Below are 144,179 nucleotides of genomic sequence, written 5' to 3'. Positions count from 1 at the left end.
TTGCCAGCATTTTCCTCCCCAGCTATCACCAGCAACCTATCTACAAGTTTCCTGACATCATCAACCCACACAAATTCTTTAGGCAGGGTGTTGTATTGTTTGATTCCACTGCCAGTCTTGATCTGTGACCATATGGGCTTGATTAAGTTGTTGTATTTTGCTCCACTGCTAGACTTGACTCTTTTTTGTGTGGGATCATTGTTCTGGTATAGAGCATCTGATTTTATTAATATTTCTTTGTAATGCTCATAATCTTGATCTGTATAGCTGCCAGGCCTTTTCCTAGTCATCAGTTCCCACAATCCAGGTGTGCCGGGATACTTAACAAAAGCACCTCTTTCTCCAAGATGAGATTCTGAATATACAATCAGATCATCTCCCATAAATGTTACTCTAAAATTGCCAATTCTATGTATGATGCTACCATCACGCTCTGTGTCAGCATATAGGCCAAAGACCTCATCTTTGTTGTCTTTAGGTGTGCTTAGATATTTTTGAGCAAGAAGACCCAATTCAATAGGATCCTGAGTAGCTTCAATTCTTCGAGGAGCAACAGGACTAGGTGTATGAATACTAGAAAGTGGGGTGATTGGATAATCTAATATGTTCCTTGCAGCTACAGATACAAGCTCTGTGATCAAATTTTGATTTTGCTCTGTAACAGTTTTGATATTTTTACCTAATTCACTAATAGCATCAATAATAGGCTGTTCTGTTTGCTTGTGTTTTTCATAGATTCTTCGGTTCTCTGATTTCCATCCCTTAAATCTTTTTACAAGATAATCTCTTAATTTAAGATCATCAAAAATTGGCCTTTTCATGGTTATTTATATATGTTTCAATGTCTAGAAAATTGTTGATTTTATTTCTGTATTTCCCACTATTGGGTTTTCTTGTCATATCAATTGTGACAAACCCATAGCTGTCCTGGTTCCAGCACCTACTGCAAAACTTGGAAAAATCATTGTAGCTCAAGTCCCCACCTACATATTCATCATGTATGTGTTTGAGGTTGGTATGGTCTTGATGAAACACGCATATAAAATTGCTGTTGTCTCGGATCAGCTGCTTCGGTATTTTTGAAAAAGTCTGTGCCAGGTAGAAGCAATCAATGTTTTTGTGCCGCCCCTGTGTAAAGAAATTTCTAACCTTGTTTTGATTATCCAGTATAATATCATCAAACACAACAACAGAGTTATCAAGACAGTCATGGAGTGGCTTAATATCTGATTCAAAAGTGGCTATATCCAGTCCATCATATAGCTTCATCAGCTGCTGATATTTTAATTGTTCCAAGCTCTTAGAGAAGACATACAAGTGCCTGTTTTTCCAGTCTAACCAGTTGGGTGCCAATAAAAAATTATCAATCATTAGTGTAGTTTTACCACAAGCCGATGGCCCAACAATAAGACATCTAATATTATCAGGCAGCAACTTGCCATTTCTCTTAATCTGCTGTTCAGGTTCTGGCAGCCTCTTTATAACATCCCAGGTCTTCATAGCATCACTTTGTCTGCATCGATCCAGCTGTGTTCTGGGAGTCCTAGCCATTTGACAAGTAACTTGTTGCCTTTTCTGCGGATGATTTTTTCTATGAGATATGTGTCAGGCTGTTTAGTTTTGCTGAGTTCTTCTTCATAAAACCTGCCTTTGAGAATTTCTCCTCGGTGATCTTTTTTTATATATGTGTTAAGGGTCCCAGGTTTAACTTGAACCACTGTAAATAATTCAGTGCTCCAGTTTCTTGTAAAGCCTCTTTTGAATAAGTGCTTATATTTGCTGATTCTTACTTGATCACCCACCTTGTATTTGGCTTTTCTTGTTGTTGGCTGGTATCTAGGATAATAAACAGTTCTGATCAATTTTTGCTCATCTGATGAAGTTACCTCAGAGGTCTTCATGTTGATTGTGGAATGGACCGAGTTGTTATATTTATGTAGAAGTTCTGGAAGAATACTGAGCCATTTATAATTACCTTGAAGTGTAAATTGTTTATACATATGATTTTTTAGGGTTTTGTTGAATCTCTCTACAATTGAGGCCTTGAGATCACTGTAACTCGAGTAATGTTTTATTGACTGGCTTTTAATAAATTGTTGGAACACAGAATTATAGAATTCTTTGCCATTATCTGTTTGCAAATAGCGCGGTGATCTTCCACTCTGATTGATGATTGTCCTGAAGGCTTCTGTAACACATTTTCCAGTCTTGGATTTGAGTGGCACAGCCCAGGCAAATTTTCAAAATGTGTCTATGACAGTGAGTAGATACTTGTAGCCCTTGTTGATTTTGTCTAAGTTTTTCAGCTGTCCACTTGCCATTTCCACCAAGTCGCACTGCCATAAATCATCTATGCCTTTTGTAACCACTGGCAGTCTCTTATAATTATGTCTGGCTTGTCTGTGTAATTCATCAACAATAATTTGTCTAGACATAATATGTAAACAAGAATATTGCAACTATAGGGTGTTCAGCAGCTGATACTACAGGATTTTCTAAATACAGTTTGTCTCCTATTTGTATATAAAATTCCAGAGAGCCATCATCTTCAGCATAAGATGTTTCTAATGTATTGGGATCTGTAAAATCCTCTAACTCTACACTGGTGATTTTTGCTTTGTTATTAGCATTTGTTATTGATAAGGTAGGGTAGTGGTGTGCCTGCGGTTGTAGCCAATATTTGATCTTGATTGGTCTAAGTGTGTCCCCAACTAAAAATTGGTAAAAAAAATTGTGCAGGGGACAGCATATATATTTTGCCGCCTGGTGTAAATGGTGAATCATATTCTTTGTTGGGGATACTGTACAATTCAAGAATTACTGTATGTTTAGGATTCTCGATTATGCCAGTTATTTCTTTTTCTGCTGTAAGCAATCTACTTGTTACAGATTCAAGGTGCTCATTGATAGTCCTAACAACATCATTATGGCCTGGCTTGATCTTTATGTCCACAACAAGTTTTTTGTATTGTTGCACAATCTCTTGTAGCTGGGTGGCAAAAACAGACAAAGCATTTGCTTGATTGGATTCCATGGTCCCTAGCTGTTGCTTGATATTAGCTACAATTTGCTGTAAATTTTCAACAACTGCCAATTTTGAATTTTGAGCAGTAAGATCATGGACTTGCCTTCTGATATCCTCAAACAGGGCATGCAGTTCATTAATATGTTGATTGGTTGGTAGAGTGGCCACTGTCTGAGTAAGTTGTTTGATCTCTGTCTGGATATTCTTGATATCTTCTGATTTCAATATGCGATTCACTGCCCTCTTTATATTTTTAAGTTCCTGTGATGTAGGCAGATTTGATACAGTATTTTGCAAAGATTCAAGTGCCAATTTTACATTATTTAATTCAGAAGCATCAGCCACATTTTGCATAGCATCTTGAAGCAGGGCTATGTCTGCCTGAGTGGGTGTTGATTGTTGTAAAATTTCAAGCTTTGTTTGGATATCATCGATCAAGTGATGAAAATGAGATAGCTCAGATTCAGTGTTGAGGTTTTCAAGTTTTGTGATCTGTTGCTGGACACTGACAAGGGTGTCTACAATACCAGGCAAGCGGGATTCTAGAGATTCTTGTACATTTGTCAAATCACTTTGCACTGCTGCTATTGTACCCTCAAGATGGGTTATGGTACTTTGAATTTTTCCAAAATCTTCATATGTTTCAAGTTGCAGCTTGATGTTGGCAACACTCCGAGTTATAGCACTCAAAGCATCAGAAGATGGCAAGTTGTTCATAAAATTTTCAAGTGTCTCAATTTTTTCTTTAACCTCGGCTATGGCATTGTTCAGAGGGTCCAGATTAGGTATCTGGAGTGATTGAATCTGTTCCTTTAGAGTGGAAATCACTAGATCAAAATCTTCTTGTGATTTTATGCTTTTGACAATTGTTTGGAGCTGTGTCTGGGCATTATTTATCTGTTCTTCCAATTGTTGTTTCAATTGCTCAGAGTTGGTGGCCTGGGTCTTAAATTTGGCTTGAAGAGCTGCTACAGCCTCTTCTAAACTTTGAAAATTATCCAATGTGGCCAAATCAGTATATTTCTGAAGCAATAATTTGAGTTCTGAGTCAATTTTAAGAAGAGGGTCCATGCATTGTGATTGTAAATTTGTAATTTCTAGTTGAAAACTGGCATTCAGTGTGGTTTGTAAAGCTTGTAAATCACTTCTTAATTTTTTGACTCTGACATCAAGCATAAGAATCTCATCACTGTGATCTTCATGCCTTGTATGGCCAAATATATCATTAGGCATTTTTGATTTAGTGGTTATTTATTATTGAATATCTAATTCTTAATTCTATAAAGAAAGGTATAAGCTTGTCATAGGATCCCGGGACCTCAATATATAAGCAGTCACCAGCAGAAACAGTATATACAGTGCCAGAAACCATGTTTGAGTGCTTAATTCTATAAATATTTCTCCCTATTGAAATCTTGACATTACCCTCGGGGGTTGTAATAAATTGTAATTGACCACCTACAGGTAATTGGTAATGATTTAAATTATTGTTAAATATGTACAATGTTTTACCTGTTTTATCATCAACATCTGTAAGTATGCTGTTCAGATGAATAATTAACAAAGCACTTAGTTTAGATATTATATCAGAAGAGGGTGCTGGTGTTGGTCCATAATAGCCTGTTTTTTGAACCCAAATAAGTTCATAGGCATGTTTATTTATTTCAAATCATGCTCTGTAATTGGGCATTGTTTGCCACTTTTCAAATCACAATGACCCCATGGTAGAGTATGTATGCCACATGACAAAATGCATCTCTTATCATCATGTGGGTCCAGAGCAATTTTTCTTACAACATTTGTAGTCAACAAGTGATCCACACTCTGAATTCTGCATTCTGATGTTCTGTTAAACTCTGGGATTTGAGACAATCTTCATAATCTTTAAATTCAAGCTCTTTGTCAACAGTTACTCTGCCAATGCCCTTGGCCTTTTTGACAACAGCACCACCACATGTTTCAAAACTGAACATCTTGGCCCTTAACCCAGCAAATGCCACAATAACATCACCAAGTGTCTCATCTTTTAACTTGCCAGGCACCTTTTTGTTGTGGGGTTGAATCTTTGCATGTTCACTGGTATAAAAATATTTAAGCAATGCAGGCTGTGATATATCTTGATAAACATCTTCTGTCTGAATATCAAGAATAAAACTATCTGTGTCCATGTACATCAATTTTACACAATCCTTATAAAAAGGCTTCAATACATCATAATAGAGCTCCAGCATGTGTAATTTGGCCAATTCCAATATCACAGCCCCTACATAAATAGGCTTATCAAACTTAATCTTTGTTTTTTTCATGTTGAAGAGTGCCATATTTTCATCATAAATTCTTCTATAATTGAAATTAGGCTTTGCAATCAATTTTTTGCTCAGGCTGGAGTCAGTAATTATTTTAACATCAGTATGTTTTCTGACATTTTCTATGGTTTTGCCATACACAGAATTGACCATCAATTTAAACAAGGTCTTATCAAATTGGCTCATTGCAGATGTTCGAAGCTCTGTGTTTGTATCAATATATGGCTTCAACCATCTTGAGTGCCTGAACCTCAAAACTTTGCCAACTTTGGTCACTTGAACACCATGATTCATCAGGAACTGGAGGTTTTTGTAATATATGACATAATCCTGTTTTGGCTCCAGACTCATCATCAATTTCTTCTGTTTAGAGCCAGGTGAGCACTCAACCTCAGGAATTGGGGGCAGATCAGAAAATGTGTTGTGTAAATTATCTGGAATTGTCAGATCAACCTCTAAGAATAGGCTATAGTTACTGTCATCAAAATCCTTAAAATCTTCAATATTGAAATCTTCAACCCACTCAAGCCCTGCATATGGCAGTTTATCCATCATAGCATAACCATACAGGCTATTGGCATCCACATACAGTATATAATTTGATGGCAGTGCTGGATCATAATCTGGAATATGTTTGTTGTTAGCTCTGGCGTATCTCTGAGAACATTGCACCATGCCCCCTCTTATACATTGCTCCATAAACAGATACATATCTTGATCTTGGATCAGATCCAATTGCATTTTAGTGTTTAAAAACATTGCAGACCATGCTAGGCCTGGCGCACTGTAAAAATACATTGGATCCAGCTTATAATTTTGCATGGAAGATTTTCTAAATGCCTGAAGTATATCAGCTAAGAGGGTCACATCAAGTTTTAAATATGCCTTGTGATAATCACCAAATGTCTGGCATTTTAAATTGTTCCACATCAACTGGGCATGGTGATAATCTTCATCAGTGATTCCAGATCCTCTGAGTTTGCTGTAAAACTCTTGTTGTGGTGGCAGAGCACACTCATTAAATTTAGAAAAACCTGTAACATAATCATATGGGTATACACCCTTCCGCCTAATTAAGTTCAGGTCCTGATTTGGAAACAAAGCACATGTGATTTTGAATTGATCATCAGATAATTGAGTGGCCAGTGTAGCCAGGCTAGCAGACAGAATTCTGTAGGAATCAAGAAATCTTAAGTGAATAGAAACACCATTAACTTCAATTTTCTTGCTAATAGCAATATATTTCTCATTATTTTCTGCTAAAATATTTAAATTCTGCTTGTCAAACCCCTCGTACCTGATCAGATGATGGAAATCATAATTAGATGCACCATGGCAAAATATTGGGACAAATTTTGGTCTCTGGATCTTAATATTGCAGCTATTACACAGGGCCATTTTGAATTTACCATCTGTATGAGAATGGTGATGCACCTTGATATTTGTATCTGAAAATTCAGAATCACATACCGGGCATTTTTCTGCATTGTTGAAATCTTCAATCTGATCCTTTGTTAAAGGCAACATGGGTTTTGATTTTAATAAGACATTAGATGCTATGTCATGGCACTCATTTTCTATTCTATGTGCAAATTCTTTGATGGCATCTGCTCCCATGTATAAATATTCTTTACTAACAACCCCATCCTGTACAACCACATAATAAAAACTAGAAGGTTCATGTAATTGATATGATGTAATTGAAGATTCCTCAGGATCTGGGCTACAGAATGCAAGAGGTTTCAGGTTTGACTCAAAATCACAGACTATATATGCTGGGTGTTCCAACAAGGCTTCAATTTTTTTGAATTTGGCATTTTCACTTGGATTAGGCATAAGCATATGAACAGGTTTATGATTGCCACAGTATTTTAAATGTTCAATTAATTTGTTTTTAGCAATTTCTGCATTTTTTTCACGAACCCCATTCACCATTTTTTGACCATCAAATACAGTTAAACATCTTCGGCACAACTTGAATATTGTATTGGATTTGCCTTGTTGTTTTCTGACTAAAGCTTCAAGACTGTGTATCAGAGTGTAATGATATGTGTCATCCCTTTCAATTAAGAGCAGATCAATCGGAACAGCAGAATCATCATCAAGTGTACTGATTCTGAGAGGTGCTATCAAGCAATTGCCACGGCCAGTAGAACAAATAAATACCAGTGGCGTCTCCTGACCCTGAACTTAAGGCGTTGGCAAAGAAGGAATGTTAACCCCTCCCCCTCTCATTTCTGTGAACCAATATTACAAATTTTCTCCGTACCTTTTTGGTGTAAATTTATAAATATTTAGAAAAACATTAAATTACATAAATTATTTTAAATGAAGTAAATACTTCATTTAAAGTATTAATATATTTGAAGGGTAAGGAGAAAATTAATATGTTCAATACTTCGCCATACAATTAATTTTTAAAGCACGAGTTTGCAACCAGAAGGGTTGGTGGAACTCCTACCTATCACCCATAAAAACACCGTGGACATAAGAATGACCCGTCCATTGAAAAATCGCTAAAATGCACATTCCCGGTTTTTCCCCTTACCCTTCATTTATCCTTCCAAAAAGTAAAATTTGAAAAATCAACTGCTCATTACTTAGTTACTTGAATTCCAGTCTATTCTTCTTTCTTTAGAGAGAAATGCGCTGATCACCGCCTCATTAAATTTGGATTTATCCCCTTCTCGCAGCTTAGAAAGTAATTCTTTCTGGATGGAGATAAGACTTAAATTCGTCATCCGCTTCTGAGCTTGAGTAGATCGGCAGAATGTGTGGATCCTCTTCAGTGATGAGAACGATCTCTCGACAGATGATGTCGTGGAAGTAACTGTTGCGATCAACACTGCTAATTTATATATTTCCGTAAACCCACCCACTAGATTCGTGATAATTTACAATCTCAATTGGTGTTTTCTCTGATCTTTCAGTGGAAGCATACCAAACATAAAGTTCATTCTTCTGCAGTTTGGTTAAATTAAACACACTGCCATAAATTTCCTACAATTTATGTACGAGATGGTGAGGAAAGTTTTCTCTTTTATTCAAGTTTTGTGGGATTTAGTAAATCAAAATATTGCAATTTTTCAATTGATACGAATCTAATTGTTATCTGGTTGCTGATATTATCAATGATTTCAAAGTAAAGCCTCCGGCAGTGGTCTTCCTGTGGTTCGTTGTTCAGTCGCCTCCTTTTCATTTCAACAATCTCGTCCTCTTCTACTGCACCAGTTATAGAATTCCATAGTGTTTCGAAATTCTCACTTTCCTTTTTCAGCTGTTGTTGAAATTCAGTTATTTTATTACTGCAATACAAAATATCAACATTTTTAGACTGCAATATACTGAATAATACGTCTGAAAAGGCAAGCAAGTTGGATAAAGCCTTTTTTTAAAATATATTTTCGAAGTTCTTCAGGAAGCTAGAAAATCCTCTGGAGTCATTGCAGTCAAATGATCGAAGTCTCCACTTTCACTAACATGTTCAAAAAACATAAGCAGTACTTCTCTCTTGTCATTGACTGTCCACACTAGCCTAGAGGTAAAATTTCATCTGGTAGGAGCTAATGACGGGAGCTTTCTGGACATGAAAGCAGAAAGTTCGTGTAACCTCTTTGGAGAATGAGATTTAAGTGATTTAAGACCACAAAAGAACACCTTAAGCTCTTTGTTCATTCTAACGATTGTTGCAGCACCAAGTTCATTACATGAACATAACAATGCGTATAAAAAGCTTTCGGATATTTTTCCAAAACTTTACTTTAAAGGCCATTCAAATGACCACTCATTACAGAATATCCATTGCCCATGGGCAATTAATTTATCCCCACACTTACATTTATCCATTATTTCAGTCACGTGACTAAAAAGAGCTCCTGCAGTTTTATCGGCTCTCATGTCATGAAATCCAATAAATCTTTCAATGACTTTTTTCTGTGAAGCCGAGAAAAAACGTAACACTGTTGACACCTGAGATTTTTTCTAATGTCTGATATTTCATCGACCATGATAGCCACAAAGTCTGTGTTTTGAAATTCATTGTAGATTTCATCTCTCAGAACATCCGAAACTGAATTTATTAAATCATTTTTATTTCCTGCCGAAGTACCGCGAAAAAATGTAGAATTTAATAAATGTTATTTTAATGAGGGATCGAACTTCGCACTTGCAATGAGGAATTCCATGTAATTGCCCTTATTTAGAGATGCTGCATTTTCATCATGGCCTCGGAATGGCAGTTCTTGCTTTGCTAAATAGCAGACGGCGTTAATCAACCTCTTTAATATTTCCCTGTTCTCTTTTACTTTTTCATTGTGTAGCTCTATTTCAGCTTTTCGTTGAGTATCCAAAAGAACGTCAATTCTAGTAGGGGTGTCAACAAAACTACTAAATTTAAAGAAACTTTATTATAAAGATGCAATTCAGACTCGCTGTGTTTTCTCACTGCAGTATTGAGATGATTCAAATCCGCATACCCTTGATAATTCCCAACACCGTTTTTTTAGTCTAGAATAATAAACATGTCCAACAGTAAAATTTATTCACCACATCACACCCGCAAAGCCAGTCTGGAATTTCATACAGTTCTTTTCGAAAATGTCTCTCAAAACCTTTTCCAGCACAACTTTTTCCTTTAACACATGTTGATATCGTGAGATTCGAACATGGTCGACTATTGTCAATCACTTGTTTCTTCTCTGAATAGGAAAGCGAAGAAAATGAATTATTTAAATAGTTTTGCACAACACTTTCACTATTCTCCATCTTAAAATAATCACATCACTTCACACCACACGTTTAAAAAATAATGCACAACAATCACGAGCAAAACAACGCGGAACGCGGGGCGAATGAAAGCCAAAGCGTTGGGACCAAATACAACGCCTTGAGAAGGTAACCATGCTGGTGGGTGGCAGGGTGCGCATGCGCGGTCATCGTATGTTTTAGCAGTGGTAAGACGTTGGATTTCCTCGCAACGCCCTGACGTCACGGACCGTTCTGCCTGCCTAACAACCACTGCGCGCTGCTCCGCGTTCGAAAACTACTGGGCGCTCGTGACTGACAATTGAAGAAAAACGCTCAAATTCGTAATTTATAAAAGTACAGATACTTTCTTCTTCATTTCATTTTCCTTTGGCCGTTGACACACGACTTACACACCCAGAGAAATCGCCACTGATAAATACATTAATAGATAATTGTTTACCATTGATATCCCTGGCCTTTTTTTCAAATTTATCAATATTCTGAACAGACATTGGATATTCTAAGCCCTCCATTGCATCATCAAAATCATGTTCATGTTGTTTATAATAAGTTATTCTCTCAGGATGCCTTAAAACTGGAAACAAAGCAGCTAAAATACACCACAGAAAGCATTTCTCATCATCATTTTCTATGTTAACCACGGCTCTTTTGTTTTTAATATTGGCAGGTAAAGGCACATATGTGGAACCTTGTAATGGGCTGAATTCAGAAATATTAACATAGAGCTTGTGTGGAGATCCGCATAGGCTCCATCCTGACTCTTTTCCAGCAAATTCAGAGTGTTTAATATTCAATTGATCTATCAAACTGCTTATTATTTTGTCTAAATTTGCATTTGAATATACAGCTACAGAGTCTGTTATGTGGGGCTGTGTAAATTTTGTGCCATTTGCTTTTTTATATTGTGTAAACAATTTGAGTGACAGCTTATAAGAGCCATTTTGTGCATTTAGAATTGCCTGCACATCAGGATTTATACTGTTCAAAAAATTCTTAATGTCACATTTTTGCTCTGATACAAACCGGTAATCCCTAAGTTGGCCATTAAAACTGCTATGGATGGGTTCATAGCGTGGCTGCTTTGCTGCTCTAGCATTAACAGGTGCTTCATGCTTCCTTTTCAGACCAGATGTAGATGGTTGTGGGGGCAATGTTGATGACTGTGCAGAACAAGTACCCATATGTTTATATGTGAAATATTCCTTGCTATAATTTCTATGGCATTTTGGGCATATTTTTGTGGGTGTTCTGCATTTTTCTGGATTACAATTCTTTTGATGCTTAGCCCAATTGGGGCTGGATATATTCTTATTGCATTGATTACAATGTTTTTGATTTGGCATTTTTATTATTGGTTTATTATATAAAATTTCTTGGGGTTCAAATCAAAACTTTATACTTAATAAAAATATCAATTGGGTTCAGCAGTGTGCTTTGTATACCTAGTGTGTATGTGTGTTAATATTTTTGGCTTTGGTATTTATATAAAATTTCTTGGGGTTCAAATCAAAACTCTATACTTAATAAACCTATGACAGGTTGTATAAAGCTGATAGCCTACATGCACAAAGGTAGAATAAGTACAGAAGCACTGCCCTAGCACAAATGCATGTCTACACAGGCATGTTCTAAAAAAAAAAAAGACCTAATACCATGTGTCATGTATAACAAACTGGGGCAGATATAAACCTGACTCCAAATATGAGTGGATTACAACAAACAAGCAAGATGTGTCAAATATCAGACCTGTATGAGGAGCAATGCAACAACACATCTGTACTCCTCAGCCACTCTCACAATACTAACTGATATGTGATGCAAAAGCTCTTGCATCATAATTTGTTGCATAATATTGGGTAATAATTTGTTGCACAACATAATGCAAAAGCTCTTGCATCATAATTTGTTGCATAATATTGGGTAATAATTTGTTGCACAACATAATGCAAAAGCTCTTGCATCATAATTTGTTGCATAATATTGGATAATAATTTGTTGCACAACATGATGCAAGAGAAATAAACCAGAAGTAAACATGTGTGTGTGTGTGTGTGTGTGTGTGTGTGTGTGTGTGTGTGTGTGAGGGGGGGGGTGTGTGTGGATGTGGGTGTGGGTGTGGGTGTGGGTGGGTGTGGGTGGCTTTTTGGCCTAGTTTTAGGTGTAGCCAAAAAAAATATCAAAAGGGGCATATTTTTGACAAGCTTATGGACAACAATATCACAGATGTAGCTTTTGTAAGTGTAAGCAAATCAATCTGAGGGGGGTCATACTTTCACGGGAAATTCCCGAGGGCATTTTTACAAAAATCTTGGATTAGACAGAGTACCATACTTGAGCAATAAGCTCATATGGGCATGTTGAGCTAGGTTTAAGTGTAGCCAAATCTGCCTGAGGGGGGCTCATACTTTCTCGGGTTTATAATAGTATCAATACAACTACTCTCGAGAAACACGCCTTCAAACAAAGCTGAAATTCACCTCCTACATCACGGATTTGAAAACGTCCTCTCCACAGACACGAGGTCCTCTGACGTCATCACTGAGAAATGCGTGCAGGCAGGGCTTCTGTTCGTCCCCGTCAACTTATACCGCGTTTGTTACAACCTGTCCCGGTTCCCGCGCTAGTTGCTCCCTGGCTTTTCTCGGTGCTGGGGAAAGCCAAAGCCAGGCAGCCAATTAAAATACGCAACGTCGCAACAGCGTCTACGTAAGCGCCTCTCTTCTGGCTCCCATTCGCTCCTCGCTGCCAGCAGACGATTTTTTCCTCGTTTCTCATTGGCACCGAAACTGTCGAGCGCTCCCTAGCGCGGGAAAGGGGACAGGTTGTAACAAACGCGGTATAGCATGACCCACAGAAGCGACCTGTGGAAGCGACAGCAAAGTCAGTTGTTACTGTGTAAAACAAGTATCTTGTAACTTCCAGTGCAAATACATGTGCTCCATTTCTTGGAGATGAATTCTGCCCTAGCAGTATAGCAGTATTTACTATAATTCAGCCACTCGGTAGAGGGTTTTCCCATTAGCATAGAATAACTATTCTATGCCATTAGGGTGAGAAAGCAAAACTTGTAACAGTCAATGGCTGAACACGTGAACAGCCTTGTTCATTGCGAATACATAGGTTGGATCTGACTGGCAAGAACTTAATGTTATAGGAATGCCTTTTCTGGAATTACAATTATTGTCGTCATAATATTTTCTTCGCAAATTTTAAGATGATACCTTTAGAATATTCTGGTTACACGCCAATTTCTGCAATATAAGAGGTGATACGGTATAAAAAGGTACGGAGAGTTTTCAAATTACCTGCAGTAAATGACAATTTTCTTCAGTTAATATATATTGCAAATTTTTGTATTTAGCCTACTTTTACGTCGCTTTTCCGTTACTTTGTTTAACCGCAACGATGAGAACGCATGGTTAATTTAGTATCTTCTCTAACATCACATTTTTTCCCACTTTTGGCTAATCGCTACAATGAAAATGAATGACTACAAGCAGTATTCGAAGTCGGGGTGCAGGAGGACACCTCCCCCCCCCACACACACACTACCACCACCACAAACAATCACAATCTAAGTATCACTTTTTCTTCTAACCCATTTCATTTCGAAAACATTCACTTGTTCCATCTCCTTTTATGAGACGAGACGGAAAATGTCTCGTCTCGTGAGCAACACTAACATTAACAATAGAAGCATCCCCCTAGCTGTCCCCAAAGTCTCGAGCAAACATCCTCCCATGTAACAATTTCCAGTTCAATGAAATGTCACTCACAAGGAAACAGTAATGCCCAGGTCGAGAGTCAAACCTGGAACATGCGACTTCCTCAGATAAATCATGAATTTTGTGTATAATAATTACAACGCCAGTTCATTCCTGGTAATTCTGAATATGCGGTTTGGTTTGCATATATAAGCAGGATAATATTTAGTTTTCGAGGGCTCGTACCGTCGAAACGAGGAGTAATATATATATATATATATATATATATATATTGTAATCCCGTTTTACCTGGGATCTGAGGTCACAGGGAAGTTTCATTTAAACATTTAGGTAGAGCTTAATAATATCTGTTGGCTGAACCTGCTCCGATTAGGAGGGTAGAGATATGGAAAGTTGGTGTAAAGGTTATTCACGCTTGTTCATACCTGGTAGGTGTGTGTGATGTCTTGTCCTGATGCTTCTTGCAGACCGAATCGTGACAGTTGCCAAGGTTCTATCCAGCGACCCTCAGCTCACCAGACCGAGCGATCCCTTGCGACTTGTAGCATGCTAGGCAGCGGTAACTCCGTGTTCCATCGTCGTAGTTCAGCAGTGTAATGTGTTGTAAAGTATCAGACTAATTATCCATGTAGCGTCGATGAGTGTCAAGTTCTAATAGAGAGCGAGCTCCGGGTAGGAGCTTGCTTTTATAATCTCAGGCGTCGAAAGGTTGTTAAACCTTTCGAACACGATGGATCTTGTTTAGATCCACGCGTTTGCCTTCCAGTTCCTTGTTTAACGGAAGTTACAAGTTAGCGCATTCTTGGGATCACTCGCTGGTCGGACAAGTTCAGGAAATAAACAAGTGTGAATATTAACATGACGATGTTTTCTCGGTTTAATAATCTCCATATCTCTACATTCCCCTTGTTGAAAGAATCGAACCAATCTGTGATGGTCGACTACCTTCTGCGGAGTAGGTTATATTTAAAAATTATCATTTATTAACATTATGTAACGCGACGTCTACTTATTTAACGTGCCTGACGTCATTCTGGTTCTACGCTACAATGGTAATGTCAGGCCCACAAAAACAATTAAACAAATAAGCAAAAGGCAATCATTAATAACCTATTTACCTTTTGTCCCAGGGTAAGTGCCATCAGTCGGAGCCCAAGAGATTACATAGGGTAGAACAAATCACACCACAGGGTTAGTTCTATATATACTGTAATTTCTATAAAAGAGCACATGCATAAACATTACATCATTGCCCATTTCACTCATACATTCACACACGCATTCGTATCTCGGCAATCCAAAAGACATGAGTAATTAGTACAATAATAGTTCGGCGGCATGTTTAAAGTTAGCTACATTAATTTAAACTGTTCTTAATTTGACATTTACTTTTGCATTTACGGAAAACCATGTTCCGGTAGGAGCTTAACCTGCACGACAAAAACACTACTCCTTTTATGTTGTTGTAATTGGATGTTAATCTTTATATTGTTACTTTTGCAGTTAACTAGGATCACTGTTATATGATTATATTGACAATTTATAGCGTCGTACAATTTGAATGTTAAATACTTTGGATAATTGAATAAATGAAAGCTGTACGGTTTTACATGTTAAACATATAGTTGATGCAATTTAATCACCGTAATAAGCAATGTCTTGGTAATGTTTACGTAATTAGCGAGTTCATTGGATGTCACGACGGGGCTAACGAAGCTTATCCATTTTCACGTCCATTCCGGCTTACCTTTGTCGGCTCTGACTGAAGTCCTCGTGGTGGAGTCGGGGATGTTTGCGGCGTGGTCAATAGATGGCTTCCGGGCGATAAGATTGGATCTCCGCATCTTCAAGGATTGGCAACTGGGTCGGACGCCCCCCCAGCAGGGCCTTTCTCTGTCTCTACTCCATCTTGAGAGTACACAGACACGTGCGAAATAACACAACACGGAACGGTGCGACACACAAAGCGGATACTTTACGCGGGTGGTTCGCGAAAGATTGTGCACGATAACACGCCGAAGAAAATCTGAGTAAAACTGGTGTCTTCCGCTTCTCTGCGCGTCTATTTATTTGCTATTCAAAAGGTTCGTTACTGTACCCTCTCTTGCCAAGCGTTGATAAATTGTCCTCAAATCGTAGCCTCTTGTCCTGCTATCTTCGCCCGTATATTTGGAGTTCTTTGACCCTTCTCCAAAAGCACCTCGAAGAGAGGTTACCCTAAGACCGGGCCTATTGTAACCTGCACGTTCGTTCCGAAGACAGTGCCAGGGAGTCTGTAGCTATTGTTATCCAGTCTAGCTGTTTAACCTTTAATATCGGGCTTAATTTATCTCCTATCAAATTCTGCTTTGGGGATTTCGTCGATGATAATCTGCTGCTGGGCTGTCTTTAATTTCAGTTGAATCTGACCATTGGTAATAAAGTTGTATTTTTATATTTCTTTACCCGAGGCTCGGCCTCTTCTCTCGGGAAACAGGCTAGTCCTTCGCTCTCCGCCGTCCAACTCCCGGTGAACAGCCACAATCCAATGCATATTATTGCTTATTACGATGATTAATTGATTTACCTGATAATTAGCAAGATTTTATCGTTATAACATTCCCCTCTCCTTACACATGAATTTTTTCTGAGCTTAAGATTATATGCGAAGGGGAAATTCATCAAAACACAATTAATAATTAACGTTAAATCTTACCTAATTATTACACATAGGCGCTCGAATAGGGACTCGAACCCTGGAATATAGTTGTCTTTCTCTACAGACCAAATTGCACTTTTCAATTAATTTTACATCATTACCTTTAATATTAACCAAACATAAAATTGCAAGATTACTCAACATTCATTTGCAGTTCTTGACTCTGTAACATTGATCATTTAACAAACACCTTGCTAACACTTATGAGAATTATCCTATTATGTATGCATATACCTATGTAAACTTACTACATTCACACTCTAAGTTATGATGAAAATTCACTCTTTGAGATATAGTTCAGAATTATTGAGTTATTACATAAAATATTTCTTATCATCAATTCAAACCTTTTAAAATACATGTTTCTTTACTAAATAATATCTATTCCAGGTAATAAGAATATAAATAATACGTAATTAATGTTTGCATTAACATAACATGATATATGCTCAGATATTGATATGTATATAGATATATATATATATAAGTTCTCAGTTTTTTTAATATTAATAATAATAATAATATCATAATTGTGTTAACTTATTTACACTAGTATGCGGAATAATTTACAAGTTTAAAGGCTCGACTGGTAATCTGGCGCGTTGTGATTGAGTCCCCTACTCGTTGATGGTTGAGGCCATTGTTCGTCAGTCTCTTGCTTCTCATTGTTGTAGGCGGTTCTTACTAAATGAATAGCTTGTGTTCTGCCTTCTTCCATACGATTGTCTTCCTCCCCGCGTGAAAATCGCATGTCGCCACGCCCTCGGTAACCTGCGTTTGTGTTCTGTCTGCCTCCACGGTAGTTTCCTCGATTCGAGCGTTTGGTATCCCTGTCTCGCTGTCTTGGAGGACTGTACTGCGATTGTTCTTGTCGATTGAATTGTTGTCGACGTCCATTGTATGTATTGCGTGTAGTCGCCATTTGCACTCGTGGAAACTTTTCTCCTCTCTTCCTATCAAAATTATTACTCCCTCTTCTGCTTGATTGATCTTCCCATCGATGTTTTTCGTTCTCCTTCAGCAAATCCATGTCTTCAAGGATAAGCGACATTCGGTCAAAATTTTCTAACACATCTCCTGTAAGCTGTCTCTGTACGTAGCTCGGGTACATAGCTCTGATGGCCGTAAGGATTTCTATCACTTCGGTTCCGGGCTTAAGCGAACGGAATTCATTCACCCTCTGCCAGAAAAACTGTTTGTATGTGAGCTTTCCGTTGACGTCGTACCGCTTGTTTCTTAACTGGGTAACCTTCCTCTCTACCAATGATCTGCACTGAAATTGTTCAATGAAAGCTTTTTCGAAGGTGCTAAAGGTCTTGAACGCTGGTACCTGGTGGTCTAACCAAATGCGTGCGGAACCGCGAAGAAGTTTCTGGATGAGCTTCAGGTGATCCTCTTCGTGAATCCCATATAAAATGCAATCTCTTTTGAATTCTTGAAGAAACGTGGATGGCAAAGTTTCTGTCTTCTCTTTGTCGAAAATCATAAAGTTGTCCAGTGAAAACTTCGAGAAGATGGCACGCCTGCCTCTTTCCGAGGTGGCTACACTGGTCTGTACCACGGAGTGGACTCGCGAGCAACTGCTATCCTGCTCCATGACGTCATCGCCTGTGGACTGACTCCCCGATCGAGATGGTTCCTGCGCTAATGTCGCCAGGGGCGTTGTTTCTCGCTGGTCTTCCTCGTTCCTTGTTCGTGGTGACGTAATAACGATTGAAGAAGTCTCTCTCTGCATCGTTTCTTTGATTCGTGTGACGTCTTGGCGTAAGTCTTGCGTCATGTTTTTTATCTTCCTCCATTGCTGTTCTTCTGAGGTCATCTTTGTTTCGATTTGTCCAAATCTTTCTTCCACCATTCTGGAATCCGCTGCAAGTCGACGATCAACCATTCGGAATTCATCTTCCATTCTCTTTTCCACGTCATTGTTCTTTTCTTCTATCTTCTCTCCCAGGTGTGCCAGGTGTTCATGGATCTGCCTGACTTCAGTTTCCACTGTTTTTTCCAGGTTCTCAATGTCTTTCGAGTTATCACGATGTCTTTCAACACACTCTTCTTGGGCTTTTTCTATTTTCTCATCATTCTTTTTTAATGCTTGTAGAAACTGATCCATCATCTCTCGGTGTTGTTGTTCTTTCTCTCTTCTTCGCAATTCTTTTTGCTTTTCCTTCTCTTCCTCTTCCAATTTTCTCTTCTTCTCCTTCTCTTCTTCTTCCAATTTTCTCTTCTTCTCCTTCTCTTCTTCTTCCAATTTTTCTTCTTCTCCTTCTCTTCCTCTTCCAATTTTCTCTTCTTCTCCTTCTCTTCTTCTTCCAATTTTTTCTTCTTCTCCTTCTCTTCTTCTTCCAATTTTCTCTTCTTCTCCTTCTCTTCTTCTTCCAATTTTCTCTTCTTCTCCTTCTCTTCTTCTTCCAATTTTTTCTTCTTCTCCTTCTCTTCTTCTTCCAATTTTCTCTTCTTCTCCTTCTCTTCTTCTTCCAATTTTCTCTTCTTTTCTTTCTCCTCTTTTCGACGTTCTTTCCCTTCTTCATGTTGCTTCATCATCGTAGTGAAGAGCGCCAATATCGCTTGAACATCCATGGTGCCTTGGGTTGGTAACACTGCCGTTGGTTGCTCACTTTCAGGGATAACGGTATTCTCTGGAGCACGGTTGCTTTCTCCTCCCTGGTCGCCTTCCAGTAACGTCACTTCCTCTCCTTCCTTTGGATTGTCCATTTCTTCAATCTTCTTCCTTTGTCGAGTTATTCTCTCCATCACCCTTCTCCTCGGTCGTTATTCTCTCTCTCTTCTTCCTTGGATTCGATGCGTTCTCGCAGCGAGATATAAATTTCTCTTTTCTTTTTCATAAATAGACCCTACGGGGTTTTGCGTCTCCCCCTTACCATCCTTGATCGATGCTTTATCCTTATCGCCGCATAAAAATCCAACATCTCTCGCTACGTAAATTACTTTAACCATTATTACTTCACGCCCACTATATATATTGCACAAAGAATTAAATACTCAATTCACATGCTAACTATGCGTAAATACACTTAAATACTCTAAACTAGAAAATTACTGATTATAGCAACACAAAGAACTAAACGCTTCATACTCTAGGCGTCCTGCGTGGTATTTTTTAACTGCAATAAGTGATTAATATTTGATTTTCTACCTCTATCAATCTCTTGGTTCCTGTCGAAGGCATGTAGGCACATAGCTCTATAACTGAATAATTATGGCACAATAAACTCATTTTTTGCGACTATTAATAACTTCCTTCCAACTATCGACACTTATTTAAACTTCGGGCCTACTCGGGCCTAATTATCGCATATTCGGGCCTTCTCGGACCTACACGTCGAATGTTCGGGATTACACATCGAACCTACATCTCGCCATGTTCGGGCTTACTCGTCGAACCTACATGTCGCATGTTCGGGCGCCATCTTTTATGTAGCGCGACGTCTACTTATTTAACGTGCCTGACGTCATTCTGGTTCTACGCTACAATGGTAATGTCAGACCCACAAAAACAATTAAACAAATAAACAAAAGGCAATCATTAATAACCTATTTACCTTTTGTCCCAGGGTAAGTGCCATCAGTCGGAGCCCAAGAGATTACATAGGGTAGAACAAATCACACCACAGGGTTAGTTCTATATATACTGTAATTTCTATAAAAGAGCACATGCATAAACATTACATCATTGCCCATTTCACTCATACATTCACACACGCATTCGTATCTCGGCAATCCAAAAGACATGAGTAATTAGTACAATAATAGTTCGGCGGCATGTTTAAAGTTAGCTACATTAATTTAAACTGTTCTTAATTTGACATTTACTTTTGCATTTACGGAAAACCATGTTCCGGTAGGAGCTTAACCTGCACGACAAAAACACTACTCCTTTTATGTTGTTGTAATTGAATGTTAATCTTTATATTGTTACTTTTGCAGTTAACTAGGATCACTGTTATATGATTATATTGACAATTTATAGCGTCGTACAATTTGAATGTTAAATACTTTGGATAATTGAATAAATGAAAGCTGTACGGTTTTACATGTTAAACATATAGTTGATGCAATTTAATCACCGTAATAAGCAATGTCTTGGTAATGTTTACGTAATTAGCGAGTTCATTGGATGTCACGACGGGGCTAACGAAGCTTATCCATTTTCACGTCCATTCCGGCTTACCTTTGTCGGCTCTGACTGAAGTCCTCGTGGTGGAGTCGGGGATGTTTGCGGCGTGGTCAATAGATGGCTTCCGGGCGATAAGATTGGATCTCCGCATCTTCAAGGATTGGCAACTGGGTCGGACGCCCCCCCAGCAGGGCCTTTCTCTGTCTCTACTCCATCTTGAGAGTACACAGACACGTGCGAAATAACACAACACGGAACGGTGCGACACACAAAGCGGATACTTTACGCGGGTGGTTCGCGAAAGATTGTGCACGATAACACGCCGAAGAAAATCTGAGTAAAACTGGTGTCTTCCGCTTCTCTGCGCGTCTATTTATTTGCTATTCAAAAGGTTCGTTACTGTACCCTCTCTTGCCAAGCGTTGATAAATTGTCCTCAAATCGTAGCCTCTTGTCCTGCTATCTTCGCCCGTATATTTGGAGTTCTTTGACCCTTCTCCAAAAGCACCTCGAAGAGAGGTTACCCTAAGACCGGGCCTATTGTAACCTGCACGTTCGTTCCGAAGACAGTGCCAGGGAGTCTGTAGCTATTGTTATCCAGTCTAGCTGTTTAACCTTTAATATCGGGCTTAATTTATCTCCTATCAAATTCTGCTTTGGGGATTTCGTCGATGATAATCTGCTGCTGGGCTGTCTTTAATTTCAGTTGAATCTGACCATTGGTAATAAAGTTGTATTTTTATATTTCTTTACCCGAGGCTCGGCCTCTTCTCTCGGGAAACAGGCTAGTCCTTCGCTCTCCGCCGTCCAACTCCCGGTGAACAGCCACAATCCAATGCATATTATTGCTTATTACGATGATTAATTGATTTACCTGATAATTAGCAAGATTTTATCGTTATAACATTCCCCTCTCCTTACACATGAATTTTTTCTGAGCTTAAGATTATATGCGAAGGGGAAATTCATCAAAACACAATTAATAATTAACGTTAAATCTTACCTAATTATTACACATAGGCGCTCGAATAGGGACTCGAACCCTGGAATATAGTTGTCTTTCTCTACAGACCAAATTGCACTTTTCAATTAATTTTACATCATTACCTTTAATATTAACCAAACATAAAATTGCAAGATTACTCAACATTCATTTGCAGTTCTTGACTCTGTAACATTGATCATTTAACAAACACCTTGCTAACACTTATGAGAATTATCCTATTATGTATGCATATACCTATGTAAACTTACTACATTCACACTCTAAGTTATGATGAAAATTCACTCTTTGAGATATAGTTCAGAATTATTGAGTTATTACATAAAATATTTCTTATCATCAATTCAAACCTTTTAAAATACATGTTTCTTTACTAAATAATATCTATTCCAGGTAATAAGAATATAAATAATACGTAATTAATGTTTGCATTAACATAACATGATATATGCTCAGATATTGATATGTATATAGATATATATATATATAAGTTCTCAGTTTTTTTAATATTAATAATAATAATAATATCATAATTGTGTTAACTTATTTACACTAGTATGCGGAATAATTTACAAGTTTAAAGGCTCGACTGGTAATCTGGCGCGTTGTGATTGAGTCCCCTACTCGTTGATGGTTGAGGCCATTGTTCGTCAGTCTCTTGCTTCTCATTGTTGTAGGCGGTTCTTACTAAATGAATAGCTTGTGTTCTGCCTTCTTCCATACGATTGTCTTCCTCCCCGCGTGAAAATCGCATGTCGCCACGCCCTCGGTAACCTGCGTTTGTGTTCTGTCTGCCTCCACGGTAGTTTCCTCGATTCGAGCGTTTGGTATCCCTGTCTCGCTGTCTTGGAGGACTGTACTGCGATTGTTCTTGTCGATTGAATTGTTGTCGACGTCCATTGTATGTATTGCGTGTAGTCGCCATTTGCACTCGTGGAAACTTTTCTCCTCTCTTCCTATCAAAATTATTACTCCCTCTTCTGCTTGATTGATCTTCCCATCGATGTTTTTCGTTCTCCTTCAGCAAATCCATGTCTTCAAGGATAAGCGACATTCGGTCAAAATTTTCTAACACATCTCCTGTAAGCTGTCTCTGTACGTAGCTCGGGTACATAGCTCTGATGGCCGTAAGGATTTCTATCACTTCGGTTCCGGGCTTAAGCGAACGGAATTCATTCACCCTCTGCCAGAAAAACTGTTTGTATGTGAGCTTTCCGTTGACGTCGTACCGCTTGTTTCTTAACTGGGTAACCTTCCTCTCTACCAATGATCTGCACTGAAATTGTTCAATGAAAGCTTTTTCGAAGGTGCTAAAGGTCTTGAACGCTGGTACCTGGTGGTCTAACCAAATGCGTGCGGAACCGCGAAGAAGTTTCTGGATGAGCTTCAGGTGATCCTCTTCGTGAATCCCATATAAAATGCAATCTCTTTTGAATTCTTGAAGAAACGTGGATGGCAAAGTTTCTGTCTTCTCTTTGTCGAAAATCATAAAGTTGTCCAGTGAAAACTTCGAGAAGATGGCACGCCTGCCTCTTTCCGAGGTGGCTACACTGGTCTGTACCACGGAGTGGACTCGCGAGCAACTGCTATCCTGCTCCATGACGTCATCGCCTGTGGACTGACTCCCCGATCGAGATGGTTCCTGCGCTAATGTCGCCAGGGGCGTTGTTTCTCGCTGGTCTTCCTCGTTCCTTGTTCGTGGTGACGTAATAACGATTGAAGAAGTCTCTCTCTGCATCGTTTCTTTGATTCGTGTGACGTCTTGGCGTAAGTCTTGCGTCATGTTTTTTATCTTCCTCCATTGCTGTTCTTCTGAGGTCATCTTTGTTTCGATTTGTCCAAATCTTTCTTCCACCATTCTGGAATCCGCTGCAAGTCGACGATCAACCATTCGGAATTCATCTTCCATTCTCTTTTCCACGTCATTGTTCTTTTCTTCTATCTTCTCTCCCAGGTGTGCCAGGTGTTCATGGATCTGCCTGACTTCAGTTTCCACTGTTTTTTCCAGGTTCTCAATGTCTTTCGAGTTATCACGATGTCTTTCAACACACTCTTCTTGGGCTTTTTCTATTTTCTCATCATTCTTTTTTAATGCTTGTAGAAACTGATCCATCATCTCTCGGTGTTGTTGTTCTTTCTCTCTTCTTCGCAATTCTTTTTGCTTTTCCTTCTCTTCCTCTTCCAATTTTCTCTTCTTCTCCTTCTCTTCTTCTTCCAATTTTCTCTTCTTCTCCTTCTCTTCTTCTTCCAATTTTTCTTCTTCTCCTTCTCTTCCTCTTCCAATTTTCTCTTCTTCTCCTTCTCTTCTTCTTCCAATTTTTTCTTCTTCTCCTTCTCTTCTTCTTCCAATTTTCTCTTCTTCTCCTTCTCTTCTTCTTCCAATTTTCTCTTCTTCTCCTTCTCTTCTTCTTCCAATTTTTTCTTCTTCTCCTTCTCTTCTTCTTCCAATTTTCTCTTCTTCTCCTTCTCTTCTTCTTCCAATTTTCTCTTCTTTTCTTTCTCCTCTTTTCGACGTTCTTTCCCTTCTTCATGTTGCTTCATCATCGTAGTGAAGAGCGCCAATATCGCTTGAACATCCATGGTGCCTTGGGTTGGTAACACTGCCGTTGGTTGCTCACTTTCAGGGATAACGGTATTCTCTGGAGCACGGTTGCTTTCTCCTCCCTGGTCGCCTTCCAGTAACGTCACTTCCTCTCCTTCCTTTGGATTGTCCATTTCTTCAATCTTCTTCCTTTGTCGAGTTATTCTCTCCATCACCCTTCTCCTCGGTCGTTATTCTCTCTCTCTTCTTCCTTGGATTCGATGCGTTCTCGCAGCGAGATATAAATTTCTCTTTTCTTTTTCATAAATAGACCCTACGGGGTTTTGCGTCTCCCCCTTACCATCCTTGATCGATGCTTTATCCTTATCGCCGCATAAAAATCCAACATCTCTCGCTACGTAAATTACTTTAACCATTATTACTTCACGCCCACTATATATATTGCACAAAGAATTAAATACTCAATTCACATGCTAACTATGCGTAAATACACTTAAATACTCTAAACTAGAAAATTACTGATTATAGCAACACAAAGAACTAAACGCTTCATACTCTAGGCGTCCTGCGTGGTATTTTTTAACTGCAATAAGTGATTAATATTTGATTTTCTACCTCTATCAATCTCTTGGTTCCTGTCGAAGGCATGTAGGCACATAGCTCTATAACTGAATAATTATGGCACAATAAACTCATTTTTTGCGACTATTAATAACTTCCTTCCAACTATCGACACTTATTTAAACTTCGGGCCTACTCGGGCCTAATTATCGCATATTCGGGCCTTCTCGGACCTACACGTCGAATGTTCGGGATTACACATCGAACCTACATCTCGCCATGTTCGGGCTTACTCGTCGAACCTACATGTCGCATGTTCGGGCGCCATCTTTTATGTAGCGCGACGTCTACTTATTTAACGTGCCTGACGTCATTCTGGTTCTACGCTACAATGGTAATGTCAGACCCACAAAAACAATTAAACAAATAAACAAAAGGCAATCATTAATAACCTATTTACCTTTTGTCCCAGGGTAAGTGCCATCAGTCGGAGCCCAAGAGATTACATAGGGTAGAACAAATCACACCACAGGGTTAGTTCTATATATACTGTAATTTCTATAAAAGAGCACATGCATAAACATTACATCATTGCCCATTTCACTCATACATTCACACACGCATTCGTATCTCGGCAATCCAAAAGACATGAGTAATTAGTACAATAATAGTTCGGCGGCATGTTTAAAGTTAGCTACATTAATTTAAACTGTTCTTAATTTGACATTTACTTTTGCATTTACGGAAAACCATGTTCCGGTAGGAGCTTAACCTGCACGACAAAAACACTACTCCTTTTATGTTGTTGTAATTGAATGTTAATCTTTATATTGTTACTTTTGCAGTTAACTAGGATCACTGTTATATGATTATATTGACAATTTATAGCGTCGTACAATTTGAATGTTAAATACTTTGGATAATTGAATAAATGAAAGCTGTACGGTTTTACATGTTAAACATATAGTTGATGCAATTTAATCACCGTAATAAGCAATGTCTTGGTAATGTTTACGTAATTAGCGAGTTCATTGGATGTCACGACGGGGCTAACGAAGCTTATCCATTTTCACGTCCATTCCGGCTTACCTTTGTCGGCTCTGACTGAAGTCCTCGTGGTGGAGTCGGGGATGTTTGCGGCGTGGTCAATAGATGGCTTCCGGGCGATAAGATTGGATCTCCGCATCTTCAAGGATTGGCAACTGGGTCGGACGCCCCCCCAGCAGGGCCTTTCTCTGTCTCTACTCCATCTTGAGAGTACACAGACACGTGCGAAATAACACAACACGGAACGGTGCGACACACAAAGCGGATACTTTACGCGGGTGGTTCGCGAAAGATTGTGCACGATAACACGCCGAAGAAAATCTGAGTAAAACTGGTGTCTTCCGCTTCTCTGCGCGTCTATTTATTTGCTATTCAAAAGGTTCGTTACTGTACCCTCTCTTGCCAAGCGTTGATAAATTGTCCTCAAATCGTAGCCTCTTGTCCTGCTATCTTCGCCCGTATATTTGGAGTTCTTTGACCCTTCTCCAAAAGCACCTCGAAGAGAGGTTACCCTAAGACCGGGCCTATTGTAACCTGCACGTTCGTTCCGAAGACAGTGCCAGGGAGTCTGTAGCTATTGTTATCCAGTCTAGCTGTTTAACCTTTAATATCGGGCTTAATTTATCTCCTATCAAATTCTGCTTTGGGGATTTCGTCGATGATAATCTGCTGCTGGGCTGTCTTTAATTTCAGTTGAATCTGACCATTGGTAATAAAGTTGTATTTTTATATTTCTTTACCCGAGGCTCGGCCTCTTCTCTCGGGAAACAGGCTAGTCCTTCGCTCTCCGCCGTCCAACTCCCGGTGAACAGCCACAATCCAATGCATATTATTGCTTATTACGATGATTAATTGATTTACCTGATAATTAGCAAGATTTTATCGTTATAACATATCAAACTCGTAGAAAACCAATACAGCAAGCCAATCACTAGAAGAATCACATCACCGTAAAAAAAAAATTGAAATCACCAGAATAGTCATATCATCAAAAATATCGTAGCACCAAACACCGTTGAGAAAAAATATAAAAATACGTAGAGAAAAAAAAATGAAAACTGTAGGTCATAGCCTCTGGTATACTCACAAAGTACGAGCACCAATAACTAAGTCTTGAGGCATGGATATAAATAATTACATAAGTGTGACACTGAACTAGTTTTGAATGAACGATGACAACAATAAAAAAAACATGTCAGCACAGTGTGAAGAAATGCCGTATAATGCACGTGGTTTTATTTACTGTGCGCGGAGTTCAAAGTACACTCGGCATAAGACACACAAGGTGGGGCGGAGCTTTGAGGTAAAGTTACCATGGCAACGCTGTAGACTTCATGTCGCCATAGGCTGGACGTTCTTTGCAGCTGACGATAAAAAAAACACAAAAGAAAGAGACGTATCTCTAATCCAGTATGGGCAGCACCCATGGTCACAAACTTTGGCACTGTAAAGGACATACGTGTGTACTAATTGCGTGTGCCTGACGGTAGTTGAGGTAGCTGAGCACCGGAAGACATTTAGCCGATCAAAAATAACATATGCATCATATGACGTCAGGAAACAAGGGCAGGATGCACTCAGTGGGAGGGGCCTTGCCGATGTAGGTCGCCGTGACGTCATGGAAGGGCAGTCTGGAAGTCAAGTTTGCGATGGCGCTTCGGGGCAAGAAACGTCCTGGGTAAAGCGCTCCAGTTCTGCATCGCGGTCCGGAAGATGGGAAAAGCAGCCAATCATTCCAGACAGGATTGGGTCCTTTTGGTGCTGGAACTCCATAAGATCGTCGGCGTTCTCTGCGATGAGCCTAGATCTCTCGCTCGATGGTACAAGCCGGTGGTCGTCATGATGAATCCATCCGGTAGCATCCGTGGCGATGAGAATGAAACAAGCGCAAAATGGGAAAAATTAGGAAAAATGTAAAAGGTAATGGAGCAGATTTACAATAAATGATGACGGGTTATAAAATCGATTGAAAAAGGACTTTGAGATAAAACTGGTGACTTATTTTGGGGGGGAGGGGAGGTAATATCTGAACGTAGTGACGGCGAAGGGGCCTTATTACTGATATGACGTAGAGTTTTTAAGGGGACCTGTTTATGAGTGTCAGGTTTACATGAGGGAAGTTCGCCGGGGGGAATGGGGAAGAATAATTCCATGTTGTAAGGAAAGTTCGCCGGGGCGCAACGGTGGGGGGGGGGAGTTAGAATAGTCGGCTTAGCCGGGAATGAAATGAGAAAAGAAAGGAGAATTCAGCGATAATAGAACGAACTAAGTGATTACGAGACATTTCCTTCTGTAATATGTGTAAATGTCGTTTATAAAAGCAATTGCAAGAATTTTACGTGTATTGTGGACAAAGGTTTAAGCGCCTTCGATTCGCTGCTAATAAACAAAAATTGAAAAAGAAGTGAAAAAGAGTAAGTAATAGATTTGTGTAATAGTTCATTGAAAAAGAGAGTAGGTTTTAATTGCATGGGATATGAGCTATAGCATGTTGTATGCTATCAATATTTGAACTATAAAATTAAAGAAGAGAGTGGGAACATTTGCCTATATTTATTATATGCTTTGTTAACATATTTAGTGCATTGCAGCTTTCAAAGAAGCAGTTCGCGTTACACCTGAGCGTAAATAAAAAAAATGCTATGGCCAAAAGCCAAAAGTTCAAGCAAGTTCTACGCAGTTCATTTGTTCTTTAAATCATTGATCTTGTTCTATCTTAGTTCTTTCTTTCTTTCTTTGTACATTTTTCTTCATTTGAGCGTATATGTACCAGCAAATGGAAAAAAAATTGCTAGTTAGAATCATAAACGTGCTAAGTACTTATTAGCCAAATCAGCTAAGTGATATGTTCTGACTATTACTATGCGTATAATCGCAAATTATAAAATAACATTCAAATATCTGTAAAATAAATTATTAGGCAAGAGATGTATTATAAATGTTCCGACGATTGAGATAGCATTCTGTAATCCTGATCTTGTTAAAAATAAAAATGAGTTCGTTCTAACGCAGAAATGCAGTGCGAGCACGGGAAGTGGAAAGAAGGGGGGGGGGTCGATGAGCGTGAGAAAATGCTGGATCATGGGATGTTAGTGTGTGCAATGTACGTAACGAGGAGGCTAAAGAGAGTGATAACGGTGTGGAGTGTTAATGAATTTTAGCGTATATGTTAGTGGGGTTTTTATGGCACTAGTCGTAGCGGGCTTTGAGTCTAGAAATGGTAATAGTGTCGGTCTTTTCCTTGCTCCTGCCGTCGATGAAAGTGACTTCGTAGGAATTCTCATTAACTTTGCGAAGAATAGTTCCTTTATACTTATAAGAGGACGCAATGGCTTTTGACACACCTGGAGTTGGAGTGGCATCTAGAATCCATACATGTTGTCCTTGTGAGTACTGTATTTGCCTAGAAGTGCGCTCTGTGTACTTTTTCTGCTATTCGTAACGCTTGTGTAAGTTGTCATGTGCGGTCTTACGTATGAAGGTCAGGAGTTCAAGTCTCTGTGCGTTCGTCTGGGAGATATTGTCGGGTTTCGAAGGAAGGACTGCGTCTGCTAAAATCCTTGGGTTGTATCCAAACAAAGTAAAATACGGGTTTTGGAGGGATCCAGAATGGATTGTAACGTTGTGGCTGAACGTCGCACTAGCTAAATAGTCACACCACGAAGCCTTCTTTTCTAACACAAAAACTCGCATAACTTTCTTTAAGTAACTAAATGAACTTTCAACTAATCCATTCGTGAAATGGGCACAAGTATCTACATATTTTAGTTGTACGCCTGTAATATTGCCTAACTTTCGTAAGAGTAAACTTGAATTGGGTGTTGAACGATCTAAATAGATCGTTTCCGGGATGCCATGGACTAAAAAGACTTTCTCAACTAAAGCTGTTGCTATGTTTTGTGCATCATGATTAGCCAAAGGAGCTGTAATTACGTATCTTGTACAACTATCAACTACTGATAGAAAATATTTGTATTTGTGCGTTTTTGAAGAGACTAAAGGACCACATACGTCAATATGAATTCGTTGGAAAGGAATTTGGGCAGGTTGAAATGTTTGCAGGGTATGTGGTTTAGAACCTTGTGGTTTCTTTGAAATCTGACAAGGGATGCAATGTCTAACCTTATCGTACACAAATTTCTTCATATTAGAGAAAAAGTAGCGCATAAGCATTAAATTATATGTCTTCTGTGCACCTTGGTGACTTCCGTTCATTTTGTGTGCATGAATAAGGTCGAAAACTTGATTTCTTAATGCATGGGGAATACAAAGTCTATCCCGATTACCAGTTTTGATTTTATTAGTCCTGTATAAGACGCCATTTTTGAGTACATAAGAATACGAAAGTTTCTCTAGCTTTGGATTACTAGGTTTGTCTTTGTTTTCTAATACGTCAATAATGTCTCTAAAATAGGGGTCTTTACGTTGTTCTGAACTAATATCAAAATCTGCTGCTTGTGCATGAAATACTTGATGAAAGAACAAATCATCATCATCATCATCATCTTTCTTGTCATGATTAGTCTTTTCTATAGGGTTGTCTTTGGGAATGACAGGTGACTGAGTGTTTACTGTATCATTGGGAAGGACTACTGGATGCTGGGTCATAAGGGAAGCAGATGGTGTAAAAAGTACAGGCTTATGGGTATTAGGTGTCGTAGTTGTAATGTTCAAATTGATATAAGTCTTGGATCGTGGACTTAACTGAACTGTGTTTGAAAGGGTAGCTTTTCCCTCATACACATTTACATTCTCAATTTGAGTGAATATCTCATGGGACAGCTGGTGAGTCTTGTACTTTGATCTTAAAATACTATAATTTGGAGTACGTCCTAAATGATAAAGAGTTATTGTGTTGTCTTTTAACGACATTTCGCACCTCTGCGTTCGTAAAAAGTCATTTCCTAAGAGGGGAGGGACGTTAGTTGAATCTACTATTCTAAATGGGTGCGAATATTTACGCTTTCCAATTATGATAGGAAGAACTACAATTTCAGACACATTCAGTTTCGATTCGGACACACCTTGGATTGTGGACTTTACCTTGTATGTTTTTCTTTCAGTAGGAAGAAGGTGGGAAGGATAAATTGATATTTGGGAACCCACGTCAATAAGTAAATCTACTTGTTTCCCTTGTATGCTACTATTGATAAAATATAGGCCATTTCTCTCAATGATAGGAACTTTGTCTAATCTGGTATTATCTTCGATTTCGTTCCTGCAAGTCGAAGACGATTTTAGTTTAAACCACTGTCTCGTTGTGACTTGTAAAAGCAGTTGTCGCTCTCGTGATTATAACGACCACAGAACTTACAGGCTGATGTATTTGCTTCGTCGCGATTACCCTGATCTCGACGTTGAAACCTCTTGTTACTATTACCTCTGAACTGGCCTCGAGAGTTCGACCAAAAATTTCCTCTGTGATTAGCTCTATTATTATTATTATTCCTGTAGGAAGAGGAGTTATTATTCCCCTTGTTGAAAACTCTGTTCCCTTTGTCATGTGCGTGTTGATTAGCCGTTTTCGCAAATTCCAGTACATTTGAGCAAAGAGAAAGCTGCATTGGCTCTTGCGAAAAGAGGGATATTTGCGACATTTGTGACGAAAGTTTATTTATTTCGTCACTAGAGGCGGCATTTTGAGCGTGTTCTACTGTGGCTACGGCTGGTGGCGCCGCGCAGCGAACACTATCAGAACTCGGTACTGCAAACATGCCAGATTGTAACGCTGAGAAACTGGGTGCTTGATAGGTCTGGGAAGGAATTACAGGAGCGGGTTGTGATTGTAGACTTTGGACTTGATGAGTCGATGGTGGGAGAAAAGGAGATGGACACTGGTTGTATGACACAAACTGCTGAGTCGGGTTGTGAGGATTACTTGGGAGGGGGGAGTAGACCTGTCCATGCGAACAGCTGTGAAGTGGCGTCGGGGTGAATGTCTGAGGCAAACTTGCCTGAGCGATTGCCTGATCAATTTCCAATTTCTCCTCCATCATACGGGAATTAATCAATGACTGTTGGCGTTCGAAATTTTGTAGGTGGGCAATTAATTCTTCTGTTTTGGCAAAGTGCTTGTTAGTTAAACAGCCAATGTATTTGGCTCGCAGTCCCGTGATGATATAAGAGAGCGTTTGTTCTTCAGTGGCGTTCGGGAAGTATTGCTGGACTAATGCCTTCTTAGCAATAACGTAGGTGTGAATGGGTTCGGTTATCATTTGCTTCCTTTGGAGTATTATCTGTACGGGATCTGCCGATAGGTACGAGCCTTTAAATAAAGTGCTTAGCTCGTTTTTGATATGGGTGTATGTCAAGTCTACAAAATTGGGTCGTTTCTGTATGTCATGAAAATAAGTTAAAGCGGTGTCAGTCAAAAATAAAGGCAACATCTCTTTACTCTTAGCTTCCGACCATCCTGCGGCGTGTGCTACATTTTGAAACTTGAGGAAAAATGAGTCAATGTATTTTGGGTCATTTCCGCTAAATGGTGCCGGGTATAATGCAGTTGGGATTGGGGTGGCCATGTTAGTGGTGGGAATTTCTACAGTTACGTTATCAAAGCTATTAGGATTGTTAGAGGGAGTTGAAACGGGAGCTGGGGTACTTGCTAAGGGCTGAGGTTGATTTCTATTGGGTGTTTGCAGTCCAAGGACAAATTGAGGGTAATTTCTAATAGCAGACCTTAACCGTGTTAGTGGAGGGGAGGGAATTGGGGAGAAAGGACGTGAATTTATTGGATTTGCCGTGATTGCAGTTGCTAACTCTATGATTTGGTCGAGGGAGGAATCTAGGTGTTCGTGCAATGCTATCTGTGACGTATTCATAAACGAAGGTTCGTCGTGCTGACCAAAGAACAAATGAAAGTATGGGTATACAGTTATTTATGTCATTAATATATCGCTGGTCAAATAAGTATAAGCAAGTGTTCTCATTCCTGTGTGAATGATGCTTGAATACATGTTATGCAGAAGAACTAGATTTTGTTGAAAAGGGGGGGGACTCGGCATAAGAGAAAAAGAGGGGTTGTTTTCCATAGGGTAATACACAAAATTGTCACTAGGTCTGACGCATCTTAAGCGTACTGTGGGAGTATGAGTTGGAATTACTAATAATTTACTTTAAAAAAATGCTCCCAAAGTGGGAGGGAAGGGGGGACTAATTTAATGTAAAGCAATTCGTACAGGAGGGTACTTAATTGCAAAAAGGGCCCGAAACACCTAAACCATGTTGTAATCCCGTTTTACCTGGGATCTGAGGTCACAGGGAAGTTTCATTTAAACATTTAGGTAGAGCTTAATAATATCTGTTGGCTGAACCTGCTCCGATTAGGAGGGTAGAGATATGGAAAGTTGGTGTAAAGGTTATTCACGCTTGTTCATACCTGGTAGGTGTGTGTGATGTCTTGTCCTGATGCTTCTTGCAGACCGAATCGTGACAGTTGCCAAGGTTCTATCCAGCGACCCTCAGCTCACCAGACCGAGCGATCCCTTGCGACTTGTAGCATGCTAGGCAGCGGTAACTCCGTGTTCCATCGTCGTAGTTCAGCAGTGTAATGTGTTGTAAAGTATCAGACTAATTATCCATGTAGCGTCGATGAGTGTCAAGTTCTAATAGAGAGCGAGCTCCGGGTAGGAGCTTGCTTTTATAATCTCAGGCGTCGAAAGGTTGTTAAACCTTTCGAACACGATGAATCTTGTTTAGATCCACGCGTTTGCCTTCCAGTTCCTTGTTTAACGGAAGTTACAAGTCAGCGCATTCTTGGGATCACTCGCTGGTCGGACAAGTTCAGGAAATAAACAAGTGTGAATATTAACATGACGATGTTTTCTCGGTTTAATAATCTCCATATCTCTACAATATATATATATATATATATATATATATATATATATATATATTAAGAAAGTTTTTTTTGTATTTATAATGATAAGCCTTTGCATACGTTGTTAATTCTATATTTTTCGAGACTTGAAACGAGAACGAGAATTGCCCTCCCAAACCGGGACGGATTTTTATAAATAGAGATGAGACTGTCAATGAGACATTTACAACTCTCAACGAGAACGAGACCAAGGCTACCATGTCTCGTCTCGATAAGATCCTTAGTGGCGAAGTTGTGAACCAACCAATTAATGCGTTCGGGGTAACGAGATGAGGCGGCTTTTATCGAAGTACAAAATTCAAAATATATCGTACCATTTCAGTATGGGATATTGTTATACACATGGGCATATATATAGTTCACGTGAGTGGGGTGAGGGGGAAGGTGTGGATCAACTTTTGGTATGATTAGGGTTGCTTTATTTCGTAAGTGAAAATCCAGGACACTGGTGGCCGGAAGCTTGTTGGGGAGCAGGGGGTGCTGGACCCGACAAAGTTGTGTGTATGTAGTCACGAAGTCACGTTAGTATTGATACTTTTCTGTTCATCCCGTGTCACTGCGTTTTTAAAAAACAAATATCTCTAAGGTGACTCGAGGGGGAAAAATAACTGATTTGACAGTCTCAATGCAGCTACTTATTGCAGAAATTCCGAAACTATCAGGAAATTGCAGACATTTGGTCTGCAGTCCCATCTGGTGTGTGGAATTATGTAATTTCCTTCCCATCCGTATCCCGTCCTACGTGTCTAATTTAAGAGAATAAAATAAGTCCGAAGAAATTTTTATGAACAAGCGGATGAACAGGTAACTGGTAATTTTACTGAACCAAGGGAGGTGGACCCGTTGAACCACCCCCCCCCTTAAATACGCCCTTGGTTATACACATTATTTCCTTGTATTAATTATACATAAACTAAGTATTAATATGTACTGTGCAACCAGGCGCGTATATTCTAGGCTACCTAGGCTATCGTCGAAGCCCATATTAAAATACAGGAAATAATCGACTCGCAAATTTAACCGATGCTTCACTCTCAATTAACGACCAAGAGTTAAGCGCTAGTGTATGGTCGTCTTTATTTATCGTCAGGCTTCTTCGTCTGAGGGAAAAGTCTTTGAACCAGCAGGCGGTCCTTTCAACCCATGACGTATTTGTGCTGGCAGGGACGACCTTGGTGATCCCTCGTGCTGACTTCCAACCCCAAGCGCTGGAGACTGGAGGCTTCTCTGCATCCTGGCGATGTTGTAGTTTTGCCAACAATGGAAATACGAAATTTGCTAAATCATTGGAGGAAAATATTATAGGCGAGGGTGCCAATGCAAATTATCCAAGCTAGGGGGATGCCTCATGAAAATTACATCACCTCCCCCACCTCCATCCCTTCGAGCATTGCCCGTCTCTTTTCCAGTTCCATGAATTTCGTCACATACAAGCATTATACAAATCCACCAAAGTTAGTGATTTTCCCCTGAAGTTGGCACTCTGCTTCTCGTTGGAATTCCACTGTGGTCGCAGCTATATGGGACATTCTGATAATGTCAGCCATATTGCCATCCAGTTTACTTCTGTTTCAAGCAGGGCCCTCCCCCCTGTCAAAATGTCAAAACCTTTCGCTCCTTTTTATAAATAAGCATGAAATAGTTGATTTGATATATATATATATATATAAAAGGAAAGCTTCTATGCTGAAACTTCACCCATCACACGTCATTCACTCATATCACTTCATTCTAATTTCTATTTCAGGACAGACAATCACAAATACCCATGCCTTACCCGGGACTCGAACCCGGAACCCCTGGAGTTGTAGCGCGGTCTGCTAACCAGTTCGCCACGGAGATCGACACCAGTCCCTCACAGGGGCCAGCTATGGAATAGTTTATGTCCATTGCTTACTATTGTTGTTTTTAATGGTAAGATTTCGATGTAAACAAAAACAAATCCAAAATGAATGAGGAAGATACCCCCCCTTTTTTTTGCCGTACAGATTTTCATTTAAAATTCAAACACTACTATATTTGGAGATAGCCCTGGTGTTGGACTCAGCATACGCCACTGTGTGCAACTAATGTAATATTCTCAGTGTATTTTCTCTTAATTGCCCAAAAATATTTGATCATAACTTGCGCAACAGAAATGAAACACAAATTGAAATTGCTTTATGGAAAAGAAAGTAAAATAGGCTTTATAAATAAAGTGAAGAATGTGAAAATTCTTATTTTGCACTACATAGGTTACGGTAAATTTCGATAATTATAAGTTTAAAATATATATATTTTTGAAAGTTTGGTCAGCAACCAATTTTACAAGCAATATTTTTTTGCATGACCTGAGAACACGCACGCAGCTGGGATATTTCATGGAAGAATGATTATTGCAAAGCATAGCTTTCCTTTCCACTATCGCTCCTTCTTCCATTACTTAAATCTGTACAGATTTGTAAAACTGCTGCACATGTTCTCTCACCGTGGGCCAGTGGCGCAGGAACGTTTTTAATTTGGGGGGTACAACATTCAGCCTCCCATATATATATAAACACACATACTACTGCACCTAGAAATACATTTCGGGGGTCCAACCAAGTGTTGCAATAATAATAATAATTATTATTATTATTATATTTAATTAAATTAAAATATTAATTAAATATGTAAGTTAATTAATATTGTATTGTTGTTATTACGTGAATAGGTAAAAGATAGTAAAAGAATATAGATATGACAGCATCTAGCTTGCATGTAGTTAAGATCGCCAAGATTTGCATAAAAAAACTGCCCTGGCAAGGAATTTAATGTCAAATAGAAAAATAATTGAATATTTATTGAATAACAAACAGAAGTTAGATCCAATTAACGAAAAGTAAAGTTTCTGATTAATATTTTATGGATATTACCATTAGTTGTGTGCATAAATGTTTGGAACCTTCCAAAGCCGTATGAGCCAAATTCCTTGCCTTCCAATAAGTTCAGCGGAAATAACCATCGATTATATAGCAGATGCTAAACAATTATATTTTGATTATTTACTTTTACTTCTTGGTAAGTCTTTCGGGGAAGTGTCCGGACCCCCTCCTAAATACGTCCTTGATACTTAGGTATAATGTGAAGGCATGGGAAATATTCTATTTTAGGACAGTACACACGAATGTCCTGTTATTTAATGCAAAATTTGCATAACTATTTTTTCTTTGTTTTTCTTAGAATTTATGTTTTCTTTAAAACAGATTTTAAAATCAGATAACAATTCTGAACTTCGTTCTAGCCTTATTTGAATTTAACGGAACGGAAAATCAGGAGTTCGAAATGTGAAAATTGCGAACAAAGATACATCTATTCATTTTAATGCAGGTTGAGATTAAAGGGGGGAGGAGGATCTTCAGCCACCCCAACCAGAAATAATCATCTCCCACCCACTGGATATAGAAACCACATTATTAAATATATCATACTTATAGAGTTCCACTTCAGTTCATTCTAATTTTAAATTCCCATAGCTACGCATAAAAATATCTTTTAACAATTTATGGCAGATGTGTACCACATCCAATGTCTTTTAGAAGCCAAGTATTTGGTATTTACTCAGACATCTGTAGGGCGTTGTATTAAAAAAAAAATAATAAACTGAGTTGAGATGGTTCCCGATCAACTCGTAAAAAGTCTAACTTTGAAATATTTGTGAAACATTTGATAAAGCATTTATTTGTTATATAATTAGCTGTACATAATGACACTCTTCAAGCACTGAAAGTACTATCCTTACATATACAAAACCGAAATCCTTCAGATGTCAGAGGAAGCAAGGAAAGGCATACTCTCAAAAGGTTTTTTTTTTCGTTTCAATCTTTGGTGGACAGACAAGGTTTCTTTTCGTATAGAGTAGTATTAAATGCAGATACATGCGTGTGTTTTAGGGTGGCATGTCAATTTCTCGTTTATGTGAGGTAAACTTTAATGTAAGCAAAAGCATGTGCGCGTCACAGTTAAAGATTTTCGCATCTACAAAGAAAATCCAAAACACATTCCCACCTCGCCGGTCTCCGTAGCGGAGGGGTTAGCATAGCGCGCTTTAACGCCAGAGGTCCCAGTTTGGGCATGTGAGTGTTCATCAATTTCATCATATCATCACTCATCCTCATCTATGCGATTAGCCAAAAGTGGCAGAAATGCGAAGTGAAATAAACCAAATAAATCAATCAAACATTCCCATCTCACCCAAAGACCTTGCGAATCCAATCCAAAATCTACCAATAGAGCCTGCAGTGAATTTAATTTATCTCGTCCATTCACCTGACTAATGTAATTTTCTTACAGTTTAACTTTAGGGTATAACTTAAAATGGCGTTGTGTTTGTGTTGCATTCGATACCAAAATTAAATTTTAAGTAATTAATGTCCAATTATAATTATACCTAATACATACGTAAAAATAATTCCCGCCCCATCTCCTCTGATAATATCGCAAATTGAACCCTGTTTAAATGTCTAGGAAAAATTTCATTTCACCTAGGAATGATATCGCGATGCGATGAGTCGAGAATTGTCGCAGCCTCATCTCGTCTCTGTGTGGCGAGGTCCTTCACGTTCATGTTTGTGTTTATTTTTGTTTCGGTTTCCACTCAGAAGTTATTAAAACTTATTTTAGATTCACTTCATGCTCAGATAGGCTAATCGGGACTCTATTTTCAAAATCTCTTAATATATAGTAGGTTTAAGTATAGTTTTCCGAACACCCTCTTACAAAGTTATGAAAAATATGGGTGAGGTACAGCAGTACATTGTACCCCCAAGTTGGTCTGTAGTGTCTCGTCTTGTTCGTGTAAGTATTTCGTTTTGGAAAATTCCATCTTAAATATTCAAAAGAAAATGGGATCAGTCATATACTCTTCTGATGAAGATTTGTATCTTATCTTCGAATCGATGCGACCACTTCTTTAGAAAAGTGTACCCCCCTCTTACGCAAAGGAACATTCGTCTGCAGCGTGATTGTCTGAGAGCAAATCTGATTCCATCTTTCCACACACATTTTAAACAATTTTCATCTCCTTAAAGAGGTTTCCAAGAACATAGGTCAATGAACTAACTAGTAGCAACCACAATGTAGTAGAATAAGTTTAGAATGGTTTGAATTTCTGTGGTAAGGTAGATAATGTTTAGGCCTATAAGTTATAAACAATATACACTTTTTTATTGGGTGAACTTAAAATAGGTTCTTTCACCTTGCGTCTGCTGTCAAATTAGCAAGGGGGGTAAAGGGGGTACAACTCGATTTACGGATTTAGGGGGTACAGTACCCCCCTTCAAAAATTTAGGGGAGAACAATGTACCCCTGTATCCCCCCGTTCCTGCGCCACTGCCGTGGGCTACCCGCAGTAAACTGGACGCTCGAAGCAGACGACAAACGAGCTCTCTATAAGTCGTGACGTATTAACATGGCGGCGGCGTGTTTTCAGCGCAACGCTAGCCTCGCAACCTTGGAAGTCTCGTTTTTGCCTTAAACTGAACGCAGAGAAACGCGAGAACTTGCAGGGGTCATTTTTCCAGGGTGTAGTTTTTAAAATCGATGTAAAAAAATGAGTGGAAATGTCCAATGGGCTGAAGCCGATGGAACAAATCCTCATACTACCTCATATTTCTCTGTGTACTGTCATTACTTATTTCCAGAACTTCAATCCAACACTTCCACTCTCTTACATCCTTTGATTTATCAACTGGATATTCTATTATATACTCAGTGTTCACTTCAGAGATCTAGGTTTACATGCATTGTACAGAAAAAAATGGCCAATCCATGTAATGATTTACACCGATGGTTCAAAGAATAACAAAGGTGTAGGATGTGACTATTACATCCCAGAGAAAAACATTTATCAACAATTTAGATTACCTATAGATTCATCTATTTTTACTGCGGAAAGTTACGCTCTATACAAAGCCTTACAATGTGGAATATCCGAAGATTTTTTAAAAAATTCTTCTCCTTACAGATTCTCTGAGTGTTCTTCAAGCATTATCTACATCTTATCCCAAATTATGTCGTCAATCATATCTTATTATTTTAATTATTCAACAAGTTCAATTGGCTTGCAAAAGGAACATTGACATACAATTCAGTTATGTTAAAGCACATAATATTAACGTAGGAAATGATCGAGTGGACTTATATGCTAAACAGGCCAGAGATTTACAACTCATAAGTCTCAATAGATTAATGTATACGGATTTATTACCACTCCCACGGCAAGTCATAGTTTTTATTAATAGATTAAGAACAGGACACGTGCGTGGTAGCAGACTCGGCCTTGATAAAATTGATATCCAAAGCTCAGTTAACTCAAAATATTTTAATATATTTCTTTTCAGAATCGCTAGTTGTGAATTCGGTAGCCAGAGAGCAGTAACATCGAAAATGGCGTTCACTTCGCAGCAAAGAAGCTGGTGCGTGTTAGAATTTGCCAAAACAAGCAGTGTTGTGAGAGTGCAGCGTGCATTTAAACAGAGGTTTAATGTTGATCCACCTACACACAAATCCATTCTGCAGTGGCATATACCATTTTTTGAGAGAGGATGGATGCATTTGTGATCAAAGAAAAGAACATTCTGGCCGACCGTCCATCTCTGAGGAAATTGTGGAGCGTGTGCGAGAAGCCTTTGTACGCAGTCCCAGAAAATCAACACGTCAAGCCAGCAGGCAGTTGCAGGTGCCACAAACTACCGTAAGGAAGATTTTACGGAAGCGTTTGCGTTTTCACCCGTACCGGCTGCAATTGGTTCAAAAGTGTCCGCAAGACAAGGTAAAGCGATGTGAGTTTTGCGAGACTATCCACACTTTAATGGAGGACGATGAAACCTTTCTGACAAAGATAATTTTTAGTGATGAGGCGACCTTCCACTTGAGTGGAAAAGTGAACAGGCATAATGTTAGGATCTGGAGAAGCGAGCATCCGCATCCCACTCTTGATGTGGAACGTGACTCACCCAAGGTGAATGTTTTTTGTGCAGTGTCAGAGCGTCGAGTGTACGGTCCGTTCTTCTTTGAGGGGCCAACAATCACAGGTGAAAGCTACTTAACAGGTTAATTCCTCAACTTGCTGCAGACAGAGGTGACTACATTCTACAACAAGATGGAGCGCCCCCACACTGGCATCAATCTGTACGCAAATGACAACCTCCTACACCGTTGGATAGGACGAGCTGGACCCAATAATCAAAATCTATGCAAGTGGCCCCCACGATCACCGGACAAGATAGTTTGTGACTTTTTCCTTTCGGGGTTCGTGAAGGACCAGGTCTAGGTACCTCCACTACCCACAACCTTGAATCATCTTCAGGAACGCATCAGTACAGCTGTCAACTTCATCACACCGGATACGATTGAGAAGGTGTCGTTGGAGCTGGATTATCGTCTCGATGTTTCCCGCGTAACAGGTGGCGCGCAAATTGAGCATTTGTAATTCCAATGAACACCACGAAAACTTTATGAGTTTTTACAACTACTGTGAACATTTCTGTAGAATACTACTTTTGGTATTAAAGTTATACCCTTACAAAACCAGGGAGTGTTTTTGTGCTCACGCTGTATATTAAAAAAAATAAGAAACAGCAAAAGGACAAAAAAAAGTGAATTATTCATAATAATCGTTTTATGTTTGTGATTCTGATTAATTTGAGAGACTAACTACACAGGACCGCATAGGTTCTGTTGTTTTTATAATTTTGGGTGTTTTACATGTATTTGAACTTGCTGATGCCGAAACTGGCATTAGTTTTCTCACATCACGCAAGAATTTTTTACAATTCACGATTTATATATGTGGGTTGTGGTATGCACGTTTCAGTGCAATTGAAGTGATTGTCGCTAGATGTCACTGGTACGTTTCAAAATTATTCAACAAATAATAAAAACGAATAAGTTTTAAAGACAGATAGGTTTTGTTTAACTTAAAATAATTAATATGTTTCTTGCCTAAATGCTGAAAATAATACAATGTTAAACATTGATATATCATTTTAAATTAATTTTATATGTAACTGTCAAGAGTCCTAATTTGCTTCCATGGTATGTAAGATACGTTGATCTCGTACGTTAACATTTGGTTGTTCATGGTGGTACATTACTGTGATGTGGCCATGGCATCTCGTGGTTGTCTGAATAGCCCAGATGTGTTTTGCTACATCTGCGGTGAAATTATTCCCTGCGTACAGAGACAGGAAATTACAGATTTTGTAAGAAGAGCATATTACGCATACTTTAAAATGAAAATAGGAGATCAAGATAAATCGTGGGGCCCACACAAGGTATGTAGATCATGTGTGGAATCTTTACGAAACTGGAGCACGGGAAAGCGGCCATCTATGCCATTTGCAATACCCATGGTGTTGAGGGAGCCTCAGGATCACAGCAATGGTTATTACTTCTGTTCCTGTGAAATTGTAGGTCGAAATATTAGAAACAAGAAGAGGATAGTGTATCCCAATATTCCCTCTGCAATGAGACCTGTGTTGCACGGTCCAGACTTGCCTGTACCGACACCTCCATCAAGTCTTGAGTGTGTAAGTGATCCTGGTTCACTAAGTGATTCAGTGGAAGGAAGTGAAATGGAAGATGACATTTATGACCCCCCTCACGGATCTCGTGACTCTATACCGTTCACTCAAAGCGAACTCAATGATTTAGTTAGATACCTAAATTTATCTAAAGAATCAGTTGAGCTTCTTGGTTCCAGACTTAACGAAATGAACTTGCTGGCTTGTGGAACAACATTTTCCTGGTACAGACACCGAGAAAAATAGTTTGTGCCTTATTTCACGAAACGAAATTCTCTCGTGTTTTGTTGTGACGTGTCAAGTTTGCTGACTAAGTTAAATTTTCCTTGTCTTTCAACTGATTGGAGGCTATTCATTGACTCGAATAAAACAAGTTTAAAATTTGTTCTGTTACATAATGGAAATAAGTTCCCCTCAGTTCCTATTGCTCATTCTGTGTCACTAAAAGAAACTTACAGCAATATGCAACTTGTTCTTAATAAAATTAAATATGAGGACCATGGTTGGTTGGTGTGTGGTGATCTTAAAGTTTTGAGCATTTTACTTGGGCTACAATGTGGATATACGAAAATGCCATGTTACATCTGTGAGTGGGATAGTAGGGCACGAAATCACCACTGTGAAAGAAAAGAATGGTCAATACGGAAAACGTTGAACCCAGGTTCAAAGAACATCGTACAACAACATTTAGTCAGTCCTGAGAAAGTTGTACTTCCCCCTCTTCATATCAAATTAGGGCTGATTAAACAATTTGTGAAGGCACTTAACAAAGAAGGACAATGTTTCCAGTTCATATGCAAGAAATTTCCATCCCTGTCGTTACGCAAAGTGAAAGAAAGTGTTTTTGTTGGACCAGACATTAGGAAATTAATAAATGATAAAGACTTCGAGGAAACAATGACTGTAGCTGAAAGAGATGCTTGGATAGCATTTCAAAGTGTAGTGTTGAACTTCTTGGGGAACCACAAAAGTCCTGATTACAGAGAAGTTGTTGAGAATATGTTACTTAAATTTCAAGAGCTGGGTTGTAGCATGAATCTCAAATTACATTTTTTTGCATTCACACCTTGATAACTTCCCACAAAATCTCGGTGAATTAAGTGAAGAACAAGGCGAACGGTTCCATCAGGGAATGAGGGATATGGAGAAAAGGTATCAAGGACATTGGAGTGTTAGCATGATGGCTGACTACTGTTGGACATTGTACAGAGAAACGCAAGAAGAAAATCACAAGGAAATTAGGAAAACGTACAGAAGAAAGCGTGCTAAACAGAACTGAAAAATATGTATTGTGTAATGATTTTCTTGTGTGTATATTATATACTGCTATATGTCGTTTTCTATATTATATGGGTTCTTTGTATCTGTCTATATTCATTTTAAAATAAACATGTTGATGCGTTTAGTGTGATAAGTTACTTATTCTGATTGAAGAAAATAAAAATTATAATAAAACAGTATGCAATATTGGACAAAGCCCAAATTTTGAAATTTGATTTGTAAGAAAACCTTGCGTGATAGAGAAAAACTAATTTCATATTCGTGATCAGAATGGCACAAATAATAAAGTTCACCTATTAAACAAAAAACAACATTAATTTGAATTTAATTTGCGACCCTGTGCTATCAATCTTAGAAGAAAACATTAAGGCAGTGTCTGCTGCCACGTTCTTTTTCTGCTGGAATCTCAAAAAAGATGCGCGTGGCAGTAGACTCGGTCTTAGTTTTATCGTGATTTCATCATGCTATGTATGCAATTACGTCTGTAACACATACTGTGAAGTTGTAGCGATTACTTTCACAAAAATGTTTTAAGATTAGGTCCCTCAGCATTCTTCTAATAATAAACCTAAATTCTCTCGTAGTTAGGTTAGGTTCTGTTAGCATTAAAATAATATCGCTAAATGCTTTCTAAAGAAAAAGATTCTAAATTGCCTGTACATTCATTCCCACTAATCATAAACTTGCATTTCTCTCGTCTTAATCTGTTCTTAAGATTTGTAACATCCTCTTAGCAGACGAATTACGTGGCAGGAGAAAATTTAACGCTTATTCTTGCTGCTGACACGTGCGTGGCAGCAGTAAGAACAGAATAAGCATCAAATTTGCTGCTGCCACGTAATTCGTCTGCTAAGAGGATGTTACAAATCTTAAGAACAGATGAAGACGAGAAAAATGCAAGTTTGTGACTAGTGGGAATGAATGTACAGGTAATTTAGAACTTTTTTTTTTGGAAAGCATTTATGATTTAACGATATTATTTCAATGCTTACAGAACCTAACCTAACTACGAGAGCATTTAGGTTTATTATTAGAAGAATGCTTAAACATTTTTGTGTAAGTAATCGCTAAAAATTCACAGTATGTGTTACAGACGTAATTGCATACATAGCATGATGAAATAACAATAAAACAAAGACCGAGTCAGTTGCCACGCGCATATCTCTTTTGGGTTACAGCAGAAAAAGAACGTGGCAGCAGACGCTACGCGTGTCAACAGTAAGTATAAGCGTCAAATTTGCTGCTGCCACGTAAGATATTGCTGACAGGGACAGTTAAAAAGAAGAAGAAGAATTGTCGGCGTAACCGAACCGGATGTTCGAGGGAAACCAAGTAAGTGCGCATGCTCCACTTCCGCAGAAAATATCCCTTTAACACGGTCGTTATTGCAAAATATGGATTCGTAAGTACATGTCGAACACTTGCTTACTAGCGAAATGTTCAGAATGAAAATGCATTCATGTTTGAGTTTTTCCTTTTGCAAATATGGTGTATAAATAAAACAATTCCAGTATTACATGCTAAGCGAATGCTCATGAATGGTTGGCAACACTGGTTGAACACACAAAAATGGCCTTTGCCCCGAAGAAGGACGGTGGGCCAAACACAAAGTTTTACGAATCACCAGAGACTATATCATTATTTGATAGTATCAAGTCATGGTTGCAGAAGAACTGCAAGAAGGTACGTTGCTACTATTGATATTTCAGTGTTGTAGAAGGAACAACTTTGTTGTATTGAACAAACAATATGAATGACAATCATTTGTTTCGGCATTTTGCTAATTGACATTCAAAATAATATAGTTTTCTTACTGCTGGCCGTATGCAAGATGACAAGGAAGCAAGACAACTAAGATAAAGGAAAACATAAAATTCATAAAACATAATCCAGCACAAGTAATAGCTACATGTCCTATTTTGCCTGAACGTAATCTCCACCACAACGTATAGCGTCGCTTTGCCAAGCAAAGTGTTGTAAATAATGTTTGTAATTATCTTACCTTCTCTCTGTTGGTATTAATAGTTGTGTTGCGGAAGACGAGAAATTCTAAAAGTTTGTAAACGTAGATGGGCAATACATGTATTGAAGTTTTTGCTTATATCGAAAACTCCCGGTTTGGGAGATCCACAGCCGCCTCCTTGAACTCGACACCTTTCACGCGTGCCCCCATAACAATATTTCCGTACACAACAGTTGGGCGTTAGATGACTTAAAATATTCACTGCATAAAATGTGCATGTAGATGTGTAAAATTCGAATATAATTCCAGGTAATTGAGATCACTTCAAAGCCGAAAAAATTCTATAGCAGTGTGAAAATGTCTTGGTCGTTGCTTCAGCCAATGAATTTTACTGCATTATTTAATTCATTGTGTGTGTTGTGCACATACATTAAGCGAGTTTGTATTTTTGTTCGTTAGCGTCGCTTTTCTGTCACTTTTGGTACTCATGACCATTAGATGAGGCCCAAGTTCCTTTTGTTTTATTGCGATTTCATCATGCATTAAATGTTAAGTATTCCCGAAACGCCTGAAATTCCTTTATTTTCTTCTTTTTCACATTGGTACTTACATACTCTGCATTCCTAAGGATTCTTGAAGGTGCCATTTCGTTTTTTTCACGGAAATAATCTATATTTTCGACGTATGAAGTAAGTTTTGTTCGTTTCTTTTTCCCTTCAGTAACGCTAAATGGCGGTCACAGTTTCACTACCGTAGTCGGCATGCAGTGTTACCACCCCACTCCACCAAAAAATACCTACGTAGCCCCACAAACCATTGACGCATAGCCCCATGAACCATTCATACATAGCTCCACGAACCATTTCCGGTAAGGTTATTTTAGGTAGGGTCACGTATAGGTTACAATAGTTAAAAATTGGTTTCGAAATAATATGCGTAGCCCCACATACCATTCTCACATAGCCCCACAAACCATTTGCAGAAACATACCTTCTTGAGTTACAAAAACACATGTTTGGAAACGCTGACTGGGATTACGTCATCACACACAGGTTACATCCACCTGGAAGTATATGGATGCAAGAGCTTTCGTGCATCGGTCACACATTTATATAGAAAAATATGTGATTTGCCGGCAAAATTGAATGAACGATGCTAGAAAACACTTCCCCGAACTTCCACAATTCTAAAGAAACTGCATTCGGTAAGTAATTTCTCCTGTAAATTTGAAGAAATACATTTCGGGGATACTTAAATTTTACCGCGATTACTTAAGATTTTGTTCAATATATGCTTTCGTGGTTAGGCAGGTTAGGTTGTTCCCTAAGCATTAACATAGAGTCCCTAAGTGGATTATACTAAGGTTCCGATTTACTTCTACATTCATTCCCATGCTTCTACGATATTTACTGTCGCTTGTCGATGCAGTCGGAACAAGTTCCTTTTGTTTTATAACGATTTCATCATGCTAGGAATGCAATATTAACATGGTTCGATTTCGATTTACTTCTGTTAACACATACTGCGGAGCTTTAGCGATTACTTATATGCTTTTGTAGTTAGGTAAGCAGGCCAGGTTTGGTTCTCTTAGCATTAAAATTAAGTCCATTCTACTACTTCTAAATTAATTCCCACTAGTCTAGGATACTTACAGTTGCTTGTCAATGGAAAATACATTGTCCATGGGAAGCACGCATGCTCACGTAAGGTAATTATTAAGTTGTTTTTTTTAACAATTTTTTTTTTTTAAATTCAAACAGTGCTCATTACTTTAAGGAAGGTTCAAATTTCGTGTGACAATGATTACCAAAATTCTATTATAATTAATCTTCCTGCTAGGAGAATTTGAAAAAAATCATAAAACAATCTGAACCGTTATCGTGAGGCCAATATATAAAGGCATGTAGAGTGACTTGTATATAGTATTTCTGATCTTTTTCTTTTCCAGTACATATAGACATATATTTTTTTAAACATTAACAGATACTTTGCACAACTGAAAATTGCAAGTGTAATAACTTATATACGTTGTTTTTTAGAACCAAATAATGGAATAATTGTTTCCCACAACTAAAATGCACAGGAATTATGTTCCCAAGGCTTACTGATTTAAACTCAATTCCAGGTGTGCAAAAACTTTTTACATCTCTGAGTTTAACTTGTCAGAATTATAATAATAGGCTTCTGCATATAAGTGTTGCTCTTGCCTCTAGTACAAGAAGTTCTGGGTTGGATCCCTTTTGGAATGAATATTGGTAATCCAGTACCATGAAGAAAATTGGGGTGCTGCTAAAAATAATAATTAGTGGCTCCAACCTAGAAAGGCAGATAGCAGCTGTCATAGGACCTGATGACTAGGAGCCAAATTTATATGCACAAAAAAAGGCAAAAATATGCACTAAAAATTTTCAAAACAACCTATATTAAGGTTCTGTACACCTACATGCAAAGTAAATGTATCAGTAACTCACTGAACGCATTTAGAGAATTGAAAGTGTGATAAATTGTGATATTTAGGATAACGAAAACATACTAATTTACAAATGTTTTTAATCTCATGTAACAAAATTATTATATTACACACATTTCTTTGTCTGGAGGCTCGCTCTAAAAACTGCAATATTGCAATTATAACAATATACATATCTTGTTGGAAACACTATGCTCTTTTCATTGCATTAATCAATATCTTATTATTTTATATTAACATTTCAATACACTAGATGTTATTTATAGTTGTTTTCATGTAGACTGTATTGTCAATAAGTAAACAAATTCCACGGACGCTCTCTGAGTTTCTATAGGACTGCCATCTTTCTCGTTCAAATTACTTTAATGGTAAAATTACCACTTCATATCACTACTACTTTTGTGACGAAAAGCACCAAAAGAAAATCATGTTTAATCCTCACCAGTATGTTGTTTCAATATTTAACTCCAGTCCATCGACAGACATAATCGCAAAAAGTTATTGTATTTTATTATGTCTAATTTAAGAATAAAATACGCTCATAGTGCTTATCTTCATGATCTGACCATCATTCATTTAGTTTCTACCATCTTTTTATTTTGTAATCAAATAACAGAATGATCCTTCACTAGGTTATACAGCAGCATTGTCTGCAAAAAATTAACATAAGTTTATAAAAACTAGTGTCCAGCCCTATGCAGGCAACAAATGTTTTCTGTTACTAAAAATGAAAGCTCTGTTTGACCATGGTAAATTTCCATTTAAGCTGCCAAAATCTACTCTAAAATACCTGAAAAGTATCATATGTTTAGAGCATGCTTGACAATAAATAACTCTGCCTGCAGTGGTAAACACATCATTATCTTCTACCCACTGTTGGAGCAATATGCTGTTGCATCTTCTCTCCTTCAGTATTTATTGTCACTTCTGCAGCACACACACACACTCACAGATTTATCAAGATGTCACATTAACAAGTAATCATCAAATTAGGTGATCCCAGTGTTGTTGCTGGGATTTGGAAATGTGACTCACATCTCGGAAAGATCTTTCGTTGGTTGATGAAAGGGTGGGTTTTCTCTATCTTTGCAACCAGACCACATGCAATGCTACGATATGAGTTTTGGAATGTCCTTGACCCAACTAGTGCCCAATCCAGAGGAAGTAAGCTATTTTTTAATGCTGACGCAAAGAAGGGGAAAAATGAAGCACATACACTTGAAATGAACAATTACGTAAAAATTGCTTCCAAATTCCCAATATATGCAAATTATATCCACATTAAGCCTAAATATACACTAACGTCCCAAATATGCATTTATATGCACTATAAAGCTTTATCAAAGTAATCCACATCAAGTGAAATGGATACATCCATTGAGAACATATGGATTTTCCTTAAGGAGAAAAATATGCAAAAATCTGCCCCCTACTGATGACATCCTGCTTCATCCCTCCAAAAACTGCCCAAAGGTGTGTTGCACTTTGGAGTTTAGTTAGATATCAAAATTCTAAATTGTTGAGAAAATGGTTATGATTATGTGCTTGTATGGATGTATATCTCTGGTAGTGTTATTTGCTTATAGATACTATGAGATTGTACTGATGTTCCTTTTTTTTTCCAGCCTATACAAGCAGATCCTCCAACAAGCAAAGGGTTAGCATCCCTTGTAATTCAGTTAATACAATTTCAGGAGGATAATTTGGGTAAAAATGTCAGCAAACCACCACTTACTAGATTACCTGTAAGTATAGTGAATATTTACAATCTTTGCTTCTCATTCAAATTTTTAAGTGGGATGTATTAATGAATATTAGATCTACTGTCTTGTTTGCTGTTAAACTATACCACAGTATAACACATAATCTGTGTCATGAAATGAAATATGTCTTCTAAACTTGTTTCGATAGGTAGATATGAAAGCAATAATGATAACAGTGTAATGGGCCTCCCCGATGGCGCTGTGGTAGCGTTGTCACCTTGTAATCAAGGGGTTCCGGGTTCGACAACCAGTGGGGGCACATAGTGGTTCGGATCCCACTTTAAACTATAGGTCCAGTCCCAATTAGCCTTACTGTGCATAAAGTGGACTTAAAACACCAAATCAACCGACCAATAACTGTACCCTAAATTGCACTTTTTTTTTCAGGTGTGGGAGACCATAGAAACTTATAATTCAATAAAATATGTAATTGAATTTAGAAGTGACTAACATTTTATTGTAGTCTTATCAGCAGGTTAGGTGTATTATGTTGGAAACACATCTTCACTATGTATTGTGCATTACTACTTTTGCAAAATTTTCAGTACAGCAGCGTATAAATATTTTTTTTAATATCAAGTCTTGTGTGTGTAAGTGATCATGCACTGTGATAAGTTTATATTTTCAGATGCGGTGTTTCCTTGACTTCAAACCTGGAGGAGCACTGTGCCACATTCTTGCAACAGTATACAAGTTCAAGAGTGACCAAGGATGGAGGAGATTTGATTTTCAAGTATGTTATTTAATAAATAATAAAGGTTATCACATTTAATACATTCAGCTGACATGACGTCAAAGTATCAGTAAGTAGTGAAGTGTTTGCCCTCAGTGTTTGCCCTCAGTATTTGCTATATTTATTCCTGACAAGTGTTCACATATATAGACTCTTTGTCCCGCAACACCCCATTTCCTGTTTTCTCGAATGATTTAGCGATGTTTTGAATACCGTGATGCTCAGCTTCTTATACAGTGTGTTTCAAAAGTTGCACAACCCAAACTTTGAAAATGTATATCATGAAAACCGTAAGAGATATTAACACCGGGTTTTCTGTATTATAAAGCCTCATCCATTGAGACATTTTTCAATGCTTAAAATTATCAGTTTTCTCCATACAGAAAATTTAGATAAATTAATAACTGGCGGAAGGCAGCGTTAAAATTTTTCCAGAAATGCACTTTTGAATGAGAAAAATATGTAAGAATTTATCGAAGGGTCATAATTAGGTGTCTGATGACTGATGCCATGTCAATCTGTCATTTGTGACCAATATTTTTCATGTGCAACATTTGATGGAATTTTTTATTGGCGATTTTATGGGTTGAGTAAAAATGTGCCATTTTTGGGATATATATGACAATGCTAGCAGGTTGAAATATTGTCAACAAACGCATGGCACATGTGCTAAAGTATTGGCTATACATTTACGTGAAAAATCATAAACCAAGATTTTGTGCCGAAATTGGACTCTTGAGAGAATCCTTGTCTGCCCCTGGGTACACAGAGTGCATGTGCATTGCTGAAGAGTATTTTACTACTCATTCTTACACTCGTGTGCAAGAGGTTCTGCTGTACTTACTACTAGTCAAACACCAACAAATGATCCCACAAATTGTCAAGAGTTGGTATTATTATTACATATTAGGCATACACAGGAGATATACTACGTAGAAATTTTCAGCGAAAAATGCAGGCTCGACAACGACTCGAACCTGGGTCTCTGGCATACCGTGCGATTTCCCTGGCTACTGAGCCGGCCTGACCTTGCCTGATTTCTCGTTGTCGCTGTTTTACCTGTGTGGAATCGTCTCTGCCAGTGCTATCGCAATGGGATCTGTTGCCTTTGAAACACAGTAGACTTCGACATTGCCTGGTTCCTCCTAGTGTAGAGATGTTGATGCATTTTTCGCTGAAAATTTCTACATAGTACATTTCCTGTGTGTTCCTAGTGGCTGGTTCCTTCCAGCGTAGAGGTGTTAATGGATTTTTCGCTGAAAATTTCTATGTAGTACATTTCCTATGTGTGCCTAATCTTCAATAATTAACATCTCTACGCTGGGAGGAACCAGGCAACGTCGAATTCTACTGTATTTCAAAGGCAACATCCCATTGCGGTAGCACTGACAGAAGATTCCACGCAGGTAAGACAGCGACAGCGTAAAATCAGGCGAGGCCAGGCTGGCTCAGTAGTTCAGTGGTTAGAGCATGGTATATCAGAGACCCGTGTTCAAGTCCTGGTTGAACCTGCATTTTTCGCTGAAAATTTCTACGTTGGTATATATGGTTGAAAATCAATTCTCGGAGGTTTTCAGCAAATGAACAATATTTTTAAAATAATGTAATTACTTTTATTTGGATACATGCTAACATAAATGTATTAACCCAGTGATAGCGTACATGATTAGTTTAGTGCAGAAAACCTGTGTAAATATCTCTTACAGTTTTCATGATATACATTTTCAAAGTTTGGGTTGTGTGACTTTTGAAACACTCTGTAGTATGCACAATTGCTAGTCAGTAGTTTCCTGGCACTTTTTCAGAGCTGGCGACTAGCGGTGAAGAAAATTTTTCGAGCACTGCCTATGTGTCTTCATGATCATAAACCATACACAGGAAATATCTTTTATATATACCACACACATATACCTAAAGTCGGAATCACGAACCTTCCGACCCTCTGTAAACAAACGTCTCACTTCGAGTATCGTATCACTCCACGTCAGCTGTTCGTGAATGCCGTGGCCATCATATGCTGTTCACTGGCACTTCACCCGATCTTTAATTTTACATACCATGGAAAAACGTATTCCTACTTTAACTTACACATATTGAACTATAAGAAATTTTCGATAAGTTATTAAATATGTGTTCTTGTTCAAGAATGAACATATTTTATACGCCAAATGTTCCATTTATCTGACACTGGGTACAGTTCCCCTTCCCCCTCCTCTTTCAGTATGACATCGCCAAAGTAAAACTTACAAGAGAGTGAGAGACGCAGAGGTGTTCACACTCTGGAATACTTTTGCGGGTGAAGGAGGGCGAGTCGTGATGAGGGTGGGGGCAGGCCGTCAGGGTGGGGGAGGTTGAATTAAAAGGAACACCTCTCAACAAGGGAGAGGAAAAAGTGTCAATATTTAAGAATTCACCCCCAAATGTACATCTTATTTTGTATGTAGGGCACAAGAAAATTTGACTGCCTCAAAATATTTGTGTATCTTACTGTCTTCTTTCCCCAACTTTTTTTTTTTTTGCTGTTTGCTAGGGACAATGCTTCACTAAGTTGCCGTTTTAGTTTCCCTTGGTGTTTTTGCTGCATAAACCAGCATTTTCGAACGGGGTCACAAGGACATACGAATGTGTTTTTGGATGATGTATCTTTAGAGACATTGAGGTACACTCTGGAGGATACTGGAACATCTGGCATTGAGATGTAGATCGACCACGTTGTGAAACACGCACACACATCAGTCATTAGTTGTATTTTGTATTTGATTTTTGTTATTTAGCACTGCTTTTCTTCCATTTTTGGCTAATCCTGACGATGAGGATGAGTGATCGTCAGATGAAATTGATGAAGGGACACCCATGCCAGGATTCGAACCAGGGAACTTCGGCCTGAAAGTCGGCCACCAGGCAAGGTGTACATTTTGATTTTTCATTTTTTACATATGTACATTTAACTCCCAACAGGTCATCAGTGAAACACTGCTTATTCCATGTCGTTTGACAAATGGTATATCTTTGCACCATGTGGCTATGTGGGGTATTTTATTTTCATAAGTTGGCAACACTTTTAAGGTACACGTGCTTTTGTTTACAGAAGGTCTTAAGTGCTATGATTCTCACTATATATAGTTACACACTCTGTTTGTCAACAGAACATGTATAAACTTTAGCAACACTAAACTTTCTTCCATTTTTGTCAGACAATTTATTGCAATTATTATTATTTTTTTTTTTTTTTATAGTCTCCATCTAGAATGGATCGGAATGTTGAAATGTTCATGAGTGTTGAAAAGGCACTCATCCAGAACAAATGCTTGATTATCCCCATTGTTTACATCAGGGCAGATGTAGAGAAAGGAACTGCTTCAAGAATTAAAGATATAATTAAGAGGCATCAAGGATCAATTACAGGTAAGTTGTTCCTTGCCTTTTGATAAACTACAAATGATTTTCAAGCCTTGAAGACTGTATCCTTGAAACTGCAAATTAAAAAAAGTTGCTTGCATTTTGCAAAGTATGGTAATGCACTGCTTGTTTGAGCATAATACATATGCTTTTATTAAATGCACGACATGTGTATTTGTTGCTATATTTAATCAATGATTCTTACAGATAACGAAGAAGAAGCAACTCATATCATATACCCAGTCTGTGATCCATTGGAAGAGGAATATGCTCGGCCAACTTTGAAGCGAGAGCGAATGGCACTGCTTCATTGGTACTACTTTCCAGATAGCCATGATTCATGGGTTGGTCTTGATCTGAGCTTGGAACTTCCAGAATCTCCCCAACCACATACTGGTGCCTGGAGGGTAAGTTACCATTGTCTTGGTGGAATTGGAATGTGAGAGTGCAATATTTTTGATGCTCATAAAAGTGATGAGTACATTAATTTCATAGAATCAACGTAGGACTTTATGTGAAGTTCTTACTTATAGATGAGTCAAGATGAGTAGAAAATTTAAATACAGAAAATGCAATTTTATCCTTCTGTTAATTCACTTGCAGACAAATCATTCCATTTTTATATATTAAGAAAAATAATTTCTGCAAACATTTAAAAAATGACAAATAATATAAGTGAAGGAAGAGTGAAAGGCTTGACTTGGGATGTATGAAGAAGATTTTTTATGCCTATTCTAACAATATTGTGTTACTCTGACTGGTGTTATTTCTTTTGATACACACACAGGTGGCAGCAGGATGGGTTCTGGATATAGAACAATATAATGAGTGGATGTCAGAGGAGGATTATGAAGTAGATGAAAGTGGGAAGAAGAAGGTGCACAAGGTATGTAAATATTTAAGTAAGATAAATTTTCCTAGTGAAAACTTACATACATTTACAATTTTTTAAATAAAATTACACATTATTTACTCAGACATAATTTATAATCTTTCTTTTGTCTACCTTCTGTAGTATTTCTCTGCAACAAGCCAAAATTAAGTGGAGAATTTATTTATAATTTTTACAGGGTTCCTGCGTGTTCTGGAAAACCTGGAATTTTAAAATATTCCTTCCAGGCATGGAAATGTTATGAAATTTCACATTTTTTCCAAGCTGTACCTGGAATTTTGGAGATTGGCCTGGAAATTCCTTTGCCCCTTTTATTTGTATGAATTACAATAAGTTTTCATTTAAAACAGGCCAGTGTCATGACAGTGGTTTATTTACTTATGTCACGTTGCTGTGTACTGTAGTCAGTTTTGTGATTGAAGTATAATGCCCCGCGCTTTTGTATTATTTTGTATCTCTCAGACGTAGAAAAAATGATGATAATAATAATGGTTAAAAGAAAGGGTTTGCTATCCTAAATATTCCAAGTTTTCTAAGGATATTATTCTTGTTTATTTGTAATACAAAATGGTAATTTTTTATAAACTTATATATACTTGTGTTTATTTTTTTTACCTTTGTATTTTTTCTGTATTATTGTAAAAATTAAATAACCTTCATTATACTAAGAAATGAAAGGTGTGGAAAGGAGCAGGTGTAGGGGAGTTGGGAGCCTGCATTAAAACAATTTAGTAATTTTTTTTAATAAAAGAAAATATGTAATGATTTGTATTTTGCCATGCTTACTTTGTACACTTGTCCTGGAGAATTTGTAGAAAATCCTTGAAAAGTCCTAAAATGCATGATTTTGTGTAGGAACACTGTTTTATCTTCAGTAGTTAATTGCTAGGGTGCTTTCACATTGCGTCAGGTGTTGCATATCGATTGTCGGTGTGATAGTATCCTTAAAGTAATAGTACATATTCAGTTAGGTTAAACTTTTATCATATTGCATTTGGTTACATTTGAAACAATGTTTGCCCTCTTTCTAGAACCGCCTGTCTGTTGAAGATCTCATGAGTCAATCAGATCCTGATAAAACTAAGAAGAAACCAAAGAGGAAAAGGTCGCCATCGCCACCACCTAAATTGGGAAAACGTAAAAGGTGTGTCTGAATGTGTAGTTTATTACTTGAGAAAGAAAATCTGTTTGATTTTTTATATATTTATATATATATATATATATATATATATATATATATATATATATATATATATATATATATAACGATCTTACTGTGGTCATTATCTTCAGCTCTGGGGCTCTCAATCAGTGGGTACTTGGAAAGGGAAGGTGAAGATGTTAATAGCATAGTGCTGATTGTGTTACTTCTGAGGGCAAGCATGTTAAGTTATTGACTTTCAATCTTGCCACTGAAGATCCTGTGTTTGAGTCCCAAATTGGGCATAGGCATTATTTCAGTGTCCCTTCATCAAATTCATCTGATCATTGCTCATCGTTCCTCCACACACCTTATGTGCCATCATGAATGGTGCAATGCACGGGAAAGGACTTTACATTTATTCTGGTAAAGCTTGTAAAGTATTTTATTGCTACTTTTATTTAAGCACTTCTTCAAATTTCCTCATGAGTTAATAGCTTTGTTTGGCTAGAACATATTATTCAGTATACATTTTTATTGTGTTCAGAATATGCTGTTTTTAAAGAAGCTGGTTTTATTCCTGAGTTGCTCACTACTTTGCATGCATTAAGGATATTTGGAATTTTGAGTGGTACCTAATATTCTAGACCTCTGTCTTTGCTGATATTTGTGATTATATGATACCATCTCCTACCTACACCATTAGAAGAGTCAGTACTGTTATTTCTAGATATTCTCATTCATTGTTCCAAAGCAATTTTATTAAAAATTGCAAATTTCAGTGGGAGGAGCCCTGCAGTTGGCAGCAGCAAGAAACATAAAGGCGAAGATGAAGCAGATGACTTGACAAAGGACATGGAAGAACCTCCAGCTGAGCCTAATATACAAGAAGTTGCTGTACCGAAACCAGGTAATGTTTGTCATGTAAATTTATTATAGTGCTTTCAGGCTAACTTGTAACCCTTGTTTTTGCACAATGTAAGTGTTAAATTTGTCAGAATTTCTCCATGTTACTATAGGTCTCGTGCCACAACTTGAGCTCTGGGAAGAAAGTATTAGAGTTGACCGAGGAGGCAGTGACAACCCTCATAATGAGTTCTCCGCCCTTCAAAAGCAGTGTTTGCAACCGCACTAATTTCTTGCTATTCTCAATATGTTACCAGAATGCCTGTGATAACCAAGAGCATTTCTTAGCAAAGCTGTATATACACTACGTTGGAAAAAAAAGTATATCGAGCTTCTAACCTATTACGGCCATATTTGCTTTGTACGCAATGCTGTGAGCTCCTCTTCCCCCCCATTTCCTTCTCTCTCCTTTTCGTAATGGAAGTTATTGGGTTAAAACGTCTGTCCACCCCTCGGACATCATCAATGCTTATATACACGTCTCTTCTCGATATATATATATTCTTTTCACTAAGGGCCCCAAATATTTTACTTGCCAACTGTGCTTCATCGATGGTTGCCATTAAAAGCCTCTCCTTCTTTTTCCACTTGGTGGTAAAGGCCTTACAACGTCTTTGTCACACTGCCACGTATTGGCACCGTGTGATGTTCGTTTATGTATGTTTCATCTAAATAGTACATGGCTTCCAGTGTGTGGACAGTCATGAATATCTCTAAAGAAATCGGCACGCACAACAATAATATCTGCTTTCTCCATCAAAACCACCTATTGGATTCATTTTTTTAATAAGGAAAACATTTGCATAATGTGACCCAAAATCAACAATTGATTTTCTCTCGCAACTCTTTGATAGGTGTAGGTAGAGTATTGTCCACAACATAAGAATCTCTTACAAGCCTTGTAATAACCCCTTTTTATGGTCTGTGGTGGAGTGGTTAGCACAGTGCGCTTCGATGTCATAGGTCCCGGGTTAGAATCCCGGCCTGGGCATGGGTGTTCTTTGTGATTGTCCCTTCATCAAAAGGGGCAGAAAAGCAAAGGCCTATAGTATGACAGCAGAACTTCTGGTTATGTAATTATTGCCAGAAACTTAACACTAATAGATACATTAGCAGTAGCAAGACAGGCATGGTGAGAATTTACTATTAATATGATTGCAGTACTGATGGAAATTGAATGGGAATTTTCTGTAGTTTTTCTCCATTCAAAACATCTGAAAGTATCATTCCTAAAAATTCTTGTTGTATTTTAAATACTTATACTTTGCATGAATGTATTCATGTTCTTGCAACACAAATCTCTTACCATGTATCAAGATTTAATGTAATGTTTCCTGTAGGTTCATCATCCAAAAAAGATAATGATTTGCAGCCAATCAAAGGAGGAACTCTCGCTGATTTGGATGAAGAAGCAGACAAAGGTGAAGATAGTCAGACTGGAAAAGGTTCAGATGCCAATACACAAGTATGTAACATTGAGTACAGTTTTCTGGTTATTCCTTTGCATTCAAAAGCATGTTTTATATATTCTGAGTGATCTTGGTTTATTTGTAGTAGGATTTGATGGAGAGAAAATGTATGCATGCTTCCAACCTTTTACCCCAGTATAAGCTTTGTTGTAATCCAGTATTTGTCTTTCTAAGGTAATGTTTATTCAAGTGGATCGAGCTATTTTCATTTGAGGATGCGTGTGAGATATGTATTATTGTATATTGTAAAATTTCTAATTATTGAAGATTTGTTTTCCTTTACCATTTTTAAATAATTTGTTCTCACCACTCACTTTCTTCACATTGCTCTTTTTGTATTCGGTACATTAATTACCTGTAGTAGTTGGTCTCAAACTTACAGAAATAAGAATTTCCATTGAGCAATGGGATATTCCTGTTCTATACATATGTTTTTTACCTATTCTATGTATGTATACTGCTGGACAATGAAAACCGGACACTTTAATATTTGACATCTGAATTGCAATAACAGCTCGCAGGTATATTACAGAATGTTCGGCAGATCATGGAGTACCATATGCACCATTCATAGGCTCGGACTTTGTTTATGCATTCGTACTTAATTCAGTTTCTGCAACATTTAGTTAGCCCTTGTACCAGAGCTTTTATCGACCCATTGCGTTATCACAAAAAATGCAAGTGTCCGGTTTTTTTTGTCCAGCAGTATATATTCAGAGACATGAAAGACAGTACATGATGGATCTTTTTTGTTTTAAGTTTCTTTATCCAATTTTTGGTCATATCTTTTTTTTTAATGTGTAACATTATCATATTACCTGCAAATATAACCTCATAGGGTGAAAAACTCATGATAACTAGTACTTACTTGATAACTATGATAAATTGATTATTTGAATCAGTTGTATTGAAATATATTTTTTTTTACTTGAACAGGAATTCACACCCAAAGATGATGGGCAAGAAGACAATGTTACCGAGCAGACCCACCACATTATAATACCCAGTTATGCTGCATGGTTTGATTACAATTCGATTCACACTGTGGAAAAGAGAGCTCTTCCAGAATTTTTCAATGGGAAGAATAAGTCAAAAACGCCAGAAATTTATTTAGCGTATCGAAATTTTATGATTGATACATACAGATTGAATCCGACAGAATATCTTACCAGCACAGCATGTCGTCGAAATCTGGCAGGAGATGTGTGTGCCATCATGCGTGTTCATGCATTTTTGGAGCAGTGGGGACTTATTAATTATCAGGTAATTATATATCTTTATGACCACACACAGGATATAATTAACAAGAAAGTTAAGTACTTTTAGTGGTTTTGAGCTTTTCTTGTTAATGTACAAGTAACATTTTTCTCTTCTAGTCTGGTGTGGAAAATAGATTAATTTCCATTGATAATATAAAGCATACTTTTCAAACACATGATTATACATATATGAATTAGCAGTTCATGGGGTGAATTACTTTGGTTGTTCCTAATCAGCAGTTGTTACAAACAGTATTTGTTTTTGTGTTTTATGTATAATTATGCGTAATCAATTTGTATTCTGGGTTCTTCCATGGGTTTCAAGAGCATAGTTCAAGATAGCCAATAAAATTTGAACTTTCAGCCTTCCCTTATGCAACAAGGGAGTGAGCATAAATATGGCCTCTGTTAGAGGGGAGAACAGAGAGTGTGTGAAACTTTAGATTCTGAGAGAGATGGTGTGGAGTGATCTTGAATATATTGGTATTTCATATTTGTTTTTGAATGTGTGTGTGTGTGTGTGTGATCTGGTCAGATTGTCAATTAGGGTTATTTACTTTCAACTGTGAAGTGGGGTCCCAGGTTCGATACCTGGTGGAGGCACATAGTGGTTCGGATCCCACTTTAAACTGTAGGTTCAGTCCCGATTAGCCTTACTGTGCATAAAGTGGACTTTAAACACCAACTCAATCCAATTGAAATCAACTGTAAAGTATTCTGTATTGGTTCTTCCATGGGTTTTGAAGAGCATAGTTCAAAATAGTCAATAGAATTGGAACTTTGAGCCTTCCCCCATGCAACGATGGAGTGACCATAAATATGGCCCCTCTGCTACAGGTGAGGACAGAGGGTGTGTGAAACTTTAGATTCTGAGAGAGATGGTGTGGAGTGATCTTACAGACTTCATTGGCCTCCTATCAGTTTACTAAGCATTGCTGCGGTTCTGCTGATGCTGGCTTCCACACTGCAGTTCTGCCTTAGGTCCCACATTAGAGAAACTGTGCATAATATAAATGGAAGAATCCGAGACCTGTCTACATTATAAATAAATGTATAAAGCCCATGTCTGCAACTTTCAGCACCACCCTACAACGTTAATTCTTTAAGTTCTTGCCTGTCATGTTATTCTTTGGTTCGGAGTGCTCTGGTGTGAACAGGATGGGAACCCGGGACTAACGAGCCGAATTTGGTGTTTATTTGGGTTTTCCTACCAGAAGTGATAAGGGTAAGGGTGGTGTGTTACAGAACACAGTCTTTATCTTTTGAATAATATTGTCATAATTACATTTTGTATAATGATGTACCAATGATAGCTTTAGCTTCATTGTTCTCAGGGTTTAAGTCACTGTTAAAAGTTGTGATGTCAGTAATAGTAAATTATAATGTTTATTGATATTGTGGAATGACAAATATGATTGATATACCACTATGATAAAAAAAAAATATTTTTATACTGCTCTCTTTGAAGAACTAATAGTGGACCTTCCAAAAAATGAAAATTCAAATAAGGAAATTTGTTTCATTTTGATATGGTGTATGTTAATAACTGTTATTTTCATAATTTTAGGTGGATGCTGATAGTCGACCTACCCCCATGGGACCTCCACCAACTTCTCATTTTCATGTCCTAGCTGACACACCATCTGGGCTGCAACCAATAAACCCTCCGAAAACTCCACAGCCTTCTGCTGCAAAAACACTGCTAGATCTTGAGAAGAAAGATCCTGGTAAAAAGCCAGAACTTGATCCAAGTTCAAATTTTGGGCTGAAATTAGACCAGTAAGTATACCAAATGAATCATACATAGTAAACAATCTCATACTATTGCAAATGTAATGATCACTTTTGGGAAAGGACCTTAATTTTCCTCCAGCAGATGAAGTGTCAGAATTTCCAGTCACACATGACAGAGTGAACATCGTGGTGGGGTAATTGTTGTAATTTTTAAAGAAATCACCAAGAGCAGTGAATATAACCTCATAAACAGCTGTAGATCATAAAGAAAACAACATGAAATGATTTATGTATTTACCAGAGAATTCCAAATAGAGCTTTGGCCATTTTACATTGGAATGTAATAATAATAACAATGGAAATATCAAAAAATAACAATGGAAGTAACAAAAAGGAATAATAGCATAAACTAAAATTCATACATATGAGATAAAGTGGATTACACATTGTTACACAGTAGCTTTCTAAAACGTTACTAGTTTTCAAAAATATCAACTTGGGTTTGGTAGAGTGTTGTATTGGCTGGGTAGTCTGTGGAAGAGAGAATGCTGTGTTAGGCTTAATCTTGGTTTCTGATATGTGAAAAGCTGACTGCTCCTTGTGGTTTGGAACGGTACTCGAAAGTGAATTTCTTGAAGAAGGCGATCACTTATGTTCCCATTGGTTATTTTATGGAGGAAAATATGGTCTGCAAGTATGTGTGTATCATGAGGGGTATGGATATTAAGCATTTTCAGAAGGATGTCTTTTGTAAATGTTTTGTGGATGGAATTCAGTGGCGAACAATGGCCAGGAAGAAATTTAGAACAGAATTTAGTCTATGTAATTTTGAGGGGCATGCTATAGACCAGATCGGAGAACAGTATTCAAGTTTTGGTGAAACTAAAGATTTGTAGAAAGTGCCGAGAGCAGACAGGTTGTTTATTTCAGTAAAACGATAGAGGAGACCCAGCATACGCATGAAACCCTTAGTGACTGCAGAGATGTGGTCAGAAAAGGAGAGTTTCTCATCAAATATGATGCCTAAGTCCTTCCGTGCGGTAACCCGTTGAACTCAATTATTTTCTATGAAATATTGCCTATTAAATGTATTTTTCTTTAAGGAGAAGGTCATGGTGGTACATTTTTGAGGATTAAGTTTCAGGTTCCATATTTCACACCACTTTATTGGGGAATCTAATTTCTTTTGCAACAGTGCCATGTCATTTAAATTTGATATTTTGCTGTATATTTTGCAATCATCGGCGAACAAAAGAAGTTTTTTTTACATGAGTCAGAAAGATATTCTGGAAGATCATCAAGGTAGAGGATGAAGAGAAGAGGTCCAAGAACACTGCCTTGGGATACACCAGAAGATACACCTCGATATGAAGAAGAGGTTTCGGAAAGTACAACCTTTTGTTGTCTGTTTCAGAGGTAGTGTTTGAGCAGAGAGAGAAGTTTCCCATGAATATTAAAACAATGAGATAATTTATGCAAGAGGTAGTTGTGGTTTATAGAGTTGAAGGTTTTGGAGAAATTAAGATAGATATATATATTACATCCAGTTGAGAGTTTTCAGATATACAGTTGATAGCGTCAGATAATACACAGTGCGGCAATTTGAAATCGAGACTGGTGCTGTAAAAAATAAACAAGTCTTCATAGAAAGTTACTCACCTTGGATCATTCAAAGTAGGACCCTTCTGCATCCACACATCGTAGCGCAATGCCTACCAGTGCATGCAAGGATTGCTGGACTTTGTTTCGTGTCACGCTGTTTAAAATCCATGTCGTAGCCTTCTTGATTGTTGGTATATCATAAAAGTAGGAACCTTTCAGTGCAGATTTTGGTTTAGGAAATAAAAAATAATCACAGAGCTAGATCCAGTGAGTAGGCAGGGTGTGACAACACAGTCGATTTAGGGTGAAAAAGTTCTTCCCAATCACAGTCTTGTGACTTGGGGCACTGTCATAAGCAGACGTTAGCTGCCATGATCCCGATACTTGGTCCTCACACGAGTTATTCCTTGCATCAAATGTTTCAGTACCTCAAGATAAAATGCAGCAGTAACAGTCTGTCTGAAATTTCAGTCTTCAGTAATGATTGTCCTCACTTTCTCAACCAATTTTGGTGTTCTCACCGCCCCTGCTACACCTGGATGCTCGTCATGTTCAATTCGCTCCCGTCCTTCACTGAAATGCCTGAGCCATTTAAATACGTGCGTACAGGATAAACAATTGTCCGTATAGACTTGCTATAACATGTGAAACGTTTCCGCACAGTTTTACCCAAGAGCGCACAAAACTTGATGTTTGCTCTTTGTTCCATGTTGAAATCACAACACACTTTCACTACACGTGTCCACATTCAACAATGCCAAAAGTATCAATGTCACTCAAGGTCAACGAGTTCTGCATCGATTGTTTGTGAGATACCAGTTACTTGTTCACACCACACAGTGGTGCCACCTACCGAGAAAAAAATCAGTCTCGATTTTAAATTGCTGCACTGTGTACGGTGCTCAAGTTAGTTAAGCAGGAACTGCCTGGTAACGAAGCCATGCTGTACTGTATTTGGAGAGGTGAATTTGTAAAGTCGGTTCTTTATTATTTTTTCACAGGCGATAGAAAGTGGTGGTAACAGGGAAATGGGTCTATGAGAAGCAACAGCATCCTTGTCGCCAGATTTATATAACGGTACCACATTAGCCTTTTTCCATGAATCCGGGAATGTTGCCTCATTGAAGCACCTGTTTAATAAAATAGAGAAGGGAATAGCGAGAGAAGAAGCAGTGTTTTTGAGGAAAATAGAAGGGATTTCGTCAGGATCATTTGCACGATTTTCAGGCAACAAAGATAGGATGCTTTGAACTTCTCCCGGAAACGTGGAGAGATATATCAGAGAGTGACAGCAAACGAGTGAGATTAGGAAGAGAAGAAGCCAGTGTATTTGACACTATATTTTTAGAGAAAAAGGAGTTAAAGAGATCAGCTCTGTCAGGGCCCTCTGCGTGTGCTGAGCCATGCTTTACTGAAAGGTGTTCAGGAATTTTGCCTCCTTGAGTTGATGAGTGACCAAAAACGTTTGGAATTTGATTTGATGTTGTTTGTGATAGTGCCGATGTATTCACTGTATTTAATTTTCTGCAGTTTTATACAGCGACGTCTTAAATCGGTGAAGGTTTTTCGAGTGTTCTCGTTAGGAAATTGTTTCCAGAGATCCGATGCCTTTTTTCGGTTTCTCAGTGCAAGTAAGAGTTCAGAGTCGAACCAAGAAGGAAACTTGCATGATTTAGTTTTCTTAAGTGGTACGTAATCTTTTATCACTGCGTGAATTACGTCTTGTGAGCACGTCACACGCTTCCTTCCAAACTTTCCAGAATCATCCAGGGGATGGAATCCCGAGCCAGAATACAGTGTCCAGCGATTCGTGGTCCGAAGGGATGAGGTTTCTCGAAATGGTGATGTGCACTGAAGGGAGGGAGGAAACAATGTAGTCAAGGTTGCTGTTTTTCCGAGTATTGTGCAAGTTGTGCTGGTAAAGTCCAAGGCCATGAACGAAGTGGTCCCTGAAATAGTTGTCCTGGTTGTCTTTTGCAATGCGGTGCGTGGAGTCTGTCCATGTGATAGAGAGGTTAAAGTCTCCGAAGAGAATTAACATCTCCCATAGAGGATGCTGATGGCACTGAATCGTAGCAAGCCTCTAGAACTGCCAGAGGGAAAGTTTTGTGCGGTCCATAAAAAGCAGCCAATGAATAATTTGCTTTTTCTGGCGAGAAGCACCTCCACCCATAGAATGTCACAATCACGGTGTAGGTCACTTCGCACCACACTTTTCCATTTGCTACTCACACAAAGCATCATTCCCCCGCCCCTTGATCCTCTATCCTTCCTGTGATTGTTGAAGTTACGTCTCGGTAATTGCAGTGCAATCTTGTTTCATTAAATCTTCAATCTCCATAGTGCAGTCAGTGAGTTTATTTTTAATGCTCTGCACATTTTGATAGTAAGCGTTGAATCGGTTTCCCATCGGCATGGGGCCTGGATTCAACTTAATGTCCCCACACAACAACACAAGGAAGAGAAAAAAGTTCGACAGCCAGTGAGGCGAGGGCTTACCTTTACCGCTGTCCATACGACGTGTCTCTCTCGGCGAAACTGGGAAGAGTGCCGGGAAGATGCCTGCCGCTGGAAAAACAAAACTTCTCTCACTGCATTTCCATTCACTAAGGCTATTGTTTTTGCCGTGGGCACTGTTCAGAAGTAATAGCCTTACACTCACGCACAGTAAAATAACAGAGAAATAAACAACGATCGCCGAAAAGCCAGTCATTTTCGGAGCGCGATCTGACAGCTTTCTACTCCTGGCAGCCATCTTGGACCTCTGTCAACAAAAGTGTGAAAATAATGTTAAAGAATCCCAATATGTGATGTTACTAGTGAATTAATACACTGCGGAGCTGTTTCAAAAGTTTTCAGACTTTATTTATTTTGTTCAAAAGTATATATATTCTTGAAATTAATTAATTAATTAATCAAAGACAATCTCAGAGCTTGTAATAATCAATATTATGATTTTCACCACCTCTAGTAATACTACAGTAACAACATTCTCCTTTTCAATAGGTATGCTCGCAAACCTGCAGCATTACGAAACAAAACAGCCGCCAGCCTTACTAGAGAATGGACAGAACAAGAAACTCTGCTTCTCCTTGAGGGATTGGAATTGTACAAGGACGATTGGAATAAAGTATGTGAGCATGTTGGGAGCCGGACACAGGATGAATGTATTCTACATTTTCTTCGTTTGCCTATAGAAGATCCTTACCTTGAAGATCCAGAAGCAGGTTTGTTTATTATGTTCTTTGGTGGCAAATAGTAGATAGTAAATTACTTTCATACTTTTAAACAAGTAACATGTTTACCTTTAGTAGGCAGGACTTTATGCTGTAAACCATCTTTGGAGAGGAAGTTTTTAAGCACTCCCTTTTCAAATGTGAAGTTATTCACAAGTAAAATGAAGAAAGGCGACTACTTACAAAGATGTACAGGGCAGCCAATCAGGATGGACCTACAGGTTATTTGAAGTACCACTATGTGGTAAATGAGAAAAGAAAACAGAGTTGTTCCAGAGAAATGACACATGCTATCACCCGAGGGACAAGCTGGCATATGAGGCATACAGTCACTGGTCCCAAATGAAACAAGCTGGAGTTTAAAGCCTAAGCACCATATTAGAAGAAAATCTAAAAAGTGCCCCAGCATTTTGCACTTTTTCAGACAAAGATGATAAAACAAATCTTGGTTGATTGAAAACTCGAATGTCTGAAGAGTTTTCACCAGATTAATTACTAATTACTCTCATACAGTATTTCTTTAATCCCAGTTTCAAACTTTCAGCATGCATTACATTTGAATTTCATGATATTTCTTTTTCTTTCAGGTGGAGGTGCATTAGGACCTTTGGCTTACCAGCCTATCCCCTTCAGCAAAGCTGGAAATCCTATAATGTCAACAGTTGCCTTTTTGGCTTCTGTTGTAGATCCACGAGTTGCTGCTTCAGCCGCAAAGGCAGCGATGGAAGAGTTTGCAAATATAAAGGTTAGAAAATTTCATATTAACAGTTTGTGGAATTGATTAGTGAATTTTTGTTTCAACATTTTATGTGCAAGATCTTGTAGATGATCCTCGTATTTGTTCCTTTTACTGTACTAATTAATGTTTGTTGTGAGAATTCTGTGTTTCTTCCAGTTGGGTGAATGCTATGAACCATGAATTTATTAATTTCAGCAACCACGATGTTCTTAATTGTTTAAATTGCCACTTGTGTAGCATTATAAATGGTAGTACGTGGGCAAAACAAAAAGTAAGTTACACCCGAGACGTGTTCCTGTACTAAAAGAGAGATAATAATCATGCTTGGTGGCAGCACTGTCGAGAATGTATTCTCCCCATACCCAAAGCAGCCATTTGCCCGACCCTGCATTTTATGTGCAAGATCTTGTAGATGATCCTCGTATTTGTTCCTTTTACTGTACTAATTAATGTTTGTTGTGAGAATTCTGTGTTTCTTCCAGTTGGGTGAATGCTATGAACCATGAATTTATTAATTTCAGCAACCACGATGTTCTTGGTTGTTTAAATTGCCACTTGTGTAGCATTATAAATGGTAGTACGTGGGCAAAACAAAAAGTAAGTTACACCCGAGACGTGTTCCTGTACTAAAAGAGAGATAATAATCATGCTTGGTGGCAGCACTGTCGAGAATGTGTTCTCCCCATACCCAAAGCAGCCATTTGCCCGACCCTGTGGCCAAGTGGTTAGCACATCGCGCTGCGATGCCAAGGGTCCCGGGTTCGAATCCCGGTCGGGCTTGGTTGTTTGTGAATGTCCATTCATCAATTTCATCACTCATCCCCATCTTCGCAAATTAGCCAAGAGGCACAAAACGCGAAGTAAAATAAACTAAATCAAATCAAACCAAACCAAAGCAGCCATGCTGCAGCTGCTTTATTATGAGAGTAGTCACCGTGTCGTACTGAGGTGGCGTCCAACATTGAGTTGCGCTCTGTCGTCCGATTTTTGTGGACTCGAAGGCAGAGTGAAATCCATTGCCAAATTGTCGAGGTGTATGGTGGGAATGCAATGTCACATCCCATGATCAGGAAATTTCCAGATGTTCAAAAGAACGAACGTGAACGACGAGCAGTGTGTCGGGCAGCCTGCAACTGGAACACTATCGACAAAACGGAGCATTTGAATGCAATCATCCTTGCCAACTACCATGTGTAAATAAAAAGAGATTGCAAGTGAACTGAACATATCATACAATAGTGTGTGTGTGCTGATTCATGACCAGTTGGGTGTATAGTAAACTGTGCTCTCACTGGGTGCCACAATTGTTAACCGATGAGTACAAAAGTCAACTCAATTGAAATTGGACGGAATTTTTACACAAAAGAAATCAAAAAAACTGGTCACACGATTCGGAAAGTGCTTGGAATACCTTGGTGACTTTGTCAAAAAAAAGTTAAATGTTCATGCATTTTTCTCCAATAATTATTTTCTTTCTAACGTGTCTTGTTTGTTTTATACAGGGGTGTAACTTACTTTTTGATTTGCCCTAGTATTTAATGAAAAGATGGTCCAAAGCCTATTTATTTGTGCAAGCACTACTTGGTTTTTTTCTGTGCTTCTATAACAGGGTTTAATTACTTTTTGTTTGTATGTCAGGATGAAGTTCCAGCAGCTCTTCTGGATGCTCATGTAAAGAATGTGGAGGCATCTGCAGTTGATGGAAAATTTGACCCATCTGCAGGTTTAGCTCAGGTATGTAATCATATCAATACAGTAGAGAAATGCCCTTCTAGATATTTGCAGCTTTGGCTTGCTGGTAGCAGAAGGGACAGGCTAATCAAATTTTGGAAAAATAAATAATGAAAAAAACAGGAGAGGTATTTACATTCTGAGCTCACTTGGTTGTTTAGTTTTTCTTTCTCCTAAATTCCCCATTTGTCTATTATTACCCATCTTAACCAACCCCACCCTAGTCGGATGTCTTCTCATTTCTTAACTAATATTTAAGTAGAAAATTGTCAAAATTTCCCTTTTTTATTTTTTTAGAATATCTTCCCATGGAGATAATTATTTTGATACTCTTTACCTTATTTAAATAGCTGTTAACATCAATAATGTAACTTTTGTGTGGATGAAGCACTTCAATGGTATAAAGTAGAAATTTCCAGTTAAGTTAATTATTATAATTAGAAATTTAACTTTGAGTATTAACACTGATCTCTGTTAAATATTTTATTGACATTTCAAATCATAAAGAAAACTTTTATTTCACACAGTTAAATAAAATTGTTTTATGATTTAACTACATCCTTAGGAACTTTAAACCACTAAACTTGCAATATTTTAACATAAGCATGTATATTTACAATAAAATCTAAAGGTGTCATTAAACATAAAAGTGCATGTGGTATAAAACAAGTTTACAGACATTGAAAGAAACTTCCTTAAAATTTAATGTAATAAAATTACTTAGAATTAAACATATGAGGAGACTTTCGGATTTAACTGTCCACTTTTATTCATTTTAAAATGGTTTGGTTTGTTATCTCTGGTTCCTCTCTTAATGTTTTCCACTTGTTCCCTTTATATTACACCAGGGTCATTCTAGGAATTCAGTGCTGGCAGATATACCTTCACTTTCATGTGTAAGTACTTTCTAGCAAATACTGTCTCAACTTTCAGTGTGTCTACAAATGATATGTATGGTGCACATCTCTTCTGTAGTAAACTGTGTTTCCATGGTACTGGAACCCTGTGTGAACCCTATCTGCATATAGGCTAATTCAATTTGTGGTCAATGCATCAGTTCCCATCTCAATGGAGGCCTCCCCCATGGCACAGTGGTAGCGTCATTGCCTTGTAATCAAGGGGTCCCAGGTTCGATACCCGGTGGAGGCACAAGTGGTTCGGATCCCACTTTAAACTGTAGGTCCAGTCCCGATTAGCCTTACTGTGCATAAAGTGGACTTAAAACACCAACTCAAAGCAAACCAAACCCATCTCAATGGACATGCATAGTTCTTTTTTTGACGGAATCAAGAAATGTGGAATTACACACTGTAACGTTTATATTTGATTTTGAAAGGTCTGAGGTATATTTTCCTACCATATTGTGTCACAAAATTTTGAATATAAATTATCTGCATTCAGCACTTTATTATCACAATATGAAACAAGATATTATATGTACACATAACAATATAATCCTAGGATTTTTTACCTCCATGCATTTCACATGAATGAACTATTAGCATGTAGCAATCAATGTAGTTTTTAAATCAAATTTCATTCACTATTTTAACATCGAAATGGTAGTTTTTATATACCAGTTTTCATCCTGAAAGGTACTCCATTTTTGTAAAGAAATTTTGTTCTATTCACTTATGCATCATCTCTTTTAATGGCTTCCTAGTTTAAAAAAAAATCCATATTTAAGTCTATGATGGATGCGGTAAACACAGTTTAAAATTACTTACATGAAATTTTGAGATTTCATACTTCCACGTTGCACAATTTAGTGGTCCTATTCTTCTATCCTAGTCTTCGAAATTAATAGGATATGACCATTAAATTGTGCAATGCGGAAATATGAAATCTCAAAATTTCATGTAAGTAATATTTAAGTAGTTTGTCAATTATTCTCAAATTGTGTCAGCCCAACATACAAACTCTTAAATCCCATCCATGAGAGACATGTCGTTGATTGACAACAAGAAGTATGTTTTGATTGCAATAAAGTGCAAATTCAGAAACATGAGGAGAGGGAGAACCACCTGCCTTTTCTAAACTTTTACATATGAGTTGTGTGGTTGTGTTTTTTTTTTTTTTTGTAAATTTGTGTGCTAATTTTCTATTGTCCTTTTTTTGTTGTTTTATAACTAGTTTTACAAGCACAAAAAAGTGCCACATTTAAAGATGACCTTTATTCCATATATTTATTTTACTTATTGGCTTGTAGATATTGTGCACTAGTTTTATAAAGCAAGTATTGCTTTTTAAATTATGTGTAGGGACCTTAATTTTTCGGAAATGCGATAACACCGAAAAATGTTAATTGTTACAATTTTGTTTTATGTATGTGCAGTGACATGTTCTAAACACATTTCATGCATTTGAAATCACGAAATAATGCAAATTTGTCATAAAATGTGAATTGTGGCTTTTTTTGTGAATTTCAATACATTTTGTGCTTAAATGAAAAATTCCATCAAAATCCACCTTTCTTGTGTTTTAGGTTTATAAAATAAAATGTACCATATTTACGCATGTGTAATGCATACTTTTTCAAAAAATTTATCCCAGTAAGAATGTCTGAAGTATGTTATATATTAAATAATTCAGACAGCTATATGAAACCACATGTAAATGGCTGTTTCCCTTGATTTTCCACCGATCTTTTTGCATCACTGAGCAAAGTGAGCTTGGTATCGTTCTGGCAGAGATCAAGTATGCACCTAACATCACACGGCATCCGTAATGTCGATATTGGCCACTTAAGATAAGCTTTGCGTTACCGAGCAGACATGATTCTGATAGAGATTGTGTGGTCACCTACTGTCACATTGGAGTTGTAACATCGGATTAGTCATGAAATTATGGAAAATAACTTCCTCAAAAATGGCACCGTCATTAACAGGGATAGGGCATGTGACCTACACATTAAAATAAATAGTTTAAGAGAACAATGAAGATATAATTTTAGGTATAGGCAGAAAAATTTGCTAAAGTAGAAACTCGAATTTTAGGAAAAATAACACCAAAAAGTAGAGAAAAACTACTAAAAGATCGAGGTCTCTCATTATGTCTCAACATATTTGTTCCCTAATTTAAATTTCACAATGCATTTGCAACTTAGTGATTTCATGAAACATAATTAAGAAATTTCACTTGCAACAATGAAAATATAACAAACCAACTTTTTAAAAAATACTTAAAAATTGGGTTAACAATGCTATTTATTGTTGTTTTTTTGCTCTGAATTGTGCAGTTTTTCTAGCAATTAGTGATTTTAGCCCAAGTAGAAAGGTGTTTCGTGCTTGTAAAGAGCATAGTTATAAAGTGAAAAAATTGTAAAACAATAAAAGTACGTACAAGAGCCTCCCTGGTGGCTCAGTTCTAACGCCGTTGCCTTGTAATGAAGCAATCCCTTGTTTATTACCCATGGGGCTTCAGATCCCACGTTAAACTGTTGGTCCAGTCTCAATAGCCTATCTGTATAAAACAAAAACTAAAAAAAAGAAGTACATACAAGAATTTTCTAATAAGTTGTCAGTGGTAGTCTTATGAAATGCACTATTAAAATTACAAATGATAAGTTTGATGTATAATTTTCAATATATAACTTAGAGTTGAAGTTTTGCACATTGTACTTTTCAGAGTGGTATTGCTGGAACAGTTCCAGATAAAGAAGAAGGAGGAGAAGGCGAAAAAGAGAAAAAGGACACTGAAAAAGAGACTGAAGAGAAGCCTACGGAAGAAGCACAGAAGAAAGAGGAACCAAAGGAAAAAGAAGAACCTATGGAAGTAGATAAGAAAGAAGAAGAAAAGGAAAAGCCTGAGGAAAAAGAGAGTACAGAAACAAATGCAACTGAAGAAAGCACTGAAGAAAAGAAGGAAGAAGCCCCTCAGCCAGCCACAGAGGAGCCAAAAGAAGAACCCAAAGGAGAGGAAGGTGAAAAGGAAGAGAAGATGGAGGAGGATGAACCAAAAGAAGAGGAGCCTCCGAAGAAACCAGAGACAGAACAAGATCGCTTGGTTAAAGATGCGCAGCTTCAGGCTGCTGCAGCTGCTGCCCTGGCTGCTGCTGCTGTGAAAGCGAAGCATTTGGCAGCTGTAGAGGAGCGAAAAATCAAATCTCTGGTTGCTCTGCTGGTGGAAACCCAAATGAAGAAATTGGAGATCAAGCTGCGACACTTTGAAGAGTTGGAGACGACAATGGAAAGGGAAAGAGAAGGATTAGAGTATCAACGGCAGCAGCTCATTCAGGAGAGGCAGCAGTTCCACTTGGAACAGTTGAAAGCAGCAGAGTTCCGAGCTAGACAGCAGGCTCACCAAAGACTAATGAATGAGCAGGGTTGGCAGTCTGGGCAGACTTCCCAATCTCAGTCACAGCCAGCTTCGTCGCCTGCGTCAACACAGAGCAATCAACCGGGCACTCAGATTGGTACAGCAAACCAACAAAACTCTGCAAATCAAACACTTTCCAGCGGAAGCCAGACCTCTCAAGTTGCCTCCAATGCCCAAGGTGATCAGACCCCAAGTACAACTCCAACTCCACCTTCACCCCAGTCTGTGCCATCTGGAACTCCAAGTTCCCATGGTGGGGCACCCCAAATGTCTATCACATCGCCTCATGCACCACCATCCACCTCTCCGGTACCCACGCCTCCTTCCACAACACAACCATCCCCTCAGCCAGCATCATAGAAACAGCCTGTAAATATTTTGATACTATATGACATTCGATGGACAGTATTTTTGTTTTAAAATATCTCTGTGCATTTATACTTCTTCTATTTAGATTATTATCTTTTGTAGCTGATGTAAATTGTCTTTTAAAAAAATTGTGGTATCCTATTTTTAGGTGTCAGTTGAATATGCATCATGAGAAGGCATATTTTTTAACCATTTAGCTTGTACAAGTCAACAAATCCATATTGATAAGGACTTACATTCAGTTAGTTTGTGTGTATTGGCAGTTTCATATGCATTTTGGAAGATAAAAAATTCTCCTCAAGAGAATACTGCCTTATAAACTTTGTAATTCTCAATCATTGTTAGCTTTGTACTTGGAGCAATTGCTATAAAGATCTCTTCCGTAGTATTAGAAGCATTTATTCATTTAAATCGTAAGTACCCTGTATGTATGTGGATCCAACCACATGCACACTGGTATAGAATGTAGCATACCTAAGCTTTACACCAGTAAAATTATGGCTTGATATATTTTCTACAAAAAGCACAGCATCGGTAAGTTTAACTTGCTCTTGTCCTCATGAACCAGCCTCCATGTCGCTATTCTAAATAGACAAAAATATGTTTATTCACAGAACATAAAATTTTAAGAACACTGCACAAAAACATTGAAAAGAACATAACTATGCTTAGGTTGTATCTGAAGGACTGCAGAATGAAGATACCACAAATGATAAAGAAGGGAAAGTAAGTGGCAAAATTGTAGGATACAATCGAATGTTGCAGGAATTGCAAAGTTGGAAAAATGGAATAGAAAGGGGGGAGGGATTCCTCAGATTTTTTCAACTGTGTACATCCTGTTTTCCAAGAAGGGCAAAGTCCTTGGCTGGCTCATCTCGTATTTCAATGTTTGAAATTGACAAGTGAACCTGGGCTCTGCGTAAAGAAGGGTTCTGCAAAATCTTATTTTCTGTTTCTGTATGTAGTAGAGAAGTAAATAAGTGGTAACTTGCTAATGGTATTCCACAATCAACAACTTCTGAAAGCATATCAAATTTTGAGTGTGATTAGATTCCTCACACATAATGTATCTCCTTGAATAATTAAAGCTTTATGAAAACTAAAGTATAATAACACGGATAAGGTAGTTTTTTTTGTTACTGTGAATGTTGTTAATTCAAATCAAAAGGCCAAAAGTAAGTTTCTTTTTTTCCCAATACCTAAAACTATTTTATTTCCTTTTACATTTTAAAATCAAATTTGGAAATAAAAGTATGGGTTTTGAATTATTTTACGGTAAACATCATTTTTTTTAAAAAACATTGTGGTGGTGATTTTAAAAATTATTTCTTTTCTGAAATGATTGGGAACCGCAAACCCATTATGAAGCCATTTTCCCAATATGTTTGCCCCTATCAGTAAAAAATAGAAAAGACTATTATGCAAGAGATCTATCCCTCTCATTCTCTGTTTTACAATAATTGCAGCAAATTTCCCATGCTCACCTTTGTCAAGCACACTTCTGGTCCAAAGAGTATTGATGTTTCCATAGGCATGCCCGAACTTAAACATTTGGTGGTGCCAAAATAAAATACTGATTATGCAAATACTTCAAACCTACACAAACACAGGGTGGTATTTGAGGAGGGATTTCCCCATGCTAAGGTTTGTCTCTTGGGGTGAGGGGAGCTGTAATGATTTATATACTATCCTGGTGCTTCAAGGGTTGTTAACTACAATCCCCCCTGCTGGAAATTTTTCAAATACCACTCTCTCAAACTAACAGTCAAAATTTATGTTGCAGGCATAAATTGTCAATAGTAGTAGATTTCCTACACAGTAAGGCCAGTCACACACCAGATCTAACGTGATGCAATTAGTCATTCTTGTTATAAACAGTCTTGGGGAAGGTTTTACCATAGGCTCATATGGATGACTGCACCAGACAACAAAGAAGATCTGTTGAATTTTGTCTCTCGAGGAGTGGCTTGCGACAGCTTGGAAGCTAGCAGAAACCCACCTACCCACTGTCTAATTTTCCCCATGTGTATAGATATATTATTATTACATATCTACACATGTGTGTATGTATTGGGTGCTGTTTGAAAAAATATAGGAAAATTTGACACTATTGTGTGTTTTTTAATCTAAATATTGCATGGTCTAAAAATGAACTGGCACTAAGTGTTAACTCAAGACTTCTATATATTATCCTGCAAATAGTGCTGTTCAGAGCTGCAGCTAGAGATTTCTTCTCTTGGGACTAGAATAGAATTTGGCACCCCCGTGCTTGTGGCAAATGTTTCTACAAGGGTCACTATTTATATTTTGAGCCTTGGCAACACTGATTGAAGTTAGGTGTGATTTGACGTTTGCACGGAATCGTCTGGCATTATTGACCATAACATACTTCAAATGTTTTGTCAATAGCTTCATTTGTGTTGTTTATGTTGCCTTGGAGATTGAGCGACAACAATAAAATGGAATTAACTCGTGAACATTTTCGTGCGATGATTTTTTATGATTTTCGACGTGGATTATCAAGACAAGATTTCAACTTACTTCCACATTTGGCGATGAAGCCCCATCCTTTGCCACTGTGAAACGCTGGTAGAACGAATTTAATCGTGGCCGCCATTCGCTCACTGACGAGATTCGCGAAGGTCGTCCAAAATCAGTCGTTGTTCAAGAAAACATTGATGCTGTGCTAACCCTAATACTGCAAGATCGTCATGTGACATTCTGTGAGATTGAGGCAACCATAAGCATTACTTCCACCAGCATATATAAAATATTACATGATCATTTAGCTGTGAGAAAGGTATGTTCTCGTTGGATCCCACACAATTTGACAAAAACTCAAAAAGACGCTCGCGCCAATTGGTGCAAACAAATGCTCAATAAATACATTCGTGGTGCTTCAAAAGACATATATAAGATTGTAACAGGTGACGAATCATGGATATATGCATATGAGCCGGAACGTAAACAGCAGTGGACTGTATGGGTGTTTCAAGATGAACCCAATCCAACAAAAGTTGTTCGCGCTTGAAGCACATCGAAACAAATGGTTGCCTGTTTTTTCGGCAAAACTGGTCATGTGGCAACTGTGCCTTTAGAGGAACGTAGAACGGTGAACTCTGAATGGTACACAACAATTTGTTTGCCAGAGGTCTTGGGTCAAATACGGAAAACAAACAAACGCCGTCGGATCATTCTTCATCAATACAATGCCAGCTGTCACACATCTCGTCTAACAACCGACTTTATGAACAGTCAAAAAATCGAATTGATGGCTCATCTGCCGTACAGTCCTGATTTGGCACCCAATGACTTCTTCTTGTTCCCGAATGTCAAGAATAAATTGCGTGGACAACGGTTTTCGTCGGCGGAAGACTCCGTTGATGCATTCAAAAACCACAGTATGGAGGTGTCTCAAGAAGATTGGAAAAACTGCTTTGACAAATGGTTCGAACGAATGCAAAAGTGTATTGACCATAAAGGAGAATACTTCGAAAAACAATAAAGCAGTTTTCAATGCCAAATTCCTGTTTTTTCATTGTTAGGCTCAAAATATAAATAGTGACCCTCGTGTTCTCAGATTTTACCATCATTTTTAACATTTACAAGTAAACACGAACTTGCTGATCTCGTAAGGATTTCAATGCAAAAATAATCTTAATTTGGTGCTAACTGTTCACAGTGCTCTACAACAAAACCAGTGTTTCTTATCAGTGATATACTGTCCTGCAGTAAAATTTCCAATTGACTTTTCTCACATCTATTGAATAATTTACATTGTGTTACTATGAGGTATGTGGAGTATAATTATTATGGCATAGAGCGAACTGTGAAAACAAAATTATTTTTAACAGCAGCGTTTTCAAAATGCATCTGCTTGAAATATAATAATAAATATTCTGTATATATATATATATATATATATATATATATATAATGGATAAAAGCAAGGAGGGCCAAAAGGGCTAAGTAAAAATCAAATAAGGTAAAAGGAAACACTCACCGGACAGTAGGAAAATTCAAAATTTTCACTAATTTATAGCATCATCGGTGTGAGAAGAAACAGAAGACGGAACCGGAAGTTGGGGTCCTGCAGAGTTGCCAGGTCCCCATTGAAGAAGAAGCGGTGCGTAGAACGAAAAAAAACACTGTTTCGTCACCAGGCTCGTTGTAAACTGTGAGTGTGTGGGATGAGTTGGGAGGGAGGGCGGGAGGGTGGTGAGGGTTGGGCATTACTGGGTGGCCTTGTTCAGGCCAGGTGGAGTGGTTGCACTCATGGCCGATATATAGGCCCTCTCCCATCTTTTGCGAACAGAGGTGTTGGCTGGTTGGGGTAGGAGGTGGATGATCGCTACCCGGAAGCAGTCGTTGAAACTGATGTTGTGGTGGTTGGTGTGGACGGCGACAGTGAAGTCCAGGTTGTGGGTGGAGGAGCGGTGGTTATTGATGCGGAGGTTGAGGGCCGTTGATGTTTCCCCCAGGTAAAAATCACCACAGATGTTGCAGGTGAGGATGTAGATAAGGTTTGAGGCATGGCAGGTCCCTTTGGGATGGAGGGTAAATTTGCCAGTGGCCGTGTGCACCTGGAGGGTGTGAGAAGTGATGAGGATGGGGCAGGTCTTGCACCTGGGTCGGTTGCATTTATGGGCAGGGGGGTGTTGGATGTGTGGTGGACCAGGATGTTTTGGAGGTTAGGGGGGCGTTTGAAAACCACCCTGGGTTTGTCGGGAAATATGTTTTTGGTTTCGGGATCACTGTGGAGGATTGGGAGAAGAGAGTGCAGTGTGTGCCTGATTTTGTTGAGGTGGGGATGATATTGGGTGATGAGTGCAGGTGGGTTGGTGGCAGCAGGTTTCTTGGTGGTAGTGGTATGTGAGGCAGCTCGTGATATTTGCTTGGTGACCAGGATGGAGGGATATCCACGGTTAACCAGGGCCTGGTGTAGGCGGAGGTTATAATTCTGGCGGGAGGTGGGTGAAGTGTTCAGGCGCTGTCCCCTGAGGGCCAGAGAGAATGGAATTGCTTTTTTGGTGTGGAACGGGTGGGAGCTGGAGAAGTGTAGGTATTGCATGTGGTTGGTGGGTTTTATGTGGATGGAGGTAGTCAGGTGTCCTCCCTCGATGTGCACGTCCACATCCAGGAAGGTGATCTGGTTGGGGGAGTGTGTCCAGGTGAATTTTAGGGAACGGAAGTGGTTAAGTTGGTCCAGGTTTCTTCTCACACCGATGATGCTATAAATTAGCGAAAATTTTGAATTTTCCTACTGTCCGGTGAGTGTTTCCTTTTACCTTATTTGATTTTTATATATATATATATATATATATATATATTAATATATATATATATATTAATATTATATATATTAATAAAAATAATTTCAGTCTAAATTGAAACTGACGTTTCAAGAAAGGCACCCATAGTACTTATTAAATTGTGTTGCGTTAGCATTAGTTAGCAGCTACCACAGTAAATCCATAATTTCTAAGGTTTTCTACTGAGATTGTTGTTTTTTGGTATGAGACATATTTATGAAAAAAAAGATTTTTTGTAATATGTATAGAATTGACCCAATGTTTAACATGTATACAAGGGTTGGATAAAAATTAATGGCAACACTGCTGTCCCGTGAAAGGGGTGAGTCACAGCGCCACAAGCGTTTCGTGGCTGATAAAGGAATGTCAGACGAGGAAGTATAGTGAGTGGGAGCGATTGTATGTTATTCAGTCAAAAACAGCAGTGCTCTGAAGCAGAGGACAAGAGTGCAAGCACCCTAACAATATGTTTAGGCAAGAAGAACAACGTCTCTCAGGCAGACGGTCAACGCAGCCTACTTCTGCACCTTCTTGCAACACCACCTTCGTCTCGCATTAAGAAGGAAGCGACGGCACGGTGTCCCATCATCCTGCTTGACAATGCAAGGTGTCACACTGTGAACAATGTGACGGCGCTCCTGCATAACTGGTAGTGGGGGCTACTGGAACATCCGCCGTATTCACCGGTATGAGACCGTGTGATTACGACCGTTTTGTCAAAATGAAGGAACCACTGGGCGGGAAGCACTACGACACGCGCGAAGCCATCATACGTGCTATAGGGAGGTTGATGTCACTGGGGGACATCGACAGAGATGGACGCGCTGACGGTGTACGACGCCTTCCATACGTGTGACAGAAGGTCGTAGAGATGAGGGGCGATTACTTTGAAGGAATGTAACACGTGCTCCTCTGCCAATACAGTCAATTACCAATTATACTAGTATTGCCATTACTTTTTATCCAACCCTTTTATATTGAATTGGTGATGTATTGTTCAATGGGGGAAAGTACAGAATTATGGAGATCCTCATGGTGATATATGAACCCATGACCAGTGGTGATGCATCCTAAGAGGCCCAAAGGCTGGGCCTACCCTAATATATTTCTCTCTTGCGGATAATTTTATTACTTATAATTTCATTAAGGGGGTTCTAAAGCCATGTTAAAGAATAGGCCCAAATTTCCATACACAACCGTGGCACTAATATAGATTCGGTAAGGAAGAAGGTTTCCGATGTGAAAGATTGTTTTATTCACAACAACCTGGAATTCTTATAATTTTGTTACGATTAAAGTTATTTAAGTAAATAACAGAAAATATAAGGTCTCAGTCATGTTCAAACTCCTGTGTGCAGATGGCACTGAAGTGGTGGTAATGGTTTTTGAAGTGGTGTATCGTTGCAGTATATCCCTGGTGCATATTTTAGCATACACTGTTGCCAAGATTTCATTCCGTGTTTTGTAACGATAGGATTGATAAGATCAAAGAAAGTGCTTGAAAGAGTGAAACTCAAACCAAGCTACCAGAGAATATCGAATCCCGTATACGAGAACAATGGAACAAATATTCCATGGAGGATGATAAAAAGCGGAACAAGCTCGAAGGTAAGTCTTAATATTTAATTGCTTGTTGCTTAATATTATCCATCAAAAGCAAAACGTTTGAAATATAGGCAAAATTTAAAATTTATTTACATGTTGAGGAGATATCTTCGGATGTAATTTGTGTGAGAATATCGCTTGAACCTATCATTTTTTTAATCACTGCATGACTTTTTCACTTCCAAACGAAGTTGATAATTCTTTGTAAGAGTCATTCCATATGAAATCAACACATCCCACAACCTGACCATCTCCGATTTTCATGAAATTTGGGGAGTTGAAACTATGAATGGAACTTAGTAACTATGAAAATTTTTAGTTTCATGCATCTTGTAATTGTTAAATTATTCAAGGTCAAATTTAGCATAAATTGCCCCTTTTTGAGCCCGCTTAGCTATACTAAATCTGCTGTAACTCCGCACCTATTTTGCCTAGGAAGCTCAAATAAAGCTTATTGTACAGGGAATTGAACAAGCTTTCCAGTGATATATAACAAGCCTACCTTTGGTTTAAAATATAATTTTGTCATGTGACCTTGACCTTGAATATCTCAAAACATGTCCACCAAAAATTGTGAAAAAAATATATTTGATTCCTCATACCATACTCTAAAACATATCAAAAAATCATTCTGGGACTGCAATGCGATCAGAAGATACAAAATAATATGTGTAACTATGTGACTGATAAAAGCCCCATTATATGAACTAGGACAAGTCAAATGTCCCTTAACACCCCCTACAAAATGTAAAGCAGTTATCTTGGGTATAATTGGTCATGAAAGAAAAAGGTTAGGCACAGGGAGATCCCTAGCCATGTGTGTCAAACGCAGGTCAGGCATATTGTTGACCGCCATATTGAATTCAACTCAAAAAATTTTAAAGGAAAAGGGATGATGTGATATATCAAATCAGGCTAGAATTTCACGAGAAATGAAGTGACGAAGGTTTTTCCAACGTATCTTTAGCTAGCAAAAAGTTATACACACATCTTTCACTTACGATATATGCACATTATAATGTTGTCAATCTTCCGAAGATTTGAGAACCTCGTATAAGATAATTAACGGGTTTCTCTTTGTAGTTGTTTCCATCTTTAAGCCTTTCGAGTGAAGATCTTGATTCTCGAGCATCCGCTCCAACTCATTTTCTGTTGCTAGCTCAACTATAAGTAGGTCTTTGAAGGGTCTCATACTAGCAATGCGAATCTAATCCTGAGCAGGTCTTATACTTGAAGTAATATCTTGCCTTATATCTCGAGGAGTTTTGTCAGCCTTAATGAATAACATCGGTTTAGAGGCTCTAGAAGGCCTGGGAACACCAGGTACTCTAAAGTCCTTCTTCAATGTATCTGCATAGGACTGACTGCTGCTTGACTGGCTCTCATGTGAATTTGAGGGATATTGTCTACCTTTTAACTCATCCTACAACATTTGCTTATCCTTTCTCAATTCTTCATTGAGGGCCTGGGAAACCTCAAGACTGGTTCTCAGGTTCTCATATTCCGCCAAGAGCTTGCTCACTAACTCGGTCATCAAGGTTTTGGTGGGTATCGTCAACTTCTCCCGAGTGATACCCACTTGCAGCTTATTAATGTGGAATCTAAACATGTTAGCGATCTCTCTATGCTGATAACCTATACCTGCTTGTTCTTCCATTATTATTTGGTCCCCATTCTCTGGTGCTCACCTCTTGGGTGTGGGAGCGGAGGAACTGTCCCTTGATCTTTTGTTGGATCTTTCATTATCCATTTGACTCTATCACAACACAAACACAATCATTACAACAGGACCTCTAAAATTAATAATAATAACCATTTCTGTCTTCTTCCGAGACACACACTTTAAAACTCCCCAGGAAATATCAATAAATTAACAATCTCGCACACTTTAAAATTCCTAGGGGAGTGGCTACCCACCCCCTGGGGCGCCAGTTCCAGATTTGCCCGACCTCAACTCCTCACCTATTGCGTTCCACTTCAAGGTGGATCCCTTGACTAATGATAAGGATGCAAATATTTTAAATGTTGAACTTCACTAGTCAGAGGGGGCCAGTCACGGGGGTCGGGCTCACATATATACAACTTCCGATACACACTATCGGTAGTCTACGCCTACCCCAAGATACCAAAATATCAAATTTACTAAAACATCGTCCTGAAGCTCGCCAGTTGAACGCTCATTCGCCCCAAATTCCACCGGATGCAGAGCCGAGCAACAAGAATTTTCCACTCAGTTCTTCACAGTCAGCAAGGCAACGGCCCTCGCCAGCAGTGAGCGTACCTCCACTGTAACTTTCCACATGCACCTAGGGATACCCCAGGTGAACAGTTGGAGGTGCAAAGTCCACCACGTTACGGCAAAATTTCAATACCCCTGGAGATAATCAATCAATATCTCACATTATCAGCAACTCGATCGACGAGACCACGACATCTGCCAGTAAAGAAATCGCGACATTGCGAGGCGGCAACGAGCGAGCAGATCGAGAAGCAGTCCGGACTATGGAAAAGCAGAAGCTGAAGCCAGCCCGAGTCCGGAGAATCAGTGCTCCGTCAAATTAATCTGCCAAATTGCCTGCTGCCTCTTATTGCCGCCAACAATCTCTCCAGCAGGCACCCGTCTCCATCCTACCGTCGCCGACGCCAGAAGCTGAGGGCCAGAACAACAAGCAAGAGGGTGAGTAGCATTCAATGACTTAGGCTCCCAACAATCCTTCATCTGCACTATTCAGGGTAGAGGTGGTTCAGCAAGACCCTAACTAAAACGTAACTTATTTAACAGCTATGTTCCGGCGTGACATGATTCCGTGCCATACCCGACGTCAATCTACAATAAATATTGAGGTAATAAAATTTAACAGTAAACTCCTATTACTAACAATGAAGATTAACATTTGATTTGATTTTGTTGAGCAAACCAAATATTTTTTAGAATTTATGTTGAACTGAGAAATTACTGAATGTCCATGAAGATTGTTGGAGATTACGTATGTAGTCTTATGTGGTAAGTGTTGATACATCCTGGCTCTTGGCGATAAGAATATAAAATTGTTCGCATGGTCGCACGATTTTAATATTCATCAATTCGCCCATTCTTTCAGATGAGCATTTGCTTCAAGTTATTATTCCTTTCTATGCGAGAAAGTAATTGTACAAATTATTAGTTAGGTGGAAAAGTAACAGTTACAATTAGAATTCCACAATGTAAGAAGTAGTGTACAGTTATTATTAATCGAAATTGTTACTGATACTTCCAAAGATTCTACATCAGCTGCAGAACTGAAAACCAGAATAGACCAAATCCGTGAAGAACTATGAAACAGGACATTGCGTTCCAAAACAGTATTTAATATTTAACTATTATACGTAAAACGAACAAATAATTACTCTGCTGCTCGTTTACATATATTCCAGGTTTTCAAATAAATAATTTTCTGATACTATGTATAGCAGTTTCATCTGTAATTTAATTTCTGTCGTTAGTTTCCTTCCAATATTGCGAATAACTCTTTCTGATTTTTAACTTAATATAAAAATTTATTTGGTCTTAGTGTCATCGTGAAGAAATGAAACATAATTTGGAACACATTAGAATTTTGCAAGTAGAATTTAACAAGTAACTAAAATATACGGCCTTATGAAAACATTAACAAGAATAATTTTCCATGACATTAACGTTATGATTTTTGAGCATTCATTCAACAATATTCAGACAATTCAAAAATTTTGAACGGTCACTGTTACACACAAACTTCCCTGCAGAAAACTCCTTTTACTGACTTCTCTTCTATGGGGCTATTCACTGAATGTTTACTTTTCTCTGCTCCCTTGGTGCGGGCAAGAACTTTACTTCCGGTTTTCAATAGAATAATATGGAGTTCAAAGGTGTGTCTTAAAAAAAGGCGATAATCATTATGTGGCTTTTGGTTACAACACGAGGTTGGGAACAAATATTTTTTCTCGGGTATCTATACATACTTTTCAGACAGATTCGATACGGAAAAAGCAGTGAATTCAGGCAGTAAAGTGAAAAGATTGGACACAAACACAAGGGAATGTTTTACGTGTTTCGAAAATCATAATTGTGTAAGACACATGTGTTGACTGTATTTAAAAATTGAAACTGTTTATAATCATCCACAATTCCAAAAATTATAATTTAATAATTTAATGTAATCAATGTAAACTTTATTAGTATTTTCTTTACTAACTTCTAGTCTTTTTTTGAACGACACTTGCAAAAGTTAATAATAAAATTTAATAACTGTGCGTGTCAGTATTGTTTGTAACTGTTGTGCTGGACATGCACTTGAATAGCATTAATAAATAAATAATAAATTTCATTAGTTTAGTAATTATTTATTGTATAACATTTATTATTATTTCTACTTTTATTACTGGCCTTTACCCATTACAAAAATTTACGACGACGCTGTCTCTAAGCCATATGGTAAAATTAAAGGGGTTGTGTTTGACTACACAATGTCGAAAATTATACATTTTAGAATGTTGTAAAATTTAAGTATTTCAATGTTTATAATTTATGTAAGCTTTATTTCAACCTGCAGAAGTCTTTACATGAAACTGTTAGGAGATCAACATTGTCTTGGAAAAGACTACTATTTTTCCATAAATCTTCATCCAAAGGATCCGGGAAATTGCTAATCTTTTCTAGGTACCTTTGTTTCTCTATACCAATCAAAAATTTCAAGTGATCTATTTTGTTTCCAATCTTTTATATGAAAATAAGCTCGGTGAACGGAAGTTCTTTCCCCGCCCTCATTGTGTATCGATTCTTCTGACATTTTTTCTTTCAAAATCGCGATATTAAAACTCGGCGGGGCATAGGAATGCAGAATTCCATGTTCATTCTCTTAAAGGCCAAAGGATTGAGAATCGCTAGAGAGCGCTAATATTTATAAACATTTGCAAACCGTACGTACACTGAACTTCTGCAAATTTATAATCAAAATCTGGTAAAGTCACTGATAAAAGGTATAAATGTGTTCAAGTACTGCCATGAAAATAAATAAAGTGAATTGTAGTCAACGCAGCATTCGCTTTAAACGTAATTGTAAAATGTTTTCAGTTATTTTAATTACTGTCCTTACTTTGTGCATTTCATGTTTGAATTAACTATATTAAAATTTTCTTTTCTGCTTTCGAAATGTTAAAATAAATACATAATACAATACAGTGGATTTTGTATTAATATTGCGAGTTTCGACTATTACTATCTTCCAATGCTGATAAATTGGTCCTTTTTCTAATAAGAACATACAACTAAAATCTCATGATAATCAATTACGGTGCTCCACATCTACTTACTTTTTTAAAAAATCTGCCAACCAACGTGACGTCATATCCCATCAAAGAGTACCCTAATCGACCAACCTGTAATCCTGTATGTATCTATCTTGATTACGTGGAGATCTAGCAACATGGCCTTCGGTTGCCATGACAAACGGTGCTGTCACCTGTTATCGTAAAGTTGCCGCAAATAGCATAGGCGTGTGCAAGGGGGGGCGGGGGCAATTGACCCCCTAATCATGGTCGTTCGCAGATTGTTTCCAGGGAGGGACAAGCAAGGTATTTTTCCATGGGGCATATTACCCCGATGATAGCGTTGTCCCCCTCAAAAAATCACTTGAATTTGAAACTATAGCATTAATGTAAATTACTTTGACTGAAATCAAATTATACGTCTGAAATATATACTTTTAGGATGATATTCGATTTCTAAGGGGGAGGGGTGGACATCCTTGCCCCCCTTCCAGACATCCATGTTCCTACAATATTATAGTTCTTTCACATAGAAATCTAGTGTAGAGGAATCTTATCGTCGTTATTAAACGATATTATACTCTTAAATAAAATTAAGTATTTTCAAACTCATTAAAGACTAAAGTTCAAAGCAACTGTGGGGAAAGTGGGTGCAGTGGTGCAACAACAAGAACGGGGTGCAATGGGCATTGCCCTCCCTCCCCAACCTTGGACGGAGATTCATTGAGTGATATATTTTAAGTGATTAAAGTACCATCGCTGCTTTTCATCTATCTCTCAAGACTTCAGTCCGCTACTATTTGTTCGTAGACGATTGCAATTGACCGTTAGGTCACCACCATCGACAATCTAGAGCACAGAAAATGGAAATGATAAGTTTGCTTGGGTGAAAGGAATCTCCTCCCCCTTCCTAATGTGAAGGGCTCTTACATCGAATCTTGGTCTGGCGCAGCGAGGAGTGGCTTTTGGGGCTGAAGGATATTGCACCTCGAAGTCAAAAAATAGTGCCTACCAGTGGCGGCCGGCGGCAACTATGATGGGTAGTGCCAACGTGATCAAGAAAAAGAAAAAGAAAACCTCCGCAATGCCCCCCCCAACACCCCTGCTTGAGGTTGCGCCAGTGGCCAAGATGTTTATCCTCGTTTGATAACATAGAAAACAACGTGTGTTCAAGTAATAACGTACTAATCCGATTTATCTTCACTCACTAATCTATCTTTATACACTACAGGACACTTCCCTAAAAAATATAAGAATTACAAGAGGTAAGGAAAAACAAATCCTATCACCTTTTCCTCTTCCATGCACACGTATTCACTGGATGTCAAAAATATCTTTGTTATGAAAAGAAATTGTCGAAATGCCAACGGAAACTCGCATCTTCATAGAATTGTTCACTTTTATATTTTTAAAAAAGTCTGGATGGCCCTCTTGATGCATCTACTTGTTATCAAAAATGTTCATTTAACTCTACCCTTTGAGCCGCCGCTGGTGCTTACTATTATCCTTTAAACAATTTCACCAAACAGTATTATTTTAAATATGTGTGTGCGTGTAACCTTTTTTTTTTAATAAATGTTTAGAACAAAAAAATAAGGATCACGATCACTAACAAAGTACTTGGCTTTGTGATGCCTCTAATCCTCCAAAAAATAATCCTGGTTGTGCCACTGCGTTGAAGCAAGAGAAAATATTTATCATTTCTTCTGTTATTTGTCCGAGGTACAGACCACCCTGATTTAGTTTCGAGAAACACTGATATATAGCTTAAGTCGATGACAAAAAAGGGAAGGTAGGGTATTTGCTGTAAAAGCATGGTAAAAGTTAATGTATTTTACAACCGGCGGGGAGGGGGAACTAAATAACTACAGGGTGGTCCATATGTCTTGTTAACCCCATAATTTTACATAACTTGATAATAATACAACTTTATAATAATACAATATAATATAATGAAGTGTGAAGTGTAAGGTAGCCATTCATTCCATATGTCGTGTGACACCAACAATTTTACATAATTTTATATTATGATGATAACAATATAATAATTTGTAAGACGTATGGATTCAGCATCAACCAGGATGTTGTTCACGCATCCAAAAGGTCAGTATGACCACCATTATTTTCATGGCACAAAATGACAAGGCGCCATGACCTGCGTGAGATTTTACGAAGCAAATTTTTCGTGATTGTTGTCTGAAAGACTGCCCCAATAGCGTTCTTTAATTGTTCTGTTGTTTGGTATCGTTGTTGTGATACCTTTTCCTTAATAATGCCCCAGAGGGCATTGTCACAAGACGAGAGATCAGGGCTTCTGGGAGGCCAATCCAGAGGCGCCGGATGATGTACCGATCCGCGTCCTATCCACCTATTGGGATACACTTCACTTATATATTCCCTGACAGCGATGGCATAGTGGGGCGGTGCTCCATCCTGTTGAAACCAGGAACGTCCCAGGAGATTCATTCTTTGGAGCTGTGGAACAAAAAATGCCTGTTAAATGGCGAGATAGGAGTGTTGATTGACTACGCCATCGAAGAAATAGGGACCTATCAAGTGTTTAGCGGACATAGCGACCCAGAGCATCACATGTGGGGGGTTGTTTTCCAGCTCTTCGTAATAATGCGGATTTTCCTTGGACCAGAAATACACATTCCTTGCACGTGCACGTCGATATATTGCGCATTCATCGGAGAAGAAAAGGTCAGCCCGCTGCGGGAGTGTCGGAAATACCTCCAACATTCTTCCACATGCTGCATGTCGCCTACGCATGTCATCATCACTGAGCTCGTTGACGCTTGCTCGTTTAAAGGATTTCAATCCAAGATCCTTCTTCATGTGTCGTAACATTGTTGTTTTCGGGATTCCAAGCTCAGCAGACCGTTTGCGCAGTGACTTCTGTGGTGATCGAAGCACAGATGCCTCCACTCCTGCACATGTGTTCTGTCTTTTGGTTGGTGCACCAGGCCTCGGATGTCTTTGATACATTCCAACATAAACAGTTTCTTTTCCCAACGCAGTATTGTCACTTTTGGTGGTGAATTTTTTTGGAATCGTCTTGACTACCATGCTAAAGGTCCCGGGTTCGATCCCCGGCCGGTTCAAATCCGGGAACTTTTCTAACGTTGGAAGCGGCCCCGGCGCCCACCCAGCGTCGAATAACATGGGTACCTGGGGGAAACCCTGGGGGGTAAAGGCGGTCAGGGGCGTGGTGCTGATCACATCACCCCCACTCACGACCGGATCAAGAAAGTGTGGGGCGTTACCCCCACACCCCCTATACGCCTTCATGGCGTGGTGCTAAGCACAGGGGAACACTTTACCTTTTTACCTTTTTTACCTTTACCTTGTGAAATCTCGTCGCACATACATGGTCTTGCAGTATGTGGACGTTCATGGGCCCAAACACTGACAACAAGGCGCTCTTCTACATTGTAGGAGCTTGTGTCAGCCATCTCTACAAAAGAAACACTGAATTAGAGATAACAAGATATTGATTCGGGGGGGGGGGGGTAACAAGACATATGGACCACCCTGTATTGTGCGTCCATCCCACTGACATCATCTCGATAATTTTCTTCGTACTAGTTTACTATCCTTCGGACAGATTTCTTCATTTCTATAGAAGAAACTACTTACCGTAATAAGTTCCTGTAGCATTGTCTAACATCTGGAAGATGTTTTGTGTGATGTGGGAATGTTTCATAGCTGAAATTCAACCATTGACGCATAGCCCCACGAACCATTTCCGATATGGTTAGGTTAGGTAGGGTCACAATAGGATACAATAGTTAAAAATTTGTTTCGAAAAAAATATGCGTAGCCGCACACACCATTCTCGCATAGCCCCACGAACCATTGACACATAGCCCCACAAACCATTTGCGGAAACGTACGTTCTTCAGTTACAAAAACACTTTTTTTTTAAAAAAAAAAAAAAATTGATCAAAAAAATGTGAATACACGTTAAAAAATGATCCACGAAGCAGATAGGGAAGTACAAATGTCAAAAATTGACGAAACTCAGAAGTTATATGTGTCCGAAGGATAGTAAGCCACTGCCTGGTAGATAAGGTTTAGCATAGTGCGGGGCCAAAAGTGTTAAAAAGTGTGGGACAAGTGACATCCCTAATCGCCGCCAGCAATACTTACAAACACACACAGAGACAGACATTATTGTTCGTTCTTTTGTGTATATTTGAAGTCTAACCTAATTGCTTATCCTTGCTGTCATGACAAAACCCCTCCCTAGCGGACATTTTTGGTGGTGGGATTTTTTTACAAGTTTGTTGGTGGGGGAAATTCCCTTCAAGATTTCGATGCACAGTATACTACGGCATATCAACGGAAATATAGATGGATAAAAAATAAAGAAGATACGCGCATGTTGAAGTTAGTCTGTGTGCTATGTTTAACTTGTTGAATGTATAGTATATTTGTAAACAGTTTTATTATAATTAACGTAAATTGCTTGAATGAAGTTTTCTCCACTTTAATGTAAAATTACATTATTATCTTCCATTGTGCCTTATACAAACGGAATAATTTTAATCTTTCCCAGCCGTAGAGAATTAATACGGAATCCACAGGTAGATTCAATCAGTTTGAAACAGCAATGATTGGTAAAGTGTCTTAAGTTTATTGACATACTTTTATCGAAATATTTGTTGTTGCTGATATTTATTATGTTGTATTTTACTATTGTTATTTGTTACTTGAACGTTGGCACAGATGCTGCACAGGATTTTGCAAAAATAAATTTATTTCGAATCGGAACTTAATTTTTCGGTAAATTTCTCGTATCGGACAAACGGATTTCTTCAAATTTACAGGAGAAATTATTTACCGAATGCAGTTTCTTTATACTTGTGGAAGTTCGGGGAAGTGTTTTCTCGCATCGTTCATTGAATTTTGCCGGAAAATCATATATTTTTCGATATAAATGTGTGACCGATGCACGAAAGCTCTTGCATCCATTTACTTCCAGGTGGATGTAGCCTGTGTGTGATGACGTAATCACGGTCAATCCCGGTCAGTGTTTCCAAACACATGTTTTTGTAACTGAAGAAGGTACGTTTCCGCAAATGGTTTGTGGGGCTATGTGTCAATGGTTCGTGGGGCTATGCGAGAATGGTATGTGGGGCTACGCATATTTTTTTCGAAACCAATTTTTAACTATTGTAACCTATAAGTGACCCTACCTAACCTAACCTTACCGGAAATGGTTTGTTGGGCTCTGTATGAATGGTTCGTGGAGCTATGCGTCAATGGTTTGTGGAGCTACGTAGGTATTTTGGGGTGCAGTTAGGTGGAAACACTGCCTGCAGAGTACGGTAGTGAAACTGTGACCGCCATTTTGCGTCTTCATAACTTTCAACATGATTTCATTTTGTGACAAGATTATTTGTATAGTGCAAATTTCATAAATTAATTAAGCATTTTGTGTGAGAACATTCTAAGTCCTTTTTCCTCACATTTTAAATTTGAATTATTTACTTTATTTAAGATTACATGAGTTTTGCTAAGGAACTTTGCATGCAACAGGTGGGAAATTACGCAGGATTCTGCTGTGAAATTGACACATCAACAACAATGTGGAACTATCACTCAGTTTGAGTGTCTATAGTGTCCAGCATGCTTGTGCGTTTACTCTATTTTAGTATTTCCTCTTTCAAACCCACAGTGAATTAAGGAAAACAAATTGTATATTATGATTATGTGATAGAGTAGAGGAAGAAACATGGGAATACTGCAGTCTCCATGCACCTGAATGAGCCAACCCAAAAAGCGTAACTTATACACTATTCAGAGCCAGTCTATCAATAAATAGACACCTTTGTTTCCCTTCGGATGAGTCAAGTAGAAGTTGAAAATATTCTGTTTTGAATATGGCACTGTTATATAAACAGGATTAGCTTTTTTTTCATATGCCTATAAACATGTGTGCTACCTCATACTGCATTGATGTGGCTGGAAGTTGCAGTGTTACATATTTATACTAATGCGTAACCAACGTTCAAAATAATATGTGTGGGTTGGGGGTGAAGGTTAAAGGCCAGGTGACTCAAGCATTTTTCCAGGGCATCCCGATTGAGTAGCTCCAAATCCCCTTTTTTCTGATTACATAAACATGACTATTTGTTTTTAAAAGAGTTGATTTTGTGTAGACAAAACTTTATTGAAGTTACTGCTGCATGATATAATAAGTATACTGCAAAATCAAGTATCAATTTATACCAGGAGGCTACTGTTTTTGATTGATTGATTGAATTGTTGTTTTAAGTCCACTTTATGCACAGTAAGGCTAATTGGGACACGACCTACAGCTTAACATGGTATCCGAACCACTATGTGCCACCACCAGGTATTGAACCCAGGACCCCTTGATTACAAGGTGGCGATGCTACCACTACCCCATCGGATCAACACAGTAAACACATTCTTTGAAATGATGATATCTTATTATTTATCCTCATTAAAACCGTAAATATATATACAGGTCATGTTTTTTATTGGCCGAAGGTGGAGAGTAGAGGGATCAGAATAGAAAGTTGAGGCGGGGGTGACAGGGTGGGCAGTTTTATCTCCAGCCATCCCTGTATATATGTGTGAGCATGTGTGTAGATATTAAACTCCCATAAAGGATTGTGGGAATAAGTATGATAAACCAAATATGATAATCAAATTCTCAGTCATAAGTAAAGTATTATGTTGTATAATTACATAACCACAATGTAGCGAATATTTTGTCCAGATAATAAAGTTCGATGTGCACTGATATAGAGGGATAGACAAGACTAAAAATAATTCAGGAGCCAGCATTTTTTTCCCAAATACCGGCTAAGAAAGCAATGAATCCAACTTAGATAACCTATGAAATGTGATCGTAAAACATTTACTTTATTAATTTATACAAGATTGGATTAATAACTTGGCACCCTGTATTTTTGTACTGTTTATGAGAGCTAGTAATTGTACTATCAATTACAATTTTTCAAAGATTAACTCAAGTGTGCTTATTCTCTCAACTATTGATAAGAAGAAACGTGCCCCCCCCCTTGCAAACTGAAATAAATATGTATTTTTTTTTTGCTTAGCTTTGGCCCCCCCAAATCTTTCAAGAAATTGGGACCTATGCATGTAGTTTAATGATTGATTTGTTTTATTTTACTTCACTTTTTGTTCCACTTTTGACTAATTTGCAAAGATGGGGATGAGTGATGATATGATGACATTTATGAGTGGACACTCGCAAACATCCATGCCCAGATCGGGATTCGAACCTGGGATCCCTGGGCATGTAGATTAAGAAACAGCATCTGGAGTGCATGTGAAAAGTCTGTTGTACATCTCTCCTCTGTTGCGTTTATGATACTTTACAATTAAAATAATAATAATGATAAAAGTAATGGTTCCCTTAATTTCGTGAGCCCAGAAATCGTCATTAGAGAGATTGAGGACACACAATGAAAGAGGAAAGCTCACTTTCAATAATTAGTAGCTGAACAATTTATGTTGTAGCAAAAACACAGCTTCCATCTTAAATACCTGTTCCATATTTATATACAGTCAGTGGAAAATATAATACACACTTAATCTTGAATCTGCTTTTGATTTATAACTAAATAGAAAAAAACAACAACAAATGTCCCTATTTCGTGTTTTCAAATTATTTTGATATTGTTGACAGTGTGAAATGCACCAAATAATTTGAATGTCATTACATATAATGCATTTGATATTTCATTATAAGCATATGAACTTCAATGCTCATTGTGATAAATGTGTTATAGCATTTTGTGCAGTTTCATTCTCAAAATGTAGTCATATCTGCTTATACAGTTCTAATTGTGGGAGTTTTATTTTTATGGTCTCATAGTTATACTTTCTGTCTTTATTTCCAGACATGTAACTAAATACTTTTCTCATCTACAAATGTGAGAATACATCAGGGAATAATTGTAATTTTTGAGTGAATATGGCCAAGGACAGTGAGAATTGTGATGGTAAGATAATTATTCCATACATTTTTAAAAGTAATCTTAAGATTAATTTTAAGAGCAGCGTGCACATAGAACATGCAAGTAATATATACACACACAGTACTTCATGTAAATAGCATACATTTCTATTTTATATGTTATTATTTCTGGATGCTAATCTTTTCATTATACACACATGTGTTCTACATAACATGAATCAGCTAGGTACTGTCCTGGGTTGATGATGATTCTCACAGAGATAAATGCATTTCCCCAACATCGTGGGGGCCTTCAGAATTGAAAATTTGTCCAATTTCCATAATATAATAATGAGAATAAAAACTCTTACAATTGAAGACATACAATATATTGCTTGTGAGAAACACAACAATCACATAAACCAAACAAGATATTGATGTTCCTTTTCAATAATAATGAAACCATGTGATAGGCTAGGCATGCAAAAATCATAGTACCATACGTCAGTCTCTTAAAGTCAAAAGAACAATTCAGTTTTAGAATATGCATTTATTATAGTAATTAGCACATTATTTTGTGACATTGTTTTATTTTTTAATGTATTGTCATCGCAGGCAACAGTTGCCACTTTAAAGGATGTAATGTGTAGATTTGATTCCACATTTCAAATCTGCATTCAAATATGAACAATTTGTTCCCAGTAATGTTATATACCAGTTTTTCTTGTATGTACGCATTGCTTGCATTGTAGAATTATATTCCTGTAGTTTACGGTTATTACAGGCGTAAGAAAACAGTTTTTCGTTGTGATGTTTCAGGAGAACACACACTTCCTTCATCAGACATTTATACAGGAATATAATTTTATATACTTCAGAGGTTATAGAGATCTAAATATTGAAACCAAAATACTAAATTTAACCCACCAGAAGCAAGATGGATATTCCACATTTGAGTAAGAGAGCATTTTGATGTTTAAATTAGTATAAAATGTAGTCAGTATTGTCTTGTACGTTGAATCGGTAGGTGTGTAAATACTTGAAAAGATGGTAACAACTTCTAGTAAAATATTAAGAGAACAGGATCAATACCATCAAGATGTCAACACTGGCATGCACTATTTTGTGGCAACAGTGCATCTACATTGTGGAAATCTGCTTGGAAGCAATAGTAATAGACTTCGGTCTCGAAGGCCAGAAAATAGTTTTAGTACATTTAGTGTGTTCATTTTGGCTCTGGGCCGAGATACTGCGTGACATGGCACAGATGCTGGCATTTTCGTCCCGTAAGGTCTCGCTTATTTACACACACACATACACATATCTTCAGCATGTAGACAATTATATTTATATTGCATGAGTACTTCACTTGTGCTATAAGAGTTATTCACGAGCTATCTCGACCCAGAGTCAAAATGAATGCACTGTATATACATACATTGTATATTAGTAATAGAACAATGATGAATCAGGATTAGATTAAATTCTTGAAGGAGAATAAGACTCAAATCCAGATCCTTCGTGTCGAGGTCATGGGTCAACCACCTAGCATGTTTGGCCACCAAGACAGTGGGACTTTAAACACCAAAATCTTGATTAATGGCATAGGGGCTAAAATACATTACTAACACACTATATTTCAGACATAATGTAAAAGTATTATGTTTTTACCTTTTTAAAAGAAATCGGTAATGCTGTTATTTTATTTGCAGATAAGGTGAATGAGGAAGCTACAGCTCCTGCGGAAAGTATGTTTTCTTCTTCTTTTACTTGTAATTTGCATGTATTAGAGGGAGGTGAAGCATGAAGCATACTTCATGGATTTGTTAAAAGAAATGAATAGTTTGTATAGAATGTCCCAAAAGTCACAAACTCTGTTTGTTTGTTTAATAACAATCAGTTATTTTTTTTGTTTTAAGGACTTGCTCATTGAGATACAGTTTTTATAATTCTATATCATGTAGAAATTTATATGGAGCAAACCAGGTGTTTTGTTTTTTATTAAATCCTAAATCTGTGAAATTTTATATCTGGTGACATCAATATAACATGTGGCACATTTGATGTGTGTGGGAATAGAGATTTGATTACTTTGGGCCACATGCCTGATGAAACCACAAGATGGATGCTAGAATCAATTTCTCATTTTTTAAAAGCAGTGGAAATAACTAAATAAGTTAACGAAAAGTTCTTCACAAGTCTTTGTTACCATATTCAAATCACTAACCTGTAAAAATGAAATTGAAACGTTGTACCTCTTGTACCTCATTTGGTGAGTTCAAGAAGGTTCATTGTTTTCATTTTTATGAATTTATTATTTTCTTCCACACATCTATTAAGTCAGTTTTTTTTTTCTTCTTCAGAGAAACAGTCAATCTTTTGTAATGAATAATCTCTTTCTAAAATCACAGTAAAATATTTGGTGTGAGAATGAAATTAAAAAATAAGATTCCTTGAATTTTTTTTAAAGTCTACCAAGTTCAGCAAATGGCCACATATAATTGATCATGACATTTGAAAAAATCACTATACAGGGTGTCATTTTAATGGCACCCACGGACCACAGAAACGTATAGAGGACATCAAAACAAACAACTTTTCTCAGTAACATTTTTCTCGTTGGTGCATCGTTTCGGCGCTACAGTCGTTCAAAAAAGCCCGTTTTGCCACCTGAATGCTGGCAACCACACACAAGATTTGATTGCATTTGTGACGTCATATCCTGTCGTGAAGCGATGCATTCCAGGGTTGCCAGGAACACACATATTCTGTGAAAAATGACATAGCTACAATCAGCCACATCATTATGTACTGTAAAACAAAACAAAAAAACGTTCTCTATCCTAACAGGAAGTAAACAAACAATACAAAAAATGGTAGAAAGAAAATAGAATTCAAGTGGAAGTGGTCACATCAAATTTTGTCTCAGCTTACATGTCAAATATTTGCAAATTTAGTTGTCAAGTTGGCATCTACAATTTGGCTATCCACTTCGTCCTTCTGATACTAGTTGTCTGTGACACACTGAACAGATGACAAAATAGAAATGAAAGAACTAAAAATTGACAAAAATGGTTGAAAATACAGGGATATAACTAGTAGTAATTCAAGCTCTCCGACGACTCTATATGCACCGTTTACACATAATAGTTTGCAACTGTGAACGGGGCAGTATATTCTCTACTTATTCATATTCAGATTGTTACTGTGGTTGTACGTATTTTAGCCGTAATGTAACAAGTAAAAACGTGAACCTCGGATACTTCCATTATCAGCACAAAAGTACCACAAGGCATCTACACACAAACCTGTAGATATCAACCTTGCAACGAGATTTGCAAATATTTGACATGTAGCTGGGCATAAACAGCCACATGTAAGCTGTAAGTCCAATAAAATTTATTGTTGTTGATATTTGACATGTAGTCTGAGACAAAATCCGATATTGACACTTCATTTTGAATACGTTTTTACAATTTCTCATATCGTTGGTTCACTTCCCCCTTCCCCTGAGATGACTGCTGATCTTCTGGCTGGTAGGCTATGATGTTCGGTCTATTGGACGCGTTTCTCGCTTCGTTTTAAGCTAATAATGTTGTTGGTAGTTTGGTTATTTTTCACAAAATTTGTGTGTTCCTTGCAACCCTGCCATGCGCTGTTTTCGCAGCAGGAAATGATGTCACAGATACGATCAAATGTTGTGTTGGGTTGCCAGCATCCAGGCGGCAAAACGGTTCTTTTTGAACGGCTGTAGCGTCGAATCGACGCACCATCGAGAAAAATGTTACTGAGAAAAGTTGTTTGCTTTAATGTCCTTTATAGGAACCTGTGGTCCGTGGACACCATTAAAATGACACCCTGTATATCTCGGAAACCAATGGCCAGATTTCAACTATCTTTTTCTTTCCATATGAAAGCTTAATATGTTTTCTACATTTAAAGTTACCTTAGGTATTTTGATAGGATCAACTGTCTTTAAAGCAGACATTTTGGCTGTACGAGTATGTTATAATGTTCATCCGAACACACCCAAATGTTAACCTCATTTCACATACTTCACCTCAGCAACTGCAGTCTTGCAGGCCAATGAGTCTCTGGTGTCTGGACCTACGGCTAGTATAATCCTTTGTAGGGTTGTTTGATTTGAATTTTTGTTACAAGTCCCTTTTATGCACAGATAGGAGGAATATTATAAGCATGATCTTTTGTAACCTTTTCCACTTTGAAATTAAATGCCACAGTGTATGTTTAGATCCAGTACATGAGAGTAAATATAAATTGCTTTAATTCTGTTTTCCCAATCAGAATCACCAAAGGCTGGGAAAAGGAAAAAAATTTTTACTCCAGGAGGGAGGAAAAGGAGAGGAACAGTTGCTTCCTCTGCCAAAGGCTCAACTCTGGATACAGGCGACATAAAATGTGATATTTGCAATAGGACATTCAGCAACACATCAGTAAGTACCATTTTTTCAATACATATTTGAAATTAGCCTTCTGTTAAGAAGTAAATAATGCCAGTATCATACAATTTATAATAAAATAAACACTGAAAATAACCCAAGATCCGAATATTTTTCTGTGCACATTGGAATAATTATTGTGACAATGTATTGTCATGAGACGTATTTTCGAAGAAGTATAGATATAATTTACTCAAAGATGGAAAGTACTTTGTAACGAGATGAAATACTCAGAAACACATGAAAAGCTACACAAAATTTGGTGTTTTTAGTATGTTTCTGTGTGCTTCTATATAGTGGGTAATTAATTCAGTATATTACTATGCTTTTGCCAGAACTTGTTATTCATCAGTGCCTGTTTTCAATACTTCAGAGTTGTATCATGCACAGTGGAACAACCTTGGTGTTATTTTTTCAGGGGACGAATGTGAACTTAAAATGTGGGAAAAAAATTGTAACATCTTGCTCCATTGAGACCACAAGAATGGCATGTGTAATGCAGGGAAAATGTAAAATCGAGGAACTTAAAATCAGGGGTCCACTGTACATTATGCATGCTGTTTGACAGAAATATGTTATGCAAATATCACAGGTGAAAGGGAGCCTCTTCGTCGGGAGACCAAAGACCCCTGTTTGTGGTATCAAATCCAGGGTTTTCCCAGAAAATGTTGTAAATTATTGCTTTAAATAATTGAGAGGTTCTAGAATTGTCAACCGTTTGAGAAAACTTGTAAAATGGAGGCTTAGCCAAGCTTGTAATACTCAAAATAATTAATGTGATAGAAATCACAGTGGTATTTTTCAGGATATTTTTCTCAAATCATGCTAGAAATGGACTATTAACAGAAATAATGCGAACATATATCCAAGAAACAAAATATCGAAAGGGTCTGAAATATTTGGATAAAACGTTGAATGAACAAACCTTATAATTTTGAAATGTGGTAGCACTTTAGATATCAGTCACTTCCGTATGTGGGCAAGCCACATAGTTTCACCTGTGACGATCAACTTTTACAATACATTTTTCCATGTATAAAACATTACAAAGGAGAATTGAGCACATTTTATTGAAATGTGAAAGTCGAATAAAGTTAACTGTGCTATAATTAAACCAAACACTTTTCGAATGATTCATTTCATTTCTCAAAATTTAGTATGTGTGAAAATGTTCTGTTTTCTTTCCAGTTCAGTGCATTGATTGAACGTAATGGGTTGCTTGCCCATGTAGGATAAGTGTTATTTGTGGTTAGGAGCTCTATACCCAAGAAGTCGAGCACACTCACAATCTACCACAATTTCTTTTTTCTTAAAAATAGGGGTGTGTGGGCTACTCAAGGAAGTACAATGCATACGTATACTTTCATATTTTGACCATTTTTGACATTTTCAAACCTTTTTAGAGACTACAATTCCAAGCCTTGTGACATCACTTGCACTGTAAATTCACAATAAAATTATCGAAACATAATGCATTATTTAGGAGGAGCATGGGTGGGGTGGATGGGCAAAGAAAGACAAGTCATCTATTTAGTGACCATGATAACTGCAACTAGAAAACTTGACAGACTGCAATGGTATTACGTGTGAGTGAAATTGAACAATGTGTTTCAAGATGGTGAATGAAAAACTGATTTTCCTCATGTTGCACGCACACACTATACCAGGGGTGGCCAACCTTTTTTGGTTTGAGGGCTAATTTACATTTCAAGAATCACTAGCGATCTACTTATCTTATTAGACCTAACAACAGAGACTAAAAAAGGAAGCAAATGGCCAATATAAAATTGACATTGATTATTTTATTTTATGTATTTGTTTATTAAATAAGTTTTGACTTCAGTACTGTGGGCCTGTCACCCGTTTTAGGCCGTATCTCCCCAGTTCATCATTAGCATTTATACATCCTTTTAATGAGAATGTAAAAATAAATAATTTTTGTATTTCACTTGTTGCTGGACATCAGTAAAAAAAAACAAAAAAAAAACCAACAAACTATTATGTACTTTTCAGCAGTCATTTCACTTGTTTCCAGACACTTGACACTGAATTCCGCCAATGAGTTCATCATGTTGCAAGTCATATGACGTTATACTGCTACTTTCAAGCAGGAAATCAAGTGATCATCAGTTAATCGCTTCCTCTCCTTTGATTTTTATCGCATTCATTGTAGAAAACGCTGACTCACATAGATATGTAGATCCAAAAAATGCAGTCAAATAAAACGACAGTTTGCGAATATTTGGATAGAAGTCTTCACACAATAGTTTCCAAATTTCTGATACGTTGCTATCAGTTGCTCTTGCTTTCAAGTAAATGTCGCAGCACAACTTCACTATTTCGTCTAACAATGTAATCAAACCAGCTTTGTCACTAACAACAACGTAGTGTAGGAGAAGAAAGCTTTCGATCGCCCATTGTTCAGTCGTTCAATAACGAATTGTTGGTTACTCCGAATGGAGAAGGCTGCATTTTTTATGGTTAATTATTATGTGATTCAACAAGAAAAGAAATTAACTGTTACAACGAAGCTCTTTTCCTGATACAACAGTTGAAAATGCAGAGAGGTAAGTAATAAAATGTTTTGTGACTATGCATAATAAAATCCGTATAACATGACAGAACACTGTGGGCTACTTCTCGCAGCTTGCCGGTTGACTGGTAGACCGCGATCGACACCTTGGCCACCCCTGCTCTATACCATGCTCTCTTTTTCCCTAAAACTGTTTACAATGCATTTTCGGAGTATAAGGAACTAAACTCAGTCATTGTAGATAATTCATCAGTCTGCAATTTTGCAGTAAAGCTTTTAAAATTACATTTCATAGTTTAGGAGAGGAGTGGTGGTAAAATTGCAAACATACATTTTGCCATAAATGTAAAACTTTTGAGTTTCAATTTTTAGAGTTACAAAATAACTTAAAGGATTGGTGTCATATTGTATTTGAGAAAAAATTGTCATCATGTTTAAGGATGGTAGGCGATAGACTGATTTAACATGCCTTCCGAGAGCTTTAAGTTATGCAAATGAGGTTTGATTTTCGTAGATTAAGAAAACCAAGTCTGAACTACGTTAGGACATTACTTGAGCATTACTCTGTAATATAGTGTGTGGTTTAGAAAGGGTGGGGGAAAGTCACCAATCTTGAGACCACAATATCTGTAGCAAATGTAGAGTTTTTAAGCTGAAATTCATGTTACAAATAGATACACCCAGGGAATGATTTTATTTTGCTGCATTTGTGGAAAGAATTTCAAGATGGATGAAAAATGATTTTTCATATTGTGAGGTAGCTCCAAATTCTGATGCCACTTTCAAATATCTGCCTAATCTACATTTTTGGACTTAAAGAATGGAGATTTAAATATTTTAGGGCATTGACAAATATTCCTTTAACAATATAGTGCATATGTACGCTGGGATCCAAACGGGGGCCACTAATGTTTTGGCCATGGTAACTGTTAGTTTCATAGCAACCAGATATTTTGGAGGATGGATATGGTATTTTATTTGGATGAAATCAGTCAAGACAATCAAATATGTCAGCCTTATAATTATGCCATACAGGAGATATTTAAACTTGAAATATCCACAAAAATAATGAGAAAACGACTGTGAACAAACTGTATTGAAGCAGATTTAAAAGTGTGTGTGCAGCTACCATATGTTGTATAGGAGGTAAAGGTAGTTTCCCGTGCATATAGCACCGTGCCGTGAAGGCACATTCAGGGGATATGGGGGTAGGGCCCGACATATTCTTGATCTCGGCAATTTTGGAGGTGATGTGATCACAACCAAACTCTGGCTGCCTTTACCTCCCAGGACCCATTGATTTGAGGCTGGCTGAGTTCCAGAGCTGCTTTATGCAGGGACATTTCTCTCTCTATTTTCTCAATTTTCACTATTTTCTCTGTATTATCTATTGATTGATTTGCTTTATTTTACTTCGCTTCTTGTGCCACTTTTGGCTAATTTGCCAAGATGGGGATGAGTGATGATATGATGAAATTGATGAATGAACGCTCACAAACATCCAGGCCAGGATTCGAACCCAGGACCCCTGCCGTCGTAGCACAATGTACTTACCATTCCGCCACAGGGCCAGCTCTCTGTATTATCATTGGGACAAACATCCACGTCCGAACCAGGATTCGAGCCCGGGACCCCTGGCAGCATGCTGTGCTAACTACTCTGCCACGGAGGTCGACTAAACCACTGCAGCTATCAAGTATTACTATAGTATTGCAATGCGCAACCCTGGGAACTGATCATAGATATATTAACTGTTACGCCATTCAGCAAGAGTAGAATCAAGCTGTTGGCCAAATTTTTCAGAACATAGTATTTTAGATAATTTAATCATTTGTCCCGCACTGTAGCTGTGTGGTCATGCTTTGGGCTCTGGCTGTGGGACGTGAGCAGGTTTGAGTCTCCTTGGAGAAATGTAATAGCTTTTCTCATGAGATTTCGGCCTGTGTATGAGACTGGTGAACACTCACAATCATGATTAAATTGGGGAGCTACAAATGAGAAGCATAACCCGGTTATGAAAACCTACGATGACGACTGGGCGTTCGTTGTGCTGACCACTTGTCACCCCATAAGAGTAGGATCAGGTGGGAGTGCGGCTAGCAGTCAGTAGGTAGGCCAAATGTGTTTAATTTTTAACATATATGTATTTATAAACATAACCTGAAAAAACCCCAAAAAAAAACAGTTTTGCCTGGGTTTTATCTGAGAAAACAAAAAAAAAACACCCAAAAAAACCAAACAAGATGCCAACCCCGTATATCCATGTTTTAGGGCCAGTTCCGTGATGGTTGCTATCTCGTCCCTCAGGTCTTCTTCTCTGGAACAGTAGGAGAAGGCTCTTCGGTAGAAGTTTTGCCTTTTGCTTGGGTGGATGGTTTGATAGTACATGGATATATTGATTACCTGCATCAGGTTTCCTGAAAACTGGTTGTGAATTTGTTGTTCCCGTGGCTGATGGTGAGGTCCAAGAAATTGATTTTGCCCTGCTTTTCATGTTCTATTGTGAAGTTCAGTCTGGGGTGGATACTATCTAGAGATCAACATTTTGCAGGAAAGAACTAGATAGCTGCTTCCCAACTGACAGGGCACATTCAGGCCAAAGGACTTCTTTATGCTTGTAAGCTCACTTTAACTTATGAATTGTGTTTGCTTCACTGATGGTTGCATTCTTGCATCAACTCAGAGTCTTTGCCCTTGGCTCCTTTTACATCCCGTTTCTCAGGGGCCTGTCTGGTCATGCATAAGAATCTACTTTTTCTAGAATGCCACTTCTTATATCCTAGGTTATTAACATTTACAAAACTTTCAAGAAAATATTTAATAGAATATCTACACAAGGAATTGCTTGCGAAAAACAATGAGTGCATTGCAACTTCTTAAATATATTTTTGTTTTGATTTTCCCCCCGATAAAATGTTTTTTTTTTGTTTTATTTTAAAAACTGATTTTTTTTTTTTTGCCTGTTTTGGCTTTTTTTTCAATTGTGGCTAACCATTTTCACTTACAGTATGAGTTTTACAGGTTCGTAATGCCATATTTTGGAACTACCTAAATAATTTTGCGTGCTGTTGCAGCCGAGAGACAGATATTGGCCAATCCTTCTAGCTACTAATTTGTTTATGCCATGTATATGCAAGTATATGTACATACCTATCCAGTGGTATAGTGTAACAGTGTTGCTTTGTAATCAGAACCGCAACCACAAATAGTAATAGTGGATAAATATGTGCCAATAATAATAACAACATTAGGAATAATAAAAACAATGGTATTATTATTTTTGGCATTTTTCCTGGTATTTTTTTCTACACATTCAATTTCACATAAGCTAATAATGGAAACAAACACTTGAAAGAGAAAAATGAGGAATATAATTATTTTTGTACATATGACATGTGTAACTTTCATGTTGAACATATGATGTTTTACACATGTGCAACGTGGATCGACGTAAAATAAGAAAATACCTATGCAACATATTAACACTGAATTGCAATGAAAACAATATTTTTAAATACATTAGAGGATAGTAAATGTGTTCCTTGTGTACTTATTACTTCAAATTTATGAGAGACCATACTTTTATGAAAAGTATTTCCCCATGGAAATTGAATGACCTCATTACAGCACTGTCCGTCTTGGAGTTTGAAACAATGCATCCTTTAGTATACATTGTCGTTCAATACATAGAACTTATGCTTGGCATTTTGTTTATGTAATTTGTACCCTCACCACCCATTGAAAGCATGATAAGATTTGAAAAGAGAAGTTGCATAATACAAACAAATCAGACAAATATAGGCCTATAACTACACTCGAAGAGATTATATGTATGCTAAAATGATTGAAAGTGAAAGCAGAACAATGGGTGATTAACGACAGGCTGCTTAAAAATTGTATTTGAATTTTACGTCGCTTTTCTGTCATTTTCAATTATTACAACGACGAGGATGAATGATGATTATATGATTAAGGTGGCTCAGGACAGAGTAACATGACCCATACATAATATACCCAGACTAGGACTCGAATCTGGATGCTTCAGTCAAATTCAGTAAATTAAAATGCACATTTAAATTAAAACTTTGTATGCTACTTTGCTGTGCGACTTATTTTGAAACATAAAACTGAGACAGCTGTCTGATATATTTATACCCAGGTTTTATATCTGCGGTTTAATGTACAAACTTATGTTTTTGATTTTTTTTTTATCTGATAGATACAAGACAGATTTTTCATTGTCAAGAAACTTGTCAGACTTTAAGTTCAATTTGTACTCAGGTCTAAATAAGACCTGGAGTTTAAAGTAAGTTGCCTGCCTGCATTAGACCTCGATTGCAAGGCTACAGCGTTACCGTTACGCGATCGGGAGGCCCGAGATATTTCTTGAAGTACGAGACAGGTAATCACAAAAAGAATAAATCGATACTTTTTTAGATAATCACAACCAGAGACAAGAATGCTCCTTCACTCAATAAACGAGACATGACTACGTCAGCTCTCGCCACATAAATAGAGAAATAAATAAATGAATAACTTTGCCATGTTTTCTTTACGCTTCTGATAAAACAACAAATTCGGCAAATGGTTGCAGCCACCATCTTAATTTCTTGCGTAAACAATATCAAAAACATTTTCGTGGCATTCTGATTTTTTACATTTCCTTTCTTCACAGTGGAACCTGTCCGTCCTTCCTTGAGCGAAGCGGAGGAGGTGGTTTCTAACTGTATACCCCTTGTTGAACAGCACAAGGGCTCATGTGAATAGCTGTGGTTGACGTCATGCTGGAATTATGTTTTGTATGGCCGCGGTGGCTCAGTCGGTAACGCGTCTGACTACCATGCTAAAGCTCCCGGGTTCGATCTCAGGCCGGTTCAAATCTGGGAACTTTTCTCACATTGGAAACAGCCCCGGCGCCCACCCATCGTCGAATAACATGGGTACCTGGGGGAAACCCTGGGGGTTAAAGGTGGTCAGGGGCGTGATGCTGATCACATCACCCCCACTCACGACTGGATCAAGAAAGTGTGGGGCGTGGTGCTATGCACAGGGGAGCACAAAAAAAAAAATGGCAGGCCAGAACAAAGGGACGAGCGGCTTCCACCGAGCAGAAAGTTGTCCTTCGTATTCGTTCGCGAGTGAGCCATTCGGAAGCAGTCCGATGAATCAGAACACTCGTTCATTGAAAAGATTCGTTCATTCGCGAATGACTCAACTCTAGTTCAGTTGGCTTTCAGGTCTGCTCATGATATGATCTATCTTAAAAACTGACCTGAAAGAAAAGGCACTCTGCTTTGTGAGAGGCCCAAGCACCGTAAAGAAGTGTGGTCTCCGCTAAAGACAGTGAGAGGTTTCCGCCATTATAAACCAGCGGTATCCCACCTGGGGATTGAAGCATTGGGTTACTAGGCAACCGCTCATAAGGTTTACCGTTGTGTACCCTGTTATCGTTAATGCTGGGTGTAAACTAAATGGTAATTGTAAGTACAGGCATTGCCATTTGCTGCTTAAACCCCTCTGCAAGGTGCTGGGCTTTATTAGGCCGTATACGACAAGGTAGCTTTGACTAAAATTACAGGTCAGAAAAAAGTACGACGGTTATCATGAGGCGGACCTTAATAGATGCCCCAAAAGCCAACAGTTCCCTGTAAATAGCCTCCTGCAGTTACTGAAGTCGGCACAAGTAAAGGACTGCAGTTTTCTGACATGTGTTGGAGCTACAGTTAAGACTCCAGAGGGCAGCTGCAGCAGTGTTCCTGTTCCCAGTTTACAGCAGTGTTGTTATTAATAGAAGCCATTTTCTCCCATTGTGTGGCATTTTATCGGCATAGTGAATGTAATATCCTACATGGGCATGTGCTAAACTTACACCGTTTACAGTTGCTCTTGAATAAGTGTATCCAGCTACAGTCAATTGACTTTCTCTAACTTTAGACAGTGTACTTTTGTCTGAACCCTGAGTGAAATAGTGTCTCCTGACACCGCTGGAGGAAAAGTTAGCAACATGGGTAAAACTTTGCAGTGCGTTGGGTGCTACTGATTGATCGTTGCCAAGCTTGTTGGTTGCACAGCCGCTGACGTATAGGCATATGGTCTCCCACATTATTCGCGATTAAAATTACCACCTGAGCGCTAGTGTCGCTTTCAATATGGCCACTCTAAGTAGGATAAATCTTTGTTCACATTCAGCAGTAGTACAAAATAGCAGCGTGTTGTCATGACTGGTATGGTAGAAAACGTTTAAATTACGCATTTTTTAAAAATATTGCGAATGTGATGTGAATTCCAGGTACTCTAACAAACGTGAAGCTGTACTGAGAACTAAGCATTTAATTATGATAGGTAAAAATAACAAGGAAAATGCAGACGAAACTATGTATACGCACTGGTTGTCCAAAGCAGTGCTGTATCATCTGCACGTCATGTAACTGGGGTTCTCGGAAAGTGATTGAAAATAAAGGAATTGAAATTGGCCTGTACTTGAAAAGCTGGGACAGGAGAAAATTGCGAATATATCGTTGCAGTTCTTTCTCGAAAGAGAAAGACTGGTTTAATAATAATATTCACGATTTCATAACTAGGCTATACTCACTGAAAAAGGACATCGTACTGAATGAAACAGTAACATTAACATGTCCACTTTTTTTCTGGTTACATTTGACATTAATTCAATCTCTAACTATTTTCATCTTCCGTCTTAATCGACTTGCATCTGTTCCAAATTTCACACATACGTAATACCGATAATACGTGGACACATTGGGTAAGATGCTTCATGATTTTTCGAAAAAAAGCTTTATTTATAAAGTACAATTTAAAACTTTACTTTCATGGTAATATATATTTCTCGCTTGAAAAATAAAGTAAGCAGACTCGTGCATTCTTCGTAATTTCCTTGCCGAATTACAGTGTTATATCCCCCATACCAATCTTCTGTCAATTACGATTTCCCTGATTTATTAACAAATTTAATTTTGTTAATTCCACGGAGTGGAAACACATTAAAACTTTTAATTTGTTCTGACCCATAAAACGATTTAGAGCAAAAAAAAACAACAACTGAACAGTAGACCTTACTCTCTCGCATATTCCCCATGCTTTAAACGACTTCAACACAACGTATCCTACTTAGAGTACTTCCTGAAAATCCCACGAGATGGCATATCGGTTAATTTTAATCGCGAATTGCAAGGGTGTCGTTCTGCCTTAAAACAATATTGGTGTGAGCTGATGTCGCTTCATCTCTCCATTTCTCTCTCACCGTAGAGTTCTTGTGTCGGCATTGGCATACTAAGATGACACTGACTCGAGCTGGCGGCTTTGGCACCATGACATGACGTTTTTGTCACGGTGTGGCATCGCGGTGCGGTTTACCGCTCCTTTGGCTTCATTTACGGGTAGCCCTCAGGCCCCCTTTCTCTTCGTTTCTAGCCCATCGTAGTTGTCGCACAGTTCCCTGTCACAACAATAAGGAAAACAAATCCAGTGTACATGTAGTTAATTAGCACTGCGTATCTCGGAGCACCAGTCACTGTGGCAAAGAGATGCAACAAATATCACATGGCGCGGTCCGAAGAAAAGAACAAAGTCCCGTATCTTTTCTCTTAGTAGTGTCTCAGAGATGTTGTCGGTTCGAAATCTGGTGGTAGACTATGTTATTTATTCCAGTTTGGCGACTATTTAAGGAAAACTTGAAATTTCAAATTCTAATTGACTCTTACACTCGAAAATTTGAAGTTCTCAATGCTGGTGGTCTAGTTGTCCCCATGCTCCAGTTTCCAACGGGCACGTTGCATCAGGATGGGGGTGAATAGTTCTGACGCTTGAACTCCAACAAACTCCCTCTCAAGTCGACATCTTAGGTCAATCTTCCCCGTTGCAGGATATACAAAAGTTGCCCTAGCAGTCAAAAAATTCCACAGCATACTGTTGTTTTCCTAACCTCTCTGACAGAACAGGGAAAATTAAAAAAAGCAGAGAAACATGAAAAGGGTCAAAAATGCTGTTTCATTGTACCAACTTCAAAAAGAATATGCAGTTACGCAAAAATAAAAAATAAAAACCTGAGTGGCAAAACCAATTGTGTCACACATGTACAGTTGGTTGATTTTATGAACAATCTTTATTGATTTGTTTTGAATCCCAGTGTTCAATAACTTAAGTGGAGTAATTTGTAATTCACAGTCATTTAATTTTTATTTTATTTATATATATATATATATATATCAGGGTGGCGACAGACCTGGAAAACCTGGAAAACCGGGAAAAGTCAGGGAATTTGAGGTGTCAAAAAAAGTCAGGGAAATGTCAGGGAATTTCGTCTTCATTGACTTTTTTATTTTTTTAATTAATTAATTTTTTTATTTAAAGATATCATTACGGAACTCTGCACGGGAACAGGAAATCTCGTTCGTAAGTTTCGACCTCAACTTTTAGGCCCCTTTTAAGCGCAACACAACTATGGGGCCAGAAACCAGTGATGGCAGGAGGAGAGAGAGAGAGAGAAAGAAAAATTATCTCGCCCAGGCTTCTCGGCGGGAATTTTAAATTCGAACACTCTTTGGAGGAAAATTGTTATAACTCGGGCACTATGGGAGCAATCTACTTCGGATAACTTTTGTTTTGTAGCTACAACATCAGCGCATGCAACCGTGTACAATTCAGAACACCGGATCGAGGGGGGGAGGCTTGGAGGGGGCACGTACCCCGAATTTCAATGGAAAAAACATAAAAATCTGGAGTTTGCTCCCTCTTCTCCCGCTATTTTGGCCAGAAGGTGCGAACTTTAGTATTCTTTTCAAAGAATGGACATTTCTCAAGAGAATGAAACATGATTCATGTTCTTGGGTGCCATACAAGTTGAATAATAAGCCAAAATGTGATTATTATTTTTTACGAAAAATAGGTAATTTGTATTTTTGGAGGAAAATTGTTATAACTCTGGCACTATGGGAGCAATGTACTTCGGATAAGTTTTGTTTTGCAGCTAAAACGTCAGAGCATGGAAACGTGTACAATTTAGAATGCCGAACCGAGGCAGGGGTTTTTGGGGGCACGACCTCCGAATTTCAATGAAAAAACAATAAAAATTTGGAGTTTGCCCCCTCTTCTCCCGCTATTTGTTAAGGAGGCGTGAAATTTAGTATTCCTTTCAAAGAATGGACATTTCTCAAGAGAATGAAACATGTTTCATGTTCTTTGGGTGCTATGCAAGTTGAATAATAAGCCAAAATGTGATTATTTTTTTACGAAAAATAGGTAATTGCATTTTTGGAGGAAATTTGTTATAACTCGCACACTATGAGAGCAATCTACTTCGGATAAGTTTTGTTTTTTAGCTAGAATATCATAGCATGCAATCGTGTACAATTCAGAACGCCGAACTGAGGAAGGGGGGTTTGGGGGCGCGACCACCTAATTTTAAGAAAAAAATCTTGGAATTTGCCCCCTCTTCTCCTGCTATTTTGGGAAGAGGGTGCAAACCTCAGTATTCTCTTCAAAGAATGGACGTTTCCAAAGAGATTAAAACATGTTTCACATTCCTGGGTGCCATACAAGTTGAATAATGAACCAAAATGTGAAACTCTGTTCGGAAATGTGGCATGGATATGTTGCGGAGAGGGGGAAGTTGGTCATCAATATGAATTTCCCAGGCTTTCTCCAGACCTGTGTCAGAGTTTCCACCCAAACATAAGAGTATGAAGGTCCAAAAAGCACATTCATTTCGTAATCAGCACCATGATACCATATGATATCATCGGGCCAGTACGACCTTACTCTGATGATACCATATGGTATCATCGGGGGAGTAAAGGTTAAGCCTCTAAATATTACGTGGATTATCATTTTTTCTTGTCCGTATGGGAGTAGTAAGGGGACTTGTCAACAATGGAGGGGATGCGAGCGGGTGGGGCCGTCCGATAGTTGTCGGGCGTCGTAGTAAGGCATTTTATTGGGCAAACTGAAGGAACATGGAAACAAATAGGTTCCATTGATACATACGATTTTTGTCGAATATCGCCACCCGACAGAGTATCTCACTACAACATGCGACAGAAATTGCATGGACTGCAACATCTAACAAAAATCGAATTCATAAACAAGAAGAGCTTTAGACTGCAAATATGCTGCTGTAATTTTATTACTCTTCTGGCTCACTTCACCTTATTTAATGTAGCAGTGCTTACAAAGGTTTTCTTTCATCATCCTGACGTATTAGGCATAAATAAAACAAGAATATCAGTTGTAAGTTATTGCATTAGTAAAGGTGAGTCCTAACCTAATTTTCGGCAGAATCACCACCGTTGTTCTAGCATTCGTCGTAGCATGGCACTAAATTTTGTATGCCCATGGCATATGTGTCTGACGGCAAAGACTAGAACTATCTCTACCGCAGTGTAGCTGTCAAATCCTTGTCCTGCCAGAAACCTCTTCAGTTAAACAAAGAGATGAAAGTCTGTACATTCAAGGTCAGGGCTGTACAGGGAGTGGTTCAAGATCTCTCACCTGAAGTGATGCAAAGGGCCCGTGTGTACTCAGCTGCATGGGGTTGTGCACATTTGACTGGCCTTCCGTGAATTGTCTGCACCATTGTCTGACCATACTATCCGGTCTGCACACCTCACACGATTGCTGGTGGCTCTGTGCCAAATTCTGAGCGTGCAATGTAGGCTACATCGCAGTCGGTGGGAGACTGTATGAGAGCTGGAATCTTTAACCTAGAACTTTCCTAAAACGGCTGCATTGCAACTGTACCAGATTACAACTACATGCCACTTCTTCCTGCCTGCATGTGTGTGTTCGCTCTCCTACCACTAGTGCTGCATATAGGTACCATTGGAGCTTTTTTCAGCACTCCCCTCGCATGTGAACTTTCAGAAGCTTATATTATTAGTGTTCCTGTTTTAATGTGTGGTTGGCTAAATCAGGTACCTATACAGTGCTATTCTATAAATTCCTTGCGTTAAATTTCTAATACCCTTTTCGTCAGCATTAATGGTATAGCTGCATGTTGTCAGTTTCACAGTACTTCACTTGGATATACTGTACTGAAGCAGAAATCCCATTGATACTGTAAGGAAATATGACACTTTATTTTGTTCGATTCAATTGTTACACTTATATGCAAGAGTTAAGTTGTTTGCTTTACAGAGAAAAGAGAAGTAGCTTTATGCATTGAAAAATGAGTCCGCACTCATGGTTCTTGCAAGAAGAGGGTTCCAAACCTCAGTGGAAATATCAACATATAATACCGAGAATGTATAAGGAGACTGATAAATTACAAATTGTATTTCTTAATCAATCTCTCTTCACTCTTATCTCATTTAGTCGTAACTTTAAAAATAATGAAGTATATTATTTTAAACTTACTGCGTATGACAAAATTCCGTAATCCTTCCGTAGCTTGTGAATTGTAATAATTTTCCAAATTCACTATTTTGCAGTTTGAATTCAAATCATAGAGAATAGAGAAATTAAGTTAATTTCATAGAAGATGATATTGGTACTTAACAAAACCATACCTGGATCTGTATGAGTTTATTATTTCCATTTTGCAAAAACATCGATTTAGTTTAGTTTGTAATTGTCAGGGAAAAATGTAAATTTTGTCCTGGAAAACCTGGAAAAGTCAGGGAATTTCATTTCTGCTTGTTTGTAGCCACCCTGATATATATAAGGAGAGTTACATTTCAGTTTCAAGTTCTTCAGGATACTTTTTTTTTCTATCTATCATTGAAATGCAGTTTTCTAATACTGATTGTGAAGTGAAATTTATTATAGTATAGTATAGCCTCATTAATTGCTCTGCATATTAGTCCCAAGCAAAGACTTACTGTGATGAATCCTTTTCTGTTTTCAGGGGTTCAAGAGACACCAGAGGACGTGTGAAGAAGCAGAGGGACCACCAGTTGTTGTGAAGCTGAAGAAGGTCTCTAGCAATGAAAATGCCCCAGTAAATGATGTTACTACTACCGAAACCATCATTCCTGATATTATTGATCCAGATGAGGATGAGTTCCGTCCATCAGGGATGGATCCGTTCTTGATGGATAATATGAAAGGTAATGTCAGCTGTCTTAGGAAGATTATATGACAACAAAGATATGAATTTTTTGCTAATACCGACAAAGTGCCAAAGTACAATTTACTGATTCCAATAACCAGTTGGGCCTTCCTGATGCCATAGTAGCCTTGTAATCAAGGAGTCCTGGGTTCGATTGCTTCGGAGGCACATTATGCAGTGGTTTCGATCCCATTTTAAACTGCAGGTACAGGCGCAGTTACACTACCTGAGTATAAAGTGGACATGGACAAACATTAACAAACAAACAAACAAAACAATATTGGTATACTAACAGTCTGATGTAATATTACTAGGGGCATGCATATTTCGTTTTTGACGGAAACACGAAATGTGAAATAACACATTGTAATGTTAATTGTGAGGTGTAGTTTGGTACCATATTGTGTCACAAAATGATGCAAAATGCGAAATAAATTCTTAAACATGAAATTTAGGGTTTATTTACTGATTCGCAGAGAATATGTAAATGTACTCTTAGAAGATAAATGTTAATTTTGTGTAATATGCATAATTTTTAAATTAAATTTAGGTTTCTATTCACCATTTTAACACCGAAATGCCATTTTATATACCACTTTTGATCCCAAAATATGATAAATTTTTGTACTGAAATCTTGATCTTTTATTCACCATAAATATGTGGCTCTAAATATTACAAATGTTCCATGAAAGACAAAAAGTTCTTATTGACCCCTTATTTACTGTATGCAACCAGGTTACTGTCAAAAGGTTTTGTTTGAAAAACAGATCTGCATATTAAGATATTTATTTTACAAAACTCTACGCATGTTACAACATTATACATATTCATTACTGCAGAATTTCACCCTAAATTACAAACTTTTTATGGAAATAGTGGATTGGTAATTTTACTGATAAACTGATATTACCTGTATTGGCTGATGCCGATATATAGCGATATGCATATTTAGTTTTTGACAGAAACATAAAATATGAAATAACACACTGTAATACTCATTTTTTATGTTTTTGAAAGGTGCAAGGTACATTCTCCTAGTATGTTTTGTCTAAATGAACTGTGATATGAACTACAAAATGTAGAGTTTATTTATGAACACAAGTTTCTGAACCCTAAATTATCCTGTGAGTTATGCAAAATCATGGAAACTAATTGATTCTGCTGTCAAAGTGTGAGAAGTAAAAATGGACTCCTGTACACAGAAATAAAGTTAATAGTGATTCGCATAACAAACACCAAGGAACATCCTGCATAATGAATGTGTGCATGGGCCAGAAAATGTCCCGCATTACAAACTGCACACAAATATCGTCACATATGATTAACCCCTCTCAGGTGTGTCTCATTATCTTACATGATCAGGTACACATAGTACTGTACTTTATACACAAGCACCGACCTGGCTACAATTTATGTAAAAAACGATTGTTATAAATTCACTAAAAGAAAGACCTACCAAAGCATCAAAAGTCGAAATAGCAATGAACAAGAGTGTACATACATACATACTGTAGTATACATATTTTTTGTAACTGTATTATTCCTATTGTATTTTCTGTACTTGTACTTTATACCTAGTCATATCATAAATACTGTCACAAGGTTTGCAGATGGTTAGGGATAGTGTAATATCCATATAATATGTGGTACATGGATATGTGAGGAACACAAAACACCTATAGTTACTCAAAATGACCACCTTTAGCATGCACACAGTCCTTTAGTCTTTGTGGCCATGGATCACTTGCATTACGCACGATATCTACAACGAAATCCACCACTGCCTTCACGAGAGAGTGCTTTAAACTGGTCATGTTTGGGTGTATTTTCTTGCATGCCATTTCCTGAAGTACAGCCCACAATTTGTAGTCCAGAGGGTTAAGATCAGGGCTACCAGAATGCTAATGAGAAGTGGAAAAGAAGTGTGGCACATTCGTCAGGAGCCACTGCTGGGTCGTTAACCTTATGGGCTGGTGCCGAATCCTGCTGGAAACTCCAGGCCTGACTGGGAGATCAGATGTTTGTGAGACCCTTGACCACACTCTCAAGAATAGTCTCTTGGTACACATTGGCTGATGTTTTGATGTCTTGCCCGCAGAAATGCAGCTCAGTTGTGCCCTTGTAGTTAACCCCCCCCCCCCCACCACACCATAACTGACACGGGATGATGGCCCCTCTGGACCCTTGTCAGCAGCTTCTCGTGAACTCCTCTCATATACCCTGTCATTTTGGGCATTGATTGCCTCCTCAACATTGAACAGTTTTTCATCAGTGAAAAGGATTCGTCTTTGCCCATTTGCTGCATGCCTCATGCATAGGCGTTTTGCTTTGATCAACCTCTGATGCTTTAACGTATCAGTGAGAAAATGACATGTACCTCGTTTGTAAGCTTGCAGTCCCAGGTCATAACACAACACATGATACATGGACATTATGGACATCTTGTGGTCCTGAGCCAGCACTGACTGTCTCCTGACAGGATTTCGTCACGCACATGCTGCCACTGCTTTCACAACCTATGGAGTCCTCACTGTTCGAGACAGCCATGCCCTAGGCTGGTCATTCACAGTTCGGGTTTCAGTGTATCGCTGGATAGAACGATAAACAAACCTCTTTGAGATTTGAAGCTCCTGGAGAAGTTTGAAAATCTCAACTGATGCTTTCCCTACCTTATATATTGCAGTGATAGCCACTCAGTTTTCATACTCGCCTCATTCCATCTTGACTTGTATCACAATCACCTTCATCCATCCACAGCACACCACCCAATGACTCAGGTCTTACAGCTCCCCGTGGGAAAGTGCTGCCCTTGCTCTGAAGGTGTCCAGCCAGCCTCCAAAGTTGTGACAGTATTTATGATATGATTAGGTGTATTAATAAATTCCTAGCATTTCCAACATTGGTGGTGCTTGCCATTTTGTTTAGAATGTTTTGGACCAGGCTCGGGAACGGGTTAAAATTGCACCCGTGGTTACCTACGGGAAGCAGCATCCTACGGCAGAGATTGCATTCGTTATGCAAGGCACCCTGCATAGTTATAACTACGTAAATGTGATATTAGAAAATAAATATTTGTTTGTGTAATAAGTGCACTTTTTAAATCAAATTTAGGACCACATTCAACATTTTAACACCAAAATGTCATTTTTATATATCTTTTGATCCCAAATTATGACCAGTGTTTGTACATTTGTTCATTCTGCAGATAGAGTGCAGAATGATAAATGAAGAGGTCAATTGATAGAAGAGTTTGTTTCTTGGGGAATGGTCATAGAACACAGATATAGTGGTCTAATTCTGAACTTCATTCCCTTTTTTACTTACTTATGTTTGTGTTTCACTTTTGTGATGGTGATTGAACAATATATGGCAGTTTTTTGTACTGGTATTTCTGTTGATTGGTTAATATAAATTGCACTATTTGAAAGTGATTACTCATATATATGATAGCATATAACTTAATATTTATTACTGTTTTATTGACTCACAGGTGTTGTCCTAAACAAAGTGAATGAATTAATAGAAGACACTTCAGCCACTGCACCTGGGCGATGCCACTGTTGTGGAGAAGATTTGGAAACTGCACACTTGGTATGTGTAGCTTATGCATGTCTATATGTTTTTCATTACCATTTTGAAAGTTTGAAATTCCTTTAAATTAGTGCGGAAATGTGCATTATGGAGGCAGCAAGGTGATTAATAACTTTTCTTTTAAAAATATTATTTGAATGAAACTTTCTATACTTCTGATTTTTCACATTCTTTATGCTTTGTACTTTTTTTATAAAAATTTCTTTAAATTTAATTATTGCTGTCAAGACATGTAGTTTATGAGTTGTGGACAAAATTGAGTTTTGATTTATTTCAGTAAATCATGGGGAATTCTTGTATTTATTGAGCTTTCGTGTCCATTATTTCCTTTGTTGCATCAGATATCCTGTTCCTCCCTTGTTTTGTTTTTCTTCATTTAGTTACACATTATTTTTTTGTTAATATTTATTTTATTTTATTTTGTAAAAGTGTGTGGTTAATTTTTTGTTGCCTAGGGCGGAGACTTTGAATGTGTTGATTGCAATAAAACCTTCAAATTGAAATCCAGTTTAGACAGACACAGAAGAGTCATTCACCTTGAAGGGGACACATACTCTTGTCCGGAGTGTGAGGCTCGCTGCCCTGACAAAGGAACGCTTGCTCGCCACCTTTATACTCACACAGGTATTTTTTTAATGTATAATAAAAGTATTTTTATCAGAAAAATCTTAAATTTTCTTTCAATTACAGTTTATATATTGACTTTGTTATCCTATTAGGTAAACTTTTACCAAATTAGTATCTTTGTAAATTGATGTCGAAGATCAGAAACATTGCTGCTAGTTACATATTGTTTTGCAAAAACATTTCTTGTCTCTTGATTTCAACATTGATAAACACCAGTCAGCATTCACCATAACAACAGTCCATAATCAAATCTGTTGCCAAATCAACATGTACCTTTTTTGTGCTTTCCTTCTTCATGCGAGTAATAAATTGCATTTTTGCAGTCCGCATGTGATAATAAAATTATGTAATGACATTCAGTAATCACCTGAGTGGCAAACATTTTTTTAGCACATTCTTATCCATATACTCTGATGAAATTTTACATTATTTATGTCAAGAAGGAGCAAAAATCTGTAAATATGTAATTTTACATCTTACGAGAATTAAATACCATTTCTTACTTTAATTTTTGTAAAAACATTTTTGCGTTTTATCCCTTTAACAAATTTTAAAATTTTAGTTTGTAAGTTTTTGTTCCAAGGACTTCAGTCTTTTGAATACACATTTTAAGATTTTAATGTTCATCCTGTGATAATTGTGTTCCAGGTTTGAAGCCATATTCATGCACTCGTTGCAAGAAACTATTTAGCCGTAAATACCACTTGGAGCGCCACATTGTCCAAACAGGATGTGATGGGAACCCAAAACCAGCCCATCCCTGCCAGGTATGTTATTAATGCCTGTTGCTGTGCTGTTATCCAAATTTATATGAATAAATGAGTCAGCGTAACGGATATCTTTAGCCACACAGCAACAGAATTAAAGAAATACAATCCTTGATAAAATGAAAAGCAAAACTGATATTTTCTAGCTTTCTCACTGTCATTGCCAAGGCAAACGTGGAGAGAAGTTAAAGGGATTAGTTAGAGTATGGTGCTTATGACATCACCTCCAATATGGTGGAGAATGTGTAGAACCCTGTATCCACCCCTCTTATGTGCCTTCACAGCATGGTAGAATGCACAGGCGATAGCTTTAATTGGTATAGCCCAAATAGTACAGGTCCTTACATTGTCATCGCCGAAGGCGTGGGTGGTAATATAGGCAAACTGGCAGATGGGAGTGTTGGAAATAAGTTTTGATTCGAAAGGCAGGTATCATTGTACATCTCATCGAACAATGTGGTAAGAACAAGGTTCGAATTACGTTCGAAACCACCCAGGATGCAAATAACTTTGTGTAAAACAAATCCTTTCAACAAGAAATAGCCATCAGTTCACGCATCCCACAGTCTTTGGTCCAAAGAGAAGGCCTTGTGTTCGGAATGTCTCAGAACAGGATGTTCTAGAAGGTGTTCAATCTCCCATACCAGTAATACAGGCCAAGCGTATAAAAAAAAAACGCTGGAATGACAATGGGTCATTCACTCTCGTTGACACTAAACTATTTTGTATAACGTTTCAAGGAAAACTGCTACCTGAAAAAATTATTGTCAACAGTAATATCCTCGAAGTATCACCACGTCAAAAAACTGTTTTGCAGTGCAGGCAATGCTATCGGTTTGCACATTCTACTCCACAATGTCGTTCGGTTCCTAAATGTGCTACATGTGGCAAACATAAACATGGTGACTCATGTACCTTACCTGTAAAATGTTCCAACAATTGTTCCGGTGCTCATTCAGCCCTGGATAGAACATGCCCCCACCGGCAACAGAAACAAAACATACAGAATCGCATGGCGAAGGACAATCTTTCTTATCATGAAGCAAGAAAACAACTGTTAGGTATCTATCAAAGCCCTACGTCTCTGGAAGATGTTCTAACAATACCTCCCACCAGAGCTGATTTCCCTTTGCTTCGCAACCTCCACCCTAATAACACTTCCGCATCCCATCTTGCTAACACTTGTGCTGCTACATCTTCTCATCAGCTGACCCAAATTTCAGCAGAGGCTTCTCATCTTCCTTTACAGTACACAGGCTCTATCCCAAATGTACAGAACACTGAGCTACAACGAAAGCCTCAGAAGATGACTCGGAAGCAGAATGTACCACCTGTTGCTGCAGCAATATCATCATCTAGCACTTCCGATGAGGAGGAGATTACTTCCTCTCCCGCCATCGGTGCACACGCTGCTCCTCCTAAATCTTCTGGAGGTGACGCCTACATACCTCCAGGATTCAGTCATACATCTCATGGTACTCCACTTTTACCACAAGAAGACATACAAACTGTGTATACAGCACTTCTGAATACTATTCCAAAATTGTGGACCACTCGTTTACAAATCAAGGACCTCACCAATCAAAAGCATCTCCTTGTACATATCCGAGACCTTACTCACCATCTTCTGACAGTCCTCTCTCATCTCACTCACTAAATCACTAGTATGGACATGACCTTCCTTATTCAGTGGAATGTCAATAGCTTTTCTGCTAGAAAATTAGATATACAACAACTAATTAGTGAACGCCATCCCTTAGTGATCTGTTACCAGGAAATGAAAGGAACTGTACAAGAAACATACCACGTTAAACATTATCACTGTCTCGGTCCACTATTCCCAGAGCGAGCTCGTGGGGTTGGCATTCATATTCATGCATCAGTTGAATATGAAGAACTTCAACTTCCTCTACATAACAGTCTGTTTAGAATAGCACATGTGGAGGCACAGGCAATCCAAATTCGGATAGCACAACAACAATTGGTATATTATCAATATCTATATTCCATCTCATTATTCACAACAACTCATTCGAGGATTACCACCTCCATTCATCATCTTTTGGGATTTCAATGCTCATCACATAATCTGGCACCCCTCCCATAGTGATCGACTGGGTCACACAGTAAATGAGTGGATGGAGGACAATTTCCTCATTCTGTTAAATGATGACTCTCCCACACATTATCATGGGTGTGGATATGCCCCCACAGCCATCGATTTAACTTTTGTTACAGAAAGCATTTACACAAAATTTAGTTGGCATGTTGATGATGATCTACATGGTAGTGATCATGCTCCTATATACTTGCAAGGATCATTTATGTCCCATGTAATGACACAACCTACAAGCATGCCTATAACAAGCTGGCACACAGCAAATATCCAGAGAGAGCATTACACAACCATCATGCAATAATTTATTCTTAAACATTCCATAACAGAACATCGTCCCATAACATACCAACGTCTTCTCCTCTACATCACTAAAACTATGGAATTTACTCAGCAGACGACAAAGAACTTATATGCAATATAAATTCCCACATTTACATTGGTGGATGCAGGAATGCACACAAGCTAAACAAGCACGTAAGAATACAGAAACAACGTATCCATCCCAACCCAATCCAATTACATGGAATGCATGGAAGCGTTCGAAGGCTATAGCCAAAATAACATTTATACAAGCAAAAAGAACTGCTTGGCACCAATACTGCAATTCCATTAATTGCCAAGAATAATTAGGCACCATTTGGCATAAATTCATTTTTTGCATAAACAGAGAACGCCTACCAGCAAATCGATTAATACCGATTGGCATGCAGATTTTCTTTCCAAAATAACCCCTCCGTCTGTCCCTGTGCATTTTGTACCCCAGCAGGATATGCCTTTGGCCCAACAGGGAGACTTCCCTTTGATCACTCATGACGAACTCAGAGGTATATTACGAACAGTATCGGATACCGCACCTGGGATTGATGGCATCACATAAAGGGTGCGGCAACATAACTTCCTTATTTCAGAATGCAATAAAACCCATGTGATGAATTAGAATTGTTTAATGTTTTTTTTACACTGTAGGTACATATCTATAGTTATGTTTCACGCAGTTTTGAAAATCATATCAGGGAGGTGACGCCCCCCCCATTGTCCATACACTGAAGAAGCCGATTTCTGGCATTCTTCATGACCCGAACTAGCATATCAGTGGGAATGTTGGCAATTTCTTGACGGATGTTGGCCTTCAGGTCTTGGAGGGTCCTTGGACGGGTAACATAAACGTGGGATTTCAAAAATCCCCACAAAGAAAATCGCAAGGTGCCAAGCGCAGATGCATGTTTGCGTGCAGAACGCCGTGGTGATCGCAAGATTGAAGCTCTCACTGCCTCAATGTTCTCACGTGATCGGATGGGCCGAGGGGCTCCTGTTCTTCGTCTTGTCGCACTCGCGGTTTGTCTGAACGTAGTGACCCAGGTAACAATTGATTTCCGGTCTGGGACAGGGCCCAAAGGGGCTACATGAAAGTGCTTTTGGAAGGCACGCTGGGTTGAGATAACAGAACATCCGTTCATAAAGTAGGCCTCGATGGCAAACGCACGCTCCTCACTGTTCCAACGCATGATGGTGACTGACCGGGGCACAAACGAAACTTTAGACTCGCGCCTGTTGAATGAGACCACTCCTGCCCTGCTACGACCTCTACAGGCTGCATGGCGCGCATTTCAAAAAAGGAAGTTACGTTGCTGCACCCTGTATAAAGCCATCCACTACTTACCAGATGACGGTCTCGATGTCTTAGTTTCCATCTATAACAATATCTGTAACGGATGAGATACCAATGGATTGGAAAGCCCATATAGTTATTCCCATCTTGAAACCAGGCAAACCTTCCAATGTAGCAACTTCTTACAGACCCATAGTGCTCATCTCAGTTTTTGAAAAACTGTTTGAGAGTACTGTCAAAAATAGAATTACCTGGACTTTAGAAAAACACCTTTATTTTTACCCTTCACAATTCGGTTTTCGCCATCAACACAGTAGTCAAGATGCCCTAGCTACCTTCACTGCAGCAATAAAAAATAGCAAAATCACCAGTTCTTATTGTTATGCTGTAATCATAGACATAGAAAATGCATACGACTCTATTCCTTTACATTTATTAATGTCAAAATGTGGACAACTTAAATTTACAGTCTCACCTTGCACACATAATATGGAACCTATACGCTCATCACAACTTATATACCTGGTCCTCTGATCATCTCATAGGACCTAGAACTACTTCTCAAGGTATACCACAGGGTGCACCGCTTAGCCCACTGTTATTCAATATTTATACCAATGGACTCCATACCATTGATCTTCATGATTTCCAGATACTTCAATATGCGGATGACTTTTGCTTCTACCATATTAACCCGTATGCCACACAAGAGATCCTGGCTTTGAATAAGTTACTGGCTTCAATCTGTGCGTGGTTTAATACAGCTGGGTTACATTTTAATCATGAAAAATCCAAAATAATTTGTTTCAATGCTACCTGCCCAACCAGATATCCATATAATATCAGCACCATTCACAACATTCCTGTTGTACAAACCTGTAAATACTTAGGTATTCACTTTGACAGAAAAGCTAACTGGAAAATGCAAATAGAATATCTGCATGCCAAGGGGGAAAAAATATATCACCTTCTTAGGAGCATGGCAGCCACCAAGTGCTTCTATTTTTTTATAAAAAATTGCTTCAGAACATACTTTGATTATGCATCATTTTGTTATGGGGGAGCATCCCCCAGATTTATATTGAAACTGGGAATACTCCAAAGACAGGTATTCAGAACTTGCTTAGGGGTGATGCATTCCAGCCCGAATGACAGTGTCTACGTAGAAAGTACGGAGTGTTCTCTGACTGCTCGCAGACGGCACTTAACCTACAAGTTTCTTCTTCAGACAGGGACAAAATACTTGTACCCCTTTAATTCACTTTTCGACACTTGAAATGGTTACAGGCTCAGGTAATAAATCCTTACAACACATACTATTATTTCATATACTGCTTTCATCTTGACACTGAAGCATACTTCAACATACACACTTTTACACATCCCCCACTATATACTCTGGACATTCCGATTATTTCACCTTGTAATATATCTCTTCTTGATAGGGGAGAACATGGGTCATATCGTGAAAAATGGCAATACCATGTCTTTATATATACGGATGGTTCCAAACAAGACCAGGGAGTGGGATGTGCATACTATATTCCACACATGCGGCTCACTCACAGATTCCGATTACCGGGTGAAACATCAATATTCACAGCAGAATGTTATGCCATATTATGGGCTATAGGATTCGGAATAGAACATAATCTTTCTCACATATTAATTCTTACAGATGCACGGAGTCTACTACCAGCCATAACTACTCCATATCCTCTGCTTTGCAAACAATCTATCTTTGTTCAGCTAATCATCAAACATGTTCAACAGGCTATACAGCACAATATAGAGATACACTTTATTTATGTTAAGGCTCACCATGTCAATACGGGCAATCAGCAAGCAGATGATTATGCTAAACAAGCCACCCGATTAGAGAACATTCCAGAAATACATCTTCCATACACAGATTTGCTACCGAGAGCCAAAAAGAAATTACTCTGTTTGGCACAGCTGGTGTGAAGAACAATTTCAGACTGTCGGCCACACATACAAATGGGTGGCTGATGTCACCCTGGTTTTATGCATATAACCTCCCACGAGCGGTTTTGACATTCATCATTCGCTTAAGGACAGGTCATGTCCGTACTAATTCTCATCTAGCTCGTCTGAACATATTACCCAAAACACAATGTATTTGTGGGGCAAAACATCAAGACACTAATGACTTCTTCTTTCAGTGTTCTGAATTTCAACACCAACAATCAATTCTATACAGAGGCTGACACATTTGTCAGGTCCCTACTTCTATCATCTCACTAATTTCCGATCAATCAATACATATAATGTGGATCCTCTATAGATATGCCAGGAGATGTAGAATATTATTTTTACCATTGCTCTTTTCTCACACCCATCAATATCTTTATCATCTTTTTTTACATACCCACATGCATACTACTCCTGATACACATATATTACAAAAAAAACAAAAAAACTACCATAGTTGGGATGGGATACCAATGTTCAGTGTGGTATCACAAGTGTAAAAGGTTCGCCTTGTGCTTCGGTGTGGGGCAGCCATATGTGGTGTTGGTGTGGTTTTGAGTGTTAACAATTGCGAAGAACCTATTTATTTATATAAATAGGAGGAAGAGGTTGATGTCATGTAGGATGTTATCTGTAACAGATACATTCCTACAGTACATATGTCCAAAATCGCAATGGCGAGATAGGGACATGAAGAAGAAGAAGGAAGGAAGTGCCACGAATGTAGTGGGAAAGTATTGTGTGGTAGAAGAGGTTCGATCACAAAAATTGTGTTTTTCAGTATTCGATTTTTGATGGTTTTCATGCAAGGTTGATTTATAATGTAATGTGTTCAACCTATTGTAGGAATTCGATAACCAGCCACGAACTGGGTGTTGTGGTTTTAGTGTTTTTGATTGATTGATGGATGGATGGATTTGGTGTTTTAAGTCCACTTTATGCACAGTAAGACTAATCGGGACTAGATATACAGTTTAAAGTGGGATCCGAACCACTATGTGCCTCCACCAGATATCGAACCCAGGACCCCTTGATTACAAGGCGAAGATGCAACCAATGTGCAATCGGGGAGGCCTGGTAGTGTGATGTTTTAAATTAAATTTTTTAAACTCTAGTACACATTTCTCCTACAGAAAAAAATATAAATCGTAATCAAACTGAACTGAATTTTAGCCATTTTTTGTGCTTACCTCTATGACAAACATCTTATTTTATAATTCTAGAAATGCATTCTGAAAAAGAACACTGTGGAATTATTTTTTTAAAATATAAATATTTGATATGTTCATTAAATCTTATACCTTTCTTAGAAGAAAAAAAGTAAGTTTTTAAATTAATAATCCTGGTTTTAGGAAGTCCTTTATTTCTAGTTTTGACATTGTTACCATGATGTGAAGTGCATACATTCCTTTATGTAATTATTTTTTGTTTACAATTGACTTTTATCATTATAGGTGTGTGGAAGGATGTTCAGTCGGAAGGATAACCTTAGGGAGCACCTTAGGGCTCATGCTGGGCAGATGAAGAGAAAAAAGAAATTTTCATGCGAGTACTGTGGAAAGGAATTTTATGGAACATCCTTGTTGCAAGTTCATGTTCGAACACACACAGGTTTGTTGAAAAACCTTATTTTTTTTAACCATGTGTCATGTACTAAATTTTTTTTAAAAAAATAAATAGTATTGTTGCAATGCAGTCTGGAAAATTGCATCAGGAAAGATGCAATTTAGATTCCTATAAGAAAGTAAATATAATACATGTCAGGAAATTTATATTTTAGTTCAGCATCTCCCTTCCATGTTTCATCTTTCAGAACAGTATTTTTTCTGTAAAAAGGTCATAATGACTAGTGAAAATTTGTCTATTAGCAACATTCTTATTGTAGCTGTTTAACATGCATGGATATTTCTGATAGCAAATGGAAGAAAAGTGCCTGAAATAAATTCTACTATTTATCATAGGGATGGGCTATATGAAATTTTGGCAAATACCGATAAAATACCAATATAAAATTTACCGATAGTGATAGCCAATATTCTACCGATCCGCTATAAAATTCCAAATGGTCCTTGAAAAACCTGAATAGTTCATTGACCTCCTTAATAAATGTTTGTTTCCATGTGATTGCAGTTCAAAAGAAGTTGCATATTTAGACATTTACTTTTTTAAAAAATAGGCCATGGAAATTATCCATAAAAATAATTATAACAAAATGGCAGAATTTTGCACTAAATCAAGATATTTATAGATATATCGGTTTGGTAAAATAATCGATAATTTTACCCATAAAATGATACACTGATACAGTCAACTCTCGATACAATGACCTTTCACAGTTCCCAGGAAAAGGGTCGTTATTTCGAAGGGGTCATTATTGGAATTTGCACCAATTTTCAGCTTAAAAGGAGCTCAAACTGACACAAAGATGCCTAGGAGACGGTAACACAATTTATCCTGGTAGTTATACAATCTGTTATGCACATGACGCTTGTTGTGAGAAGGAAAATAGAACATGAAAACGTTTTCACACAAAAAGGATTTAAAATAATGTTACTTTCTTTTAATTGTGCAGTCCTTGCTCTTCCAGGAAATTCTTACAATTCTAGTTCATGAGAAACCCGTTTGCACTGAGACCTATGGAAAGGAAAACAATCTCTCGCTTATTGCAAGCGAAACTCGAAGAATCTTGACACCAGTTACACTGGTGCCAGCAAAACTTGGGAGATATTCGTGCAGAATGAATGTTGGATTTTGTACGGCTCTACTGGAGCATTGTCTGTTGAAAGATTAACTGGTAAGATAAGATCTCTCCAGAGAAACAACACAACCTTTCTAGGCACCAGACAAAAAAAAATAGAAAAAAAAGGCAGGGCTGTAAATTTCGTTCTGGTTCGGCTGTGTAAAATACATCGTAAGAAAAAAAAGTCACGTTTTCTTTGCTTCAACCAACTTCATAGTCACCCCCCTCCCCATTCAAATGTATCCAGAACTGGTTGCCCCATTTTAGACATCAAAGGAAAGAAAAAGAAAGAGCATCCACTTCCAACCTCGCCTGAAATCACCCCGTGTTCACACATGAACAAGAAAATCGTGGCTGAAACAATCGTCATCGCTGCCCCCCTCCCCCTACACTTTGCTGAGAGGAAGAAAGAGAGAAGTCACTCAGCCAATGGAACACTTTTTTGGCAAATATTACGACATTGCCACAGTTAGGAAAACGTATTAAGTGGGACACGGGAGTTATGATGCACGTAAGATCGAAGTAAACTTTTGCGGAAGCTTGGATGACAAATCATTAAGCGGGTTGACGATCTTTAGTTGGCCTATGTGGCTTTGATTATCTCTAACAGTTAAGTTTTTCTATGAAGTGTTAAAGAATGCGTTTTGCATGAAAGCGGTTACTGGAAGTTGTCGGCTACAAGGACAAGAGTTGCTCACTCATGGGGACCTGCTGAAATCTAGGTCAGATCTGGACAGACAGTCCAGACTTCCAGGCACCACGCATCTGTCTAGGTCGATTTAAAATAACATCCAAGCACATTCGATCTTCTCTTCTCGCGTATCCAAGAGCAAGTGAAATCAGAATGGCAAGACAAGCCTAGCATGTTGGGTAGCGGCCGTCGGGTGTGGGCTAACATTGGCACGTTTGGGGGAGGGGAAGGTAGAGGTCAAGTGCTATTGGATATCACTCAAGCTTGGTGAGGTGGCGTCTAATTTGAGATCAGACCCACTTGCGAGCGGTAGAGCGCTCGTGAAGGGAATGGGTGCGATTAAAACGAGTGCAAGAAACGTATTTTTTGGCCGATTTCCTTCAATTTTTCCAAATTTTTCACGGTTCCCGGGAAAAGGGTAGTTACTTCGAGAGGGTCATTATATCCGGGGTTGTAGAATCGAGAGTTGACTGTATGTGTATATCGGCCTATACTTATAGACTACTGATGAATCTGTCCTATCCCTAATTTATCACATCACATATTGAGGTAAATATATAAGAAAGAAGAACATCAAATCAATATTACCATATTTTAATGTCATAAGATCATCCAGTGACTTATTTTGATGATATTGGTGAAATGCATCTTTGAAATAAAGTGAAAAATTTGTACCAAATTAAATAAATACATAGGAAGTCTAAACTATATTGGAACTTTATATGCTTGAAAGCTAATAGTAATAGCATATGTACCAGAAATTAAGTATTTTGTATATTGCTTGTTTTATGTCGTCTCCCTACCTAAGTAAGTTATAGTTTTTCTTGTATGTATGCATTGTTTGCATTGTAGAATTATTTTCCTGTAGTTTATGATGTATAAGTAAATGTCTGATGAAGGGATGTGTTCTCCTGAAACGTCACAACGAAAAACTGTTTTCTTATGCTTGTAATAACCGTAAACTATAGGAAAACTATTCTAAATAAGTTGCCCAAAGCACCTGTAATAGCCCATATTAGAGGTGGTTTATTTGAAATGGACAAACATAAGTGAATTGGTTGATAAAAATGTAATATTTTCTTTTGTGCTCTAGGAGAACGGCCCTTCTCCTGTGATTTCTGCCCAAAGAAGTTTATCTCCAGTGGGGCTCTAAATAAACACAGACGGATGCATACAGGAGAAAGACCTTATGAATGTAAAGAGGTGAGTGTTGGAGTTGGAAGTGGAATTATGTGACAGTTTTATATTATGACTCATCTGTCATCACTTTACAATAGCATTGATGCTGATGCCAATAGTTGTATGATCCACAAATTAAAATTATGCTCAAGTGTGTATTCAATTTATATCGTGAATCTACTAGAGTTTTGCAATAGAGTGTTCTTAAATTAATTTGTATTATAATTCTCTCAATGACAGTTTTGCATTCATCACGGCATATCGAGAATCTGGAATTGTTTCATATTGGTCAGACATATTTTGTATATATCAATTTATCAATTTCTAAACTCATACAGTTTTTATATTAATGCATTTATCTGCAATGTAGTCTGTCTGTAAGATTGTTGTGTGGAAGTAAATGGTTCATAACCACTACATGCAATTGGAAATTTGTTATTCAAAATTGATATATGGAAGTAATCTTTCTCATAAAAATATGCTAAAATGAACATTACTGATACATGTATGTAATTTTTAATTTATTGTCACCAAGTTAATGAATTATTGATAAAAGTATCGATTTTAATTTTTTTATGTAAAGAGATGAGATATGAAATATAATTGTGCATATTTGAGAAAAATTCATAGTTTTCAGCAAGGCCACTCTACTTATGCACCTTAAGTTAGTAAGTAGGAAAGGTTATATTGCAAGAAAGATAGAGCTATAGTATTTTATTTTTTTCAGTGCTTCTCAAAGTTTGCTGCAAAAGAAACATTAAACAGACACCTTAAAACACATACAGGAGTTAAACCCCATGTATGTCAGTATTGTGGGAAGAGTTTTATACAAGCTTCACAGTTACGGGCCCACATATTTCATCATACTGGTAAGTTAAATTCTCGGTTCAATATTATATTATCAATAGCTAATATACATAGCTAAGTTTTCACCTTTTGTATGTTACGTAGAGAAATACATTCTTCAATGCACATTCAAGAATCAAATTGATCCCTACACAGTAAGAGGAAGCTATGTTGCCCCCACTTTGTGCCCTGATTGAGAACTGTAAATACAGTACAGGCTACTGTATACAGTAGAATGCTGCATGGGATACTCGCTCACTCAAACTCGTTCGAGTCTCCCTCGCTCGAGCATAGTTCACTCGTAGTGGAATGATTGACAACGTCCCATATTTCAGAGCGTAACAAGCAGCACTGTCAACCAAAAAAACACATACATGGAAGAAAACAATTCTAAATCATAATTCCGTACATTATTATGTAAGACTCAAATACAACACATATGAAAGTATGCAATATCTACAGACCTATATGTATAATGGATACACATGCCTAAGCAATTCCAAATATCGTATCACAGTGCAACAAGTATGTGTACATCATTGTTCACTTACAAAAAAGGATAATCATATACTGTGAAATAATAAAATGCAGTTATAACATTCAATCAGACGTCATTTTAATGTGACAGTAATCGCAGACACATAAAATGTCACCCTAGGCAGTTTCGGCCCATAATAATCTATTTCATTTTCACATATCTCAATAAGATATTCAAAATTGATATACAATTGACGGAAATATGTGTACTAATAGGGTTCGAGAGTTCAAGTGTATTTCTCTCATTTGAGCATTTTTCTGTATGCTATCTAGCACTGCCCGTGTGAACTATTTGCCGCTCGAGCAAAAAACTCTCATTGCAGTACTCTAGTATACATTATTATGATAACACCCTAACTTAATTTGTAGCAGTGACAGGAAGACAAAATGAAACTGTGGTAAAAATGTTCTAGTATAGATATGGTTATTTTGCTTACTTGATACAGTTCAGGCCATGGAAAAGTAACTTTCAGTTTTCAGAACATTTCAGTATTTCATATTTTGGATATTGGATCATTTACTACATTTTTTTACTTTTTCAATTGTAACAATTACCATGTTATTGTACCCCTTAAGCTTCTGCTTGGCTCTTTTGAATCTAATGTCTATTTTTCATTCATCAACAGGTGAAAATGGCTTCACATGCGATCACTGTGGGAAGGCATTTAATCGAAGGGCTCGACTGCACATGCATGTGAAGTATGTACATGAAGGGGAAAAACCTTATGAATGTGAACAGTGCACAAAGACTTTTGTTCGAAAAGAAGATCTTGCAAGGCATTCTATTCTCCATTCTGGTATTAAAGGTAAGTAACACATATATAAATTCACATATTTGTATTAATTAAAAATGAAATATAAATCTCAAGCTTCGTTAGAAAATCTGATATAAATTTTGGATTCAGATTGATCAATAAAATGACATTCCATTTCTGTTATGGTGAATAAAATTGAAAAAATGAATGAATTGTTGTTTTAAGTCCACTTCTTGCACAGATAGGCTTATCGGGACTGGATGTACAGTTTAAAGTGGAATCTAAACTGCTGTGCAATGTGCCTCCACCAGGTATCAAACCCGATATGTAGCTAAATATGTAGTATCAAAGAATATGTAATATTAATAATAATTGAGTATCCAAATAATTTCAAGAATTCTGCTAGATATTTATTTTATTTGAACATATTCAACACTTTTAAGGACATAAGTTGTTCAAATAAAAATTTATATCAAATTTATAAACTCAAAAAAGCACATCAACATGTACATATTTAAGAAACCAATTTTGTCAACTATTAATTACTTTTCACATCCCCAATTATTGTCGTACAGTGGAACCCTGATTTTACGTTTTTCAGGGGCCTGTAAATAAAAAACGTAAAATGCAGGAAATGTAAAAAGCGGTAAAGCATAGGGGAGGGGTGAATCTCAAGTGTCAGTAAGAAACGACTTCACAATCGACATTTAGGGGGTATATTGTGTCAAAAACAATTCAACAATGGTAAAGAAGTATGATTATGAATTTGTAAGGGGAAAAAAGCAAGACCTGCTGTGAAAACCAGTGACGGATTAACGTGACCCACTTTCGAGGGTAGGAACGGTGATGACTGCTTCTATCTGCCGCCTATTAGGTTCTATTTATGCTTTTGATTGTGTGGGATCTTCATTTACTCTGTAACCTGGTAATTAGTTGCTAGTTTTATAAGTATCAGGTAATTGGAAAGGGGTGATCATTTATAGTTGAACGTCAGGCATCTTTATATACGGTAATCAAAGTGTCCTGGATTCAGTTCACAGTTGAGACATGTAGAATGATTCAGATCCCACTTTAGCTGCATGTGTGTTCAGTTCTGATCAGCCCAACTGCATAAACAACTGAAAACAAGCTTTGTCAAAGTTACGCATTTGAGGTTATGAGTGACGTGCCCATGATTTTGGCAAGGATGGTTACATATATATTTTTTAATAGTCCGCCATTATTTTGCATCTTTCCCTGCCTTTGATGACCCCATCAACCTCTCCTTTGGGCATGCCAACTGATTGTTATTTACGTCCATATTAATCTATGATTTATTGTTGGATTTAGCAGTGTTGTTTCAGGGTTCCCCTCCCCCCATTTAAGTTTAATATTTCGCGATTTATTTTCAACACATGAATGGTTAACAAGAAAAGTATCGAGTATATTATTATTGTGTGCATTTCCTTCCTGCACTGTTCTGTGAGTTCAAGATGTTTATCAGAAGGCAAAACAAGAAAAAATTAGCTGTCTTTTAACTGGTCGCTTTGTGTCTGGTGCTGGTGTTTCGTAATCTTCAAAAGCAAAACAACCTTCTGAGGCAAGATTCAAAACAATGCCCTTTAGGATGGATGAGTCATTGCTCTGGAGACAGGAGACAAAACGAAAACACTGGCGCCGGCTGACAGCTGCTCGCTGCCTGCAGACACCAACCACACTGGCCCCCGATAACGGGAGGGAGGGGAAGGGAAGTTGAACATGTGCTGGAACGGCGCTAATGCAGTTGTTGAAGAAAAGTCATATCAGAAGTGTGATCATTCCTGGCCAAGTTGCAGAAGGAAAGAGGGGGGGGGGGGGGAGGATCACTGCTTTAAGCTCTCCCATGCTGTCACCTCAATGCTACTGACATACGAGCAACATTTTCGACCCAGATAGAGGCATTAAAAAAAAAAAGAGAGAGAGAGAGAAATGGACTAGGCTGAATCGTGCACACCAGTGGCGGATTAATGAGCTCGCGGGGTTGGGGGAGATGGGTGATTTTTCTTTTTACTTGTAGTAAGCTATGTTCGTAGAATGTACGTATCCAGGAGCGACTGCTTAATTGTAAACCACAGAGGAAAGAAGACGGGACGATAGCTTTTCGGCTTTATGCTAATTGATTGTCTCTTCCACATGAGCAAGAAAGAGCAAATGCCCCCCCTCCCCCCCCCAAGGAAACGAGAAAAAGTGAAGGTAAAGTTCCCCGTGCCCTTTGCACCATGCACAGGTTTCCAGTGCAGCAGTCAGATTCCCTACTAACTAGGCGACCACGGCTTCCCAGCGAATAAGAAAAAGTAAATAAATATATGCTCTTTTGGCCCAAATAAGCATTTTAATGGTATTTACATGTGCACTAAATTTAACTGCTCGCAGAGGATATTGCCACACCCCTCGTTTATCCACTCCGTCACTGTACAACACGAGTGTCACATAATCTGTATAAAAGAAACCGTTCTCTGCCCCAAGCAGAATAAATAATACATGTGTCCGAACTTCGCTTCCCCCTTCCTCCCAAACAATTGATTTGACAATAATATTTTTCAGTGAGTAAAATATTGCTCATTTGCTCATAGAAAAAAATAATCACTTTAGCTTTTGCATTTTCAGCGTCATTGTGACGACTAAATGACATAGTATTCGCGAAAAAACTTCAGATCAAAAATAATTTACAGTGAAATATAGACGATCCAATCGTATTTCCTTAGGGATCTAAACAACATCCCATTAAAGAAGTAGTGCAGTTCTTATTCAGTATCGGGTAGCGGAGGTTGGCAAACTCTTCTTATTAACGCTGCAGACAAGAAGAAAGAAAGAAGAAAAAAATCACGAACAAGCCCCCTCCCTGCTTTTCTTTTCCTTTCCCGTCAACTACGAAGGATTCCTTAAATCTCTGTGAGCAAAGAAGCGAATGGTGATCAAATCCTGTTGTCAATTTTCCACTCGGAGGGGGGAGGGTGAACATCTGTTTTGTCCAAATTCTAAGGAAGGCACCATTTAGCGAGAATCAGTTTGGCAATAGTGTGCTTCTTGTCTGATCCTGAGGCAGAAGAATCGGCCCATTGTATCTTTACTGGGAATGCAAAAAGTGTCATTTTCTCTTCCTGTCCATCAAGGAAGGTGCGACAAATGCAAGTTGTACCCTGCCTCCCCCCCCCCCCACCTTCCACTGACCATGCCTCTTCGCTCCCTCCTCTCGCACGAAAGCCTAACATCTGGAAGTTCAAGGTTGCGTGTTGATTGAACCGGCTGCAAAAGTAAGAAAAAGGAGGGAGAAGTCGCGTAGTCAACAGAAAGAACAGGTTTCTGCCAAATTTTAAGACATCGTCACAGCTCGGAAAAGTATAAAGCGGGAAACGGGAGTTAGAGCGAACGTAAGAAGAACATCCTACTATTTAACACGGCCTTTTGCCGGGGCGTGACTGGATGAACGTAATAAGCGGGAAAATGTATAATGCGGGAACGGAAAATCGGGGTTCCAGTGTATATGAAAATGTAGGGGCAGATTCAAGAAGAATTAATGCATACAGAAGTGGGTAAGTAGATCCTGGCCCTCCCGAGCTGTTGGGTTTGTGATTTATTGAGTTGGTGTTTAAAGTTCACTTTATGCACAGCACAGTAAGGCTAATTGGGACCGAACCTTCAAGTTTAAAGTGAAATCCGAACCACTATGTGCCTCCACCAGTTATCGAACCTGGGACTGTGGGCTGTTGGGCAACATGATATATTATTATAAGAGGGTTATTTTTTAAGTAAGGTCCGATTTGCAATTAAAACAAAGTAAGTAAATGTTTTTCCAAACTACATTTATTTTTTGAATTTACGTACACTTCTCTATTTTTCTACATAATTTCCTTGCCGGTTGAAACATTTATCATATCGAACTACGAGTTTTTGGTAATCCTCCTCATAGAACTCTGCCGCCTGTGATGATGTGACTCACGGTGGTTTCCCTTTTTCACTTCTTCATCAGTGTCTAAACACTTGCAGCCCAGGAAGGTCTTCAGATGAGGTGGTAGTCACTATGTGCAAGGTCTGCACTGTACGGCAGATGATCGAATACATCCCAGCCCAAAGATTCTATCCGATCTTGAGTTTGAGCCCCAGCATGTGGCTTTGCATTGTCATAAATCAGTACGACATCAGCTGACAGCATTCCATGCCGTTTGTTCTGAATTGCTCGACGAAGTTTTCTTAGGATCTGACAGTAGGAAGCTGAGTTAATTGTTGTTCCTTGCGGCAAAAGGTCCACTAACACAACACCCTGCCTGTCCCAAAACACAGTTGCCATGATCTTGCACTTTGAAAGTGTCTGTTTTGCTTTGACTTTGACCGGCGATGATGTGTTGACCATCTGCCATACAGTCCAGACTCTGCACCTAGAGACTACCACCTGTTCCGCCATCTGAAGACTTTCCTGGGCGGCAAGCATTTAGACACTGATGAACAGGTGAACATGACCATGAGTAACTGGCTATCATCACAGGCAGCAGAGTTCTATGAGGAGGGTATCCAAAAACTCGTAGTCCGTTACGATAAATGTTTAAACCGGCATTGAAATTATGTTGAAAAATATAGAAGTGTATGTAAATTCAGAAAATAAATGTTTTTTTAAAAAAACATTTACTTACTTCGTTTTTATTGCAAAATGGACCTTACTTAAAAAATAACCCTTGTATTATTATTTACAATGAATTGTTTCAGTATTCATGTAGATATGTTTCTTCAAACTTGTATGTTGAATAGCATACATAAATAGCAAAAAAGAAAAGTTCTAATAGTTTCTTTTGAATTGAAATGTAAAGTAAGGCAAAGTTCCCCTTGCATATACAGGGTGTCTACCAGTCAAGAATGTCAAGATATCAACAGGTAGGTCGAGAAAAAGTCAAGAAATTATGCTTGTGGTCAAGAATTTTTGCTATTTTTTTACACTATAGTGAATTTACATTGTTATATACCTTCAGTGTGATTTGATAAAATTGAATATTTGGAAATCTAAAATTGTATTGAGTTGTTAAGATTTGTACACTTTGTGTCTTAAGAATTACATTCTTGTATGCATGACGTTTTGTAAAAATATTAAATAAAATCCAGGATGAAGTCTGAAGCATAAATTTTTACATGCATTAATAATTAAAGTCTAAATCTCTTATTAAAGTACAGCTTCGGTTTTCATCATTACCAGCCATATGGTAGGGGTTTTTCATTGAATAAAAATCTCTATTTTCTTAATTAATGTTAAGAAAAAGGGAGGAGAAAAGGTCAAGGAAAAGTCAAGAATTTTCGATTTGTTATTTTGGTAGACACCCTGATGTGCCATGAAGGCATATTTAGGAGATGTGGCGGTAGGGAAGCACACATTCTCAATCTCTGCCATGTGGCCATTCCCCTATATCTTCGAATGGATGTAAGAGTTTGCCCACTTTCTAGGTCTGGGCTTTATGATTTCCACAGTGGTGTAGTTGGTAGGGCTTGTGACTGCCATGTGAGAAGACCCAGGTTCGATTCCCAGGGTAGGTGATCTGTCAGAATGTGGGGGGGGGGGGGGAAGGGATGTAAAATATTTCCAGCCTTGATTTTAGCATTGTTAATACGAGAAGAATTTCCTTTCAATTATGAGACCCAGCAACATTGAAAATTGCTAACTTTATATGAAGTGGAGGGGGAAAAAGTTGACTAGAGAGGGATGTGCAACCTTTTTTTGGTCCAGGAGCAAGTGATTCATGCTTTGTTGACGACCAGTGGATTTATATGCTGATCACACTTTAGATCAGCCATGTCAAACTTACGGCCCGCAGCATCCCTTAATGCCTTGGCCCTACTTACATTTCATGTATGGAGGACTATCTATACGTATTCAGTTGTCCCACATTTCCTTTTCTCATGAAACAACCCCCGACTCATCCGAATTTCACCAGATTGACCTATTATCTATACTCTTGTATTCCATTAAGGTGTGTAAGGTGTGGTGACGACTAAGCAAGTTGATTGAGAAGTTAGTTCTGAAATTTAACAAACAAACAAACAAATCTTGCTGGCTGTGAGAGGGAAGCGTGTATACTTTTTGTTGCCTATAAGTCTGTTTCTTGTTTGTGAAGGGTTTGCCGGGAAGGAAACTCAGTTTTTGGAAAAGTTTCTGATAACCGTGTCGCTGGCTAAGCCTTGTGGGAGTAAGAAAACAACTATAAAAGTGGAATATATAATTTTTCAAGAGGAATGGGAGATTGTCTATTTTCTTTGTGAAGTGAGTAGTGAAATTCGTGGTAATTTTGTGACTTGACAAAGTGAATTAATTTCTCACGAAATGCGGTTGCTGACCTCCGTGGCAGAGTGGTTAACATAGTGCACCAGGGGTCCCGGGTTCGAATCCCAGTCTTTACATGGGTGTTCTGCTTAGGTGTGCCTTCATCAGTTTCATTAAGTCAAATCAAGTCAAAGATCTAAATTCAGAAATACAGTTGAACAGGAGAGTGATGACTTAGCAGGGAATATCAACGAACAATAGAAAGCAAGAATTGCTGTTTTTGTTGCCTTTTCGGCCTCAATAGATGAAAGTACAGACATTTGTGGGGTATAGCTCAGTTAGCTGTATTCATTCATGAGTGCAATTCTTCTCTCAATGTGACAGAACTGCTCGACATAATTCCTCTCTGTGACACAACTTCAAGAGACACAACTTGAGGAGAAGATATTTTCAAGGAAGTGGAGGCATTTTGCAAAGATAATTTCAGTCATTTCCATTCAGTCATTGACTAGAAGTCAATCTGTGAACCTGATTTAAGCCAATACTGGTTCCAAGTAATGAATTTGAAAACAGGTATCAAAACTTCAGAGAGAGCCAAGGTCAATTTTCTTGTTCAGTGTACCCCTTTTCTTTTGATGCTGTGTGTGCAAATCCCAACTCTCAAATGGAATTTATTGCCTTTCAATGTGACTCAGTACTGAAAGAGAAATATCACAAGGTTGGTGTTCCTAGATTTTTCTCATCTTCCAGAGCAGTATCCTCGAATAAGCAATTTTGCTGCTGAAATTTTAGTGATGTTAGGCAGCACTTTGTGAACAGCTGTTCTCTGTTATGAAGATTAATAAAACAGCCAAACAATCAAACGAACAGCCGGCCTCTGTGGCGGAACGATTAACACAATGTGCTACGATATCAAGGGTCCCTGGTTCGAATCCCGGCCTGTGCATGGCTGGTCTTTGTGAGTGTCCCTTCATCAAAATCATCACTCATCTTCATCATTGCAATTAGCCAAAAATAGCATAAGGGCAACGCTAAATAACAAACATGTAATTAAAGAATGACTGACGGATACTTTTGTTTGCATTAAGTTTTTCCTGCTCACAAAAACATAATGCAACATTATGCGGACGTTGATAAGCTAGTTTCTAAAGAAGAAAGGTGTCACATCTCTGGGAAACGAAACAAACTACTGTAGAATTGTCAATGTACGGTTTCTTGCCAAAATATTTGCACAATTTTAACCTATTTATTCTTAAAAGAAACCTGTAAAATAGTATCACTGACTATGAGAAATATTTATATTATTTTATTTCAGTAAAACATATGATAATTGTAAAATATTTTTCATTACAGTTATACACACACGTAATTGTGTAAGCTTTCATTTGTAAGTAGGATGGTATGGAAATGTGGGTGAGGAGAATTCTTGCATCCCCTTTCGGTTGCTAATTTTTGGCACAGGGGGTATTTTGTGTCTATACAATTTATGTCAGGGCCGAACCTTTACATTCTGGACTTCAAGGAGTTGGGGTTCGAGATGTGCGGCCCAGAGGATTTTTACATCATCTTTATTGAAATTGAAATGTATTTATTTAAGTGTTGTTAACAGTTTAGCCTTTATGTGGCCCTACTTACGAATTGAGTTTGACATGACTGCTTTAGACAATTTAAGTTATGTATATGTATATGTGAATTATACATCATCTTATTTGAGACATTTAACTTACACTATGTGTACAAGTAATACAAATGTGTATGCTTTCAGCTCACAAGTGTCCAATCTGTGAAAAAGCTTTTGCTATGAAATCATCTTTGAAAATACATTTGCTTACACACACAAAGGTAAGTTTATTTATATTTTACCTGATTAATGGTGTTATATATGTAGAAATTCAGTGTTTTGTGAAAATATTTTTACTTAAAATTTATATACATGTTTATATATTAACATAATTTTCATTTCTTAGTTTACCTGTCTGCCATGTGTATTACCATACATGTTCTTTCTTCATTTTACTACATAAGAATTTCAGTAAACTTAATTATTGGTTATATTTTGTTCCCTCTGAAGAAAATGTTTGTAAAGGTTTACTTATTACCAAATAATTTTAAAATAAAAAATGCCTATTTTGTTTGAGCTCTTATGGGACAGAAAAATGCATGAAATCAATTATTTTAAGGTGATTGCACATCATGTGTCAAGTATCTTGGGGCACATGTGCCTTGAAACTGAACCAATCAAATGCCACATTTCACATCATAGTGTCACGTAAGTTGCAATACCTGTATCTGACTGGTCTGTTTCCAAAGGATATGTATTTGTTATCACAATTTAGAACTTCACGTGAACAACAAGTTATTTGATCATCAAATTTTGCTGCAAATTATTCAGTGTTGCATTTAATGAACTGTATGCTTACTAGTACTTGAAATCATCATTGAAAATGTAATAAGAATTGATATTGTGCCACACACAGAATCTTAAAAACAAGTTTTAATCATCAGGAACCTCCTCGCTCATGTGATGAATGTGGCAGAGCATTTATTCGTCAGGACTGCTTGCTGCGGCACATGAGGAGCAAGCACAGAGACATGCTGGAAGAAATCTTGGCTGAGGCAGAAAAGAAGAAGCTGCAACAACAGCTGCTGGCTGCCACAGCAACCCCTGGAGAAAGTCAAACTGCCATGGCAGAGGGAGCATTGGCAGACTCCGTGAAGGAGTTGCTGTCTCTGCTAGTTGACGAAGCAACTCTCAAAGCATTTGGGTGGCCAGATGCACCGGTGGACAAGTTGCTGGAGGCTGTCATCAAGAGATGTGGGCATCAGCCTGTGAGTGCTGACGATTATGGCTACACTGACAGGCTTCGTGAGAATGCAAAACTTCTTTTCACTGTTGTTATTGATGACTCTGCAGTGAAAACACTGCTAAACAACCAAACAGTGGACGAAGTCATACTTCATGTGCTGCGACTTGCCAAGTCATGATGAGTGTAACTCGTTCATTATATTCTGTAACTATGTTTCATTCCCTGATAGGTACCGTTATTGAGGTACCATACTGCAATACAAAAGAATATTTTGAATCTTATGGAATATCCATTTATATCATGACAAAATACTGTTATAACAGTGTACTAATTCATACTTTTTGTACTATTTTCTAACATAAGTATCAAATATATTAAAAAGAGAAAAATTTAGAAGCTTTACACTTACTCAAGGAAGATGATCCTCTGATGTAGTATTTCATAGAAGTATGTTGAGTTCTGTGTAAAATGAATTTGAAATATTATTCCATAGTTTTATATTTCTTTTTAATTTTTGTTCGTTTGTATGAAATCATGAGAGTTAGAGCAATATTTATTGTACTGATACAGATTAAGATGAGCAATATATTTTTGGAAATAAAATATATAAAGTAGAGACAGTTGATTAATATGTGGTGGGTTGTCCTTGATCTTTATCTTAGTTATTACTTTTTTGTTATTATTTCATGATGAAATATTTTTTCACTTAGATGAATGTATCAAATATGTAGTAATTTACGTTTGCAAACAATCAGTACATAAAACAAACATCAACAAAACAGATATATACATAGAGGTATAAGTACTCATGCTTAAGCTAAATTCATGTTCTTATGTTCTTGTTTCAAACAATAAACTGTTATCTTCATTTATATATAACTTTTTTTTCATTTATTTCTTTATAAATAAAAAAAAAATTAATAGAAAATTTTTCATGAAACTTGTTGGCATAAATTCTCCTAGTTGACACTGATATAATGTAACATGCAATTTTCAACATTGTGTGTTGAAATAAGCTTGGACTTCCAGTAAAGGTCTCCAAAATCTTGTCATTAATTATTTCCCTTAAAAAAAGGAACAAAATCTTCCAAAATCAGTTTATATGGAATTCACTCTATGCATCAAGGATTAACATAACCAGATTCCTTCCAGTGACTCTCCTACAAGAGCATGAGACATTTTATTACATGGGGATCTTTTTAGAGATCTCCTTCACTTTGTTACTGACAAGACAGATTAATTAGTCTGTTAAAAGAGATATTTTCCTAGCCTGTTAGCATTCCATTGCTAGTAGAAAATTTCATAATCACACAATTACTGTATCTTCATATTTTACACAGTGCGAATTACTCACTTTTAGTAAACAATAAAATTTCAAATAAAATATAAAATTAAAAAAAAAACATTTACTTACGATATGTGAGTATGCTTCGTTGGTGAAAGTGACATTTCGGGGGTCTTACCGCCCCCTTCCTCAGGCTTCTTCCTAGGCACGTATCAAACCACCATGCAAGGTCAAGTTATGTCAATCAAGGAATAGGGTAACAGGATAAAATTGTAAAAGAAAATTGATATCTCCCCGTATCCAGTAAAATGAGGGGGATACGAAGGGGAGCCTACAAAATTTGTGAAAAAGAGGAAAGGGGGACATATAAGGAGGGGTGAAGAGTGGAAGATGAGAACGAAGAAGGGGAAGAGATAAGGAAATTAGGTTTACGGGGATCTCATATTTTAAAGGGGTTTCTGAAAAGATCGAAAAAGTAATAAAGGAATATGGCATAAAATGCAGAATGAGGGCTCCACGTAACATTGAAAAACATTTCACGGAATACAAAAGAGAGGAATGGAAAAGATAAAGGAGGAGGGAGAGAAGGGAGTATATAGAATTAGATGTGTTTGTGATAAGGAATACATCAGGCAAACAGGAAGAAGCATGGAGGTGAGGTGGAAGGAACATGATAAGGACATTAGAGAAGAAATACCGAGAACAGGTTTGTCTGAACACATCATAGAATACCAACATAAAATTAAGAAAAGGGAGATCATTAGAAGAGAAAATAAACTAATAAATAGAAATGTGTATGAGGCCGCTAACATGCAAGAAAGGAAATAAGAAACTGAATAGGGATGACGGGAATCTAGATGAAATTTGGATAAATATGTTTAAAAGATGGTATATCGGTAAAAAAAAAAAAAAAATAGGATTTCATGTCACGCTGGGAATAATCCACGCAGCCCAGGAAACGAGATTTCGAGCTGGAAATGATGTAATGGCAAAGGGGAGGGGTGCAACATGGGAGGGGAATAACCTCTGGCAACTTCCTGCATTCTACAAGGAAGAGCAAGGGGTACCTACATGGAATTCAAAGGAGAATGTAATTTAACAGTTTTAAGTTTAATTTTTATACGTTTTCGAGGGTTTTTAAAGAAGGATGAAAAGGGCATGGAATAATGCATCGAGGCAAGGGCAACTTTTAACATTTTTTTTTACCATTTTTTCCTGTTACCCTATTCCTTCTTTGACGTAACTTGACTTAGCATGGTGGTTTGATACGTGCCTAGGAAGAAGCCTGAGGAAGGGGGCGGTAAGACCCCCGAAACATCGCTTTCACCAATGAAGCATACTTGCATATCGTAAGTAAATGTTTTTTTTTTATACTTTATATGAAATTTTGTTGATTACTGCATCATCGAACACCATTGATTATAATGAATTCAATAATTATTCACTAGAATAAAGAATCAAAATAATCATTAAAATGCTGCAATTATATTTTCCTATTCTGTGTTGCTCACACCAATGCAATCAGTAACAAATGTTATGGTTATGACCATAAATGTAAATGTTATGACCCTTACAAGTAAAATGACTAGCATTACAAGGTGTTGAGTTGTTGCACCATGAATATTTTACACATGTATATTAAATATGACAATACACAATTATAAATTGTCAATAAAAAAAAAAAGGTAAAGTGTTCCCCTGTGCATAGCACCACGCCATGAAGGCGTATAACATAGTTTTGAAAACTCTATACTACTTGAGGTATAAAGAAATTTATATTTTGACCTCTGATTGGTCTCTGAAGCTGTTTCATTTGAGTTAGAATGTTTGTATTAACTTATCGAAAAATATTGTGCTGGTGAGTTCTCCCATCTAAAGACCACTGCTGGAAATTCCAAATTTCCTGGTGACATGTTTATTCTTGAATATTGTTATTAAAAACTTGTTACAGAACCACATCACAAAATAATGTATTATAGTTTATTACTTTCAGCTGTGTGCCTTTCCTTGATCCATTTGTGTGCTTTGTATTGACAAGACTGTGCTGTCAACTAATTATTTACACATCTTTCCATTATTATGTATCTGTTAGCCCCTTCAGCTATTATACATGACCTGTACCTTATAATCGCAGATGGTCTTGGTTCAATTCCTGGTTGTTGCTCTGTGATTCAGATCCCACAGAAGAGTGGAAGACAATAAGATTCTGTTATGAAATATACTCTAATGAAAACTGTTGTTACCTCTTTTTACACAAATAGACCCCTTGATATTTTATTGACTGGACAATCAGTCATCTTTAGTCTGGTGGTTCTGCATGAGCAGCGATTGCGCTCTTTTACACACTGAAGAGGAAGTTGCCTATTCTTGTGTGTGCACTATTTAGTCCATCACTTGTTGCATCTGACTGAATGCAAATGCATTTGGTTTTCATGAGTACATTGTGTAAAAATATGTTTTTACTTCCTTTCACACACACACATGTATACATTTTTAAATATCTTATGAAATTTAAGTTAATAATGAGTTTGGTAGGAACTGAAAAATACTTTTCCACTTTTTGTAATGTTTGAAGCAAACCACATATATTCAATGAGTTTGACAGACATGGAAACATTTTCTTACCTTCGTACCTGACTACGTTTGCAACTTGTGGTGGCAACATGCATATTAAATTGATAGTCTGTGAAGAATATAGGTTTATTTGTTATAGATATTAATTTAAGATAAAAGAAAGTCTCAAACCTCAACTGAAATATAGTATTATTGCTTATTGGCATCTTGGCTCATAGAGCATCAATATAGTGTTTTTCATAATTACCAGTTTACAAAGTAAAATTAAAAAGTGTGCAAATTAAATAACATTTATTTATAAAGAAAATACCTCAATGTCTACTATAATAGACATTAATGACATGAATACTACAATAACGTGAATACTTTGCAACAACTTGTAAATGTATTGTACTGTCAACATATCCAACTGCTAAAGAACACATAAGTTTGCAAAGCATTATAACTTTACTGAATGCTATCTGAATCTTGGAGACGCCAATCTCATGTCTTGAACTAGTTTGATGGTAGAATCAGTATTATATTTTCAAAAATAATTAATGCTAATTTATTACATTTTCATTGCCTAGTTACTGTGCTTGCCTTTTGTCTTCTGGGTTGAAATATTATATCCTCACTACCTATTTTGGATAACTGTACTCGTAAAAAATTGCATAATCTTGCCAATTAATTTTACTTATGTGTACATGTGTGTGTGTATTGTATTTTGAATCATAGAAGAATTTAGTTTGACATTGAGTTTGTGCATTGAAAATCACATATTAATGTATATCTAGTGATATTTCAAGCATGACTGGAATATGTAAATATCATGTTTAACAACAACATAAGAAATTACATTTTTCCTTCCAAAAGTATCATCTTGCTTATTAAGTTAGCTTGATTTTTGTAATAAGTTGAACGAACAAATGTCTTGTAGAATTTTTGGGTTGTTTGCATTGTTTCCTTTCAATATCTAGTTCTTAGTTTAGTGAAAGTACAAATTGTTTGAACACAAGATGAGCAGTACTTATCAAGAATGTTCCTTATCTCTTAAGGAAGCAGTTTTTGGTATTTGTCCTATATATGCTTAATTTTGTAATTTCACCCAGTACAATTTCAGTTTTTTGTGAATAATTAATATTTTTATATATTTGAAATAAAAAAAAATATGAAATCCAGTTGCTTTATACTTTATCTTACCCAAAACAAAATAAATGTACTCATGTAATGCTACATTTGGGTATTTCTAATTATTGTAGATGTTTTACATGTATTTTAGTAAAGTAGTGTGTTTTACATACAGTGTGTTCTGCTTAAGAGAATAATAAAAGAAAAATGATTAACACTGAAACAACTAGTTCGAATGA

At 37.8% G+C, this 144,179-nt stretch overlaps 2 protein-coding genes across 8 annotated transcripts; both read left to right on the top strand.

Moving 5' to 3' along the window:
- Window positions 1-45,063: 45,063 nt before the first annotated feature.
- On the top strand, window positions 45,064-73,633 carry mor (SWI/SNF- related protein mor). The gene is made up of 15 exons (XM_083141626.1): window positions 45,064-45,194; window positions 49,570-49,689; window positions 50,336-50,440; window positions 53,677-53,845; window positions 54,047-54,246; window positions 54,627-54,725; window positions 55,763-55,875; window positions 56,655-56,782; window positions 58,119-58,243; window positions 59,184-59,510; window positions 61,074-61,285; window positions 65,849-66,069; window positions 66,666-66,823; window positions 68,456-68,551; window positions 72,176-73,633. Exons 1-15 carry the CDS (start codon window positions 45,081-45,083, stop codon window positions 73,223-73,225), a joined length of 3,237 nt encoding a protein of 1,078 aa, XP_082997752.1. The 5' UTR covers window positions 45,064-45,080; the 3' UTR covers window positions 73,226-73,633.
- Window positions 73,634-89,813: 16,180 nt separating this feature from the next.
- LOC146003307 (uncharacterized) lies at window positions 89,814-143,962 on the top strand. 7 transcript variants are annotated; one of them, XM_083141611.1, is made up of 15 exons: window positions 89,838-90,056; window positions 93,339-93,440; window positions 94,214-94,350; window positions 95,107-95,142; window positions 97,700-97,848; window positions 112,248-112,449; window positions 115,943-116,043; window positions 116,499-116,667; window positions 117,319-117,437; window positions 124,612-124,768; window positions 127,682-127,791; window positions 128,495-128,636; window positions 129,777-129,956; window positions 137,930-138,006; window positions 138,670-143,962. In XM_083141611.1, exons 3-15 carry the CDS (start codon window positions 94,332-94,334, stop codon window positions 139,147-139,149), a joined length of 1,941 nt encoding a protein of 646 aa, XP_082997737.1. In that variant the 5' UTR covers window positions 89,838-90,056; window positions 93,339-93,440; window positions 94,214-94,331; the 3' UTR covers window positions 139,150-143,962. The 7 variants fall into 7 exon arrangements, with proteins under 7 accessions (XP_082997718.1, XP_082997737.1, XP_082997694.1 ...); XM_083141618.1 differs by having other exon boundaries at window positions 90,005-90,023; XM_083141592.1 differs by lacking the exons at window positions 89,838-90,056; window positions 94,214-94,350 and adding an exon at window positions 89,814-89,826 and having other exon boundaries at window positions 138,670-143,961.
- Window positions 143,963-144,179: the final 217 nt, after the last annotated feature.

Source organism: Lepisma saccharinum, chromosome 1 (assembly GCF_977018435.1).
Source record: "Lepisma saccharinum chromosome 1, izLepSacc3.1, whole genome shotgun sequence".
Taxonomy (NCBI): Eukaryota; Metazoa; Arthropoda; class Insecta; order Zygentoma; family Lepismatidae; genus Lepisma; species Lepisma saccharinum.
This window is presented reverse-complemented; position numbering and strand designations above follow the sequence as displayed.

Excerpts from the sequence above, each read along its gene's own strand:
- mor (XM_083141626.1), top strand. The coding sequence starts at position 45,081 with ATGGCCTTTGCCCCGAAGAAGGACGGTGGGCCAAACACAAAGTTTTAC. Across the intron at positions 59,511-61,073 it reads GGGGACTTATTAATTATCAG|GTGGATGCTGATAGTCGACC; the intron begins GTAATTATATAT and ends TCATAATTTTAG. Across the intron at positions 66,070-66,665 it reads CCTTGAAGATCCAGAAGCAG|GTGGAGGTGCATTAGGACCT; the intron begins GTTTGTTTATTA and ends TTTTTCTTTCAG.
- LOC146003307 (XM_083141592.1), top strand. The coding sequence starts at position 93,413 with ATGGCCAAGGACAGTGAGAATTGTGATG. Across the intron at positions 97,849-112,247 it reads GGACATTCAGCAACACATCA|GGGTTCAAGAGACACCAGAG; the intron begins GTAAGTACCATT and ends TTCTGTTTTCAG. Across the intron at positions 116,044-116,498 it reads ATTTGGAAACTGCACACTTG|GGCGGAGACTTTGAATGTGT; the intron begins GTATGTGTAGCT and ends TTTGTTGCCTAG.